Raw genomic sequence first — 144,179 nt, forward strand, 5'->3', positions numbered from 1 at the left:
GCTGTCAAATTTGTATGGAAAATTATATGGACAAACTAATGAAGCAAATGGCTTCTTTGAGCATACCGAAAGCACCAAAAAAGTTTCAGTCGGATTAAAAAATACAAAAAAAATCGAATTACCGAAATCCTAGAGAACTGCTCTTATGTAAAATTAGACGCCCGATTTGATGGCGTATTCAGAATTCCAAAAAACGTATTTTTCATCGAAAAAAACACTAAATTTTTTTGGAACATGTCATTTTATGGGAAATTTAATGTACTTTTCGAATCTACATTGACCCAGAAGGGTCATTTTTTCATTTAGAACAAAATTTTTCATTTTAAAATTTCGTGTTTTTTCTAACTTTGCAGGGTTATTTTTTAGAGTGTAACAATGTTCTACAAAGTTGTAGAGCAGACAATAACAAAAATTTTGATATATATACATAAGGGGTTTGCTTATAAACATCACGAGTTATCGCGATTTTACGAAAAAAAGTTGTAGATGTAGATTCGAAAAGAACATTAAATTTCCCATAAAATGACATGTTCCAAAAAAATTTACAGTCGAGTAACGGAAAATGGGAGAATTTTTAAAACTTTTTCAGTGTTTTTTTCGATGAAAAATACGTTTTTTCGGAATTCTGAGTACGCCATCAAATCGGGCGGCTAATTTTACATAAAAGTCCCTTTGACACCAAATTTCTATCTCATCACCGTTTCAGGCTGCAAATTATTGAAAAACACCTCTTTTTTCGCGAGTTCAAAAATTGAAGGGGTCGTACCGTCCCTCCGTCACGAGATATCAAAAAACGGACCTCGGATTCGTGATCAGGGACAATAGTTACCCCTTAGGACAAAGTTTCACGCAAATCGAAGAGGGGTCGGGGCTACTTTTCCCGATTTTGTGTGAGTTGGTAGAGAATTACCCATGTTTTGTTTAAGAGTGAGTAAGGCACCAACCATAAGGGTGGATTATGCTAGATTTGTTCATGAATTAATTGATATTCGTTGATATTATTTTGACATCATTTGCAGCCAAAACTAAAAGAAGCAAATGTTAGTTTTATGTGAAAATTAAGCCAAAAATTAAGTGCAAGCCTGCTCTCAACATTCGAAATTCAACTACGATTGTCCCAACAATATGATCAAAGCTTGTTACTCAGCAGCTTATACCATAAGTAGACCCATAACCATGAGACGACTGTACTCGTACAAACACTACAACGCTACCTTCAACTACTTACTTGCACAGCCCGCGTGGAAGCTGCATACCGACGACACAATACTAACGAGCAGAGCTACCGAACACGGTTTTGGGTAGCCACTACGCGCTCTCGCAACGGGCTCAACCGACTCGACGACACAACACCCGCGAGAGTTCCAGCCCGCGTTCAGTGCTGTAGCGCGTTTCGTCGAGTTCGGTTCGCTGTTTCTGGACAGCGGCAGTATCGTCCGCGTGTGTCGTTGTTGTGATCGTGACGGAGGGTCGCGTGTGTGTTCCAACCGGGTTGGCTGGTACTTTTCACAGCAGAGGGAAGGCGCGCTTGGCCTAGTTCGGCTCGGTGAAGCCCGCAAAACTTGCTGACATTGAAACAGTGCACGGCGCGTCAGCTACACCGAGTAGCAGTTTCGTAGGCGCATTACAGTGAAGTTGTAGCCCAACATGATCCTGTCGTTGGCCGCGCTAGGGTTGACCCTGCTCGGGGCGTGGGTGTGTGCCTGCTGGATGTACGAGAACCTGCGCTCGCTGGTGCAGATCGTGGTGGCCATGCTGACGCCGTACTTTGTCCCCGCCGAGAACAAGACCCTGGTGGAGCGCTACGGCAAATGGGCCGGTGAGAGGAGGCTTAACTTGGCTTAGTCTGTAAAGTGTGGATGATACGCCGTGAGGTGGCCGGTCTTATCGATTCGTGGTGGGGAGTCTTATCGAAAGCTGATGCTAAAATTATCGAGTCAACAAACAGGCTTCAAATGCGAGGTGCAATACAACTCTGTCCTTTGCCGACTCAGAAGATGCTGCCCGTGTTCAAGTGATGCATTTTGAAAGGGTAGTTAATTCCATTCACAGAAAACCGGTCGGTGTGCAAGAAGAACCTGCGTTGCAAAAATGCTGAATTTTAATGTTTTCCGGCTTGCATTGAACGTGCTTAAGGTTAATGCGCTTTTTCTAAAAGAATCATGGGGTGCAGTGTTTTTTTCATTACTGGTACTCTGAATATTTTCGTAGTCACAATGACGTCATTGCTTCCCACCTGACATTCTGGTCATGCTTAAATATTCATTTTATTAGTTTTTTTTTTTATTATTTTTTTCATTGAATTTCGGTTATTATGCCAAATTAGTGTTTGAAGAAAACGCGTTTTAGTGTAAGTTACAAAATTTTCCATACAGATTATAAAAAGATTTTCATTTATAAAAAATCTGTAAGCATAAATATATTTGAATTCTTGCTAAGTAAAACTTTTGACATCTTGAATAAATCGTAAGGCTCTCCTTTTTTGGCAGTTTACATTTTCAAGCATAATATGAATGAGAGAGCAATTAATTTTCATACAGCTTCTCTAATTTCGTTTCCCTAATTTAATTTGTTTCATACTTTTTTTTATTGAGCAATTCCAGCCCAAAACAGGATTTTTTTTAGATACTTTTTTCTTGACCCTCTCCGATTTCAATGAAACTTTGTAGACATGTTATCCTACGCTTATATAAGCCATTTTTGTGTATATAGAGCCAGTTTCACTCGACAATAACATTTGAGAAGGGCGTAAGTGTTTTACATATTTTTTGTAATTCGGAATTTAAATATTTCTGTATCTCGAAGCCGTATCGTATCAAAAAGTGGTCAAAGACAAACTTGTAGGAAATTTGACGAGCTTTCTGAAAAAATACACTGAAAGAAAAAAACACACCACTTCGATTTTTGGATTTTTAAGTTTGAAAGTCAAATTTGAAGGTGAGCCCACAATTTTTTTTCGATCAACATTTTTGTGAAAATAGCCTAAGATGTTACAAAAAGACTCATGAAAAATGCAGGATGGAGCAACTCACCTAAAAAAAACAAAAATCATATACTGAAACTGTTTTTTTTTAAAGTGCTCTAAACGTGAAAATTTTCAAAAGCCGAATACGAGAATTCGATTCTCCAGACAATTTAACATAAAATATATTGACTACTGTCCTAAGTTCAATCCTTGTGAAGTTACAGCGGTTTTAAAAATAAAAATGTTGAAAAAGTAGGTTTTTTGATGGTTTTTGGCAATTTCTATATGACAGACTTGATTTTTCAATCTCGTTAATATTTTTACCGGAAAGCTCGTCCAATTTCCCATAAGATTGTCTTCGACCACATTTTAATTGGAAGTATGGGATAAAAGCTAATTGCATTACTCATATCAGAAAACTAAATATTTTTTTCAGTGTAGTTCAGTGGATGGTAGAAACCTGGAAAGTAAATTAGCTTAAATTTGATTTGATTTGATGTTTGATTTGATGTGATAACCAACAGGGCTAAAAAATCATCAAAAAAACGAGTTATATGGAAAAGTATTAAAAGAAAATTCTTTTTTTCGAAAAGATCGGAAAATTTCACGAATGTTTCATTTTTAACATTGTAAATCGGACCATTAGTTGCTGAGATATCGACATTAGAAAATGGTGGGTTTTTTGGGTGAGACTTAACAAACATCAATTTTCCTGTTTTTAAACACTTGCATGGCAATATCTCAGCAACTAAGGGTCGTATCAACAAAGTTCTAAAAAGCAAAATATAGAGAATTTTCTTAGCTTTTCGAAAATATTTTCTTCAGAACTGGGCAAACATGTGCACTAATTTAAAAAAATGAAAAACTGTGACTATTTTCAAAAAAGTTACCTAGAAATTGCTTTAACTTGAAAACGATGCACTTTATTAAAATTTCACTGAAGTACTTTTTGATTGCAAATTTAATTTTACATCGAAAAATGAAGTTGAAAAATTTTTGCAACCAATATTTCGATATTTTGAAAAAATCGGTATTAATTAAAAAATTTATAACTCGGTCAAATATTTTTGGCACAACCTGGAAATTTCTGAAAAGTTGGCATTTTATGTCCCCTAGAACATAATTTGAAAATAATGTTTTTTTGCAAATCAAGTTTTAGCGACAAAAAGTTAAATAAAAAATCACTAAATTAAACAAATAAAAAAAAATAAAAATAGTGTTTTTATGCAAATAAAGTTTTAGTGACAAAAAGTTAATTGAAAAATCACCAAATTTTTTACCGTGTATCATTTTTTTCAGTGTAGTCCATATCCATACCTACAACTTTGCCGAAGCCACCAAATCGATAAAAAAAATCCTTCAAAAGATACAGATTTTTGAATTTACATACATCATTTTTGTATGGACAGCTGCCAAATTTTGTATGGAAAATTATATGGACAAACTAATGATGCAAAATGGCTTCTTTGGGAATTCCGAAAGCACCACTAAAGTTTCAGCCGGATTAAAAAATACAAAAAAAAATCGAATGACCGAAATCTGAGAGAACTGCTCAACATCAACATTTGCGAATAATATCAACACTTAGTATTTAATTGAAGCCAATCTGGACATGGAATCGAATCCTTCGAGGAAATACCCACATCGAACAAATATTTTGAATTTTAATACAAAATTCTGATGGAAATCATATTTTTTTAGAGATCTCCGATGTCCATTGTTCATTTCATTTTATTTTGAGTTGGAATCAAACACTTTTTTAAAAAATGAAAAATTCAGAGAAGGTTTTCTCCGTTTATTTACACAGCTGATGCTTCCACCCGATTGATTTGGTTTAAGGGTGCACAGCAACCAAGAAAGTTGTTGTCTTCTTATGCCAAAATTGACAAACTTACGGACCCAATCCTGCACAAATCTGATTGTAAAAACAGGCAAATTTTGTTGTAAATCACTTAGTAGACAGTACTTTAGGGGATGAATAAAACATTATATCGATAGTTCCCGTAGTTTCGAAAAAACTAAAATATCTGTAACAAAAATCTTGGTGCAAAAGCTCTTGTTGATGTGCACCGTTAATCTTTGTCCTAATGGATAATAAAAACCAACAAAATACTTTTTTTTCAACATTTTTATTTTTAAAACCGCTGTATCTTCACAAGGATTGGACTCAGGGACAATGGTCAATATGGAGACTTTTCTGTAAAATTGTCTAGAGAATCGAATCCCACTATTGGGCTTTAAAAATTTTGACGTTTAGACCACTTTAAAAAAAAACAATTTTAGTAAAGATTTTTGTATTTTTTAAGGAGGGACATACCATTTTGTAGTTTTTGTGAGTCTTTTTGTAACATCTAAGCCTGTTTCCTCAAACATTTTGAGCCAAAATAGTCGTAAAATCACCTTAAAAATTAACTTTTAAACTTAAAAATCGAAAAAATTTATAAAAATGGCATGTATTTTTTTATTCTTCAGAAAGCCCGTCCAACTTCCTTTAAGTTTGTCTTTAACCACTATTGCGATGCAACGGCTTCGATATACAGTAAGTTTTAAATTACAAAATACAAAAATATTCAAATAACTTACGCTCTTCTCAAATGTCATTTTTGAGTACAATTGGCTCGATATACACAAAAATGGCTTATATACGCCTAGGATAACATGTCTACAAAGTTTCATTGAAATCGGATGGGGTCGGGTACAAAAGTACCAGAAAAATTGAGCCATAAATTAGATGGAATTGCTCGTAGACAAAATTGATTTTGTACCGGTAGTGGAAAAAAAGGGTTACGAGCGGAAGAGCATGAAAATTTTGTTATTTTAAAATAAGCCATTATAAATGTATTTGCCTGGGTTGAACAGTTTTTATTTGTTTTTTTTTTGTTATTATTTGTTTAATAAAAAAGTTCTGCGAGAAAAATAATCACAAAAAGAAATTATTAAGCTCAAAACTAACGATTGTAGGACTTACGTACTCCGTTTTACAAAAAGTTCCTCAGTTCGATCTGAGCATTTAGTGGTCGATTCTATATGAGAAATATACCGCCTATCGGTTTAGGAGTTTTTAGTGTTTCGCCTTGTATGAAAATCTACAAATTAATTTCGCTGGGTTTCAGCTTTTATTCAAAGCAGAGTTTTTTTTTTTTTTTTTTTTTATAGAAACGTGGCCATGGAGAAATTTTTAGCCAAATCGGTGAGAGACGGATGGGCATACACGGAAGTAGAGTTAGATTTAGGACACTCTCAAATACGGACAATTGAACTACCGAAAGATATCTGCTCGTAATCCTTACATGCTACAAAGATGTGTATGGGTAAGAGGTGTGCCATCCAAGGAAAAAAAGATTTGGCGATTTTGAATAACAAAATGGTACATTTTTAGGAACAATTATAGTGATCGAAAATCATCAAAAATATTGTGATTATACAAAATCGCCAAACTGCACGATTTGGCAGAAATTAAAACCAAATAATTAACTCACAACATTAATTAAAATTAAAATATTTTTTTTTCTAGGTTTTTAAAGTAACCTGGAAACCCTCCAATACAATGTTAATTGCAATGGCAAAAAAAAATCTTTATTTCAAGTCAGTGTAATTGTAAAACAGTACTACTTTTTTCAATTTCCGGCACCCCCTCCGTCACCCACGAACGAACGATTAAGCACCCTCCCAACCGAAACGGTTGACCTGCATTGGTCACGCTCAGCCCATCATCATCATCCACTGACTGACTGCCTGACAGACCGACCATGTTAATATAACTCATATCGATGTGTGTCTGCTTTGTTGCATGTGTATTTTCCATCAGTAATTACCGGCTGCACGGACGGAATCGGTCGCCAGTATGCCTTCCAGTTGGCCGCCCGCGGACTCAACATTGTGCTCATCTCGCGGACGCCGGAGAAGCTGATGGCCGTGGCCGCCGAGATCGAGCAGCGCCACCAGGTTAAAACCAAGTGGATCGCGGCAGACTTTAGCCTGGGGCGGTCAATTTTCGAAAAGCTGCAGCAGGAGCTGGCCGGCGTGCCGGTTGGAATTTTGGGTAAGTTGATTCCAAAAGAACAATTTTGTTTTGTATGGAAATTGTCCACGAGGTGGGGGGGATGGTCTAAGATTTCAAAAAAAGTATCCACGTGGTTTATGGATGATTCCTAACACATTCAATCAATTTTAGCACCCCTTATAATTTTATGGTTATCACCAGGTGGTAATATTTCACACTTTTTTGGTCGAAACAATCTGATCAAAGTTGATGAATTTATACGAACATGCAACGTTGCATCGATCCACTTTCTATCACACGAATCGCTAAAATTTCATCAACCGTTTTTGTTTTGTCTCAACTTTCCCCTCTAATTAGTCAACAACGTCGGAACCAACACCGACTTCCCGGACGACTTCGAAACGGCCTCGGAGGACAAGCTGTGGGAAATCATCAACGTCAACATCGGGGCGGCCACGATGATGACGCGGCTGGTGCTGCCGGAGATGAAGCAGCGGCGCCAGGGAGCGATCGTCAACATTAGCTCGGGCAGCGAGCTGCAACCGCTGCCGTACCTGACCATCTACGCTGCGTCGAAGGTGAGAATTGGGAGTTTTCCGTTTCAGGGCTCATATTTAAATCAAAAAATGCAAACAAGCCTATAACTTTCGTATTTGTCCTTCGGCTCGAATCGAGACAAATACATGAAATCAAATTTGCAATAGGCTTATATTATTTAAGCAATCAATCAATTTCTATTCAGCTTTAACCGACTCAGCAATGGCTTCATATATTGGCCTACAGTTCAACTGGTTCATCAGTTTTTAATGACGGTCCATGCATTTAATTGTGTTCTCTTCTTGATACTGTAACTTGGTGTGATGAATATTGCCAGTAAGCCGTTTTGTTCAGTTTGTTGGTTAAGGTAGTAGAAGGTGTCTTTCACTTTTGGGACAATGACTGTCAATTATGGTTCTGAAATCAGGGTCCAGAAATAGTAAATTGAAATGAAAAAATAATCACGATATGAAAAATGCTTCTACAAACAACACAAAGAAAACAATTTTTTGATTAAAACATTCTGAATCAAGATTTGAATGTTTTTCTAAAACAAACATGGCCGCCAAATGGCCGATTTGGAATGATGCCTTTCAGAGCTTTAAGGCCAGTTTTTCCAAAGGATTTAATCATTTAATTTTGTTTTTTTTTTTTGCTTATTGGTATCTACCGATTTTTTTTAAGTAGGTGCAAAAGTTTTTTTTAGACAAAATAAACATGTATGTAGAGCGTCCAATTTCCCGTCCCGGGAAAAAAATCCCGGGAATTCCCGGGATTTCCCGAAAAAAAATATTTCCCGTTTCCCGGTAAATTTGTAAATTTCCCGAGAATTCCCGAAATTCAAGGGAATGTATACATTTTCTTAAATTTTTGGAACTATTTTTTGAAAATGATCTGAAAAAATAATAAATGAACAAACTCAACATGATTTTGTTCAATTAAATGTATTGTTTGGTTTATATTTAATTAATCAGATTATCAGAAATAATGATATCAGAATTATATCTGATACTATTAATTTTTAAGCAATTGGGAATAGATCTTGCTTAATGAGTATTAAATTATTACAATTAGGTAAGCATTTAACAGCTTGATGTTATTTCATCAAAACAACATAAATCCTTACCTACAAATTAAAATTGAGATTTTTTTACGTATTTGTTTACCATGATTAAATGAGATGAAAATAGAATTTGTGCAAAAAGAATTAATTCAATTTGTTGAATACCTAGTACTAAAGAAATTACAGTTTGAAGTAAAAGAATTATGAAGCACTGGTGCAACGACAGGTTAGAGGGTTAAATGTGAATAAATAGAAGACTTTTTGTGGAATGATGTTAACTTGTCGTATAATTCAAATCATGTTGCATAATAATACAAAAAAAACATTGTAAAATTACTTTCTATTGTTTGGTCTAAAAAAATGCAAAAATATATTCTAAGCTTGCTTCAAATATTTGAAAACATTGGGTTGTTTGGAGTAAAACCAACACTAAAAGCATTACCATTTGTTCAAGAGCTGAAACCAGTATTTGTCATGAAAAACATAATTTCTGCATGTTTTTTTTTCTCATTTCAATAAACTGGTCACAGAGGCAAGTTTTAAATTTCTCATCAAAAAATACCAAAATACATTTCTCAACATTATCTTGTAGTTGAATGATTTTTAACATGCAGTCAAGCTGTTAATTGATCTTCACACTTATTTAACCTATTAATGTTGATGTCCTTTACAATTTTGTTGCATAATATTAATTAAAACCAAGATCATAACAATTTTCAATAAATTTAAAATTTCCCGGGAATTCCCGGGATTTCCCGGGAAATTGGCTGTAAATTTGCCGTTTCCCGGGAAATTTGTAACCCCGGGAAATTGGACGCTCTACATGTATGAAAGTTTAATGTTTAATTTACTTGAACATTTTTCACATCGCACAGTGGTCCAGATCGCAAAATTAAGTGGAAATGGAAAATTGTGAAGTTTTGGAGCTTTAGTGTATTCAGAAGAGTTGTTTTAAATTAAAAGGCTCAACTTTTGGTTTGGTTGAAAATTAGTGTGGTTCACGATTAGGGTGATTTTGAAAATCTAACTTTTCAGGAAAATTTGTGGGAATGTTTTGTCTTCTAGAAAAATGTTAGGCTTGCCAATCCAAGCAACTTTGTCGAAGACACCAACATTTTATCTCGTAATCTACGCCTTCTACGAACAATTTTATAGAAATTATCTGAGCAAACCTTTCAGGGTTAAGTTTTAGAGAAAAGTGAATTTTGGGGCACTTCTAAAGCTCTAAAAAACAAACATTTTTGTTTCTTGACAAGTCAGTTTGGACTTAAGGTTCAAAAGTTACAGTCATTTGGAGGTAAAAAAGATGCAAATTTAAAACTCAAATATCTCGAAATGGCGCCAAATTTTAAGCGCCAGATTGCATTTGAAAAAAAGAGATCCAGCACTGCATACGCTGAAAAAATTTCAGGAGTATTTTCTTTAAACTCGAGATATCTTCATTTGAAAAAGTCTAATTTTCAAGGGAAAACCATATGGGACATGAAATTGTCCAAATAAATGTTTTTCCATTTAATTTTCCCGCTGAATCAGAATTCTGCTCTTAAAGTGAGTTAAAGTGTCGAAAAATCTATTTTTGGTCATATTTTGAGGTTCTATATAAAATCATCATTTCTAGAGTTTTTTTTAAATTAAGTTCCTATAAACATATGAAAGACAATAGCTTATAGAACCTTTTCAAAAAAAATCTTGATTTAAACCCATATTATCACTAATATTAAAATTTTAGTCAATACTTGATTTTTGGAAGTGAACAAAAAAAATTATCATTGTCATTGTGATAAAATACAAAAAAAAAATCCTCTGAATTTGCTTCAAAGATATTGCAAATTGAACCAATGGTTGTTGAGATACAGCTTCGAAAGAAAATAACACAAGAAAAACGTGGTTTTCTCTACATTGCTTATTTTCAATGTAAAAAATGTATGTTTCGTAAATTTTCCGATATCTCTAATATAATAATAAAAAAAATCTAGTAAACATTTCAAGTTTACGAACATTATTATAATTGGGCTTTATTAAATGTTAGGGTTGATGTGAACATTTAAAAAAATATATCAGAGAGTTCGGACAATTATTCTGGTGATGTAGAGAAAATCTCAATTATCTTGTGTAATTTTCTTTTGGAAGCTGTATCTCAACCCCATTGCAATGCATTGGTCCAATCATCAATATCTTTGATCAAATTTATATGAAGTTTTGTGATCTTTTCGAAACAAATATTTTCAAAGATGGTCAAGCTTGGTCATGACTTTTAGATAAAAAAAAAAAAATCACGTTATCATTAAATAAGTCTATTTTAAATGGATGTAAAATGGTGAACGATGTCGAAATTTATATCAAGTACCGTAAAACGGGGTGACTTTGATAGCCGGGGTGACTTTGATAGGTTTGCGATTTTTCCGCAAAATGAAGAGTACAATCAAAATACGTACGGAATGGTTTAGATTCATACTGACTGTGTTAGAGAAGTGTTCAAAGTACCTCTGAAAGAACTTTTCATAAAATTTTGAAAAGTTTAAAATTTAGTTAACTATAATTAAGAAAATGTTGATGAAAGTCATTATTTTAAACTTCTCAAAGTGTCATGATTTTCTCAATGAACATGATTTTGAATCGGAAAACGGAATGCATTTTCGGATTCTTTGGACAATTTTTCACTAGGAGAAGGTTAAATAGGTTTGTAAATAAGAAATAATATGTGGTTTTGAAACACATTTTAAAAAAAATCCTAATTTACAGGCAATTTCAGTTGAACAAATTCCATGTCAAATGTGAAAACTTGTGATACGTGCTTCGAATTCAGTATAAAATGCAAAATAAATCGATAATTTTATAAACAAAACTAGTTTTATCAAATTTCAGGCAAAATTCCGCATTATTTCAATATTGCATTATCGCGATTTTGGCCGCCATCTTGGATTAAAAATTCTAAATCATGTTAGCGTAGTTTAGAGGTCATACCCGAGCTCGACTATCAAAAATTAGACAACGAAAAAAAATATGATTCGATTGTCCGAAGTTTCGATTTTCCGAAGTGAAATAATCGGATAATCGAGCCTGAACTGTATGTAATAAAAATTTAATAAAAGTTAGGGTAATTTTTTAGAGTGTGTCTACAACTTGATCGAAGACACCAAATCGAACAGAAAAATGATTCCTCCAGCAATGGTTAACCAAAAAAAACGTGTTTGTTATTGTTTAAATTGTTCTCAAAAAACCTTTGTTTGCAGATAAATGTATGGCTTTGATCTTCTATTTTTATAATTATCAAATTGAATTCATTTTAGAAACTAAACTTCCAATAAACCGCAATTTAACAGAACTGAATAAAATAACCAATAACCAATAAACTCTCTCTCTCTACAACTCTACTCAGTACAATTTTTGAGGGACTACGATTTACGGTCTACGAATCAGGATTCATTATTTTCAATTATAAAAAGTTTATGAATTTAGTTATGAGCTTATATTAATGCATATTAATGAGAACATCTCGTAAAAATTTGAAGATAAATTCCAGGCATTAATTCCCGACTAAACTAAAAATCTATAAAAAAAACACACAAATAACCATTCGTTCACAAATAAGCCTTTTATGCATCACAAACAAATATTAAACTGCAAAACAAAATTCCATCGGTAACAACCAGTTTGCCAACTCAGCACGACAAATTCGTGACCGTGGCCTAGCAAATAAACCCACAATTTATACACCTGTAAACAGACATTATGCTAATCATGCAAATCTTAAAAAACCGGTTGTCATCGGAACCGGCCGGCCAGAGCCACTCTTAACTTTGCACATTGCTCCGTACCATAAAACCATCTCTTGACAGAACATAAATCGCTAATCATTAATCCTCCTCCCACTCTACCCAAAAAAACCCAGGCCTACGTCCGTAACTTTACCCTGGCGCTGCAGCACGAGCTGGAACCGTTCGGAATAACGTGTCAACTGGTCAGCCCGCTGTACGTGACAACCAAGGTGAGTAACATAGTAGCATCAAGTGTGGTACACAGCGCGGTCAGTCAAATTATGCCAGCTGCGCACCAGCTCGGCGGGAACCCGTTTTGCAAGTCGTTGGACTCCACCGACAAAATGCCAAGGTTGTCGAGGCTGGTGTTGATATGGATAATCGACGGTGGCTTTTTTTACTTAGTTGCATTTGTGGAATTCTCTGTGAAATGATTTTTTTATTTATTATAAAAAAAATCAAAAATACTCTTGTCGAAGTCTCAAACAAATGCATTTAGTAAACGACATTTTCATAAATTTCTCATTCAAAATGTAAAAAAATCCTAGCTTTAGCAGAGACCTTCCCCGGTTTCGATGACTATCTCACTTTTGCTAAGTGAATGTGCCTTCGGTGGGAAAAATGAAAATTATCTGTTTCAGACAAGATATACAAAAAAAAAAAATCGTGGCAAAGATTAAGTGATAGTCGCGGCGAAACCAAACCGCTAATGAAGGGTGTGCAAAAGTGGCTCAAGTGCAAGCCGTTTAGTTCAGGGAGGGATTCACTTGAGAGAACTTGGGCTAGTAGGCTAGTGCCATTAAGTCATTACCCCACACACACACACACCGTTGCTGCTGACTAGAGGGTGGCTTATCCAATTCACTTAAAATGCCGGCCAAGTCGCGTGCTTGGTCGTGTGAACCTCACCCCCAGGCCACAACTTGGCCACGTGAGTGCCGTGACAAGTCTGAGTAGCTTGGTAATGAGTGTGCAAAATTTGTTCGCAAGCGATGAAGATTGTTCGCTCAGAGATATGTGATTAAGTTCTCAGCGCGGTTTAAGGTGTCGTGTGAGGTATCTTCAATGAGAATTGTCATCGAACCGGGTTTGGCCTTGCCGGCCGGTTTGAAATGTGAAAATTGTCTAACAATTATCGGCGGGGGGAATTTTAGCACGGGACGGGATCGCGAGTGGAAATTTTCTGAATTAAATTATTGGTTCGATTGTATGTTATGAAACATGATTCGAATTGAATAACCTGTTGAATAAGAAAAGAATGTGATCACGGTTTCTTTTAATCGGATTATATAACAGCTATTAGATAACATAAGAAATAATTATAAAAAAATCCCCAGGAGGCAATAATTACAAAATATTAAGCAATTTAAATCATATGGGTAATTCTCTACCAACTCACACGAAATCGGGAAAAGTTGCCCCAACCCCTCTTCGATTTTCGTGAAACTTTGTCCTAAGGGGTAACTTTTGTCCCTGAATCCGAGGTCTGTTTTTTGATATCTCGTGACGGAGGGGCGGTACGACCCCTTCCATTTTTGAACATGCGAAAAAAGAGGTGTTTTTCAATAATTTGCAGCCTGAAACGGTGATGAGATAAAATTTGGTGTCAAAGGGACTCTTATGTAAAATTAGACGCCCAATTTAATGGCATACTCAGAATTCCGAAAAAACCTATTTTTCATCGAAATAAACACTAAAAAAGTTTTAAAAATTCTCCCATTTTCCGTTACTCGACTGTACAATTTTTTGGAACATGTCATTTTATGGGAAATTTAATGTACTTTTCGAATCTACGTTGACCCAGAAGGGTCATTTTTTCATTTAGAACAAAATTTTTCATTTTAAAATTTCGTGTTTTTTCTAACTTTGCAGGGTTATTTTTAGAGTGTAACAATGTTCTACAAAGTTGTAGAGCAGACAATTACAAACATTTTGATATATAGACATAAGGGGTTTGCTAGTACACATCACGAGTTATCGCGATTTTACGAAAAAAAGTTTTGAAAAATTAACTTTTTGCGTTTCTCTTTGTTTCGTCGTCCGTGTCTGTCGCGGGTGGCCATAAACGGCCATGATCAACGACGACTAACTTTTTCAAAACTTTTTTTCGTAAAATCGCAATTCGAAGCAAAAGTGTCCGGATTTCGAATCAGCTTTTATCAGTTTCCGGGAATCGAAGCACAACAATTCATATTAATTTTCAAATTCTGATGAAAAATTGTTAGAAAAGACATACTTTGCATGCACTCTCTTAAAACTGACTGTTATTACTACATCCTGATGATATTTCTTCATTTCCAACTTATTACATGATTTTTTGTCAGCTATCACAAAAATGATGTGCTACTAAGTGTCCGGATTTAGAATCATGACGTTAGAATACTTTTATTTTTGCTTTTACTACAGTTTTCTACTTAAGTGAAAATTATTAACTTTGTGGAAAACAAACAAATTTTCAGTCACATTGAAACGTGTGAAACTGTGTCATTTCATCGGGATCAAAATATAAATAAAGTATTTGTTTTATATGAGACCGATGGGCAAAAAAAATAAAAATTGAAATCAAAATCCAGATTTTGAATACAAAAAAAGTTATCGAAATAAAATATATGTATTAAAAACATGTAAATTGAAAGTAAACAATTTAGGATACATTGTAAAACATTCACTGAAACATTGTTAATTCAAATAAAAGCTTTATGATCAGAATCGAATCGGGAAAAAATAAAACTAGGCGTAAAACAAAATATTTTCATAAATAAATTCAATGACATTTTTAAAAATATGTGACAGCAATGTAACTGTAAAAAAAACCGTAACTGTTTTTTGGCAAGAAAAATAGATAAGGTTTACACAATATGAAAATAAGTTTATTTACTGGCATTTGAAATGATAAATCAGAAGGAAAAGTTACCATCCATAAAAATAAGCCAAATGTCAAATGGAAAAAAACTTAGTATTAATTATACAGATGGTACTTTATTTTGAATAATGTCGTGCTAAACTACTCTCAAAAATTCAGGATTTCCCAATTCATGCTCTTTACCTTTTATTCTGAAACCATTTTTGCCTTCCTCACCTCAATGAGGAAAGGCTTTAAAATCACTCGAAAAATGAACTTCTTCACGTATAACTATCGACTCAGAATCAAATTCTGAACAAATGTCTGTGCGTGTGTATGTCTGTAAGTCCGTGCACCGAAAAATACGCACACGATTATCTCCGGACTGGCTGAACTGATTTGGACCGTATTGGTCTCATTCGATCCGTCTTGGGGTCCCACAAGACCCTAGTTAATATTATGAAGTTTAGAAAAGTACTTCAAAAGTTATGCTAAAAAAACGATTTTAGCTAAACTTCGGAAGATTGTAAAAAGGGTGGTTTTTGTGAGAAACCTCGTCATGCTATATATTGTTAAAAAGGTATTTGAAAGACCTTTCCAACGCGTTCAAAAGATTGAAGATCTGACAACCCCAGCAAAAGTTATGAGCACTTAAATGTTATTTATACACTTTTTTGAGGCCGGATCTCAAATATTTTGATGAAAAAGTTGTCCGGATCTATCTTGCGACCCATCGTTGGACCTTTCCAGCAAGCCCAAAATATTGAAAATCTGACAACCCTATCAAAAGTTATAAGTACTTTAGTGTTTTTAATACATTTTTTTTTGTGGCCGGATCTCAGATATTTTGATAAAAAATAAATGTTATTTATACACTTTTGTGAGGCTGTGTAGTGTATTCACTTTATGAATTCGAGAAAGGCACCAACCACCTAAAGGTGGATTAAGTAACGTTTTTGTATAAAAAACGAAAATCTATAAAACTATTACAACAATTATGTTGAAGTGGAAAGAAGTTTTCAGAAGTTATTCTTGTCATACTTTTAAAAAATCAAAATTATTTTGAAAGTCTGCCAATGGATTTGATTTTAATATGTTTTTAAATTTGTAAAATCGTTGTTTTTTGCAAAATTAACCTTTTATATTTCTATTAAAAATAAAAAGGACCAATTTAACTTTCTCTATGTTTCATTCTCCACTTACGATCATTAAATACTTAATACGTTGTTAATTAAATGTTTTTATTTAGGTGAAGATTCTTGGTGAACATATTTACTGTAATACGCTAGCAACAACAATTCCGTTGAGATTCAATGATAAAAAAACAATCGAGTAAGACACATCTAGTCAAACATTTGCCAAGATCGAGTGAAACTGTAAAATGCACGATGTCTGGAATAATGATACAATTTTATCAGATTTCCCGGGAAATTTTACATAGCATAGTTAAAATTTTGAGAATATAATTAACAGGTCTCCAAAAACAGTTTTCGGCAAATATGTTCTGGATTTTTTCATGCCACGCATAAGGACGGAAAAGAATAACAAAATCGAAAAAAACCGTTTTGACCAAAACTACAAAACTAATTTAAAAAGGTTTTTGTTTGTTTTTGGTCGATATTGAAACATGAATTCAATTTAAGCTGTTTAAAAACCAAATATTAAAACATTTTTTTTTTATTTTAGCTGCCAAATTGTAAGACGTAGATCTTGATCACACTAACAAATGCTTTTACACGAAAAGGGAAGCCATCGCCAAATCAGCAGAGAGATTTTCCTGGTTTGATTTTGCTGATATTTGCCAAAAAAATATCTAAACCAGCAAAATTGTTCGCTAAAACCAGCAGCTGAGCAAAATCAAAACCAGCAACATAGTTCTGTTGGTTTGTTTTCGCTGATTACTGCCAAAAATATCTCGCAGCAGAAAAACTAGCGCAATTTTTGGCTGATTTCAGCGTAGTTCTCCACTCCTCTGGCAGAAATGACAGTTGTCATTTTCATCTCAGAATTGATTGACGTACTACAATAAGCTTTTGAACTATATTGAATGTGAGCAGGATAGTCCGCACGGTTAACGTCATTTTATATCGTTTTATGTTTTCTATCCGAATGATATCATTTTATCCGTAAATTCTCTTAAATAAACCTTTTCTTGATCTAATCTCTTTCCCTCACAGATGAACCAGTACTCCACCACGCTGATGGAGGGCGGTGTGTTCATCCCGAACGCGGAGTCGTACGCCAAGTTTGCCGTGTTCTCGCTGGGCAAAACGAAACGAACCACCGGGTACTGGTCCCACGGTATCCAGTACTGTGTGGCGCAGTTTGCGCCCGAGTGGGCCCGCACCATCATCGGGGGCACCATGAACAAGGTGTTCCGAAAGGAGTACTACGCCCAGCAAAAGGCGGCCAAGGCTAAATAATGGGGGTACTGCCGAACAGAGTATTCGGTACTGAGTTTTTAATTTGATGCATTTTTTTGTTATGAGTGTAGTTTCAGTTACCATTTAGAGTTTCCAACCAGCAGAATGGTGGATGTATTTTAGTTTGTTCTTTGTTCTTTTTGTTAGAGCTACAGTGTAAGACTGATTACTAATCGTGGATGTCAATCAAATAGTTTTCATTTTAGTTTATTCAACAGAAATAAAATAACTTTCAAACAAATCAAAACGCCATCTTTCAATGAGTAGTGAAACTATCTCAACACGTGCTAGCTCTGTTCCCATGGAAACCATTGTTGACCAAACACACCATTCCCAACCAAAGTCCAAAGCCATGAAGCATCTCTTCAATCTACACCGGAAAGCGGTCCGAATAGACTACCGGAACCAGCTTTGCTCATTCGCCACCTTTGCCACCGGATGTGTCGTCCTCCTCTCCCTAATCATCCCGTACTACGTCGTTCAGTTCATCAACCCGGGTGACGTCTGGGACCGGTATCGACTGGCGTACGAGCAACCGCGGGTGCACTTTGACTATCGCTACCTGTTCCTGGCGGAAGTGGCCCTTCCTGAGGCACAAAGCGAAATTGTTACCTGCAGCTCGTTCGAACCGTACAACGAACTGACCGAACAAAGGCAAGAATGCGGAGCGATAAAGGTTGGTATAAGTAAGCTGCGCTTAAAAAAAAATGAACATAACAAAGCTAACTTCTTTAAGGTCACGTCCGACGATAGCAATGTTGATGGGAAGGTAGACGCGTTGGCGGTCTCGGTCAGCTTCAATCTGCCACAGGAAGCAACGGGACTGAAGTTTTACACGTTTTACTTCTTTCTGGATGCGGTTGTCAAGGTAAGGATGATTCAGCGAGGGCAGTTATTTTTCTAGGGGAATTTTGCTGGTTCTAAACACTTTTTGTTATAAAAATGTTGAAAACATAGCTTGCAAATTAAATTTGTATGCAGATTATTTGTTCACCATCCTCAAACCCCTCCCCATCGACTTTGATCAAATTCGAGGGACATACACATAAACAAAAATTTGCAGCGGCAAAACAAAACACAAAACCAAAACCAAAACCAAAACACAAAACCAAAACCAAAACCAAAACCAAAACCAAAACCAAAACCAAAACCAAAACCAAAACCAAAACCAAAACCAAAACCAAAACCAAAACCAAAACCAAAACCAAAACCAAAACCAAAACCAAAACCAAAACCAAAACCAAAACCAAAACCAAAACCAAAACCAAAACCAAAACCAAAACCAAAACCAAAACCAAAACCAAAACCAAAACCAAAACCAAAACCAAAACCAAAACCAAAACCAAAACCAAAACCAAAACCAAAACCAAAACCAAACCCAAAACCAAAACCAAAACCAAAACCAAAACCAAAACCAAAACCAAAACCAAAACCAAAACCAAAACCAAAACCAAAACCAAAACCAAAACCAAAACCAAAACCAAAACCAAAACCAAAACCAAAACCAAAACCAAAACCAAAACCAAAACCAAAACCAAAACCAAAACCAAAACCAAAACCAAAACCAAAACCAAAACCAAAACCAAAACCAAAACCAAAACCAAAACCAAAACCAAAACCAAAACCAAAACCAAAACCAAAACCAAAACCAAAACCAAAACCAAAACCAAAACCAAAACCAAAACCAAAACCAAAACCAAAACCAAAACCAAAACCAAAACCAAAACCAAAACCAAAACCAAAACCAAAACCAAAACCAAAACCAAAACCAAAACCAAAACCAAAACCAAAACCAAAACCAAAACCAAAACCAAAACCAAAACCAAAACCAAAACCAAAACCAAAACCAAAACCAAAACCAAACGAAGAACATGAAGGTATTTTTTTAAATTTTTGTGCTACCCCCGGTCTATAGATATTTGAAATGGAATCTTAATAAATATTAAGCCAACAAAATTCACCAATTCAACGACCGATGAACAATTAATTCAATTTTTATTTCACAGAGCCGCTGCATCTTCACCATTCCAACGATCATCTCGTTGGACAAGGTACCTCCCCCAGTGCATCCCTTCCCGTCCGGAACCATCACCCACAGTGGCCACCTAACCTCCAGCCAGACCGTTGCCCTCCAGTGTCCGTTCTTCATGCGCAACATCAAATCCCACTTTAACCACAATTACCTTCCGGGGGAGAATTACACCTCACTGCACCAGTTCCTGCCACTGTCCATCCTGGACGAAATTGAATCTTCCAACGCGGCGTATTTTAAATTTGACCCGCACAGATCCCACTGGACACGGGATGGCTCCGGGGAGGTAACGATCCGGGTTGAGCTCACGATTGGAGGAGAAGACAGTCGCAGGACTGCGCTTCTGTACAATACGTCGATTTGGCAGAAGGTGGCGCAGTTTTGGATGCAGTACTTTTCGGTGCTCGTTGTTTCGCTGTGGATCGCCGATAAGGTAAAGGGCTGGTTGTTTGAGCGGTTTGTGATACGAGCGATGGAGGTTGTTCCGTGGAAGGAGAAATATAACTAAACTTTTGATGAAAATAGTATTTGGTTGGTATGGAAAGAAATTCCCTGTGGACTTTGAACACATTTTATTTACAAACATAACATGAAGCTTGGTAGAAATTTGACAAAGTTATAAAATTGGTTCTAGAGCGCTACCAGGCTTGGGGATATCCTGCTGAAGTCGGTTGTCCTCGATGATAACCGTGGTGTGCGGGTAGTAGTCCAGCTGTACGAACAGATATCGATACTCGTAGTCGCCGGACTCGTTCATCTTCTTCTCCAAATGCACCGTCGCTTTGTTACGAATCCCTTGCACGTAGAATTGCATCCTAATGTACTGCACTCCGTCCCTGATGTAGCTCGTATGAGCTACGTGTGTCCTCCTGCCACGTCGGCTTTCCTCGCCAAATCCCTTGATCGGCGCTCCCAGCGCATCCTTGACCCGGTTCTCGTTCTTGACCCGATCGAGCGCCTCTGTGTAAATATTGTTCGGACTGTTCGACGAGAACAACTCCCGGAAGGTGTAGTAGAACAATGTGGCCGTAACGCCAACACCCACCAAAATTATTCCCAAATAGCTGGCAGTTTTGGTGTTTTCCTTGACGCGCTCTCCCATCGGACGGACATCCGTCGAGACGTCCGAACGATCGGTGCTGGCAGATAGGGACGAGGTGGAAGCGCTCTTCCGCTGGGCCGTAGCATAGGTGCGGACTTGCTGCGGAAGTGTTGACAGGCCGCGTAGCATCGAGAGCTGCGAGAATCGTTGGTTTCGCACCAGTAGAGGGCGTAGTGCAAACAGGGACATTGTGCTGGAAAAAGGGAAATACTAAAATAAATCTTAATTGTTGACGGTGGGTTTGTTTAATTATGATGCATTAAAGGTTCATGACGTCATTTGTGGGTGGAGTAGACCATCAAGATTCTTATAATAAACTCATTTGAATAACGCTTTACTATTTTCTGTCTTGGGCATAGAACATGAGAAAGGTGTTAGTTGCTTCGAATCACGCAATGTAAGTATTAACTCAATGGGCAACTGGTCAAAGAAGTGTATCTGGTTTCCGATAAAGAACTTTTAATTTAAATATAAGCATTTACCACGTCCAATGACCAAAAGCAGGTAATGCTGAACCTTCAGATATCCAGATAACTAGTTTAGACAATTCATCAAAACTATCTAAAATGGATATTCGAATAACTCAAATTAAAAATCTCTGTCTGATGATTTGTACGCGCAAAATAAATTCAAACTGATTTCCAGACATCTTGAAAGATTGGTGATCAAAGAGTTGTTTTTGTTTGATATGATGGTATTATAAATATCAAATATTTATCCAATTGACACTACTCAAACTCCTGCGCTTACACGAAAAACGAGTTTCAGAAAGGAAAGCTTTAATTTGAAATCAATATTAAGTCAACATTGATTTTCTTTTAGTAGGAAAGAACCGCAACACATTTTTAGTATTTTTTTACAAACGACCCCTTGGGGCCACCAAAGGACCCTTGAGTTTTAATGTGAAACTAGACGCCAGTTGCTGTTCAACTTAAATCATTCTCTGAACACGACAGATTGCTTGCTTTAATTATATTTATCGTCTACAGAACATTTTTCAATTATGGTAGGTATTTCCCTTAGAACTGCTTTTTAAAACTCGAGTTGTGGTGTCAATATGGTGGCGCCTTCCCATTCACATTAAAAAATGTGTTTATGCTTTAAATTTAAGGCCAGAAAATCAGGCTAGAATTTACAAAAAGACACAAAACTCTATTTACCATTGTGCCGAGGGTGCTAAAAGATGGTAGCAAGAAGCATTGAGGGTTATGATTTCACTTACATTAAAAATATATTTTACCCTACCAATACTTTTTTTAATTAATGTTTGTAAAATATTTTTTTTTTTCATAAAAAAATTGTAAAATATTATTTGTTGTAAAAAACATCTGTAATTTTTTTTCTGTCAAAAAATTATAGCTTGTTTAAATTCGAAGTTTTTTTTAACATTAGACTATTTTCTAACATTCAATTTTTAAATTGTTCAACACAGTCAAATGGTATGAAGTGTTTTCAATAACATTGAGTCAATTCACAACAACTTAGGACTTTCTCAATTATATCTGAAAAAGCAAATTATCGTGTTTTGACACCGATCGTCTTCATGTTATGCAAACAGGCAAAAGCCGGTGAAACAAAACATAACACCCCAGAAACTTTTGTTAACATTAATCTCATCAAGCGATTGTCGCATAAGCCTATCCTGGTTGGAAGTTTTTCAAATTTACCTGCCTTTTAAGTTGTTTTTAACAAAATATCTTTGAACAAATTCATACAACTTGCTCCTAGTCTTGCCTGAATTTTTATGTTTACATCATTCTGTCAGTTTGCGGCTCGCTTCTAGTACTGCTGAAAATCACATTGAATGTTGCATACAATGTTTGAAACATGTTGTATGCAACTTTAATAAGATTCACATGAAACAACACAATTTTTTTGTGAATTGCGCTTTTCTAATATATTTTTTTGAATTTTGAATTATATTTTATTATATTTGATTGAAGACATACATAAGAAAATACTTTTTACTAAAAAAATTACAAAAAATCAGGATCAACTTGGATTGTTTCGCACCCTTCGACAAATTTGTAGGGATTTGAATTTCCTACAAGAATCTCACACTGGGACAATTTTGGGCTAGACTTGCACCACCTGCTGCCAACATTCTAAAGCGATGGTTTCTCCTATACCCAACGTTGCCAGATTATTTTATGGGAGATCTGTATTTTCTTAAAAATAAATCTGTATTTTGTCTGTATCATGTCAAAATCGAAGCCATAGAAGAAATTTTAAAAATGTTAACAGCAGATTAAAGCTTTTTCAATTATATTCAAACATAATTTAATCACTGAATTGTTGAAATTTTTTAATATAATCATTTAAAAAAAATCTGTATCTACAGATTTTTGAGATCAAAAAATCTGTCAAATAAAGATTTTTCTGTATAATTGGCATGGCTGCCTATACCCAACTTTTGCGATTTTTCCCATAAATACTTCAACGATAAAACGAAAAAATTGACACAGTTAGGGGAGAGTGGGGAGACTTGATCCCCTTTTTTTGCATCGCACATAACTCTTTTAATTTCGCACAAAACTATGAACTTTTTGCATAAATTGAAAGCATAAACATTCAACTATGTTTGGCTGATAAGGGTATTTAATCGGATGAATTATTCGAGTCATGTCAAGCGTTTTTAAAACATATTTTGAACCGGAAATTTCAAAATGTTAGGGGATCTTTCAACATTTTAAAGAAATACTGAGCAAAATGTTTCATATTCATCCAAACTATTGATTTTCTGTAAGTTACAGTTACAGTAAAAATGCTGGGATCAAGTCTTCCTAATTCCACTTTTTTAAACATTTTTAGGACCTTTATTTAAACATTCTCTTACTATTTCACTAGTAAAAGTAGTACTATTAAAACAAAAAAAAAAACAAAAAACTACATTTCAAGACTATTTTATTCAGAGCAGCAAAACACGGCATTTAAATTGCCTGTTCCATAATTGTGGGATGTTATTATGCCTCCCACAATTGTGGAACACCTGAATTTAACTGATATTTTCACAAAAAAAGTTATCAGACCATTCATAAATCATAACTATGCTTGAGTTTCGTTGGTTTCAGTGCGTGAAGTCATTATTTTGTAAAAATTATGTATTCATGGAGAGAACCAAAGTTTGTTTACATCCTTAAGAAAAAAGAGTTCAGAATTTGTGGATTTCAAAGGTCAAAGTTTTTCTTCAAAAACTTGGTATAAAAGTTAAAATTTGCATAAAATTCGATACAGCATTCGAAAAATCGCAAGAAAAGCTCTGAAATGAAGGTAAAAGCGAATCATTAAGTTCAATTATCGATTTGCTATGATTTTTTGAACATTGGTAGATCTGTAAACTGTTCCGAATATGAGGGATGACTGTAGTTAACATAAGAGAGTAAAGAGGCATCGTATTGTTGATGTTAGTTGATTTAAAAAAATGTCGATACTGAATATTAAGAATAAAAATTGTCTAGTAGAATTTTGGATGGTTACGTTTTTTGTTAGGCTGATATTAATTGAAAATGTTCTACTGCTCCTGGCACAGAAAACTTTTACGCAGATCTTATATAAAACAATGTAAAAGGGCAGAAAAGGGTTTGTTAACGAACATTTTTTCCTGGGTTTTGCCTTCCTCACTTTACTGAGGAAAGGCTATAAAATCACTCGAAAAACGAACTTCTTAATTTGACCTCCTAGACCCACCTTCACGTATACATATCGACTCAGAATCAAATTCTGAGCAAATGTCTGTGTGTGTGTGTGTGTGTGTAGGGATGTGGGTCTGTGCACCAAAAAATATGCACTCGATTATCTCGGCGCTGGCTGAACCGATTTGGACCGTTTTGGTCTCATTCGATCCGTCTTGGGGTCCCATAAGTCGCTATTGAAAATTATAAAGTTTAGTTAAGTACTTCAAAAGTTATGCTAAAAAAACGATTTTGACAAAAGTCCGGAAGATTGTAAAAAGGGTGGTTTTTGTAAGAAAACCCGCCATGCTATACATTTTTAGAAAGGTAATAAAGAGACCTTTCCAACGCGTCAAAAACATCTAAGATCTGACAACCCTATCAAAAGTTATAAGCACTTAAGTGTTATTTATGCACTTTTTGGACGCCGGATCTCAGATATTTTGATAAAAACGTTGTCCGGATCTCTCATGCGACCTATCGTTGGATAGGTAATAAAAAGACCTTTCCAACGCGTTCAAGACATTGAAGATCTGACAACCCTATCAAAAGTTATAAGCATTTAAGTGTTATTTATGAACCTTTTAGAGGCCGGATCTCATATATTTTGATGAAAACGTTGTCCGGATCTACCATGCGACTTGTCGTTGGATAGGTAATCGAAAGACCTTTCCAACGAGTTCAATAGATTGCAGATCTGACAACCCTATCAAAAGTTATACGCACTTAAGTGTTATTTATGAACTTTTTTCAGGCCGGATCTCATATACATTGATGAAAACGTTGTCCGGATCTATCATGCGACTGGTCGTTGGATAGGTAATCGAATGACCTTTCCAACGAGTTCAATAGATTGTAGATCTGACAACCCTATCAAAAGTTATAGGCACTTAAGTGTTATTTATGATTTTTTAAGAGGCCGGATCTCAGATATTTTGATGAAAACGTTGTCCGGATTTATCATGCGACTTGTCGTTGGATAGGTAATCAAAAGACCTTTTCAATGAGTTCAATAGATTGCAGATCTGACAACCCTATCAAAAGTTATAAGCACATAAGAGCCCTGAATTATGATGATCTTACCACAGACAAACAGACGTGACTCTCCATACAAATAATTTTTGAAATTCATCGTCCTTCATCAAACCACCAAACCACGGCGATGCCAGCGCTGCCTGGTGAGCTTATGCCGAAGCGCAGCTCAAACATACCAATACAAACCCATTACTGTCATGTGTCATGTCAGTGTATGCGTGAGACAATCAAGCCTTAACGATTGTAAACATCAACAGCTGATTTAAATAATGTTGTTGTTGCAAATCGTCAGTACTCGATGAAATAAAAATAAAAATTAACACTGACGGCCGAAGATGACGGCCAAACCATGCGGCAGCATCAGCAACGACGCACCACAACCGCAACGACAGATACCAAATCACTGGTCTTCCCCGTTGCTCCCAAAAACATCCGCGTTTCGTTTCGAAACATCCGCGGGAAACGTGTCCACGGCGCAGTTAAGTTGCGTTAAACAGCAAAAAGTGGCGAATGAGATGAAAAAAGTCGCAAAGATTCCAAAAAACGCTGCCGCAATCTCTTACCTACATCGAAACAGAACAACTGTGGATGAAGATTGACTGGCGCTCACGATCGACGTAACATCGCCAAAAGGACGACCAGCAGCAGCAATCTGAGCAGCAATTCATGAAGGATAAGCAGGTTGCTCCAAGGTTGCTCCGAAGGAGATGACTTCACCACAGAATCTGGCTTCCTCCGCAGTAGCGGACGCCTCGGCAGCGGCAGGCCTACCAGGTTAATCGAGAAATTAAAAGTGAGAGTGTGTGCGTGCAACATGGAGTTAAACTTTTCAAAGTGCTATGGTAATCTTCACAGCAACTTCACAGAAAGTTTAACTCCATGTTGCACACACTCTCACTTTTAATTTCTCGATAGTGGGGCAAAGGGTATGTCCTCGCTAGTCAGCCGCTCATCTGACCCAGGTCGAAACTGCCCCAATCTTGTCCCGCAAAGCCTGGATTGTGGATCACCGTTAGAATTCCTGAATTCTATCATATTTCATTTGCGTTTTCATTTGCTGCCACGTGCTCACGCTCAACTTTACAACAACAAAAACACATTACACACACTGAGGAAAGACGGGCGAGCTGTCACGACAGCAGCGCCATCAGCGCCGGGTGAGTGGATGCCGAAGCTAAATTGCATTTGAAATAACCGTTTTGGCTCGGTTATTGAAGGACGATGGTTCCGAACTCGAGTGTCCCGTCTGTTTGTCTGTGATCTTACTACCCAATCTGATGGTATGAATCAAGTTGATAGAACACTGAAAGGTCCGTCCTTTTGTATCTATTTTGGATAGCATTACTCTCTAAATGTGAGGAAGGCACCAACCACCTAAGGGTGGATTAAGTAACGTTTTTTTTTCAGCATAGCAATTTACCTGATTTAGGCTTAGGGCAGGCCCGTAGCCAGGGGGAGGGGGGGCTTCGGGCTGAAACTCCGAAATTTTTGGAAGACATATGGGAGAGAGGGAAGAAGAAGAAAGGAAGAAGATAGTTTCTTCTTCAAGCCCTCCCCGAACCAAAATTCTGGCTACACTCCTGGCTAAGGGTTAACCCAAAAGCTATCATTTTGAAAATATAAACTGTTGTATACGATTCCATGTCAATCACTAAAAATATCAAACGCGTTGCAACGCTTCAAAACTCACCCTCCATTCTAGTACTGTTTACAACCTTTGACAGCTGTCACCCTTCAGTTTGCCGAACAGTAAACAAAAAAGCGGCCCTCTCACCAATACAACCATCCATTTTACATTATTGACATTCGCACAAACAAAAAAGAAACACACAAAACCTCTGCTACCAAAAGTCATTCAAGAGAGAACACGGCAATACTCACTCACGCTCACTCACAATCGCAATCCACTGCGGCCGCAACTAGTCATCCAGTAGGTGGCGAGGAGACTCGCGTCAGACGGCAAACAGAGTTCTAGCCAAACGGCAGTGACGACGGCGACGGCTGCTTCGATGATGCAGTAAACTAAAAACAGCAGAAGAGGAAGCATTAGAACAAACCCCGAGAGAGAGGCGAGCGTGAGCGCGTGAAAAGTGTCAAAAGAAAAGCGTCGACGAGACATCATAACACACACAGCGTTCGAGGGGAAAATTCGTGCAGAATAATATTGCTTGGTGCGTAAAAATAGTTTGGTGAATTTAGTTTGCAGTGAATCGCCGTGACTCGAGAATGCAGTCGGATTTGGGGAGACGAGCGTGAGCGGATCTTGGGCGAGCGTTTGAGGAAGAATTGGAGGAGTTTTTTTTTTTTGCGAGAAAATCTAGAAGGAAAGAAGCAACAAAGATGGCAAAATTGATTGAAAGAAAGGGGCGATGAAAGAGTTCGCCGAGAACAGCATCAAAGTTCAATGAATTGTGTGTGTTTTTTTTCTGCTGGATTGAAGTGTTGAGAAAGGGAAATGTGTATATATTTAACCGGATGAACGATTGAGAAAGGGAAAGAAGGATTAATCGTAGACGAGGAGAGTGAAGGTTTCGCGAATAGAATCAGTGTAGAGAGTAGAGCAGTTCAGTGGAAGAAGAAGCCGCTCCAAGTCGTGTCTACAATTTGCCTTTATTGGTGTAATTTAGTGTTTCTTATCTTGTTTTCGTTCCCTGAGTTGGAGAGGTTGTTTTTGTGTTCGTGGCTAGAGATCAAGATGATCGTCGGGGGAGTGCACGGGCTGTGATCACAAAGCGAGCGTTCCGAGTGTGTTTTGTGTTTGGTTTGGCCAAGGTCTACGGTGTCGTGTTTGTTCAAGTTGCGGCACATCCAGCTGGCTGGCGTTCGTGCTCCGATGGGATAGCTGTCTAGTACCGCTAGACCCCAGAACTAGAGAACTACCGTCAGCAGCAGCATCCAGCAGAACCAGCCGCCATGGATTGGATCATCAACGACGAGCTGGGCCTGACGGTGGGCCACGTCGTCGGGTACGTGTCCGCGGCCTTCATGGTCGTCGGCGGAGTGCTCCCGTACGTGCCCCAGTACAAGCAGATCAAGCAAACGCAGGATCCGGAGGGTTTCTCGCTGCACGTCTGCCTGGCACTGCTCATAGCCAACTCGCTGCGAATACTGTTCTGGTGAGTAGCTCCGGAATTTCTAATAATTACCGAGTGCGTGACGACTCGTCGAGGAATGATGATTGCCACGATGAGTTGGGAAAAACGACGATGATAATTTCGGGTTGTAGTTGATAACGCGCTCGTAGCTATCGCCTCGGTTAAGGCTTCGTGTCTGTGAACCGTGGGGTGAACCCGGAACGTTACGAAACTTCTTCGATCACCACTTGAAAGCAATTGTTACTGATAACAGAACTTCCAGTTAGAACCGTACAAGAATTTCAGAGCGAATCAACTTGGGTTATTCATTCCTAAACCACATTCGAGAAATTACGTTTATCGAAAAGCAAACATTTCAACCCGTTGTTTACATTTTACGCCACAATATTTGTGAGTCACAATGCGATAAGTGGGATTTTGTTTCTAGCATATTCGCAACCTTCGGCTACATGATAAAAGCACGAACGATTATCGTTCATAGCCTCGTGTATTGGAGTCAATCAATTGCTGGGAGGAATTAGCACTGTAATCTGGGATTGCTTAGCAGGAGACATGGTTTGCTGATGGGTTTACTTCGCAGTATCATAAATTCGAGTTTGTTATTCTGATTGTAAACAAGAAAACCAAAATTTCAGTTTTCGATTTTTGGGCGTTTTTTAATACCCCTGACTCAAGGCGGTTTCAAAAACACCCAAAAAGCAAAAACTTTAGATTTTGTTTATTGGACCTTTTCAAAAAAAAAAAAACTCCAGAAATGATGGTAACATTAAAAAAAATAATGACAGATTTTGTGCCAAAAAATGTGTGATTTTTCATAAAGTTCACATTTTTTGGTAAAATTACTCCCAAATTATTGTTTTTGTGTTTACATAAATTTCTATAGTTTTCCTTTAAGCGATTCTGCTTCATTTGTTTACAGGACCTAATAACAAAAGTCTAGATTTGTTAATCTATCCATTAAATTATATTAAACGTTAATTTTTGTTGGTTTTCTTTTATAGAAATAAAAAAAAACAAAAATAAAAAAAAATTCAAAACTAATCTTGAAAAAAAAAAAAATCTCAACGAACACGATACATAAAGTTTGAAATGACGAGTTGATGATTTGAAGGTGTAAATTTATCATTATGTCCCGAAATTCTCATTCATTTGAAGTGTATCTAAAAAAAATTTTTTTTGAATAATTAAGGAAAAGTTTTCAAGGGAACATAGTTCTTCGGGACATTTTGAAGAGAATTGAGATTGAAGTTTGAGTTTTGTTTTAAGAGAAAAAAAATTGAATATTGCCAAAAAAAGTTGTTTGACCACTTTACGAAATATTTAAATTTCTGATTGTTCAAGTATTTTCATGTTTAGGACGTTCAAGCAAAAACACCGTGCCAAATATGAAAACTTATGAAAATTTGTGTGCTTTCAAAAATATTTTGAAAATTACTTTGCTTTTAATTTATTTCACTGCTATTATTGAATAATTTACATAAAAACAATTGGTTTACGATTGCAACTAAGTTCAATCTAAAACAAACAATAAACCAAACAACCAAAACGATAAAATAAATAATAAGATTTTCTTGTTTCTTAAGCTTAATGCAAATCTAAACTAAATGACACCCCTAGTGTCACAAATCCAAATTTTGGTGACATTTTGGAGTTCAAAAGAAATGCTAAAATTCTCTGCAAAGATAAATTCAATGCTCATAAACTATTTGAGTTAAAAGTTCAACGGTGAACTACTTTTTTTACAGGTGATCGATGTAAAGATCACGACTTTTTGTTGTAAATTGAATTAAAAAGTAAAAAATTTACAAATTACAAGCTAATTAAATGACACTTGAAAAAACTTTATAAAAAATTAAAGTACTTTTTGATAAAATATTCGTTTAACATATAAAAAAAGCTTTTTAAATTTTCGATATTTTCCAAAATACGAATAAAAAATTCATATCTCCTAAACCAGATTTTGCACCATCACGCACCATGGCTCAGAAGAAGTCTCGGGTTAGTTTTCAAAACGCCTTAATGTTTTTTAGTCCCCTAGTACACAAAATACACAATTCACAAAAAAAAAATGAAAACAAAAAAAAATATTAAGGAAATTTTACTATTAGGGGGAGAGGGGGTAATATGCAGCCCCTATGGGAAAACTGTGATTTCTCAACCATGTTAAAAAAATCTTAACAAACCTCAAAATTGTTCGAAAGTATCAAATTTCTAAAAACATTTCTGATTCATTTCAAACAACCATGCGAGGCAATATGCATCGCAACATTGGGGCAAAATGCACTACAACAACGGGGCAAAATGCACCACAACATGGGGCAAAATGCACCGGGTAAATGCAGTTTTCACTATTCACTATTCATCTATTTTCACTAGATGACACCGCTGTTTTTAAAAAGGAGCTCCACAGCGGTGCACTTTGTTTGCATTTTTGTAGAAAAATTAATTAAAAATGCATTTTTTGATGTTTTTGCACTCATCTATCTACAGAATAATGAAGATTATGGCGAAAACCATCTACCTCAAAACATACAATAGGGTAACTCTCCACCAACTCACACGAAATCGGAAAAAGTTCCCCTGACCCCTCTTCGATTGTCGTGAAACTTTGCTGTAAGGGGTAGTTTTGGTCCCGGATCACGAATCCGAGGTCCATTTTTTGATATCTCGTGACGGTGGGGCGATACGACCCCTTTCATTTTTCTGGTTTTTTACTAAGACACGTTTTTCAGTGATTTGTAGCTCGCAACCGTGAAGAGATAGAAATTTGGTGTCAAAGAGACTTTTGTCTAAAATTAGACGCCCGAGTTGCTGGTTTACCCAAAACTCCAAAAAACGTTTTTTCATCGAAAAAAGTTAAAAAATTGCTGCCATTACCCGTTACTCAACTGTCAAAAATCGTGAGACATGTCATTTTATGGGAAATTTAAAGTACCTTTCGAATCAGAAATAACCCAGAAGGGTCATTTTTTTCATTCAGAACAAAAATTTTTATTTTAAAATTACGTGTTTTTTTTTCTAACTTTGTAGGGTTACATTTTAGAGTAAAAAAAAACTAAGAATAATATGTTTACATTTTACAGGCGAACAGTTGCTTTCCAAAATATCGAGTTATTGACGGGATTTTTTTTTCGCAAAAAAAAACTTTTCGTGGGACTGTACATTGGTATTTCATGAAAATTTAAAATCCTTTCAAAGGAGTTCAAACATGCTACATATGATTATAAACGCGGGAAATTGCATTTTAACTGGTTTTCAGTTGATTAAACTTTAATTTTCATTAAAATTTTGAAGTTTTTCGAAAAAAACATTTTATGCCCCCTGATTATTCAGGCTAACAATTTGAAAAAAAGGCATAAAATTTGAAAAATATTTGCAACGGCCTAAATATATACAGCAATTCCCCACGAAAACAGCATGGAAAAAAACAAAAGTGCTCGGATCGGGTTCAAAATTTTTCTGGGGGTTCCCTGGCCGAAATAATTAGACCCGTATTTTTTTGTTTGGCCATTAGGGTGACCTATGCCATGTTAAGGTCTGAAAATTGCCGTTTTCTTCGATTTTCGCAAAAACCACTTTTTTTTAATCATAACTCCTCGCCATTTCAACCGATTTCAACTGTCTTACACGCAAATGAAAGGTGATAAGTTGGCCTTTCAATGAAAAATAGTAAAAAGTTTCAAAAATCTAGCCTAACATATGAAAAGGGCGTATGAAACTTTAAAATGTCGTTTTGACAGTGTCTGGACCAAAGAGCCTATGTCTGGAAATATTTTTATCGGATTCTCCGGACATTTTTACATAATATACAGAAAAATGGGAGAAGTTCATTAACAGGATTCCGAGATATGATTTTTTGAAAATAAAATCCGTGTTTTTCGACGCGCCACGCGCAAAAACCGGAGATTGACGAAATCGGCAAAAAATCAACTTTTTTCACTAAAACTGCGATAACTTTAAAATTTCAGCAATGACCTATACATGTCTGGGTACCAAAAGTTGCGTCTTTTAATTACGAAAATTTTGGTACCCAATTAATTTTGAACCCGATCCGAGCACTTTTGTTTTTTTCCATGCTGTTTTCGTGGGGAATCGCTGTATAAAAAGAACAACAAAAAATAATCATTTGAATTGTCTGCGCTTTAACAAAAAAAAAACGGGCTTATCGCTGGAAACATACAATTTTAATGCCATTTTTGCATATGACTTTAAAGAATAACAATAAACGATCGATTCATTCAATGTGCTCCATTCATATAGTGTCATCTCTTTCAATTTAAACTAATTTACGAAACCATTTGATCCGTTTAATTTGCACCTTTGCGGACTATTCTGTTATAACGCTTACTCGGTGATAATTTCTCCCCAAATATTGATTCGCCCCTCCAGGCGATGTGGCCAAATAAAATTATACCTTTCTCGCATAGAAGAACGTGGAAGCAGTTTGTGCAAAAAATTTGCTTTCTTCGATCCAAAAATCCCGCACACACTTCCCCCCAGCTGGCAACTGGTTGTTTGCACTTTACACTACACTCAAACGAATGATAGCTGCTTTGCAGTGTATTTGTGTTTGGCATTTTTTTGGTTCCTGCTTTACGTGTGTTTCTTGTATATGTTTGGACTTGATACCTGCTTTTTGGCTTCTTGGCCCGGTTTGAGCTTTCTTCTTCTGCACAATTCATTCATATGTGTATAAAGGCACTTATCTTTATATTGGTCTTATCTTGATTTAAGGTCTTTTATTTGTTTTGACTATTTCTGCTTTCCTTTTGTTCCACATCGTTAAAGTTAAGTTGTCTGTAAATTGAATGTGCATTAAAAAAGGTTAAATTTTGATTTTTTAAGTCAAAACTAAACGCACCTACCTTAGCCGCACTTTAGCAAACCAACAGTCGAGTTCGACGGTTCTTCTTATTGTGTGCCACGCCGAAAGTTACTGCTTTCCATAAGTCGTACAAATTATTGGCTTCCTGGTCACCACCACCACCGGTTGGCAAGTCCGAAAGTCACGTTTCCTCGGCCGGTTGCCGAATAGTTTATGTGTTTTATTCTTGGAGTCGGTGGCGAGTTTTGCGCTAACCTTTAGTTTCAGTTGCTGATGGCAAATATGCAAAATATACGGCCAAAGGCTTCGGAAACTGACAGAACAAATAGTGACTTCAGTTTTCAAGGACACTTGTCTAACGAGAAGGTTTAGAATTGAATTTTTGAAAAGCCATGCATAGAGATATCCACGCGCGAGAGTGTGTTAGTTTGGAGTTTAGTTACACGCAGACATAGGCAAATCGAGTAGAATGATTCGTCTGTCAAAATCAGCTGTGTCCTTTGTTGTACCACGAGCACGTGGAAAACAGCTGGTTTTTACAGGCGGGTTGTCTACTCGATTTGCCTATGTCTGCGTGAAAATAGTGTAAACAAAATCAGCTGCTTGGAATTCAGCCAATCACAATCGATCAAAACCAAAACAATACTTTAAATACAAATACTAACACAGAAACATGGTGTGCGTGAGAGAATCCGTGGAGATCTCTATTATGATTTACTGTATGAGGAATTTAATATAACAGCCCAAGTGTCAAAAAATTTCTACACAAGATCTTCAAGATAGCTACAGCATTCCTGAAGAAGTTTTGAAGAGAATTATATCCTGCCACGGTCAAATCTGCTATGCTGTAGAATTTTGAAGATTGCTTGTAGAACTCCTGAAACTTTTTGCTACTTGGAAGTAATAACTGTTATTGTAATATTTGTAAAGAACTTATGACAAATAAAAAAAATGGATGAAAAAAGAAACTTTTTTTTTAGCTCCAAGCCCAACTTCCAAATTGATAAATTAAAAAAATAAGTTTTTGCAATTCCATCGTGAAACTTCTTACTTTTCATATCATTCTCGAATGACGAAATAGCCTACTTTTCTGTACCAAAAATAGCAGAATCGAATAGCAACACTTTTCAAAATAAATGCTAAAAAGTTCTACTTTTCAGGACTCAAATGGGTGCTGAAAAGTTGAACTTTTCAGCACTTGTTTCGAAAAGTAACACTTTCAACATTTTTTTTAATTTAAACGATTTATTGACAAAATACATGAAAATTTGACTAAAAATTTCACTCACTGTGTGTTTTTTGGAATTGCATAAAATGTTGTATGGAACTCGTTGCAAAACATGATTTTTTCAGCACTCTTCGTATTTATCCAACTCGGTGAACCTCGTTGGATAAATGTACGACTTGTGCTGAAAAAATCCTCTTTTTGCAACTTGTTGCATAAACTACTATTAAAGCATTAAAATGATTATTCGGCATGCTTCAGCATTACTTTGGCTTTAAAGGAAAATTATCGTTTACAGATTCACAATGCCTTGTGCCTAAAATATTTTCAATTAAATTTTATTTATTAGAAAAAATACTTAACATTATATTCACGTATATTTATGACTTTAAACTTGAAAAAAATAATTAAATTTTCATAAAAAAACGGCATCTGGAGCAAATCAGGACAAAAGTTACGAATTAAGACAGCTGTTTAAGCTTATTTTTAGTTTTTGTAAAATATTCTGATTGTTTTGATTGTTTTCGGTTACAACAGCAAAAGAATAATACAATTAGTACACCGATTTTCAATTTGATTGCTCTAAAATCTCCTGTACCTTTTCAGACTGCAGACCCGATTATCTCCAGTTGCCGGTAGTGATTTAAAGATAATTTTTAAAATATGTTTTAAATAAAAAACTTCGAAAACTTCCCGGGATTTGACAAATGTTAACATTTTTTCAGAACTGGGTTAGTGAACTTATTACACGTTGTTTTAAATCTAAAAACCTTGTTTTTTAGGGACTTTAGATTGTTGCTTGTAATTTATATCAATAAAAAAAAAAATAAAAACATTATTTTGTTTACATTGCTGAGTATTTTGCTGTTTCCTAGCAATCTTGTTCTTATTGATGCAATTGAGTTGTATTGTTGAATCATTACAAAACATGAGTATTTTTGACAGAAATCTAAAAAATCAATGCCGTCGTGCTATCTTGTCGCACATGCGTTCTTGGCCATAATTGAGTTGAAAATGTCATTTTGTGGAGCTCACAATGCCTTTACACCTTTCCTGAGATATTCAATATAAATCGGAAAAAAATCTGTGCATTTTTGTTACTTTTCATATGAAAAAAGGTTTAATCTTGTCGTGCTTTCTTGACACACTTTGAAAATGTATATAAGTACGACAAAAGGCAAAGGATTTCAGTTCAGAAACGATTGACACAAGTACGAGCTCGACTAACGAAACCGTTTGTAGTTATTACTTGTGACTCTAGCAACTAAATTAAAATATTTTAATGTCCACGAGTTTTCCCAATCATTAATAAGCTAAATAAAGGCACTAAAAATGTTTGAAACTTCGATTTTTATATGAAATTGCCATTTCACTTATTAAACATATCTAAAAATAACAATCTTTAAACAATTTTTATTTGAGTTATCAAAAAAAACCTTCTAAAGAATTATACACCATCGTAAAGAAGAAGTCTTAAGCTTTCAAATGTAACAAACAGAATGTTATTTGGTTTCCACCAAAAAATGAAACAAATATTTGAAATAGGCTTGTTTGAAAACGTGAAATTGCTCAAACTTTTGAACAAAACAAGCTAGCGACTTCGTTCCTTCGTCAAAAGACGCGTTTTTTAGTCCTCCAAATATGTTCCGAAGACACCAAAATTGCCAAAAATAATGCAAGAAAGTTATAGAATAAAACACTTTTCATATAAAATGCTGTAGAATGAATAGCTTAAGAGATAGAAATTTGGTGTCTTGAGCAAAGATGTTCAGAATGGTTAGCACTACAAAACTGCCGAATAAAGTATGTCCCTATCTCATCAGGGTGCGGAGATAGATTTAAAAAACTGAGAAAATTTAGGACCACCCTAGTATCGTCACGACCAAAAGTCGTAGAATTTTGTAGGGTAGGGTAGTCATCAATGAGACACTTTTGGTTTTCAACGTTCAAGGATTTAAAAAAAAATCATCAGCATGTTAATGAGCGTTTTGTTGCATTTTCTTTCTTTTAGTGTGTTCTAACATTGACCAAAATATGAGATCGATCCGACATTTACAGTCAGAGTTATTCAACTATCTCATTGTAGACGCACTTAGCAGGAACTATGAGAATGCTTGGGAACAATGAGACACTCTACGAAAATCAATACTTTTCAAGTAAAACATCATGTTTTTGTATTGTTCCATAACAGGTGACTTGCCTGGAACATTTTAGAACAATTTTGTCAATATGAAGCTTTAATTAACTAAAGTTATACTAAAAAGCATTTAAATTTTGTAAAATCCATATATTTATACCAAATAGCATTGTATGTTTGGTTAAATGAAGTTAACACTCTTTAATTATGCTAAAAATCACTTTCAATTCATGTTTTGAAAGATTTACATGGATTTTGAAATGTTTAATGAAGAAAAATCAAAATGTCTCATTGTTACTCATGGGCTAAAATGAGTGGGGAACAATGAGACAGCCCTGGATTCTGTGTATATTCTAAATTTTGGTCAAACCTAATGAAAGAACATTGTAGCCCAACTCAATCCCTATGGAACGTTGAAAAAAAATTAAAGAATTATAAGTTTTGTTGTAAATGGCAGCCTACGAGCGAAAAAGTATTTTTTGTCCATAATTTACTTTTACACCACAAAATCAAACATTTATTAATAACTTTTCAAGGGAGCGTCCATTACCAAAGCCACTATTATAGAAGATGTGTATCCAGTAGATACACCTCTCGCCCAAATATGAGCCTGATTGGTTGAAACTACGACTTGTGAGAGCCATTTTATCATTGTTCCCCGGGTCTCATTGATGACTACTCTACCCTACTGATCAAATGTTCCTTTGACATCAAAGCTCTAAAATGCTTCCCCGAAGCAGCAATAATATTTTCCTGCTAATTTCACTTCTCAGACCACTGTTCAAACGTCAGGACAAAGAACAGAATGGTCAGCCAAACAAAACGTGTTTGTTATTGTTTACATTGTGTGCTCTCGTTTTTGTTTATTCAAGGTCAAACATTCAAATGCGTTTTTCTCAGAACGTCAAAAAGCGACGTGCGACAAGTTAGCACGACAGCGTCGATGTCCTGCATATTAAAGTCATTTTTAATTTTTTTAATCATATAAGGGCATTTAGAAAACAGAGATTTATTCAATAACAAGCCATAATTCTTTAGCAGTGTGATGATTAGGATTACTTTTTTCAGAAGCATTGAATTGAGACCTGGGATCAATGATGTCACCCTCAATCCTGAAACTGTCCATTTTGAGCAAATCAAATTCCAATATCCAAGCGATATTAAAAAGTCCCCAAAAAGTGACAAGCGCACCCAAACATCCGAAAATAATATTAATAATGCATTCTATTTGGCCCGGGTTTTGCCTCTCATCACCCACAAAAACCCAACAGATTCACACCCACGTGGTGGGTGGGCGTCAAGGATCAAAGGAACCCACGACGTCCTCAAAGTCGTCGACGGCACGAAACCGCACGAAGGAAGGGTGTCAACCTTGAACCATATGGGCGTCGTTGGCGAGGGCGCGCGCACAAGGCTAAGAAGAAATCAAAAATATCGCCGGAAAGGAGGGCGCCACGAGCGAGTGAAAAGTGGGGCCAAATTCAGGAAGGAAGGAAAGAACGACAACAACAAAAAAAAACATTGTCGGCTAGGTTGAAAATCGATTCCCGCTCCAAACCCAAACACAGAAAAACGTTCAAGGTACCACGTTCTCTCTCTAGACGTGGCGTTTGGTGGATTGTTTGGAGTTGAGTGGTGGAGAGCAGTGGAAAGTGCTTAAAAATTCTTATTTTCTATTGTTTTTTTTTTCTGGGATTAAATTTGAAAAAAAAATTTAAGCCAAATATGATGCATTATTTTTATTTATTATACATGAAAAATGCAAAGAAAAAATGGCAAAAAAAGATTATTTTTTCAGCACTAGTCGTACAATTTTCGGAAGAAGTTCACCAAGTTGGATAAATACGACGAGTGCCGACAAAATCAAGTTTTGCAACGAGTTGAACCCAACGTTTTTTGGCAATTCCGTAAAACATTCTTAAAGTTGGATTTTCCAGTGAAACGTTTTTTTCTACACTTAAATGTTTTTTTGCCATCAAATGTGTAAAACTCCAAAACTGTATCGAAAAGTATTACTGTTTTATACAAGTGCTAAAATGTTGAATAACTGATTTTCTTTGGAATTCCCTATGCTGTTAACATAAATTAACAAAAAGACATGAAAAAAGTAAATTGCTCAATCCAAAATGACACCACCAGTGTTGCAAATGAGTGATAAAAAAGCTATCAATAGATTATCTCTGCACCATAAATATCCGAGAGTATAGTGGCCGTCACTATAGCTTGAGAGATCTCTTCTTGTATCTCGTGATTCCCAGCGATGTCATTCTCTCTCTATCACTCTTCCCCTTTTCCTCGACTCGACGCTCTCACCGCTGAGTCTCTCAATCTCTCCAAAAACTGCAATGAGAGAACGCGAGATGGCGATTAGGATCTGACCACGCATGACGTCCCGTCAAACTGCGTTTGCGAAATTGGTTTTGTGGCGGCTTTTGTGGTTAAACGCTTTTGCGGTAGGATGATCGTGGAAGCGGGAATGAGAGAGAAAAGGAAAATGTCAATCGCGAGTGGGTAAACACGAAAACGTGTTCGGCTATGTTCGGCGCTGAGAGTTTCAATGAAGAGAGAAGAGCAGTTGTATTTGAGGCATGAATATTCAGGCGGGATAATTGTAGTTGCTGAGAGCTGATATTTTGATATTTTAACAACCCTGGACACCACAAAATCAAAAATTTTGACTGTTATCCTAGGCAAAAATCCGAAAAAGGCCAAGTTTTTTTTTACTTGGGTGAAATAACGGTCAAATGAAAGCAAAGTGACTTTTTCAATATCGCTAAACTTCTTAATAATTTCAATTACCTTTTTATGTTTTCTAGTAATTTATTTTAAAACGACGAGTTCTTACACAATCACTTCTTTCAACCATCAACTGATAAGCTTGATATTTTTATATGTTTGTTTCATAGCATGAAAGCTGGCACTCAGCTCCAAAGTGTAATCGATTTGATCGGAAATTTTATCACGTTCCCATATCAAATTAACATTTCTGCCTCGTCAACAACGTGCCAAACGTGTCACCCTCCAGTTGTGTTATTTGCCAATTGCTGCCAAAAAATCAAAAAGGTTGAAATTGTTTTCAAACTATAAAAACACAGAAAATTACTACACTGAGACATTCTTTAAATACTACAAATTAGAACATTTTTAAGTATTTTTTATTTACATTGTACTTTTTAACGTTTTTGAAACTTGTTCCCATAAATGTCGCTCTACCCCAAAGAATCCTTACACTTGAAAACGCGTCTTCTTGACTTTGACTTTGACTATGACTGTGATGTCTGGCGGGCCAAACTGATGGGACAAAACGTGCGATTCTCAATTCCAAAGTCGTAGCGTCAATTGCAATTCCAAATTGAACCATTAGAATTTGTTCCGAGGAAATAATTTGGCACCGCTTAAGCAAGATGACTGTTGATTTCGCCACCAATCGGAGCGATCGTTATCAGCTTTTGAATCAACAAGTCATGCTGTGGTGCGAAATTTGCTGGATGAGATATTATATTGCATTTTGGAAGGCAATAACAATTTTGGTAATAGCCGATAAAATCAGCTTGACTGCATTTCTAATGCAGGTTTTATTGACACTTAGCTCAATTTCATCTTCACTTGAGTCAATATTCATCAAGTTGATTGTTTACTCATCTGACAGTTTATGGCCCATTAATAACGAACTTAGAATGTCTTTCACTTCAAATAAATCGTTAAAATACATCAAAACTTCTGATTTCTCACCAAAAGCTGCCATCATTGACCCACAACTCCTTACGAAATACGTCAATTTCGCTCTCTGCTCGTAGTGGCGAACAGCAAAAGTAAAATGAAATAAGAAGCTCTTGACGTTTCACGGTGCTCTGCCGGTGAAAGTGCAATTAACTGGTCAGATTATTGCTGTGAAGTATTGCGAAGTTTTGTGCGCTGCTTGTCCAATACGTTGACAAGGGGTTTCAGCTCGTTTTGAAAGTGTGAGATGGTGGAGAAGCATTCAAGGTAAAGGTATTTTTTTGTGATTTTGACGTAGACTTACGTCTTTGTCGAAGGTACTGGGGTGTCATTCCAAAAAACCCGGGCCGAAGGCCCTGGATTACTGCGTCATCCGTCAAACGCTTATATCTTCCTTCCCTCTAATCGAATCGACACGATTTATGTGCCATTCGATTCGAAAATTATTCAGCAATTTGCTATAAAACTTTCATTGTTGGCAAAATAGTTTAACTATTGAAACAATTGAATGTTTTAAAATGTTTTCAAAATGCAGAGATTTTGCAAGCAAAATGAGCGCTTCCCACTCACGGACGGGAATGTCAAGTACCTATTTTGAGGGGAAAATCATCCGAGCAACGCGACCGAGTGTCGGTCGCGAAAAAGGAGGGGAAGTAGCGGGCCGAAATCATACATAAGAACGCGCGCCAGAGCCCATTCCATCATTCACGTCTCAGACGTCGGACCGGCAGCAGCAGCAGCAGCAGCAGGAAAGCTCAGCCCAGAGCAGCAGACGCAGGAGAGAGACCAGAGCAGCAGCAGCAGGAGAGAGGGACCAGAACTGGAAAAGAAGTGCGCATCGCCTTCTCGTCGTCACCGTCAGCCAGTTGCCTCTCGATGGCCGGACCGTTAGGATCTTTCGTGGTTGCTGTGGTTCGGAGGTGCTTCAATCCCCATCCCTCGTCCCACCCGGGACGAGGCATCAACAAGATGAGGCGCGCGCCTGCTGCCTTCCGCCGAAAAGCCTCTCGTGGGTCAAGCCTTGGTTGTTAAACAATCGGGACATCCAACTAGCTCGTCGCATTCGCGGCGAGCGCTTCTGAAAGATTTACGTCTCATCAAATTCTAGTGTTGAAAGAGTTGCCCTCGTCCCACCCGGGACGAGGCAGCGAGCTAATTTGAATTTAAATTTCAGGAACAAATTTTGGTCTTCGGGGGCGACGGATTGCACAGCTTTCTGAGGCTGCTCTCGCCCCCAACCCCTATGCCCCCTCTCCCCCACCCCCCATTCGGCTCGCTAAAATTCCTTCGTCTCTTTCTTTCCTCTCTTTGCCGTTCGTTCGTCTTCTTCGACGGCCATGCCTCACGATCTTGAGCAGTTAAGTGAGGAACATGATCCAATTTTACTCGAGGCTGATTCGTTTGGGGATATTTGTGCCACAAAAGTTTCAGAAAATGGGATTCAAACATTGTTTGTTGTTGTGTATATTTCGCCAAGTGCAACATACAAACAGAAAATTTCTTTCTTGATCCGGAATTTGTTCTGGTATGCAAAGCAGGACATCCGCATTGTTGTGTCTGGGGATTTTAACATTGATATCCTCAAACCGGAAAATTTGAAATTTGTTGATTTTATGAATTATGAAAGAGTACCTCAAGCTTGATCTGCTTTCCAATCCTTTGGGCGCACATGCCTTGACCTTGTTTTTGGTAGAAATGTTCTGACACAGTCACGAAGGTATGTTTCGTATTTTAGTTATCATCGGCCGATTTTGACTTTGGTTGATACACCAGCCTAATATAAATTTCGCACCACAATCATTTGCAAATACTACACGCTTTCCTAAACAACTTTGTCGGTTTCGCATCCATCAACAACGCCAGCACCTGCAGCATCCACCGCGGCCTATCACCCATCTGGACAGAACATCTCCCGGCTGCAGCCTTGCGACCAACGCCACCATCCAACTCTAATCGGTCCTTTTTAGGGCCACCAATTTTCTCACGAAAGAGTTCTTCTTGTTCATCATTCCCACCAAACACTACCACCCCGAAATAACGCCCTTAGCTGAATTCCATCTCCCATTCATGATCATATTCCGTAAATCTATTTAAAGAATATAGCTAATTCTTCAAATTAATATATGGAAAACCCACATGTCCACATATCTAAATTTTACGTAAGTCTACGCCATTCCGGTTATGTCTGTGACATAACTACTTTGACTTTTTAATTTCACTTTTTGTCACTAGAACATGATTTGCAAAAAAAAAAAAACTATTTTTTCTGATATTCTGATATGACATGCAAAAAATCTTTCACCGAGTTATGAATTTTTGAATCAATACAAAGAATTCAATTTCACATCGAAAAATCAAGTTGAAAAATTTTTGCGACCAATATTGCGATTTTTTGATAAAAAAATCAGTATTTATTTAAAAATTCATAACTCGATAAAAGATTTTGAATAATCTGAAAATTTCAGAAAAGTTGGCTTTGACATCCCTTAAAACATATCAGAAAATAGAAAAAATAGTGTTTTTTTTTTGCAAATCAAGTTTTAGGGACGAAAACATTTTTTTTATCAGAGTAGTCCTTATTCATACCTACAACCGAAGACACCAAATCGAAAAAAATACCTTCAAAAGATACACATTTTTGAATTTTCTTGTATTATTTTTGTATGGAGCAGTTCAAAAAAGCACATCATAAAAAATAGTGTTTTTTTTTGTAAATCAATTTTTAGTGACAAAAAGTGAAATAAAAAACCACCACATTTTTTTTAACTTGTATCATTTTTTTTCAGTGTAGTCCATATCCATACCTACAACTTTGCCCAAAACATCAAATCGCTCAAAAAAATCCTTCAAAAGATACAGATTTTTGAATTTTTACATATCATTTTTGTACGGGCAGCTGCCAAATTTGAATGGAAAATTATATGAACGAACTAATGATGCAAAATGGCTTCTTTGGGCATACCGAAGGCACCAAAAAAGTTTCAGCCAGATTAAAAAATACAAAAAAAATCGAATGACCGAAATCTCAGCTGCCCAATTTCACAACCTTGAAATATTGGCCAAATAAGAAAAAAGAAGTTAAATTGAAGGGGATGATGATACCTTGATTTTTTTTAATACCTCAATCTTTTAGAAGTATAAAAAATATAAATAAAGTTTTCTGGAAATTCAATATTTTTTTAAATTTAAAAATGGGTTATTTGGAAATTTTAATAAGGAAAGGAGGCGAAATTGTTAGAATTTATATATATTGTACTTTTTTTTATTTCAATGAAGTTTATTAAAAATTTCAACTCCATCCGAAAAATTCAAAAAAAATCTTAATTTTTCTGCGTTTAAAATTATTTGTTGCATGTTTAGGAACGATTAAAAATATTTTGAATATTTGTGAAATTCTGATGTACAGTACATCAAAAACTTTTGTTATTGCAAAAAAAAAAATCATCAATACAGTCCAGACTCGATTATCCGAAGGCCTCGGGAAAATTTCACTTCGGATAATCGAAACTTCGCTGTCTTATTTTTGATTGTCGAGCTTAAGTATGACCCCTAATTACGCTAAAGTGATTTACATTTTTTTTTAAATCCAAGATGGCGGCCAATATGGCGGTGACGAAATAACGAAAAAAATCATTTTAGTATTTAATAAGAAATCAACTATTTAAATTTGACTAAAATGGGGTCGCAGAACTCGAATTTGATGTTTAAAACAAGAAATAGAAAAAAAGGAAAAAAAAATGTTTGTTATTCGATTATCCGAAGTCCCATACAAACCTTCGGATAATCGAACTTTGGATAATCGAAACTTTGGATATTCGAGTCTGGACTGTATTAAAATATTTTGAAATCCAATGGTTATAAAACAGCAGTAAAATGCATTTAAAATATATATTTTTTATTCAAACGCGTTTTTGTTAGCTTGCTGATTTTGAATATGGGACATTTATGCGAACATTAGCAGCGATGGGTTATATTTTAACCAAAAAAACAAAACATTCAAATTACGTCTAAAATTTTCGCATGGTAATAAAGTTCATTTTCCAGAATTACCCATAAAATAAAATTGAAAAAATTAGGCCTCAAAGGGATTAACTATTAGAGTGTAACAAAAATGATTTTTTGGCGGGCATTCAGGGGTTTGTTCCGGTGGGCATACTGAACCTAAATCCCAAATATGAGCTTGATTGGACGTAACAGGAGCTGGCGCTCCGCCCTTCAATTTTAAATGGGATTTAACCCGTAAAAAAAGATTTTTTCAAAAATGTCACTTTTTGAGGCATTTTGGCCACCAATGCGTTTACCAAAAACATCACTGGCGTGTAGGCCAGATCCTTGCGCATCTTTTGGTTTATATAACATTGAAGTTTGGAGCATCCTGGAGCTCGGTACAGACCATCAAAGTTTGGCATTTTTTCGAAAAATCGGCCCCGGCAAAAAAGATATGCGTCGCACCTCGCGACGCCCGAGACGCCATTTGATTTTGCTGGGACCGATTTTTCGAAAATATGCCAAACTTTGAAGGTCTGTACCGAGCTCCAGGATGCTCCAAACTTCAATGTTATATATACCAAAAGATGCGCAAGGATCTGGCCTACACGCCAGTGATGTTTTTGGTAAACGCATTGGTGGCCAAAATGCCTCAAAAAGTGACATTTTTGAAAAAATCTTTTTTTACGGGTTAAATCCCATTTAAAATTGAAGGGCGGAGCGCCAGCTCCTGTTACGTCCAATCAAGCTCATATTTGGCATTTAGGCTCAGTATGCCCACCGGAACAAACCCCTGAATGCCCGCCAAAAAGTCATTTTTGTTACATCCTATTAACTATAGACAAATAGCCAGAAAACGGCTAAAACAAACCATTGCAAATGATTATCTCAGTAGAAAAGTTGCCCTTGTGCTTACTTTTAACAAATTACTACAAAAGTTTGAGGATGTTCCTCATTGTTGGGATGATTGTTATACATTTTTTGTCGTGATCTGTTTTTTTTTATTATTGCATAGTTTGATTTTTGTTGATACAGTCGACTCTCTGGCTGTCGATCTTCTCGATATCAATATTGCTCCATCTATCGATGAAATCTTCAGTCCCTTAAAACTGCATACTTCGATTGGCTTTATTCCTCGATATTTTCTCTTGCTTGAAGGATCTCTTCCTCGACGGTCCCTTGGATTCTGCTTGCTTTAAAAATCTCTTCCGGTTGTCAATATTGTCACTATCTCATGGCTTGCATAGACATTTTTCTTTGCGAAAGGAAGCTTTGAAGGGTGTTTGACATTAGTTTGTTTTTGTTTGCTGGACGTTGCCATGATTCTCTCCCATAGCTGGGTACCGTAAACCGGGGTGACTTTGATAGGATTTCAATTTGTTTTTAGAATATTTTCCAACAGGTAAGGTTTTTCTCAAGATTATTATTTTTAAAACATGTGCTGGGATAGGCCACACAAAGTCCATGCACTATTTTGGAAAAAAAAGTTTTTTCAATAGTGTTAAGAAAAATAGTTACGTTAAAAATTCTTGGTTTTAATTCCGGGGTGACTTTGATAGTCAAAGTTTTTCTTGTTTAAATCATATTTAAGATGTTCAAACTTTATTTGTACGTTGAATGTACCATCACTAAAGTAGCTGATATAGTTTGTAAGAAAAAAATCAATGTTTATATTAAGTTAACTAAGTTTATAAGCTTTTTAACAAAATACATATAAATTTTAGGTAAAATTGTTAAAAAGTCGGAATTTTGCCTAAAATTTGTTTTAAATAGTTTTGTTTATGAAATTATCGATTTATATTGCATTTTAAACTGAATTCGAAGCACGAATCACAAGTTTTGCACATTTTACATGAAATTTGTTCAACTGAATTTGCCTATAAATTTGGAGATTTTTTTAATTGTGTTTCAAAAACACATATTATTTATTATTTACAAACTTATTTGACCTTCTCCTAGTGGAAAATTGTCCAAAGAATCCGAAAATGCATTCCGTTTTCCGATTAAAAATCATGTTCATTGAGAAAATCATGACACTTTGAGAAGTTTAAAATAATGACTTTCATCCACATTTTCTTAACTATAGTTAACTAACTTTATAAACTTTTCAAAAATTTATGAAAAGTTCTTCATGAGGTACTTTGAACACTTCTCTACCACGGTCAGTATGTTTATAAACCATTCCTTACGTATTTTTATTGTACTCTTCATTTTGCGGAAAAATCGCAAACCTATCAAAGTCACCCCGGCTATCAAAGTCACCCCGTTTTACGGTACCAAGAAAAACATATTTTCAATCGAGTCTTCATTTTGCATTGTTCTGTAAACTGATGATTCTCTTCCTCGACGGTCCCTTGGATATTGACAACCAGAGTTCGACTGTATTGATTAATGGCCCAAATCTTGTTTCTTAAACAATTTGATCCAGTATTGAATAATTTCACTGTGTTTTCCCTCTAATGAAAAATAAATATGAATAATACAATCAATATTTTGTAAATAAGCCAATATGGATCTGTGAACAAGCATCAGAATAAATATTGGTTAAAAAAACTTTCGAAATAAACCATCCTGTAAAGTTAAAAAAAATAAATCACATGATAGAAAACATTTGAAACCGTGAAAAAAAAATCGATCGAATTTTCCATAATAAATTTAGGCGTTGTTCAGTTTTCTTTAAAATTTATTTTGAATCAACTTTGTAGGACTAGTGAATGTCTATGAGTCGTTGATTTTTACAATTTTCGGTAGACATTTAAAGCTTTGGTGTCGTTCCAATAAAGAGGGGGTGGTCCCCTCCGAATGAAAATTGAGATTCTTTAATGTTTTTCGTAGTATCAACGGACCCACCAAACTTGGATTTTCACAGCAAAAATAGATTACTATTTTGCACTTACTATCAAAAACAAATCATTCGACCTTCTAGAATTCTCACAACAATTCCTCCAAAAGCTATTAATATCGATTGCCAAATTATTCACGCCTCGTTTCAATCACGCAACATTTCTACGGGAGGTTGAAGTCAACGTTCAATTGGTAAACAACTTCCGAGGGGGCAAGGTCAAATCCACACTAAACAAACCAAACTCGGTTGGTTCGAACAGGACTCCACAAAACGGTTGATTTGGAAACTGGCTGCACACGATGGCTACACGCAGTTAGTCAGCCCGTGTCCACTTATGGAATCGATTGATTGAATTAAATTTGCTCAAGTTGTTTGTTTTGCTACTTCTCCCTCGCTGTGGAAGTGATGCAAAATGGTTTATTGGTTAGTTCAATCTGGTTACGGATGATTTATTCACCTGGAGATGGACGAGTTGCCGAGTGAAGTTCTAATAGTTCAATTTCGGGATAATAAAAATCGAAGATGAAACCTGAGAATACTACGCGGTTATACGTCCAAAACTTGGCAGCAAATCAACGAAAACGAAGGAACGAACGAAGATGATTAAGTTGATGATGTCAGCTGACGGCGTTCAGCTGAACTAAACTGAGTAAGAAGAACTTGGTTAGACGAGGGGGTTATGTCGTAGGTGGATGCTGCGGATTGCCACCCACCTTCAGGGCACTGAATCTAACTAACCTAATTGGAGCACGCTGGGTCGAAGCTTAGCGCGATGCAGTTGTGAGCATTGCGTTGCGGTTGTGCTCTCGTGACACGACTGTCAATTTGATGTTTCAAAAATTTAGCAGCAGATCAGTTTGCGTGACTACGTGAAGCAATTCAAATAACAAATGTGTCAAGATAGTACAACCGTGACGCTGAACCGAGTAGCACTTTATGGGCAAATTGCCTCGAAGCGTGTTTGTGACGTCCAGAACCGGTAAATGGACTTGCACTTGCACAAGCTGTAAACAATTTGTGTACCCGGAGTGGCAGAACAAGATGTCTACAAGATGAGGCGGTGGGCCGCACGTGAACCAAAAAGGGGAAGCAGCTGTCACAGTGGGATAAACAACAATTTATCGTTTTGATGGGACAATTTGACGACAAGATTTTTTTTTTTTTTTTGAGTATTCCTTTTCCAGATTTACTAGGAAGGGCAAAAACTCAAACTTCCCGTTCAGCTAGATAAATCCCGCCGTCAACGGCGAAATCAAGATAATGTGTTTTTTTTATTTTGAACGGAGAAATTCGCGAAATTTCAACAAGCGCGTCTGACGTGGTGAACTGACAGATGAGACGGAGAGCAGATGATGGACAGTCTGTTTACGATTGCACATCAACAGGCTTCTTCATATCGTTTTTTTTCTCCGCTTCCCTCGTGTCGACGTCGTTGGCGGTGGCGTCTGATGCTTCGCGAAACGATGTCTTGACACTGTCTGAGTGACATCAGCTGGGGCGAGTGAAATTTTGGTTGGTGATTAGAGCGGTTGAAGCGACATGGACAATTTCACAGAGTTGAATTATTTATTTAATGTTATAAGTAATGATTTTTGTATTTCTATTAATTCAGGCTTAATTATTCAATAAGAACATTTTTTTAATTATTTCTGTGTTTCTATCTAGCTTTCAAAACAAAAATAAATCTTAGATCTCGAGAACCAGAAATTTATCTATTTTATAAAGTCTTTCTTGACTGATTCTTCTTTTTTTTCAAACATGACGATTGTTTTTTATGAGTTTTGAAACATTTTACCAGATTTCTGGTTGATTTAATATTCCTTAACTTTGAACAGTACATCATATACCAAATTCGCTTTATCATTTTGGTTAAAAATTAATAATAATAAAAAATTGCAGTGAATTATTCCATTGCAAAATTCATACCTTAAGACAACAGAGAACAAGGTTTTTTTTATTATTTTCTCTGATTATCTTTGCAAACAAAATCGGTAATTCAATTTCATAAATAAATTGCATACAAAAAAAATTACAAAAGTAAAACCGCTGAGAAAAGTTCGGTTGGTTGAATGTGTACTATGAGTTTAATGGTCCGAAGGTTGAAATATGTAACAACGCATACAATTATTTTTATCCAGACTTAAATTTAAATTTTTGGCAGTTTAGATCGAAAAAAAAATCGCTTTTGCAACTTATGTTCACATATCTTGTTTTTATTCTCAGTTAATGTATAGCTTTTTTCCTTCTTTGGCCAAATTTATTGCTAGAATAAGCAATTACATCAATATGAACAATAGTACAACTCATAGTTGAAAGGAACTCCGAAACTCTATAAGAATATGAAATAAAAGATTTAATATTAAAAATATTTCAGTACACGGCGAAAAAAGAGTTCCCAAAATCGTGAACAAGCGTTCACCAACCACGAACAAAGTGTTCAAATTTCATGGTACGTTTTTCAAAATCGTACCATTTCTCCGTGTACAATTGAATCATTTCCAGCCATTTTAAACCCATTTAAACATAATTAGCGTGTTTCGTGATCTTAATAATTTTTCATCAATAGATGAATTATGCTATTTTTAAATATTTTTCATTTGCTTTGAATTACAACTTTTTGCTTAAATCATAGTCATCCAAAAGTAGATCATTATTTTGATTGAAGACATACGGGGTGTTGCTATTTTAAACCAATGTATAGTTCGACAAAAAGTTTTTTTTTTCATTAAAAATTATTTTGTCGATCCCTCGATAATTCAAAAACTTATGAATATAAAGCAACTGGACGCGTGTAAAATGCATGTTAAAACACATTTTTCATTTAAATTATGAGACCTAGCCTTGTAAGTATAATTTAATTAATTTTTATTTTTTTGAGAAATTTAAGAAACTTTTCAATATTTTTTAATTATGCTTAGTGTTATTGTAAACATTCGTATTTGTCAATTTTTTTTGAAAAACACTGTAAATTTTCAAATTTTATTTTTTCATGTTTTTAGTAAGACCAAAGCTAATTTTATTTCAAAATTTTGACCCCCTCCCCTAAAAAAATCTCAAAGCATAAGGAAGCACAAAAATATTTATTAAAACTCAAAATTTCAATAAAAAACATGAATATTTATTGGAAGAGTGCATTGCATTTTGGAACCACAAATCGAAAAAATATAAAACCAAAAAAAATCATGATATATCGAAAATACTTTTAGTGTGTTTAACATTTTTTAACAAGAACTTGCGTGATCTTTTCATCATTATTTTTCGTCAAATATTTTTGATAAACACTAAGAAATATTTTGGACTTTTTTGCAGATAAATCATTTTTTTACACTAAATCTGTCACCATTTCCTGATGAATATTTCCATAATTTTTTTTTGCTGTGTATACCCAAGAATTTTTTTCATGAATTCCAAGTAATTTTGCTTATCATTATTAGTCACATAACTGTAATAATGCCGATGCAAATATTTTACAAAGTTTTTGTCGTTCGATTCTGGGCAAGGTCGACGAAGACTTCTTTCGGTTTTTTTTTTTTGAAAATTCAACAGAATTAAAAATATTTTTTAATTCACCCAAACATGCAGAAATGATTTTAAACGCAGAGAAATGCATTTTAAATTGATTTCAGTTGATTACATTTAATTTTCTATTGAAAGTTAAAACCTTTTTGAAAACGGGTTTTCCAGCTTATTTTGAAGTACAAAATTCATAAACTTAAAATAAAATTTAAATTTGTACCTCAAAATTAAGGAAAAAGGTCTATAAATTATGAGCTTATTTTGTTTGAAATTATTTTCACAAATAAAAAAAAATCGAGGTCATAAAAACGTTTCGTGGATTAAAAAAACATCTGCTAAACTTTTTTTAAGATGCAAATGTAAAAAAATAATTTTTTGCGCCATTTAAATTTTTCATTTAGAAAGACAAATCAAAATAAAACTTATTTTTCAAAAGTTATCCCAGTTTAAAAAAATAACATCTTTAAAATAAAGTGGTTTTTTACAGTTGACATAAGGCCTGTCCAACCTTTTTTTCTCTATGTTCTCATTGTTGATAGTCAAAATAACAATTGTTCATTTTTTTCATGGTTTATAAGATGATATTCGTTCTCAGATGACCAGTGGTCTTAACTTTTACAAAACAAAAGAAAATTATTTTTCGAGTTGTTTTTATGTAAGTTTTAATAAAAAAAATTTAAACGACTTGTTTGAATACTTTTCAAACTTCTTGCAAAGTTATGTCCCCAGTCATCTCAGAACCGAATCCATGAAATAAAAAAATAACAATTTTTATTTTGGCGATCAAAATTGTGAAAATTGAGCCCTTTTTAATTCATAGGCAGAGCACCAGCTACCTTTGAGTCCTATTAAACTAATATTTGAGATTTGGGCTCAGTATGCCCATTGGAACAAGCACCCGAGTGCCCACAACAAAACATTTTTGTTTCTCTCATATTCTGTTAATTTTGAAGAAAATAGGGGTAATTTCAAACAAAAATACGGTCATGAAATTTTAATTAAAATAATTTCATCACAGGATCGAAACCTACATTTCCATATCGCACCCGAAATCCACCGCTCTACAGATTTTAAACTGGTCGGCAACAGGTTTGTTGTTTGTCTCTCCGTTGGGGCTCTTGGGTGTGGGGGTGGGTGGCATTCCAACAGTGGTGTGGCGCGGGTAATATTTATGCACACGTCCAAAATAACCCTCGCCCTCGGTTTGCGTCCCACCCCTTCCCCCCGGGGTCATGGGAAATCGTGCTGCCCTTCGGACCGAAATATAATGAAAGCACTGTCGGGCTCGGGAACGGGTGCTGTCACGGTGTGATTGAATTATTATTAATTAAAGCAAATTACCTAGTATACATAAACAAAATTCATACTTGTTTTGACTGAGTTTGCACAAAGAAATTAATTTAAATTATCCCAAATGCTCAATTTAACCCCACCTTGAACCCTGTATACCAGCAGCCGAGACCGAGACATTGTCATGCAAAAGTGCATTTTTGGCAACAGGCCCGTCGCGACGACCCGGCGATCAATAGTTTAAAATGTTGGCACTTGCAACGTTTGGTAGCGGCAATGCAATGCAATATTCTGTGTTTGATTCCGGCCAGGTGCCACGTATAGATTCGTTCGACGGTACACGGGTTTGTAATTAGCAATTCGTGTCGGTCCTATTGTTGTATGAATGATAATTGGGGATGGTCTGATGCGGAAATAGATACCGAGGAAAAGTTTTGCTGGCAAGCTTCGCTGGAAATATGCATGGAACATTTTGGATATGCTGGATACCTCATTGAAACTTTTTCAAATCATTTGTTGAAAATGTCTGGCTTGTTTCAAAATTTAGTAAAAGCTGATTTATAATTAACATTAAAAATAAACACACTTCCCTTTCAATTTTATTTCACGGTACGAGAATTTACAACAACTTTTTTTTTTATTTAAGAGCTAGAACTCGGTTGTACAGTGAGAAACTTTGCAATGCAAACATTTCAAAACCAGCCAGCGTTAGTATCTTGCACAAGTCTCTACTCGACACAGTTGCTGATGCAGTTTGAACTTTGATAACAGTAATTGTGCTTCCAGGCCAGATGCGAAGCAAAAAACTATTATCTTTGATGTACAAAGCTCATGTACTTGGCGTCATCGCCACCCCAGGCTGACACAATATGCTGGTTTCGTTGGAGTGTTACTGTTTGTGGTTGCAATACCCTCCTGTCAAGAGCACAAACTTTTCAGAATAGTGTTATCTTCACCTCCCACCAATCCCAGAGCCTTTGGGACTTTGTGGTGACATTACTTTCAGAAATCCAACCAACCGAGTAAAATCGATAAATCAAGTGTCAGGTCTATTCTTGACTTCAGGCGGGAGAATTGTTTGAGCTGCTCGCACAAAATGGAATTATGTGAGCAAACAAAAACAGGACCACCATGATATGTGGAGAGCAGATCCATCTGTCAGCACACATAGCCGCTTGTAACATAAATATTATTGATCTGCCAAAAGCACCGGCATCTTCCATCAGCGTGGTGATGTTTTAGAAGCCGATTTTTGGATGGTGGTAGTTTGGCTTCTTAAGTCTATGATTGTTGACAAAGTTCTTAAAAATATGACTTGAACATTTGCATATATACTTGTTTTTAAATGTTTATTATATTGTGTTAAAAGCGTTATAAATATCGAGGATGCTTCCATTTTACTAACTCAAAATGTGTTTTAAATTAAGATTCCGTAAAAACGGAATTTAATCCAAATTTCAGTGAATAAAAGAAAACAAACCATACACATTATCAAAAACAAAAACAAAAACAAAAACAAAAACAAAAACAAAAACAAAAACAAAAACAAAAACAAAAACAAAAACAAAAACAAAAACAAAAACAAAAACAAAAACAAAAACAAAAACAAAAACAAAAACAAAAACAAAAACAAAAACAAAAACAAAAACAAAAACAAAAACAAAAACAAAAACAAAAACAAAAACAAAAACAAAAACAAAAACAAAAACAAAAACAAAAACAAAAACAAAAACAAAAACAAAAACAAAAACAAAAACAAAAACAAAAACAAAAACAAAAACAAAAACAAAAACAAAACCAAAAACAAAAACAAAAACAAAAACAAAAACAAAAACAAAAACAAAAACAAAAACAAAAACAAAAACAAAAACAAAAACAAAAACAAAAACAAAAACAAAAACAAAAACAAAAACAAAAACAAAAACAAAAACAAAAACAAAAACAAAAACAAAAACAAAAACAAAAACAAAAACAAAAACAAAAACAAAAACAAAAACAAAAACAAAAACAAAAACAAAACAAAAACAAAAACAAAAACAAAAACAAAAACAAAAACAAAAACAAAAACAAAAACAAAAACAAAAACAAAAACAAAAACAAAAACAAAAACAAAAACAAAAACAAAAACAAAAACAAAAACAAAAACAAAAACAAAAACAAAAACAAAAACAAAAACAAAAACAAAAACAAAAACAAAAACAAAAACAAAAACAAAAACAAAAACAAAAACAAAAACAAAAACAAAAACAAAAACAAAAACAAAAACAAAAACAAAAACAAAAACAAAAACAAAAACAAAAACAAAAACAAAAACAAAAACAAAAACAAAAACAAAAACAAAAACAAAAACAAAAACAAAAACAAAAACAAAAACAAAAACAAAAACAAAAACAAAAACAAAAATAAAAACAAAAATAAAAATAAAAATAAAAATAAAAATAAAAATAAAAACAAAAACAAAAACAAAAACAAAAACAAAAACAAAAACAAAAACAAAAACAAAAACAAAAACAAAAACAAAAACAAAAACAAAAACAAAAACAAAAACAAAAACAAAAACAAAAACAAAAACAAAAACAAAAACAAAAACAAAAACAAAAACAAAAACAAAAACAAAAACAAAAACAAAAACAAAAACAAAAACAAAAACAAAAACAAAAACAAAAACAAAAACAAAAACAAAAACAAAAACAAAAACAAAAACAAAAACAAAAACAAAAACAAAAACAAAAACAAAAACAAAAACAAAAACAAAAACAAAAACAAAAACAAAAACAAAAACAAAAACAAAAACAAAAACAAAAACAAAAACAAAAACAAAAACAAAAACAAAAACAAAAACAAAAACAAAAACAAAAACAAAAACAAAAACAAAAACAAAAACAAAAACAAAAACAAAAACAAAAACAAAAACAAAAACAAAAACAAAAACAAAAACAAAAACAAAAACAAAAACAAAAACAAAAACAAAAACAAAAACAAAAACAAAAACAAAAACAAAAACAAAAACAAAAACAAAAACAAAAACAAAAACAAAAACAAAAACAAAAACAAAAACAAAAACAAAAACAAAAACAAAAACAAAAACAAAAACAAAAACAAAAACAAAAACAAAAACAAAAACAAAAACAAAAACAAAAACAAAAACAAAAACAAAAACAAAAACAAAAACAAAAACAAAACCAAAAACAAAAACAAAAACAAAAACAAAAACAAAAACAAAAACAAAAACAAAAACAAAAACAAAAACAAAAACAAAAACAAAAACAAAAACAAAAACAAAAACAAAAACAAAAACAAAAACAAAAACAAAAACAAAAACAAAAACAAAAACAAAAACAAAAACAAAAACAAAAACAAAAACAAAAACAAAAACAAAAACAAAAACAAAAACAAAAACAAAAACAAAAACAAAAACAAAAACAAAAACAAAAACAAAAAAAAAAACAAAAACAAAAACAAAAACAAAAACAAAAACAAAAACAAAAACAAAAACAAAAACAAAAACAAAAACAAAAACAAAAACAAAAACAAAAACAAAAACAAAAACAAAAACAAAAACAAAAACAAAAACAAAAACAAAAACAAAAACAAAAACAAAAACAAAAAAAAGCATCTGTCAGCACACATAGCCGCTTGTAACATAAATATTATTGATCTTTCGACGTTGTTGATGGGAGCGATTCTAATCCTCCCTTTTCGATGGTAGAGCTCTCCATAGCACTATTGACGGGCAACAACACTGCTCCTGGTCCGGACAAGATCAAGTTCAGCTTGCTGAAAAATCTTCCGGACGTCGCCAAGCAGCGTCTGTTGAATCTGTTCAACATGTTCGTGGAGCAGAACGTAATTCCACACGAATGGCGACAGGTCCGGGTGGTTGCCATTCAAAAGCCCGGTAAGCCGGCGTCCGACCACAACTCGTATCGTCCAATCAGCTTGCTGTCGTGTCTACGCAAGTTGCTGGAGAAGATGATCCTCGACCGCCTCGAACCATGGATGGAACGAGAGCACTTGCTGTCTGACACGCAGTATGGCTTCCGGAGAGGCAAGGGAACAAGCGACTGTCTAGCCTTGCTGGCCACAGGGATCGACATAGCCCGTGGTAAGAAACAGCAAATGGCTTCTGTCTTTCTAGACATCAAGGGTGCATTCGATTCAGTCTCCATCGATGTGTTGGGAGTAAAGCTGCGGCGGAGCGGTCTCAATCCGACGATGTGCAACTTCCTCATCAACCTGTTGTCAGAAAAACACATGCACTTTGTGCAAGGTGATCTGGCAATCACCCGGATAAGTTACATGGGTTTGGCACAAGGCTCACGCCTAAGTCCATCCATGTATAACTTCTACGTCAGCGATATCGATGATTGCTTGACCGGAGACTGCTCCCTTATACAGTACGCAGATGACGCAGTGGTTTCAATCGCTGCCAAGAAGGAAGTCGATCTGCTAGAACCCTTGCAAGATACCCTGAACAACTTGGCCCATTGGGCAGTTGGAAAGGGTATTGAATTCTCTCCGGAGAAGACGGAACTGGTCGTTTTTACGGGGAAGCATGAACCGCCGCAGCTCAATCTTTCTCTGTCGGGAAAGACTATCGAGCAGTCGGACCACTTCATGTACATGGGTACCATCTTTGATCAGAAGGGAACATGGGGGAAGCACATTAACTACCTGAAGCAAAAGTGCCTGCAAAGAACTAATTTTCTGCGCAGCGTCTCTGGCAACCGGTGGGGTGCTCATCCTTCTGACCTGCTTCGACTGTACAAGACAACGATACTCTCGGTGCTGGAATATGGCAGTTTCTGCTTCCAGTCAGCTGCGAAATCACGCTTGTTGGTTCTCCAGCGGATACAGTACCGAAGTCTTCGCATTGTCTTGGGATGCATGCACTCAACTCACAACATGACCCTCGAGGTCTTGGCGGGAGTGTTGCCTCTGCGAACTCGTTACTACGAACTGTCTTACCGGTTCCTGATCCGGTGTGATTACAGGAATAAACTGGTAATTGACAACTTTGAAACGTTGCTGAACCTTCACGTTGAGTCTCGGCGCATGCTTCTATATTATGACTTTATGTCATCGTGGGAATGGAGCCCGAGCACAACGGTACAGCGCACGCCTCCGTTAACCAGCAGCTCCCTGATTGGCTTCGACACGTCCATGAAAGCCGATACTCGCGGTATCCCAAACCATCTTCTGCGGGGAGTTGTACCGTCGATCTTCGCATCAAAGTACAACCATGTTCCTCCAAACAACAGATTCTTCACCGATGGCTCCAAGCTCGACGGCTGTACGGGCTTCGGTGTTTATCATGAATCTTATCAACTGTTCTTTAAGCTGAAGGACCCGAGTTCGGTTTACGTCGCAGAGTTAGCCGCGGTTTACTGCGCACTGCGAATCATCGAGACCATGCCACCTGACCACTACTTCATCTTCACCGATAGCTTTAGCTCTGTTGAGGCTATCCGGTCTCTGAAGCCGACCAGGGAGTCTACGTTTTTCCTCACGGAAATACGTAAGACTTTAAACAACCTGGCGGCTCAGTCCTTCAGCATCACGGTGGTATGGGTCCGCGCTCATTGCTCGATTCCGGGTAATGAGAAAGCGGACTTGCTCGCCAAGAAGGGTGCTGAGAGTGGAGACATTTTTGAAAGGCCAATTAGCCTACAAGAATGTTACGGTTTTCCGAGGCAGCGTGCGCTTCTGGATTGGCAAACACAATGGGACGGCGACACCAAAGGACGTTGGATGTATTCCATACGACCTAAGGTGCAAAAAAAAGCCTGGTTCAAGGGAATGGACTTGACACGTGGATTCATCAGAACGATGTCCCGCCTTATGTCGAACCATTACTCGTCCAAGGCTCATCTGTACCGTATCAACATGAGTGATACGAACCTTTGCGACTGTGGGCAGGGTTATCAGGACATCGACCATCTCGTATGGGCGTGTCCAGATCACCAGGCTCACAGAATTAAGTTGAAAGATACTCTCAGGGCCCGAGGAAGACCACCAGAAATCCCGATGCGAGACGCGTTATCTCAACTTGACCTTGATGTTCTCTATCCGATCTATCAGTTCCTCTCAGATTCCAAAATATCCATTTAGTTTTCTTCCAGTTAGTTTTCCTTCAGTTAGTTTTCCTTCTGTTAGTATAACTCGCCTTCGCACAAAGCCGTCGTTTCTGGATTGCACCGGAAGCAAAGCAAGAACGCCCCAGCAGCTGGAAACCGAGTTGCGGCTGAGGACAAAACGCAAAGGCCAGCAGAGCCAACCAAGACCCCTACACAATCCCCCTTCCCTTCCCACGCCTTGTCTTTAACATCAATCCCTTTCCTACTAACCCCGAGTAGGCCGCGGGTAATCGGCTCCCCTCCCACTAACATTTACACCCAAGATCCTCTGTAATTATTAAGCCAAATGTAATTACAAAAGCCGACTCGGTCCTAACCAGGTCCCAGTACCGAAAAGGACCTAATAAAAATAATTTTATGAAAAAAAAAAAAAAAATTATTGATCTGCCAAAAGCACCGGCATCTTCCATCAGCGTGGTGATGTTTTAGAAGCCGATTTTTGGATGGTGGTAGTTTGGCTTCTTTAAGTCTATGATTGTTGACAAAGTTCTTAAAAATATGACTTGAACATTTGCATATATACTTGTTTTTAAATGTTTATTATATTGTGTTAAAAGCGTTATAAATATCGAGGATGCTTCCATTTTACTAACTCAAAATGTGTTTTAAATTAAGATTCCGTAAAAACGGAATTTAATCCAAATTTCAGTGAATAAAAGAAAACAAACCATACACATTATCAAAAACAAAAACAAAAACAAAAACAAAAACAAAAACAAAAACAAAAACAAAAACAAAAACAAAAACAAAAACAAAAACAAAAACAAAAACAAAAACAAAAACAAAAACAAAAACAAAAACAAAAACAAAAACAAAAACAAAAACAAAAACAAAAACAAAAAAAAAAACAAAAACAAAAACAAAAACAAAATCAAAAACAAAAACAAAAACAAAAACAAAAACAAAAACAAAAACAAAAACAAAAACAAAAACAAAAACAAAAACAAAAACAAAAACAAAAACAAAAACAAAAACAAAAACAAAAACAAAAACAAAAACAAAAACAAAAACAAAAACAAAAACAAAAACAAAAACAAAAACAAAAACAAAAACAAAAACAAAAACAAAAACAAAAACAAAAACAAAAACAAAAACAAAAACAAAAACAAAAACAAAAACAAAAACAAAAACAAAAACAAAAACAAAAACAAAAACAAAAACAAAAACAAAAACAAAAACAAAAACAAAAACAAAAACAAAAACAAAAACAAAAACAAAAACAAAAACAAAAACAAAAACAAAAACAAAAACAAAAACAAAAACAAAAACAAAAACAAAAACAAAAACAAAAACAAAAACAAAAACAAAAACAAAAACAAAAACAAAAACAAAAACAAAAACAAAAACAAAAACAAAAACAAAAACAAAAACAAAAACAAAAACAAAAACAAAAACAAAAACAAAAACAAAAACAAAAACAAAAACAAAAACAAAAACAAAAACAAAAACAAAAACAAAAACAAAAACAAAAACAAAAACAAAAACAAAAACAAAAACAAAAACAAAAACAAAAACAAAAACAAAAACAAAAACAAAAACAAAAACAAAAACAAAAACAAAAACAAAAACAAAAACAAAAACAAAAACAAAAACAAAAACAAAAACAAAAACAAAAACAAAAACAAAAACAAAAACAAAAACAAAAACAAAAACAAAAACAAAAACAAAAACAAAAACAAAAACAAAAACAAAAACAAAAACAAAAACAAAAACAAAAAGAAGTGCCAATAACTTGATCGAAGTAAACTGTGCGTGCGACAGGACGCGTTTTTTTTCCTCTGTCATTTTTGGTCTCTAAATTTCGTTTAAAAAGAGTGAAATTTGTATAATTTTGGAGACTTTGCTGTCCTTTTCGGCGAAGTGTCAACTATGGGAGCTGAGGCAATTACGAAGTGGCCATCAATGAAACGTTCCTGTTGTTCCTGCCCCGTGTACCAGAAATGTCCTTACTGAACCAACGCCATTCAAGTACTGCTGGATGTGGACGAGAATTTGCTTCAATATTTTGATTGAGTGTGCTTAGTGATGGCCATCGTCCGGAAACTTCTAAGGTCAAGCCGGTAGCTGTCGTTCGTGTGATGCAAGATATCGGCTACCTGATCTCAAGTTCCATCAAGTTTGATCAAGTCCTAAACCATGGATTACTAATTTGGTGAGACCTTTCCTATTTGAATAACAACATATTCCTTCATCTACTCCAACATTCTCACATTTCACTTAAGTCAACCTACGCCAACCTTATTATATACGTGGTAGGGTGTTCCCTTAGTCGTTCGCTGTGAGTTGTGGATTGCCTGCTTCTCTAATGAAGGTTCGACTGAGGGGGCATGCTTATTAATTTCTCGTCGCTCCATACCCTCAGTGACGTGATGGGAGCAAGGGCGTCTATGCAAAGTGTCCCTACACCCGCTACAAATTTCCGGCGCTTGGGGTGGGAAGAGGGAAACCATTTTATTTTATGCGCCGGTATTTGTAGCATAAAAATTCGTGCAAAAAAACTTATGCACGTGGGTGTACAGATTACGGAGTAAAAGATGATCGAATTGTTCACCTAGCGCTCACATGTGTTCCAGGACCAAGTTGCCTGCGGGTATGGGGATCATACATACATACATACATACAAAAACAAAAACAAAAACAAAAACAAAAACAAAAACAAAAACAAAAACAAAAACAAAAACAAAAACAAAAACAAAAACAAAAACAAAAACAAAAACAAAAACAAAAACAAAAACAAAAACAAAAACAAAAACAAAAACAAAAACAAAAACAAAAACAAAAACAAAAACAAAAACAAAAACAAAAACAAAAACAAAAACAAAAACAAAAACAAAAACAAAAACAAAAACAAAAACAAAAACAAAAACAAAAACAAAAACAAAAACAAAAACAAAAACAAAAACAAAAACAAAAACAAAAACAAACACAAAAACAAAAACCAAAACAAAAACAAAAACAAAAACAAAAACAAAAACAAAAACACATACAATAACAAAAACAAAAACACAAACAAAAACAAAAACATATACAAAAACAAAAACCAAAACAAAAACAAAAACAAAACAAAAACAAAAACAAAAACAAAAACAAAAACAAAAACAAAAACAAAAACAAAAACAAAAACAAAAACAAAAACAAAAACAAAAACAAAAACAAAAACAAAAACAAAAACAAAAACAAAAACAAAAACAAAAACAAAAACAAAAACAAAAACAAAAACAAAAACAAAAACAAAAACAAAAACAAAAACAAAAACAAAAACAAAAACAAAAACAAAAACAAAAACAAAAACAAAAACAAAAACAAAAACAAAAACAAAAACAAAAACAAAAACAAAAACAAAAACAAAAACAAAAACAAAAACAAAAACAAAAACAAAAACAAAAACAAAAACAAAAACAAAAACAAAAACAAAAACAAAAACAAAAACAAAAACAAAAACAAAAACAAAAACAAAAACAAAAACAAAAACAAAAACAAAAACAAAAACAAAAACAAAACAAAAACAAAAACAAAAACAAAAACAAAAACAAAAACAAAAACAAAAACAAAAACAAAAACAAAAACAAAAACAAAAACAAAAACAAAAACAAAAACAAAAACAAAAACAAAAACAAAAACAAAAACAAAAACAAAAACAAAAACAAAAACAAAAACAAAAACAAAAACAAAAACAAAAACAAAAACAAAAACAAAAACAAAAACAAAAACAAAAACAAAAACAAAAACAAAAACAAAACAAAAACAAAAACAAAAACAAAAACAAAAACAAAAACAAAAACAAAAACAAAAACAAAAACAAAAACAAAAACAAAAACAAAAACAAAAACAAAAACAAAAACAAAAACAAAAACAAAAACAAAAACAAAAACAAAAACAAAAACAAAAACAAAAACAAAAACAAAAACAAAAACAAAAACAAAAACAAAAACAAAAACAAAAACAAAAACAAAAACAAAAACAAAAACAAAAACAAAAACAAAAACAAAAACAAAAACAAAAACAAAAACAAAAACAAAAACAAAAACAAAAACAAAAACAAAAAGCCTTTAAAAGTTTAAAATTTGTGATTTTGGCAGTAAAACATAGAATTCAATTTATTCTTGTCCTATTTCACACCTGTTGTACTATTTGTTTAGCAGGAATGTTGAACATTCGCACATTGCTAATGGTAATTGAAAAACGTGAAGAAAAAATCTCATTTCTTTATTCCGTTTTGCACCCTCCCACTAATGGCTTACCACGTGACACCCGACGAAGAATTTATATTTAATAACTACAGTGAAATCGCTTTACTCCGGTGCTTCTTCAAAGCAACAAAGCTAGGCCAATTTTACTGACCGTTTCAACCTGTCACATAAACATCCATTCGCTACTGTTGCTTTCTGTCACTAATTTCTGTTTTCTCTTCGTCTTTTTTTGCAGGTTCTCGAGCCGGTTCGAGATTCCGCTGCTGGTGCAGAGTGTCGTCATGAACATCACCATGTTCATAATGATCCACCTGTGCGTAACGGTGCGGCGCAACAACGCCATCATGCGGACGCGCGAACGCGTGTTCTCAGGTAGGTGACCCTATTGTAATTAGGATTTGTGGAGGCGTTACGGATTGAAGTGACTTGTTTTAGGTTTTTTTCTTGCTGTAATTTGGCTTATGGTTTGCAGATTTGCCAGTTTGGTCACCTGGTTGGAGCTTTGTTCTTCTTTCGTTTGTTTTCCAAACCCCTTTTCAAAACAAGGTTTAACGCACTCTAAGTGATTCGATCACACTTTGTTCGGCGGGTTCCTCAACCTTAGATAATACGCTTCCTGTCGCGTGCACATCCAAAGTGAGCAATCCGAGCGTTATGGCCTTTTAGAGAGGAAATGAATGCAACTCGTCGTCGTCGTCGTCGTCGTGAGCTTCCCCTTAGTTTGAAGTGCTTTGTCCACCCTAAGCTTGCCGCTGCGCACTATAACTGGAAGTCCCAGAGCAAAACCTTGAGCCAATTCCCGCTCAGCTGTTTGAGTAGATCAGTCGCACTTTGTCTTATTGTTCGGCCGGATCAGATCCAGAGCGCTTCAGTAGCTTAAGCGTGTTCAACTCCGTTGATAAGGGATTATATTACAACTAGTGGGGAGGGAGTAGTTTATTAGCGCACACGAAACCGTTTTAGTCTAAGGGGCCAGGCCACCACAGGCCTTAGAATGGTTGAACGCGCGCGGTTCGTTGATGACCCTGGGGAAGCGTTATTCGGTTATCTCTTGCTCAGCTCGTTAGATTTATGACGTTTTAACGAAGAGTAATGAACGCGTGAAGGTGCGAATAGATCATGAGCGGTTGTTGAAGATGTTTGGTTGCTGTTTTTGTGAAATGAGATTATGATTACACTTTGAAATGAGTTTTATATTTTTAGTTAGCAATAGTAATTTTTGATTTTTTTTACGAATTGAAAAAATGAATAAATCTAGATTAAATTTTCAAAAGGTCCTATCTGCATAGGAAACCCATGAGGGATAGGTTGTTTTGAAAATTTAATCTAGAAATGTAATGTTTGTATTTAAAACATCCAAATGCTATTTAATTGTATCTTCCAAATGAACTATTAATGAATACCTTGCTTTAGAATGCTACTTATTTAATTTTTTAAAATATGTTCTAATATTTTTGTTATATAATCCGTACACGATTATACGAAATTCGATTATCCTAAGGTATTTGAGATTTGAGTATTTGGGATTTGACTTCAACTATCATAAATTACTTGAATTTGGCCTGTTGGTAGCCTGTTACCAAAAAGATAAAAAAGATTACAATATCCAAATGCCGCCATTTTGAAAGCTGAGCAATCCTTCCCGAGATTCGGAAATGTATTGTACTGTAATTTATTTTATTATTTGGCTCGAACTTTGTGGGGCCTTTTTCTATTTTGCCACCGTTTTCGAGATTAAATGTGATTTTAACTAAAAATTTGCAGTTTTTAGATTTATCAAAATCGTGCCAAACCAACTAAAACATTTTTTTATTACGAAAGTTAAGAAATTTTAATAAAATTTTGTCTAAAAACATTGATAATTGTGTTCAAGTTTCAATAGAAATTGTTTTTGGCAGTGGTGCTCACGTCATATTTTAAATTTTAAATAAAGCATATTGCTTGTTTTATAGAAACCTTACATAATAAATTTCAATTGTTTTTTCTATCAGTTCGAAGCTGAGTTGCAACAGTTATCATAAATTAAAAAATCATTTAAAATTTTAAATATTTTTGAAACCTGACACTCATAGACACGTTTTTACTGTTAATTTTGTGAAAATAGTCCCCCTCTATAGTTTTTCGCTTCTTGAGTTCAAAATTCCGGATAATCGAGCCTCCTGATAATCGATTCTGGACTGTATAAAAAAATGCTAATAACTCCCGAAGAATTAAAAAAAATGTGAAAACCTCCTATTCTTTAACAAATTAATAAATTCTCTCAACACTCTACATTTTTCTATAGATCTTAAGGTAGGATGTTCAAGTGTGTAGTTTAGTATTATTTTTTTTAAATTATATTTTATTTAATGAAAAAATACTTGAATTTATTGTGTAATTTTTCATATTAAACAGGCTTTACCATATTCACCAATGAATGAAAATCTAGTTAAAATACTGTTAGACAAAAATTATTTATGCAATATTATTTATTCAACAATCTAATTTTTCAATGTTTCGTTGAAAGGTTATTGAATGTTATTGATTAATAACAGTTTAACAAATATTTTATCCGATATAGAAAAGTACACAGACAATTCGGAAAATCACTGAAATTCTTTTTTTAACTAACAAACAAGTTTTGTAGTGTTGTTTTTTTATGGTTTCTATTCAATTAACATCTAAAAGACATTTTTGACCTGAAGATTTAAAAAACTCATTTTTAAATGAAAAGTGATTAAAATATACTTTCCTGGCTATTTAAATTGTTGTTTTTTTAAGAAAAAAATATGTTTGAAAATTCAACAACTTTTTATAGTATAGCATTTTTGCAAGTGGATAACACCAAATCAATTTGAAGGAGCATTTTAAAAACGCATTTTACACGCTTTTGAAACATTTATATATTTTGCTATATAACTCAAAATTATTACAACGAAAAATATACTATTATGAACATAAAGTTTGCATTCAGAAGAAAATTAAATTATTAAATAAATTAATCAATGAAATTCAATTCAATTCAATTCGGTTTTATTTGTGAATAATCAAGTAACAATGAGTTCATTTAGGTACACAACAGAGTTTTGGTGTTCCTTTCAGCTGTGTTTTACATCGTAATTCAATCGAAAACTTATTACTTATGGGTCATTCCATCTGAAGCGGAACAGCATTTGAAAATGACCATCTCCGATTCTGCTCAAATTTGGCAGAGCTGTTGAGACTATCAAAACATGCAAGAATCCCGAATATCATCCAAATCGGACCACCCCCTCCATTTCTGTACCCTAACAAAAATCGACTTTTTGGCGATTTTTGAGCGAAAACCCTATCTTCAAACGGCGATAGCTCAGGAACCACAAATCTTGGAAGGTCGGCCTTAGACTCAATTTTGATGGAAATTGGACGTAGAATCCATTTCCGTGATTAAAATTTAAATCAGGATATTTTTTCTACAAGTATTGCGCAATTAAAAACTTTAAATGGCCGTATCTCAAAACAGCCCTATTTATTTTTTAAATTTGACCTCACCATCGTGTTTCTCGGCCAATTTTACATAAGAATCACTTATCGACAGAAAGGAATATGTTTCGTTCCAGAGATATCGATTTTTAAAGTTTTTAGTTTTTGAGATTACCTACATAAGCTACATTCGCCGCATCTGCTAGAAGCACACAGTCGTGCTGATGAATGATTACTACCTGGTGTTCTGAGAGATGAATTATTTTTATAATTTTATGCGATTTTGAAATAACTAATACAATCTATTTTTTGTTTAAGGAATATTTATCGGATTATTTTTAATGCACTGTTTTTTTTTCACTTTATCAAATTATTTCTTTTATTTCTTCTTTTATTTGAAGCGAGAACAAATGTAGTGCTGGCTGTAGCAGATGAAATAATGTTCATGGGCTCTAGGGTTTTTGCCATGTGCAGTAGCAAAATAGTGCCATTCAGCAAAAAACCCCAAATTCTGCCGTACGATTATTTGAATCATATTAAATTCTTGTTTTTCAAGAATTCGAAATGATTGCCAAACAAAAAAAAAAGATTATTATTCGGACGGTGTCGAAATCAACACTACTGAATTTGATCTTTATCAGATAATTACTCAGATCAAAATTTGTGATTTTCTTACATTTTTTTAGTTTTTTTTATACGTTTCAGAAACCCTCCTCCTTAATCGTTCTTCGCGAATATGCAACATATCAATAAGTTTTTTTTCATAATTTTGAACCAGATAATGTATCGTAGACATTTTCTCAAGTGTTACTACAAGATCAATTGCAATTTCCTGCTAGCTTCGCCGGAATTCCATTATGCCCTGTGTTGCGTGTCGTTCTTGCTCTGTCCTGTGGGCTAGCACACAAATTCTCCGTACACTAATATTTTTTTTTAAATTTAAGATTATGCACCAGTTTCCTAAAGCGGCGTAAAATAAATTTTAGATAAATTTGCTAAAGATTATTTACTATGAAATCTTATTTCAATAAATTGCCAGGTAGTAATTATTGAACAGCGCACCTGTGTGCTTCTAGCAGATGCGGCGAGTGTAGCTGATGTAGGTAATCTCAAAAACTAAAAACTTTAAAAATCGATATCTCTGGAACGAAACATATTCCTTTCTGTCGATAAGTGATTCTTATGTAAAATTGGCCGGGGAACACGATGGTGAGGTCAAAATTAAAAAATAAATAGGGCTGTTTTGAGATACGGCCATTTAAAGTTTTCAATTGCGCAATACTTGTAGAAAAAATATCCTGATCTAAATTTTAATCACGGAAATGGATTCTACGTCCAATTTCCTTCAAAATTGAGTCTAAGACCAGTCTTCCAAGATTTGTGGTTCCTGAGCTATCGCCGTTTGAAGATAGGGGTTTCGCTCAAAAATCGCCAAAAAGTCGATTTTTTGGGAGGGTACAGAAATGGAGGGGGTGGTCCGATTTGGATGAAATTCGGGATTCTTGCATGTTTTGATAGTCTCAACAGCTCTGCCAAATTTGAGCAGAATCGGAGATGGTAATTTTCAAATTTGCATTTTTTTTTTTGCACACTTCAGGTGGAATGACCTTTATAACTACGGAATAGACAAGGGTAAGAAAAAGTTTTCAAAAAACTTACAGCAAAAATCAATGAAATATTTCGTAATTATTCAATATTCTTATTTCACAGGAAATTCAAGCAAATCGACTGCAAATCAAAACTGGCAAAGGCTTCCATTAAAAAAAATCCTCAAAAATTTCTTCATTCTCAATAGTAATTCTTTAAATTATTAATCCGATTTTTTTTAAATTACTTTATGTATGCAAATATTTATCGTTAGAAATTTCAGTTTGTATTTGCTCTTGATTTTTTTTCTTTCTTAGATTAAACAAATTGATAAGCTGTTTTAACATGAACATTGGTGTAAAAAAGCTGAATGGAACATCATAACTTTGATTTGAATCGATTGTTAATGGTTTGTTCACCATTAAAACTTGAATGGTTATATTTATTGAAAATATTGTATTAGTAACACTACTGTATAAGAGAACCAATATGGAGAGGCGAAATGTTACTCTCGGGGTTCTAATCTAGCTGTCAAATCTGGGATCCAATCGATCGACAAGACCCTGCCAGAACAAGGTTGGAATCTCTGTTAAATATTTTTATCGAAAAATACTGTAAAATTTAAATGTCATTGGACGAGTTGTCAAACCTTACATAAAATTGAAATGGCTGTTTTTTGCTTGAATTTCAATTAAATCTTTAAAAATAAAATAAGTTGTCAGAACTTTTTTTAAGCTAATATATTAATGCACTATTATCGAAAGAGATGTCTCAGGTTGCTTCCAATAAAATGAAAATATGCAATGAAATATTATTAAACTGGTGCATTTGTTTCAGATGTTTTTAGTACCGTAAAACGGGGTGACTTTGATAGCCGGGGTGATTTGATAGGTTTGCGATTTTTCCGAAAAATGAGAGTACAATTAAAATACGTACGGAATTGTTTAGAATCATTCTGACCGTGGTAGAGAAGTGTTCAAAGAACCTCAAAAATAACTTTTCATAAAATTTTGAAAAGTTTAAAAAGTTAGTTAACTATAGTTAAGAAAATGTTGATGAAAGTCATTATTTTAAACTTCTCAAAGTGTCATGATTTTCTCAATGAACATGATTTTGAATCGGAAAACGGAATGCATTTTCGGATTCTTTGGACAATTTTCCACTAGGAGAAGGTAAAATAAGTTTTTAAATAATAAATAATATGTGTTTTTGAAACACAATTTAAAAAAATCTCCAAATTTTTAGGCAATTTCAGTTGAGCAAATTTCATGTAAAATGTGAAAACTTGTGATTAGTGCTTCGAATTCAGTATATAATGCAATATAAATCGATAATTTTATAAACAAAACTAGTTTTTACAAATTTCATGCAAAATTTCGACTTTTTAACAATTTTACCTAAAATTTATATTTATTTTGTTAAAAAGCTTATAAACTTAGTTAACTAAATATAAACATTGATTTTTTTTTCTTAAAAACTATATCAGCTACTTTAGTGATGGTACATTTAACGTACAAATAAAGTTTGAACATCTTAAATATGATTTTAACAAGAAAAACTATGACTATCAAAGTCACCCCGGAATTTAAACTAAGAATTTTTAACGTAACTATATTTCTAAACACTATAGAAAAAACTTTTTTTCCAAATTAGTGCATGGACTTTGTGTGGCCTACCCCAGTACATGTTTTAAAAATAATAATCTTGAGTGAAACCTTACCTGTTGGAAAATATTCCAAAAACAAATTGAAATCCTATCAAAGTCGCCCCGGTTTACGGTATAATTAATGTGTCGTGCATTCTAAAAGCATATAAGCCTTAAACTATGTCCAAAGTTGTAGCAAAGCAATCATTACCCTCTTTTTGTCACAACAAACCCGATCCAACTTTGTTTGCGCAACAGTGATACAGCAAAACAAAATTGCACACATTTTTTTGCTACAGCTTCACCACCTATGCACCTTTCAGAAGCAACAACGGCAAGCGAAATGTTTTTCCTGGTGTTATTTTTCCCCATTTTTATTCGGGTGGCTCCACCAATTCTGCAACAGCAATATTTTTTTCTAGACTGACATGTAGAGAAAAAGCTTTCTCCTCGACCTTCACGCGATCACGTAACTTTTCCAAGTTTTCTTTTGCTTGCGCTGCTTACAATTTCCTTCTTTCTTATGGCACTTGCTGAGGTTGTTGAAGTTCAGACTAAGTGTCGTAGATTTCCCACAAACGACAAAACGTCTAATAAAAGCGGAGGCCGATTCTACTAGAAAATTCCGATTAATCAGCAGAAAACAAACATTTCCCCTCTCCTTACGGAAGTACTTGACCACGTGTTTGTGTATATGTGTGTGTGTCTCTCGCCTCACAGGAGATGAAACCCTGCTGGAGGCCCGGGAGTCTATTAATAGAGTCATTGATGAACAGCAGCAGAACCAGCACCAAAACCAGCAGCTCCAACATCATGTCGTCGTCAAGACCGACGGTGTGGTTAGCAATCGGGCCGGTGTTGGGGCTGGAGTCCCCGAAGCGGGCGTGGGCAAGCTGGCCAACAGTACGACCATCGGAATCGGCTCGACACTGCCCCAGACGGCGGCGGCGGCCGGTGGCCCGCCGGGCAGTCTGAAGAAGTCAAGGTCGAGGCACTACATTATCGGTACGTTGTTACTGGAAGGACCCCTGGGGTTTTTTTCCCTCGTAGTAGACAGCCGCACCTTCATCATCCTTGTTAGGCCAAGAATGTAGAATTTGTCATCTAACCATAGCGCAAAGCCTGCACAAGAACATCTCTAACCGAAACATCACAGCCGTTATCAGAATGAACACGTGTTACCATGTCTCACTAAATAGCACGAAACATCTGCGTTCAAGTTGAATTCAATAAAAAATTTTTTAGGCAGTAGTTTTCAAAACATTATTGATCGTTTTGGATGGATGATTTTTTTACAAAAATGAAAAAAAAAAAACAGAATTAATTCGGTACAGCAATTCCATTTAAAAAGAACATAAACCGAAAAATAGTTCTCCAATCACATTTTTTTTCTGGGGGTTCCTTGACAAAAATAATTATACCCGTATTTTTTTGGCCAAAAGAGTGACCTACGCCGTGTTAGAGTGGTCAAAAAAATGGCAATTTTCGTCGATTTTCACAAAAATCACATTTTTCAAAAAATATAACTCTCCACCATTTGAACCGATTTCAAATAAGTTTTATTCAAATGAAAGGTGATTTGTTGGCTTTTTAAGGAAAAATAAAACTTAGAAACTTGAATTCCTAAAAAAAATATTTCTTGACATAATTTAAACATTTGAATGAAAAAAGTTTTTTTAAATTCATTACAATCATTACAATTCATACAATCATTAGTTTTCAAAAAACCCAAATTTAGGCGAATATAATATTTTTGTGCGAAAAAAAGCTTTTTGCACCGTACATCGACATTTCACAAAAAATCAAAATATGTTTTCAACTGCTTCAATCCTGCTATCAATGATTATCAACGCAGGAAACTGTATATTGTTTTCCAGATGTTTGCTCGCCCGGGCATACGGTAATAACAAAATTTATGCCATTTCAATAACAAATACTGTTAAAATAACAGAAAGTGTTATGATATCTTCTTGAAAAATCAATTTTCGCATAAGGATTTAATAACAGTTCCAGAGCAACATTTGAAAGGGGCGGTTCGACATTGCAAGGCCTTTCATTACACGCGTTTAAATGGGACGAAAGGCCGTAAGAGCAATGTCATACCGCCCCTTTCAAATGTTGCTCCAGAGTTTATGTTATCATAACAAAATTTGTTATTGGTCTGATATGGGTTGAAAGCCAAAACAACTTTGGAATAACATTTTTTGTTATAAAAAAAAACCTGTGTCAACTGTTATTGGGATGATCGGATTAGTTGTTAAAATAACAAAAAACAATAACAAAGATTTGTTCAAAGAATAACTAAAAATGTTATTAGTCTGTTGTTACAATAACAATCCAATAACATAAAAATCATAACGACGAATAACAAATCTTTTTATAAATAACATAATATGTTATTGGCCTAGTATTTTCAAATATCAAAAAATGTTATTCCCAAGTTATTTCCGTCTGCTCGGGCGGCTTAAAATTGAAATTTTGAAATTTTCTGTTAAAAAATATTTTTGCCCCCATATTTTTTGAACCAATATTGACATAAACTGTGTAAAATATTTGCAACGGCCTTAAGGAACTAAAATGCATTTTTTGAGCTTCAGTTTTGGATAGAACAAAATGTGGTACAAAACATATAATTTTTTGAAAAAATGCAATTTTTCGGAAAAAAATGGAAAAATATGTTCAAACAAAACTTAAAATATCTTTTTAAGATGTAAAATTTGCAATCCAAACAAATCTACTTATATTTTATGATGAACTGCCTTTTTAAAGAGCAAAAATTAAAAAAAAAAATAGTTTTTTGCAATTTAAAAACATTCCATTTAATGAAATTTTCTGTTCTTTACTGTTAAAAATTATTCGATTTTTCAGAATCAAGAGTTACCTTCGAAAGAGCCAAAACACTTTTTTTACATTTTTAATTGTTAAGCTAGATATTTAAATTACGAATGTTTCACAAAAGTTTCATTTTTTTACATCGAAAATTAAATTAATAATTTCAGTGATATCGCGAGTTGAAAAGTAAGGGCTAATAAGGTGACTCTGCGAAAAATCAAATGTTTTACTTAATTTACCCTTTAAGATGATGTTCTCAGCAGAAAGTTGTAGGAATTTATTCAGCTCCTGAAAATATTTTTTGCAGAGGTTATAAATTATTTCAAGAAGTATTTTTAAATTACAAAAAAATGACTTCTTCGAAAACTACCTAATAGTTGAAAACCGTGCACTAAATTAAAAAGAAAAAGGAATGTAATGATCGATTGGAAATTTGAATTCGTATTTAAATTTTTTTCAGTATTTTAGATTGTTCTCAAAAATAATATTTAAGATATTTAAAGATGCCATTTTAACTTTAACATATCAAAAATTTCCAATTTGAACGGGCACTGAAATTACAATCCAGTGGTCGCCGTTACGAAATCTCGCGGCGGACCCACTTACACCATCCAGACCAATGTCACTCCTGATGACGGTATCAAACATACTTCAATTGTATGGAGACTTGTATGGAAAAACAAGTTAGGAGAATGGCTTCTTTTGTGGTTTGAAGTTCATCCAAATAAAAAATACAAAATTAAAAACCTCGAAAATAATTGCGAAATTCTGAAGAATACTCATATGTTAATTTTTTAACAGTACATCCAAAGAATTTTATGATACTTTTTGCACGAAAATTTTGGAAATATGAATATTAATATTTTTTTTTTACTTGACGACTTTTATTGGATTCATATTGGGTAAAAACAGGCATTGTCTTAAAATATTAACAAATCATAAAAATGAAAATAGACTCATCAACTGGAGAATTTGCTCTACATTTTGAGACCTATATGGTCTTTCCTTAGCTAAATCTGTTATTTTTGGAAATTTAATTGTCCATTCAACATGATTTCTCCAAAATTTATCTCCGCCGCAACTTTGATAATTTCTTGCTATCCAGTGTTTCGTTCACGTCTTTGTGTGTGTGTTCAAGTTCCGTGATCGTGCCCATTGTTCCTCCCGCTAACAATAGAAAAACAACAATGTCACAAGTGCACAGCAGCAGCGCCATGTTGCGCACTTCAACTAGCCGTCACTCATACCCTTCACAAACACACACACTCACAGCTAATATACAGGTCCTCATATAGCATAAATCTTGAGTCCGCTTCTCATCGCTCATCGTCGTTCTCGTAGTAGCCTGGTTGGTAGAGCTTTGTATACTAAAACGCGCGCGGTTGGTCCCTGTCAAGTGGACCAGCTTGTTTTGACGTCGTCGAAGAAAGAAACTTAAGCTTGAGCCACTTTAGAACGTTCGCCATCGTCGCTCGGTGTCGTCTTTTGCTGGATGATTTTTGCACAAGAAAAGATTGTAGTTTCAAGTGGCTCGCTATCCATCATAAGTGAGAGGGAGGAGATTCTTCAAGTATGGTGGTCGTGTGCTGCGTGCTATGCTAAATGGGGTCTTGAGATATTAACAATGAATAGAAAAGGTTGCAGTTTTTTAGTTGAATACGATTATTTTTAGCTGAATGGTTTTGAAATGTGGTTTTATATATTTCTTTAATATTTGGAAATATTTTTTTCATGATCTTCTTGTGGCAACTATTTAACATTTTTGACATGAGAAATATGATGATTTGGTGAAGTTTATTTACCGAAATTATTGTGTAGTTAGAAAAATATTTAAGCTTAACATTTTTTAGCAACCCAGTTTCAACATAATAAATTCAATTAAAGACTCTCGGCCATAATTGCATCATTAGATTATTCCAATTGTTGGCAATTGATGTGCTCAATTGGCGCTCATCAGCTGTTTGCTAATTGGTTTAATTTGCATGAGCGGACTAACAGTTGAAACTGGACGGAGCAAACTTAAAACATTCATAGTGTTGCAGCGCCTGCAGATAGGCAATTGATATGCTCTTTCTCACTTGTTTTGCTTACGTGAGTTCTTCTCTTCGCCAATATCAAATTATTCATGACGGTTGAGCATGGCTTCATCCTTACCCCTTGGAGAGTTAACCTAGGCTGGACCAATTCTGGCAGGACAGCGATTTCCGCCAAACAAGCAAATGTTAGAGTGGCCAATTTTTATCCGAGACCAAATTGGATTTCCCGGTATCAAAACAATAATTCCTACGACGAAGAGTCGAACATTTTTGGCGGTTTATATTTTCTCGGAAATTAAATTACAGCCCATCCGAAATGACAACCCATTACCCACACACAAATCCTCCATCCCGTGCTGACCTACGACACTCGGGAAAGCGTTGAGCCAGACGGGGGTGGAGAACGATGTTGCACACTCTTTGCCTGCTCAGGAAGAAGAAAGGCTGAAAGAGCAAGGATTGATGGAAAGTTTGCTTTCCGGGCCGGAAAAATGGACGCTTTTATTATTCAGTATTTTCCAACGGATGCAGGCACAGTGTTGGCATGTGGGCATGAAGGTGGTTTAAAATGTATCATTTCCCACTCGTGATTGGTTTGCAGCACTTGTATTTTTAGCTGCGTCACTGGGCGGTGGATGGTGCATAGTGTTTCAAAATTCTTTTTGTTTGAAACAAATGGAAGAACTTGCTTTTTTGCTATTTTTACTTCATTTAGCCAGCAATTTTCAAAGTATGAACTTCTGAGACCAAAAATTTGAGCTTATTTGGTTGAGGTTTACTGGGTACAGTTTTGACCTGATGTTAGTATGGAACTTTAAACAATTTACTACGGGGAAAGCTCATTTTTAACATCTTCTTAGAGAAAGTTCCCGAAAACCCTATCAAATTTTCCTCTTCTTAAGGGGTTACATACATGTAGAAAATCATAAGATTTCATATTACTGAAAATTTATTAAATCCACTTAAAAGGTGATATTCAGTCACTCCTGAAAAATTCACGAAGATATGTCATGATTAAACTAAGTAAGAGACGATTTAACCTAAAAATTTTGCCATGCGTAAAACGAACTGTCCAAATTTCTAAACGTTTTTCTCTAAACACAGAGTTGATTTACGGGTGCCACGATATCTCGAGATGGGATGGACCAAATTGACTGAAATTTGAGGTGAAGACTCTCAAGGTGTATTCCGTGTGCATGACGAAGCCCGATTTCAAAATTTTGCTTTTTTAAAAAAATGCAAAAATCGAATACTAACGATTTTTTATATGAAAAATAAAAAAATATTTTTATCTTTTTTTAAAATAAACTTTTTGAAAATTGGCCTTCGTCATGCACACGGGACCGGTTTAACAAGTCTTCACCAAAATTTTGAGCCGATTTGGTTAAGGCAGTGTTAAGTTATCGTGGCACCCGTTTTTTGAAACTGCTAACTTCAAATAGCTATATCTCGGCAATGCTACAACCAAATGTCTTCAAATTTGTTTTGTTAATAGATAAAAATGTATATTTTTATGCCCTGAAAACACAATTTAAAAAAGTATTAATGTGTGCTCATACCAACCTTTGAAATTTTCGGCGATTTACATGTATGTAAGTTTCTTATAGGTGATCCGGGGAACAACTTTGTAGAACATCGCAAAGCGCTTGGTTTTGATCCTAAAAAGATACATGATGTTTTTTGGAGTGTTTTTTTTTTTTGGCAAAATTTTAAAACTTGCTCACAACATTTTTGGGATCAATTCCTAGCGCTTTGCGATAATCAACAAAGTTGTTCCCTGGATCAAAACCTACATAATGTCTCCAAAATGCGAAAATTTCACCACTTCAAAGAATCATCTCTGCGGTATACTTTACGCAGTAGGCCTGGCCGCTTGAACGTTTGTGATGTTTCAATGCATTCTAATACATTGGCGCACTAGAAATGATAACGATTGACAAGAAAAGAGAGTGGTTTTCTCCACGATCCCTTCGAAAAACTATTTGCGCTAGGATTGATTAGATTCGATTAGATTAGACAAGTCTCAATACAATTTTGGATCGATTTGGTGTCTTCGGCAAAGTTGTAGGTTATGATTAGGACTTTTCAGAAAAAAATATGCACACTGAAAAAGAAATCATATTTTTCTTTTTTATCGTTTAATGACTACAAGTTTAGTTGCCAAAATTCGTATTTTTTATATTCATTTTTTTTATTAATGGTGCTTAATGGGGCGAAATTTGGTTTAGGAGACATGAATTTTTGAAAAAAATATTTTAGATAACGAAAATCTGGACGAGAAAAGTATTTAAAAACTATTTTTAAAAAATTGCAATCGAAGGGAACTTGACAATTTTTTGATTAAGGTTTTAATTTTAGATTTTGTTTTGCGATTGTTTGGTTTCAAATACAATTCTTGAAATAAAATCACAAAAAAACATGCTTTTGAAAGTTTGAGAAAATTTACTATAACTTTCTCTCATGAACTTTGAAAATCAGGGTACTTGCTTCTGAGATACAGCCTCACAAAGACATCAAATCGATGAAAATGAATGTCTCTAAATGTCACCTAATTAACATGTAATTCTCAACTGACGATATATTGGAAACTATTCGTCCGATTTTCAATGTAAATTATTGAAACTTTTAGGATTTTGTTTGATCTTAAATTCCATAAATTCAAAATTTTAAAATCAAGCCTACATTTTGAAAAGGTCTAAAGATAGATAAAATTCTTTATTTTATATTTAAGACCAAATATAAGAATATTTAAGTTGAAATGATCAGAAAATTTCGCATTTTCGTTTGTTAAAAAAATTATTCATTTTATTCAGGTTTCGTACATTTCAGTTCTATCCAAACGTGAACTTCATTCGGAAATGCTATTATAACGCTGATAAACTCCTTGTTGAATTCTGGTTATTTTTCCAAATTCAAGTTGAAATCACACTAAAAGATACTAAACTACAAAAGATAGGGATTGGGGTTTTACTAAATTTAAAATAAGTGTGTACATACTACATATGTCAGCAATATTCTTCTTAAATTGTCTGAAAAATTATAAAATTTTCCATGAATCACCGATTTAAGCTCAATATTTCCAGAAGATTTTAACTTTGTTGGTCATTTGACGTTTGGTTACGATTTTATTATTACTTTGTATTTAAAACTGTTGCTCAAGTTATGTTTTATTCCCAATAAAAATGTATGATTTGACTTTCAATATCAAAAATAGTTTAACGATAAAATTGAAACGAAAAAATATAAAACAATGATGAGGACTCAATTCATCCTGTATGTATTGAGTCAAAATGCAGGAAATGGTAGCACAAAACATAACAAAAATAAGAATGCAGAAGTTTTCAATTATTTTGCTGACTGTTTTGAACAGCGAAAACTAAAAAAAACCGCCTCATCCTGTATTTGAATTTAGCTTAATTTAGAAATTAGTTAAAAGAAATAAAATGAAAAAACTAGATTTTTCAAATATTTTGAAATAAATCAAGGGTTTTTACGAAACAATTTTCCCTAAATTAGTAAGCTAAATTTAAGCTTTGATTTATTTACCCCCTCTTCATAACCTTATAAATTGATCATAGATGAAAGTTTTTTTTTTCCAAAACTCGGAATTGAAAATGTAATATCCTGTATAGGAACTTTTATATTCTAACAAAACACAAATTGTAACTGGAAATTTGTTTTTTTGCAAATATAGTGCAATCCAAGAGTTTTCAATTTGGCTTAATTTTGTCTTTTTGGATTTAATGCATAACAAACCAAATTTGTATTTTTTTTAATTTAGACATTGATAGTTTATGGTTGATTAGACTTCATATTATAAAGGATGGCTGGATATAATAATGTAGGTAAAACATTTTGAAATTTTAATTTCATGAGGCAAAATTTGTTTTTTTTTATTATTCTAACCCACTATCCCATTTCACACCTTCCCAAAATCCGGTGTAATCATTTCAATGTCAGCATAGCCGGCCCCTTTTCCCACCAGAAACCGGCAACCAATATTCCCGTGTCCAAGCCCCCTGTTGAAATGCCCTCTCTGTGTAAAATAGTGTCCGATTTTAAAATTACATTCGCCACAACCGTGTTGCCAGCCAACCCGGCCAACCGCACAAAGTTTATGGAGTGTGAAAATGGCATCGCAAAAGCTCTCTACTTCCACAACAAACCCGTGTGGAGTTCATAAAAATAGCACACTTCCAGGGCTGACTGGCGAAGAAAAGTTCACAGCTTTTCCGGCTGACATTTCCAGTTGAGCGCAACCCAGCGCGTTATTTTCTCGCTGATAAGCAATCAACGGCTCTAATCAGGTGGAAATCGGTGGGCTCCGTTGAATGGAGCGAAGTTATTTGTAGTTTGCTGGCACGCGGAGGAAATATTCTGGGGGTGTGACTAATAATAAATGACCTTCTTTCGGTTTCTGGCATTTGGAATGGAAATTTTGTCGCGGTTATCAAATTTTCAGTTTATTCAGTCAGCGTTTTATTTTAGATTGGTCTGATTTTCAGTTTTGAGCTCCCCTTTTAATTTCCATTTCACAACTTGATTACATTTCCTTGAACAAATCAATTAAATGTGGTTCCGGACTGGACAGGACACAAGATTGTCTGCAAACAAATCCTGGTCGTCCTTGTTTCCCAGTACGGTGAAAATGTCCATTAGTGGGCAGACCGGTTGAAAGGCAGCCATACCGAATGCCATTTCCTGCTGACGACTGCTGGTTTTCCACTGATGGGCATCAGAAAGTTAACAACTATTATATGGACTGGGATGGTCGTAAAATGCGGGGGAGTTGGAACAGGAAAAGCAAACTATCAAACGATGGGAAAAAGATGCGACAGTGAACGGTTGATTTTCATGGCAGTTTGACACGAATATTGTATGTTGGTGAAAATTTTCAATTAAAACAATTTATAATTTATTTTGCTTGTACTTTACAGGGTTTCAATTTGTTGCCAGTTATCTTTGGATAAGAAAATCCTAATTTATTTTTAAATAAATCAAATTAAAACCAATAATTTTCATTGAAAAAAAAAAATTGTCGTCAGTGTGATCCATACAGGAAAACAATTAATTTTGAATTTGACAAAAAAAAATATTTTCTAAATTTTAATATTTAACAATGCATCGACATCGAATACTTTTTATTTGCCTCAAACTTCCCCATAACTAAAGAAGCTATTAAGCGTAGTTTGTTCGTCCACTCTAAAATATATTTTTTTTCTGTTTTAAACACAGAAAATCAATTCGCGCAAGAAAACTATTTTTGTACTTTCTTATTTTTTGATCAACATTTTTTGAAAAAAAAAACATTTGCGAACAAAAAAATTTATAATTTGCAGAAGTTAAATCATACCTAGAAACAAAAAGTACTTTTCGAAATTTTCTGAAAATTTCTTATAAATTTGTATATAAGACTTTGAATATTTCACCTCTTGTTGCTAAAATACTGTCATATACATAAAAAAAGAAACAAAAAAAATAGGGTTCAGAACGTTCAATTTCACACCCTGGTAATTCCTCAAAAATCATTTCTTGTTTCACGGGACTTTTGGAAAATCAAGAGAAAGTATATATTTGTGTAATTTTTCACTTTGAAAGTGTATTGACAAATTTGATAGAAAGGAAGAAATTAAGTTGATTCTTTTGTGGAATGAATATTAACTATTACAATTTCCTGATTCAGAGATAACCCTGAAAATAAATGTTAACATCAAGGTTGTTAACGATAAAATTATTGAGACTCGATAACGATAACTATAACGATGATCTATCATTATCGTTATTTCGATAATTCTATCGGCGATAATCTTATCGCCGATAATGGAGATAACTCAATTTCCAAATCTATCAGAAATTGAACAATTCAACAATAATCATGTTAAATTTTCTATGCTTTCACTAAGAACATATTATTTGAAAACCTCGTAAGTTTCAAAGTAAAATATGTACTCAAAATAGTTCACAAAATACCGAATTTTTTCGAAAGTACTCAAATTTTCAAAATTTGCAATATGGGTATCAAAAGAAGCGAAATTTTTGATGCTTTTCACTTTATTAGAGATTTTTAAATACTATAATTTTCAAAATTTCCCGTATTTTTTTTCCAAAATACTCGAAATTTCAAAATATGTAATATGGGTATCAAACGAAGTGAAATTTTGGATACTTTTTACTTTATTAGAGTTTTTTTAAATACTATAATTTTAAAAAAAATCCGTTTTTTTTCGAAAATACTCGAAATTTCAAAATATGCAATATGGGTATCAAACGAAGCGAAATTTTGTATGCTGTTTCCCTTCATTAGAGTTTTTCTGGAAAATACTAAAATTTTATCAATTACCGTAATTTTTCGAAAACACTCAAATTTTCATAATTTGCAATATGGGTATCAAACGAAGCAAAATTTTGCATGTTTTTCACTTTATTAGAGTTTTTTTTGAAAATACTAAAATTTTCACAAATTACCGTATTTTTTCGAAATACTCAATAGTTCAAAATATGCAATATTTATACAAAACGAAGCGAAATTTGTATGCTTTTTTCACTTTTTAGAGTTTTTTTTTAAACTTAAAATTTTCACAAATTATCGTTTTTTTCGAAAATACTCAAATTTTCTAAATATGCAATGTGGGAATCAAACGAAGCGAAATTTTCAACCATTATCGTTATCGTCAAACGATAATATAATCGACGATAATTTTGCCGATTAACAACCTTGTTAAAAACCAAAACATCGAATTTGGCAGGCCCTAATCATAAAAAATTACAACAAAATTTGAGATATATTTGAAAAGGCTACAATTATTGTTACAAACACAAAGGCAACTGCAAATATTTTTTAAAGTGTGTGTTGTTCGACTCTGACCCAGGTCCGTTTACTGTCTTTTCGATATCTTTCTATTATTTGATTGATAAATCAGGTTACAAATAAAAATGACAATTCATGTTCAATCACAACAACTTGGGACCAATTGAAAGAAGACTACTCAGGGAAACAAATATCAAATTGCATAGAAAAAGTAATAAAATTACCTTAAAATTTTTAAGTTAGCAAACAAAATTAAAATTCTCTAAAACATGATTTCAAATACAAACAGATTCTAAAAACTTATTTATTTTACAATACGCGTTTGGAGAGAAAATCGAATCTTCCTTGTACCTACTGTGAATTTTTCCGCCCGGATGCCCCGCGAGCCCGTTTTTATTGGCTCCGCCCGAACTGTCGAACGCAAATATTTGAACGATGGTTTAACGGATGGACTATTTCCTGCGGAAAGCCATTCCAAGCCATCCATCATCACGTTCTACAGCTAGAAAGATGGGGGCGACGAACATTGGTCGAAGAAGCGAATTAAGCAAGTGTAAATTTCCATTTCCGGTTTGGGAAAGCTGGGGAAAACTAGTTTGTTGCGTTTTCTTGTGAGCTTTCTTCGTGATGTTTTTTTGTGTTATTTATGGTCCAAACTTTTCACTCAAAGAAAAACGAAAAAGCTTTCAGCTTTTTTTTTTTTAAACTTGATGGAAAAGCCATGTTCAACCACTCTACAGAACTGTGAATAAAGCAATAAAATCCATTCACGCTAATCGCCTAATTTTAATGCCCCCAAAGTACCTGTAGGGCATCGCGTGTCCGCCCGAAAGCGGTTCGACCTCGACCTTCATGAATTTTCCCGAAAATCGACCACCGGGGACAAATCTCGAACTGCTGCCGTCGTGCACCGCCAGATCAATTGTTTATTAGCGACGACACCCTTGGGGCCATCGGAATCGATGACAGGGGACGCATTTTCTAACTGAGACCGTTTTTAATTTTTTATGCCCATTTTATACACAGCTTTATTGGCACGCAACCGGGACTGTGTCCTGTCCTCTGGTCTGTAACGAACGTTTAGCGAGCAAGTGACAGGAAAAAAGGGCTTGTCTGCGACGGCGATGGTATAAAGTTAGTCGTCCTTTTTTCATGATTCACCGTGCTCCATATTTCATTGTTTTACCGCGGAGACGCATTTGAGATTTTTTTTTCCAGAGAAAATCGCAGAAATTATCGGAACAAAACAAAGTCTTGATTAAATAAGTTGTTTTATTTATCAACAATCAACATATCAAGGCTTTTTAGCCTATTGAATTTTGATTAAACATTTCACAAACTTTAATTGAAGTCATCCCGCATAATCGAAACTTCCACAAACTCCGAACTCTTTCGTTGTGATTTGTCAATAGGAGGATGCAGATGAAAACTTTTCTTTTGCTCTTACTTTTTTTAAACTTGGTTTTTTGTTTTTTAAAGAGATGCTTCTTTTTCACCAAAATACGTAATTCCAATACTATTTTATTAAGTGCAGTAATAAAAGCATCAATTCAATTAAAACTGCTTAAAAAACCTGTTTTAAATATAATTCCGACAAAAGTTTTGCTTTTCACCATAAGAATTTCCCTCGGCCAACAAAGCTGCAGCTGGATGATGAGAAAAAATGAAAAAGAATTTCAAAGTAGTTTAATTTTTTAAACTTTGAAACCAATAGTTGAGGGCTAATAAGTCGACACGGAGAAAAAACTCATATTCCAAAAATTTCAAAGAAGCTTTATAATAGCAACCAGCAGTTCGATCAACTAAGTTTCAACAGAATTGTTCCAGGAGTTTTTCTTAGCTTTTCAAACATAATTATTGCCGGTGAGCTTTTCATCCATGTTTTTTTTAAATTGCAAAAACTGGCCATTTCCGACAACAATTTTAAAAGGTACATTTTAGTTATTTACCGTTTATTTAAAATTAATTTCGATTGCAAATTTGATTATGCAGCATAAAATTACTTTTAAAGTTTAAGCAATGTTTTTTTTTCAAAATACATAACTTCTGCATCAGATTTTTCAAAAGCACAAAAGATAACTTTAATAGTGCTTAAAAGGGAAAAAATCCTTTTCTATAACAAATAATAATTTTTCTATGAACTTTACATTTTCTGAGTTGATTTCTAAAATAATTTCTGTGAGATGTAGTGTTCTTAAAATTCGAAGTTCTTCCTAAAACGTAAAAATTTTATATAATTTGTGCTATTTGAACATTCTTTCAATCACGAAAAGTTCTTTAAAGTATTTTAATTGTATGTTTTCGCATTCTATCATGCATTTAACGTTTTAATTCAAGAATGAGCATTTGATTTCTTTGAAAGTTTATTTTACTGCAGTTTTCAAAGCAGTAATTGCAGAACAATAAAAAATATAAACAAAATAAAAGAAAGCCTTTAACAAATTGAGTGCATTTCTAAGCATTTTATAAAACACAAGCTTTTCCCGGAAAACTTCGTCCTGCCCTTTTTTGGTTTCCTGACGTTTCTTGTTGTTTGCTAATTCAGCCTCCTGTGATCAAAATTTGATTTTACGTAACTTTCCCCATAAAATCTGCAGATTTTCCGGAATCAGTTCTAGAGTGGCCAAAGTTTTAACTTATTAGCGTAAAAACCTTCCTTGGGCTTATACAAACCCAATGCAACAAAGAGCACCTCGATCCGATGCTCCGTATTCAAGTGATTCGCGTTCGAACAAAACCGTCGAATTTTTTTATATATATACAAGCCTTACCCGAAAAACTTCGTCTTTTCCTTTTTTAGTTTGTTGACGTTTTTAACTTTTTTGCTTATTCAGCCTCCTGTGATCAAAATTTGATTTTACGTAACTTTTCCCATACAATCTGCAGATTTTCCGGAATCGGTTCCAGAGTGGCCAAAGTTGTAACTTCTTGGCGTAAGAATCTTCCTTGGACTTTTACGAACCCAACGCAACAAAAAGCATCTCGATCCGACGTTACGTGTTGAATTGATTCGCGTTCGAACAAAACCGTCGAAATTTTTTTATATATATAGAGAATAACAGCGTTTAAAAATGAAAATAAAAAAGTATGCAGTTCAGCTTAATTCATAAGCAAAATGCAGTTCAGCTCAAATTCATACAAAATTCTAAAATTTCAGACTAAAAAATATTTCAAAACATTTTTTTTTTCTTGCGCATGGGTAGGGGAAATTCTCGTATATTTGGCAGGTTAAGCACTCGCTCCTAACTCCATCCAATTTTCTGATTTTCAGTATTTAAACAACTAATTTTGCAAAACATTTGATAGAAACTTGCTTGCTCACTTCTTATTGAGCTCGATTTCAGTTGAAAACACTTTTAATGAGCTGAATGTCAAAGTGCTGATATGGCAACATTAGAGGCACGCTGGAATTAGATGCCGTTTCCCTAAATTAAAAAAAGTTCAGCAATTTTGTTTTAGCAACATTCAAAACGTTGTTTAGTTAAAATGTTTTAATTTTTTAATATTTACTAAGCATTTTGAACAACTTTTGTCATAAATCAATATGACCTCGTCCAGAGTTAAGAGAAAAATACTAAAAAAGAGAAAAATGCTATCTCCCAGAACCATAAAAAAGCAAAATTAGAAAATGGATCATTGTAAAACAACACTAAATTTCTAATATTTTTTTTCTGTTTTCGCTGGCTGTATATTTGAGAACATTTGAAAATATATTGCAACAAAAAATTTAAAATCATTCAAAATTTGAAAAAAATGTCCAAGACAGATAATATTTTTTTATTTGAATATCACAAATTATTGAAAATTTATGTGAAATCATCATAGAATGAATCTTTTCAAGGGTGATATTCATCTTCAGTGGAGAAATATTGAATTTATGTACAGTAAAACAATTTCAAAATATCTGAAGAATTTATTTTATATAAAATTATCAATCATTGCTTTTTATCATCAAGTACACTGACCTGTTGGTTTGATAGTGATAAAAAGTGACACGTATAAAAAGTGACATATTTTCATCGATTGTACAAGTTTTTCCTTGATATTTTCTATTTTTAGTTAAAAAAAATCCTTTTATATTTTTTTAATGTTTTAAAGGGGAAAAAAAAAACTTTCAATGAATTTTGAATTGTTAATGTTCATTTTGAAAATTTGACCAAAATTCCACGATTTTTTATGTGTTTATATGAACTTATCTCCAGTTTTGATTGGATTTGTCAAATTCTTAGTAAAGCAATGCGCTGATTTTCAAAAATTGCTAAAAATTAAAATCATTAGAATGCCTTTGAAATTTTCTTCCAAAATTGCTTTAAGAAATAGACTTTTATAGAGATTTTGCCAAGTTGTCAGATTTTTTGTAAATGTAAGCAAGTCAAAACAAATGCTTTTGAAGAAAAATTCTGTTGAGTAGCACCAAAAGGTGCTTAAGAGGCAACAACTCCTTCTTACTTACGTCAAATTGTACGAGGATTCCGAATATGACAAAATTGAGACCAAAAAATGCCGCTATGGCGGTCTACAGGGCAAAAACTAACGTTGTAAAATGTTTGTAATAGAAAAATCAAAAAAAAAAAACTATGCGAAAAATTGCGATTGGCAAAAAGTTAATACCATAGGCTTATAGTCCATGAAATTCCCTAACTTTTGACCTATGGGAGTATGAGTGTTGGAGGCTGTTGCAAAAAGATATTAAGGTTTTAAAAAAAATCATTTTTGACAATAATTTGTAAAAGCTAAGAGAAAAAGTCAAGTTCAGATATAAATTTTTGCCCAAGATATCATATTTACGATGGTTATCAATCATCGGTGGAATTCTAATTCCATATCCCGATCCAGATAATAAAAATACTCACCTGTTCTCGCCCATGGGCTTGTCCCCGTCATCATCGTCACCATTTAGAGAAATAATCCCACCCTTTCGCCCATTTCCACGCCCATGGTGGTGTTGGGAGGAACCATTTACATTGTTTTCATAACTAGGTTTATTTTCTCCTCCACCTTACCTGGGTTAATGTGCCACACGCGTCCCCCTTGTAACCCTCAGTAACTTTTCTGCCCTGCACGCCATCTGTCAATCCACATTCCCTGATGACGGCGATGGCTGAAAGGCCTCGACCCAAGGTAAGGGTGCGTCCTCGTCGAAGTTCAGCAAGGAATTCACAGCTCCACTTCCTGCTAGAGTTTGGGGGAAAAAGGGCACGTCAAGGCCTCCTTTCGGAAGCGAGCGCCCAACTCAGTCAAAACATTTTATCATAATTTGCGTTTGGTTTTTTGTTCGTTCCATCATCGTGCGTAGAAGAATGAATTATTAACATTTTTTGTCGCTCGGATATTTGCGTGTTTTTGTGCTGTTTTCCACGTTGATTCAGTCATTGACCATCCCAGCCCAGTGCATCACTAATGACCCCCATTGTCCATTGTCCAAGAACTGTTCGTTTTTTTTTTGCTCGTCCCACTCGCCATTGACCCGACGTTAGAGCTCGTTACGAATTCTTTGTAACTCATTTCACATTGACTCTTTTTTGCATGTAACCCCTTAACAAAGTGTTCACGTGAAAAATAACAAATTTGTAATTCTTTAATTCCTTCCCAATTTTGCAACACAGATTTCGATACGCGCTACTTCTGGAGCTGGACCGACTTCCAGTCCTACCTGGACTTTATGCTGGTGGTGTGGGTCGTCGGCGCGGCCGTCACCTACCTGATGCTGTCCGTGACGTGGTTCATGGAGACCATCGGCTTCCTGGCCGTCTTCACCGAGGCCATGCTGGGTAAGATGACGAATTAAATGATGACTTTAAACAAAATACTAATTTGAGTCATCATTTTTAGGTGCGCCCCAGTTTCTGCGAAACCACAAAAACAAGTCCACCCACGGTATGAGCATCTGCATGGTGATCATGTGGACCGCCGGTGATATGTTCAAGACTGGTTACTTTATCTTAAGGCACGCCCCGACGCAGTTCTGGATCTGCGGCACGCTGCAGGTAAGGAAGATTGCTGTGACTTGCTTTTGAACCTTTTTTCTACCATGTATTCACATCACAGGTCAGCTTAGATCTAGCAATCCTGCTGCAAGTGTACATCTATCGTAAGAATCCGCCGCGCAGCAGCCACCGCGGCGACTAGCAGTTTGCCCCCCAAAATATTCAACCCAACAGCAACGGCAACACCATCCCAAACACCAACGGCACCTGCCCCAACTCCACCATCACCAAGATCAACAGCTACACCCAAACCATTCCGCTGCCCGTTCCTGGAAGCCATCACCAGAAGCACCAGCACTGCCTGCTGGGCAACTCCCGTGTCAACCGGTCCTCACTTGGGCCATCCGCCATGATGGCATACTCTTCTTCCCCGGCGGCCTCTTCCTTCTACAGCTCCGTACTAAGTGGTCCCGGACCGGCCACCGAATGCTCCCTCTCCCTCAAGTCAACCGGCGCCGCGACGAACGCACTGGCCACACCCCACAGAAACCGCCTAACGTCCCGCTTCCAGCACTCCAAGTCCCACTCAATTTCCGGGTCGCGCGAGGCCACCCCCGTGCGGATCGTCGGAGGAGGCGCCGGTTCCAACCGACGCGCCAACTCGGAAAAGTTTGACCGCCAAAAGACGGCCTCGTTGCCACTGCCCAAGCGTCGCCAGCTGAGTCTGAGCGCGACCAACTCGACGGGACGACCCGACCCGGACCAGCCGGAGGCGACGGAGCTGGAGGACGACGACGAGGAAGCGAGGGCGGAGAGGGCCCGCCGAGCGCGGATAAGCGTTCTGAACGAGGACGTGTTCAACATGAGCACTGGAGCGCCGGACACGTGCTCGTTCGTGACCATCACCGGGACCGCGTTCTGCAACCAGCAGCGGCGGGACTCCAACTGTACGTTAAATAGCAATAGCTACAAGGAGCAGTACATTCTAGGTAAGACCACCTCGAATTCGTTCAAAACTTTCAGGGCTGATTTTTAACCACTAAAACTTTTTTTTCATTGCTTGATTTTTTTGTATTTTGTTTTTGATACATTAATTTCAAATTTCTTATTTTTTCTATTTTTTGATTTTCATTAATTTTCTTAATTTTAAAATAATGCGAATTTATTGAACGTTTTATTTTTTTGAATGTTGTGAATTTCTTAAATTTCTTAAATTTCCTAAATTTCTTAAATTTCTTAAATTTCTTAAATTTCTTAAATTTCTTAAATTTCTTAAATTTCTTAAATTTCTTAAATTTTTTAAATTTCTTAAATTTCTTAAATTTCTTAAATTTCTTAAATTTCTTAAATTTCTTAAATTTCTTAAATTTCTTAAATTTCTTAAATTTCTTAAATTTCTTAAATTTCTTAAATTTCTTAAATTTCTTAAATTTCTTAAATTTCTTAAATTTCTTAAATTTCTTAAATTTCTTAAATTTCTTAAATTTCTTAAATTTCTTAAATTTCTTAAATTTCTTAAATTTCTTAAATTTCTTAAATTTCTTAAATTTCTTAAATTTCTTAAATTTCTTAAATTTCTTAAATTTCTTAAATTTTTTAAATTTCTTAAATTTCTTAAATTTCTTAAATTTCTTAAATTTCTTAAATTTCTTAAATTTCTTAAATTTCTTAAATTTCTTAAATTTCTTAAATTTCTTAAATTTCTTAAATTTCTTAAATTTCTTAAATTTCTTAATTTTCTTAAATTCCTTAAATTTCTTAAATTTCTTAAATTTCTTAAATTTCTTAAATTTCTTAAATTTCTTAAATTTCTTAAATTTCTTAAATTTCTTAAATTTCTTAAATTTCTTAAATTTCTTAAATTTCTTAAATTTCTTAAATTTCTTAAATTTCTTAAATTTCTTAAATTTCTTAAATTTCTTAAATTTCTTAAATTTCTTAAATTTCTTAAATTTCTTAAATTTCTTAAATTTCTTAAATTTCTTAAATTTCTTAAATTTCTTAAATTTCTTAATTTTCTTAAATTTCTTAAATTTCTTAAATTTCTTAAATTTCTTAAATTTCTTAAATTTCTTAAATTTCTTAAATTTCTTAAATTTCTTAAATTTCTTAAATTTCATAAATTTCTTAAATTTTTTAAATTTCTTAAATTTCTTAAATTTCTTAAATTTCTTAAATTTCTTAAATTTCTTAAATTTCTTAAATTTCTTCAATTTCTTAAATTTCTTAAATTTCTTAAATTTCTTAAATTTCTTAAATTTCTTAAATTTCTTAAATTTCTTAAATTTCTTAAATTTCTTAAATTTCTTAAATTTCTTAAATTTCTTAAATTTCTTAAATTTCTTAAATTTCTTAAATTTCTTAAATTTCTTAAATTTCTTAAATTTCTTAAATTTCTTAAATTTCTTAAATTTCTTAAATTTCTTAAATTTCTTAAATTTCTTAAATTTCTTAAATTTCTTAAATTTCTTAAATTTCTTAAATTTCTTAAATTTCTTAAATTTCTTAAATTTCTTAAAATTCTTAAATTTCTTTAATTTCTTAAATTTCTTAAATTTCTTAAATTTCTTAAATTTCTTAAATTTCTTAAATTTCTTAAATTTCTTAAATTTCTTAAATTTCTTAAATTTCTTAAATTTCTTAAATTTCTTAAATTTCTTAAATTTCTTAAATTTCTTAAATTTCTTAAATTTCTTAAATTTCTTAAATTTCTTAAATTTCTTAAATTTCTTAAATTTCTTAAATTTCTTAAATTTCTTAAATTTCTTAAATTTCTTAAATTTCTTAAATTTCTTAAATTTCTTAAATTTCTTAAATTTCTTAAATTTCTTAAATTTCTTAAATTTCTTAAATTTCTTAAATTTCTTAAATTTCTTAAATTTCTTAAATTTCTTAAATTTCTTAAATTTCTTAAATTTCTTAAATTTCTTAAATTTCTTAAATTTCTTAAATTTCTTAAATTTCTTAAATTTCTTAAATTTCTTAAATTTCTTAAATTTCTTAAATTTCTTAAATTTCTTAAATTTCTTAAATTTCTTAAATTTCTTAAATTTCTTAAATTTCTTAAATTTCTTAAATTTCTTAAATTTCTTAAATTTCTTAAATTTCTTAAATTTCTTAAATTTCTTAAATTTCTTAAATTTCTTAATTTTCTTAAATTTCTTAAATTTCTTAAATTTCTTAAATTTTTTAAATTTCTTTAATTTCTTAAATTTCTTAAATTTCTTAAATTTCTTAAATTTCTTAAATTTCTTAAATTTCTTAAATTTCTTAAATTTCTGAAATTTCTTAATTTTCTTAAATTTCTTAAATTTCTTAAATTTCTTAAATTTCTTAAATTTCTTAAATTTCTTAAATTTCTTAAATTTCTTAAATTTCTTAAATTTCTTAAATTTCTTAAATTTCTTAAATTTCTTAAATTTCTTAAATTTCTTAAATTTCTTAAATTTCTTAAATTTCTTAAATTTCTTAAATTTCTTAAATTTCTTAAATTTCTTAAATTTCTTAAATTTCTTAAATTTCTTAAATTTCTTAAATTTCTTAAATTTCTTAAATTTCTTAAATTTCTTAAATTTCTTAAATTTCTTAAATTTCTTAAATTTCTTAAATTTCTTAAATTTCTTAAATTTCTTAAATTTCTTAAATTTCTTAAATTTCTTAAATTTCTTAAATTTCTTAAATTTCTTAAATTTCTTAAATTTCTTAAATTTCTTAAATTTCTTAAATTTCTTAAATTTCTTAAATTTCTTAAATTTCTTAAATTTCTTAAATTTCTTAAATTTCTTAAATTTCTTAAATTTCTTAAATTTCTTAAATTTCTTAAATTTCTTAAATTTCTTAAATTTCTTAAATTTCTTAAATTTCTTAAATTTCTTAAATTTCTTAAATTTCTTAAATTTCTTAAATTTCTTAAATTTCTTAAATTTCTTAAATTTCTTAAATTTTTTAAATTTCTTAAATTTCTTAAATTTCTTGATTTTCTTAAATTTCTTAAATTTTTGCATTTTCTTGAATTTTTTGAATTTCTTGAACTTCTTAAATTTCTTGAATTTCTTGAAAATCATGATTTTCTTGATTTTCTTGATTTTCTTGATTTTCTTGATTTTCTTGATTTTCTTGATTTTCTTGATTTTCTTGATTTTCTTGATTTTATTGATTTTCTTGATTTTCTTGATTTTATTGATTTTCTTGATTTTCTTGATTTTCTTAATTTTCTTGATTTTCTTGATTTTCTTGATTTTCTTGATTTTCTTGATTTTCTTGATTTTCTTGATTTTCTTGATTTTCTTGATTTTCTTGATTTTCTTGATTTTCTTGATTTTCTTGATTTTCTTGATTTTCTTGATTTTCTTGATTTTCTTGATTTTCTTGATTTTCTTGATTTTCTTGATTTTCTTGATTTTCTTGATTTTCTTGATTTTCTTGATTTTCTTGATTTTATTGATTTTCTTGATTTTCTTGATTTTATTGATTTTCTTGATTTTCTTGATTTTCTTAATTTTCTTGATTTTCTTGATTTTCTTGATTTTCTTGATTTTCTTGATTTTCTTGATTTTCTTGATTTTCTTGATTTTCTTGATTTTCTTGATTTTCTTGATTTTCTTGATTTTCTTGATTTTCTTGATTTTCTTGATTTTCTTGATTTTCTTGATTTTCTTGATTTTCTTGATTTTCTTGATTTTCTTGATTTTCTTGATTTTCTTGATTTTCTTGATTTTCTTGATTTTCTTGATTTTCTTGATTTTCTTGATTTTCTTGATTTTCTTGATTTTCTTGATTTTCTTGATTTTCTTGATTTTCTTGATTTTCTTGATTTTCTTGATTTTCTTGATTTTCTTGATTTTCTTGATTTTCTTGATTTTCTTGATTTTCTTGATTTTCTTATTTTCTTGATTTTCTTGATTTTCTTGATTTTCTTGATTTTCTTGATTTTCTTGATTTTCTTGATTTTCTTGATTTTCTTGATTTTCTTGATTTTCTTGATTTTCTTGATTTTCTTGATTTTCTTGATTTTCTTGATTTTCTTGATTTTCTTGATTTTCTTGATTTTCTTGATTTTCTTGATTTTCTTGATTTTCTTGATTTTCTTGATTTTCTTGATTTTCTTGATTTTCTTGATTTTCTTGATTTTCTTGATTTTCTTGATTTTCTTAATTTTCTTAATTTTCTTGATTTTCATGATTTTCATGATTTTCATGATTTTCTTGATTTTCTTGATTTTCTTGAACATTATGTTTAAACGCTGTTACGTCAATTTGTATATTAAATTTTCAATCCTTTCGATATTTTTTAATTTTTTTTTTTCATTTGACCTGCGTTTTGGTCAAAACGTAAACTCTAAATATAAAGCCAAATTTTTTTTTTTATGGAGTAATTCATGATTTTTTTTTATTAAGGTGTATCGTTTTTGTAATACTTTTTTCATTGCTTGATTTTCGTTTTTTGTATTGCGAAACTAAAGATCCGATGTGGGGTTTAATAACTTAGCTATAAATATATATAAATTTTTGCATTCCTTCAAATATGAACAATTCATTAAATTTTTCAGAAGTATTTTTTATAATCGTGGTTAAACACAATCTATGATTCTATGATTCACTAAGTTTTGATGGTTTTCAGTCCATTTTGTACTGATAATAGTAAAAAATTAGCAATCTGGCCAAAAAAAATTAAAAAAAAGTTTTAAAATTTTCAACATCGATTCCGATATAAAAAATAGAAAACAGAAAATTAAGTCTGATTAAAATAAGATTCTTTTATTTATTTGCTTGCAAATTTTATTAGAAAAAAAAAATACAAATCTGAATTCTATTGACTCATTTTAAGGTTCATAACAATACACCAAGTTAAATCAAAAGTTGCAATTTCCGTTTTACCCCGACGTATTACTTTACTAACTCTACTTTCCCTTCCAGGTAGTAACTATAACAATAATATCAACCGGCACAGCCGCGACCACTACGACTCGATGCACCGGCTTAAGGATCTGGACCTGGACCTAACCCCGGACCACCACCCGGATCAGCTCCGACGCACCAGCTCCACCCCTCGCTCCGCCACCATCGACGCCGCCCCCAAAGACTCGTCCCCCTCAACGCGGCCGAATCCGGACCTGCACCGACCGACCGTCGAGCCGAAGCCCCATCACTACGAAACGAACCGCAAGTCGCTGCAGGACATCTTATGACGACACGCGGCACTGGTCCTGTGGCCAGTGCTGAGACAGGAGGACATTTTAAGAGTTCAGCAGCAGCAGCATCCGGCGTCGGCGACATCCACCATATCAAACCAGGAAGAATCTCGCACCACGATGCGGTCAGCCGAGACGCAAACCGAACTGCTCGAGTGCTCGAGCGACGAGGAGGAGGAACAACAACCGGTGGGGAGTCCGAGTGAGGGGGCGTTGGAGGAGGATGGAGGTTCGTTGGAGGCGGACCGGAAGGAGGAGGAAGATGACGATGATGATGACAGTCTGGACGAGGAGAGCAGGTTGAAGACCATCAAGCGGCTGGGCTGCGGCAATCTGTTCAACTTCAACAAGCTGGAACTGCTGAACGAGCGGAGTTCCGGGGTTGCGGATAGCAGCAGGAACCTGTGCGAGCACGAGGTGCACGTGGCCATCGATGACGACCTGACGAAGACGACGACGACGACCGGAGAGGGAAAACGGACTACGATGGCCACGATGAAGACGGTTCTAGGCGGCGGCGACGATTCCGTCGGTTCCTGCTCCTCGGTCATCTTCATCCAGGAGTGCCCGGAAGTGATATTATAGCAGTGGCATTTCTCTTTTCATTTTAAACTTGTTATTTATTTGTAGACAAAGAGAAATATTATTGTTAGAGAAGGGACTTAATTTCCGGTTCAGTTTTACTCACTTCCTGCCTGCCTGCGCGCGCGCGCCTGTCCGAACGATCGAGTGTGTGAATGAGACTGTAGCTGCGTGCGTGAACGAGAGTGAGCGCTTAGAGCAGATCTATTTTTGTACTATCACGAGATTAAAAAAAACACTTTAACGCAACGGCGGTATTGGTTTCCAATCTCCAATCGTCCAGAACGGGACAACTTCACTTTACAAAACCAACCAATCCACTAGATACTAACCAAATACTAACGAAACATCACTCGCGCGGAATATTTTTGGGGGGAGTGTTCAGAAAATTGCAAAGCAAAGCAACACACACCGATACACACTCTAAACAATTAAAGTCATTTATTTAGGTTTAACGATAAGAGCAAAACTAATTTTCCCACAAAAAAAAGACTTATTGCCTGGAACTGTTTAAAAGAAGCCTTTGAAGCCTACGCTTTCTCCAATTATGTGTGTGAAACAAAAAGCAAAAAAAAATATTTTTTTCAGCAGCATGAAAAAACTCGCAAAAATTATTAAATTTAGACAAGCAAAAAAACCAACTAATTGAAAAAAACCTACCACAATTACTCTGTTCAGTCTAGTCTGGCTTAATGGATTAGCAAACATAGCGGTTAAGTTTGTTGCAGAATGCCGATGACGTTGCGAAAGGTTGCTGATAAAAGACGACGACGGCGGCCTGCAACAGTTAAGTGCTCCACTCTAAGTTATTTATTTTAAGTGTAGAATGAAATGTGAAATGATAGGTAGTAACGAATGCAACACGTTTCGAGAAAGTTGAAAAACAGAACCAAAAATAAAACAATATAAATTAAAATCAGAATTGGCTTTGATATTGCTTTAACTCTTGAAAAATGGTTACACGAAATCTTGCTAACATCTCTTCAGGATTTGTTTTTCTAGTTTTCACTGGAAAATACTCGTTTTTTCTCAAGTTCGTTTAAAACTGCAAATCAATTTTAAGAAACTCGACTTTATCTTCAACACTAGCGTGACCCTTTTCCTTGAATTACACAAAACATCAACTTTGTTCAATCAAGGATCCTTTTTAATTTTTTTTTTCTTGAAGTTATTTTTATTAGGTCCTTGTCGGTGCTGGAACATGGATCCTGATTGCTGTAAAATGAGTCGCAAACCGGCCTAAATTCAGAACTGTCAAAGTGGAACCAATGTACCTGTCATCAAAAGAGCATTTATTGGAATTGATTATTGAAAATCGAAGATTTTTTAACGAGAATTGAAAGTCGGTAGCCTCGTAACTAATGAAGTAGAAGTCAAGATCGGTATGTTTTGATAACTGTGGAAGTGGATGTTGTTTATGGAATCGTTTGGGTCGTAGGTCAATTCACTCCGTCGGGATGGATGGCACTGCGGCTTTCTTCTTGTTCCTAATTATTTCAGATATTGTACTTGTATTGAAGACGAGCGCGGCACAACCAGAAACTATCATTCCGTTGACAGTCAATTCAGTTAATTGCTATGTTGAATCATAATAATTCACCTGCTTTTAAAGCAATTCTTCGTCACGTGGAAGCCAAAATAATAAACTTTTTTCCTCTGTCGTGAAACTATTCACTTTTCCTGTCAGTCTAACAGAATCGAATGGAAACAATTATCAAAACAATACTGAAAAGTTCTACTTTTCAGCACTGAAATGGATGCTGAAAAGTTGATCTTTTCAGCACTTGTTTTGAAAGGTAATACTTTTCAACATTGTTTTGATTTAAACGATGGATTGACTAAATACATTGACACTTGACTTACGATTCCACTCAAAGGTTGTTTTTCGGATTTGCAAATAATGGTGTATGGGACTCGTTGCAAAACTTGATTATTTTAGCACTCGACGACGACGAATTAACCAACTCGGTAACATTGGTTCATTTTTCTAATTTTCTTCTATCAGCATGGTCAACCAAGGCCTCAGCTACCAAAGGCCGTATGCTCAGCTTTTCGAAAATTAAACTTGTGAACATTTTTGCCTTAGCCATTGAAGATCTGGTAACCCTGTCTCGAGTTATTTGTTTACTTTTTTAATCCGGTTCTAAAAAAAATCAAGGGAATGATGAAACGAGAGGAATCACAAATCCGTATAAATAGTTTCAATATTGTTCAGGTGTAAACCGAAACAGTCAAAAATTAAAGTGGACGAATAAGGCTTTTAATTGCGTTATTAATTGTTGGTGTATAGGACGCCGCACTATTGAATAATTTCCTGGCAAACATTTAATTTTGCAGCCCATAACCAGATATTGAATTGAAAAATAAAATTCTTTTTAAAAATTTCATTTCTTGATTTGTGTGCACTAGGGTGCCCAGAATATGGGACTTTTTCCCAAAACCTCGCTCCACAAGCTAATTATTCTTCCTTGAGCTATTTTAGGACGCTAGGTTAAATATGAGCAAAATTGGTCAACGTTTACCCATTGATGCTCGAAAGTGAAGTTAGTATGGGAAAATCGAAAAAATGTATGGAAAACCCAATTGTTTTACGGTTTGGTCTGCACGGTACACTTCTTTTATCAAAATATTCCCAAAAGTGAGATTCTCATTGGAAATTTAATGTTCTACAACTTTGTAGAACATACCAAAGCTGTAAAACTCGATCCTGAAATGTTATTAGCGATTTAAAAAAGGTAATTTTTGTATGAAAAACATTTTTCTCACCAACTTTAGGCTCGGGTATCAATTGGTTAATCTCAACCAATTTCCCTCAAAATTTGCACAGATGCTTAAAATGACCCAAAAAACCGTTTTTCGCTTGTGGAGCAGGGGGTCTTTTTTTTCTGGGCACCCTAGTGTGCACCTATGTCAAAGACCAAGATTGTTTACTTTTTACTCTTTGGTCTGACAGTCTTGGTCTGACAGATTTGGTCTGACAGCTTTATCATGGATTCTGGTCTGGTTAAGGCGAGGGATAGGACACAGCTCCCTCCTGAAAAAAATAGATGAAATTTGTGTCTAAGCCCATCATATCATTGGTAAAGAGTGAGGAAAGTTCCAACCACATAGGTGGATTAGGTTAGTTTTTAAATTGAAAAACTGCGAATTGCAGTAATTTTTACATAAAAATTGAGATTTTACATAAAAATTGAGTCAAAAGATTTGTTTGACCTTTTCCTATTTAAAATAAAATCATAACATTGCCCGTCCTCGAATTTTCTGAAAAGAAGGCATTTCATGTCCCCTAAAACATACAAAAAATGAGTTTAGCGTCAAAAAGTGATTTCAAAACTAAAAACTAACTTAATCCACCTATGTAGTTGGCGCCTTCCTCACTTTTTACCGACAATTGGTGATATCACAGAGTAACCGGAGTGAACAGTCAGAAGAAATGTCATTGAATTTTTTGGCTCCATAAGGTTTGCTGGTAGCAGGCGTGCGATGTACCTGCAATATACCACCAAGTTGAACCAAAAAACAAGAGGCAGTGGGAACTCTGTCTTACTCTGTGGTGATATGATGGGTTTGGACACCAATTCCATCTATTTCTCAATAAAAAAAAAATACACAAATCGACGTCGTCGTGCTATCTTGTCGCACCCGCCATTTTGACGTTCCAACAAAAACGCGTTTTAATGTTTGACCTTGAATAAACAAAAACAAAAGCACGCAATGTAAACAATAACAAACACGTTTTGTTTGGCTGACCATTCTGTGCATTGTCCCGAAGTTGGTTGCTGAAGTCCCGAGTTATAATTAAAAATGTTTACGGTAGTCTAACTTGTACGTGCGTCAAACGCATTCTGACCTGAAATCCCTTTGCCTTTTGTCGCACTTACATCAATTTTCAGGGAGTGACAAGATAGCACGACAGGATTGAAACTTTTTTTATATGTAGAGAGACAAAAATTTTCGGAGCTTTTTTGGTTTTCATTGAATATCTCAGGATTGGAATCGAATTTTGGGGATCTGTGAAGGTCAAAAGATGAGGCATTGTGAGCTGCACAAAATGGCGTTCTTAACTCAATTTGGCCCAATATGCACGTACGACAAGTTAGCACGACGGCGACGGAATGTCACGGTCATAACTTGAGACTGAGCGTTGCCAGATCTTCAAACCTAACCAACGATGGGTCGGATGATGGATCCGGACATAGTTTACATATATTTAAGTGAGATCCGGCTTCAAAAAAGTACATAAATATCACTTAAGTGGTCATAACTTGAGACAGGGTTGCCAGATCATCAATGATTTGGACTTATTGGAAAGGTTTTTTGATAACCTAACCAACGATGGGTCGGATGATGGATCCGTACATAGTTTACATACATTTAAGTGAGATCCGGCTTCAAAAAAGTACATAAATATCACTTAAGTGGTCATAACATGAGACAGGGTTGCCAGATCTTCAATGTTTTGGACTCATTAGAAAGGTCTTTTTATTACCTAACTAACGATGGGTGGGATGATGGATCCGTACATAGTTTACATACATTTAAGTGAGATCCGGCTTTAAAAAAGTACATAAATGTCACTTAAGTGGTCATATCTTGAGACAGGGTTGCCAGATCTTCAATGTTTTGGACTCATTGGAAAGGTCTTTTGATAACCTAACCAACGATGGGTTGGATGATGGATCCGGACATAGTTTACATACATTTAAGTGAGATCCGGCTTCAAAAAAGTACATAAATATCACTTAAGTGGTCATATCTCGAGACAGGGTTGCCAGATCTTCAATGTTTTGGACTCGTTGGAAAGGTTTTTTGATAACTTAACTAACGATGGGTCGGATGTTGGATCCGGACATAGTTAACTTACATTTAAGTGGGATCCGGCTTCAAAAAAGTGCATCAATATCACTTAAGTGGTCATAACATGAGACAGGGTTGCCAGATCTTCAATGTTTTGGACTCATTAGAAAGGTCTTTTTATTACCTAACTAACGATGGGTGGGATGATGGATCCGTACATAGTTTACATATATTTAAGTGAGATCCGGCTTCAAAAAAGTACATAAATATCACTTAAGTGGTCATAACTTGAGACAGGGTTGCCAGATCTTCAATGTTTTGGACTCATTGGAAAGGTTTTTTGATAACCTAACCAACGATGGGTCGGATGATGGATCCGGACATAGTTTACATACATTTAAGTGAGATCCGGCTTCAAAAAAGTACATAAATATCACTTAAGTTGTCATATCTCGAGACAGGGTTTTCAGATCTTCAATGTTTTGGGCTCATTGGAAAGGTATTTTTATTACCTAACCAACGATGGGTCGGATGTTGGATCCGGACATAGTTTTCATATAGATAAGTGACTCAAAGTGTCAACTCTGACACTTTTTTATACGTAACTTTTGAACTACTTATCGGATCTTCAAACAATTCAATAGTGCACTATGGGGCACCAAAACGGATCGAATGCAACTTGTTTGACTCAAATCGGATCAGCCAGTGCCGAGAAAACTTGGCAAGAATTTTGAGCACCAAAGTGAATACGCACACACATACACACACACACACAGACATTTGTTCAGTTTTCGATTCTGAGTCGATAGGTATACATGAATATAGGTCTACGAGCTGTTTTTCAAAAGTTCATTTTTCGAGCAGGATTATAGCCTTACCTCAGTGAGGAAGGCAAAAAAATCCATGCATCCATTTATTTCAGTGTAAGATACAAAACATTTTTGCAAAATGCAAAATGGCTTCTTTGGGCTTACAGAAAACACCCAAAAAGTTTCATCCAGATAATTAAAAAACAAAAATGGTCTGAACTTTATTAAATCAATGTGAAATTTTCCAATCTTTTAAATAAACATATTTTTAAAATTTCTATGTCGGGCATAATGTTTCAAAAGGACCAAAGAAACAAATTTAACTTTAAGCCTTATTTTTTAAAGTTTTAATAAAAGAAATACAAATAAACAAATAAGTTCAAGTTATTTTCAGTTCAGACCATTTGTATAACGTGTACATAAAGAAATTGAAGTTTTTATTTGAATAAAATTTTCAAAAAAGAAAAGAACACTAACCGGAAAATTGTATTTTTTACAAACGGCTCTTGTGTTCATTGAAAAACAAATTCGAGATAAGTAGTTTGCTGTTTCGCTTTTTGCAACGATTTTCAAGAGTTACGCAACATGAACAATGCAAAATTTAAACATACAGGAATTATCAAAATCAATGCATTTAAACCATAATTTCCCGCTGTTTTTAGATGGAAGGCAAACAAACGACGTTAAGTGCTTCGAATTTAGATTAATTTGTGTGAAACTATTGCTTCCATTAAACGGCGTATGTTTAGCTAATTCAAATTTCTGTTGGTCGTTCCAAAAGTTTGTTTGCACTCTTTGAACTACATATAGGAAAGTGAGGTGGAATAAAAAAAACCAAGTCGCACGGTGATCGTGCTAAATTGTATACAAAAGTCAGTTATTCTAAAAATGCACCTACAGACAGTTAAGCAAATTATCGAATAAAATCAATCACTGTTGGTGAGTGTGAGCAAATAGAAATGAAAGTAAAAAAAAACTATATCAAACAGCAAATTCCAATAGAGCAAGTGAGCAATTCACAACACTAGGATGTAATGTCGAACAAAAAAGTACACTAATCAAATAGGCCTAACGCAAAACTAACACAAACACACAAAAACTCACTTATATATGCTGAAACGAAACAAGGTTAAAAAACTTACAGAAGACAACTGAAAGACAAGCTGCGCTTTGAGAAATTTACGTTCGAAAACTGTTTTTTTTTATTTGAAAAATACCTACTTTCCTTCCCAAAAGAGACAAAAGCAAGTTAGTTGCGGTTCAACTCTCAGCAATACTATACACAGCAAACAAAAACCTTTCCTAGAGGTATCAATCACAGCAAAAGCAAATCTGTGCAAACAATCAGTAAGACTTGGTTTTCAACCGTGTGGTGTAGAGTAACTGTTGCGCTTTTCCAATGCAAATTAGGCAAACCATAAGGCAAAGCACTTAGACCGAAAGAGAGGCAACCTGGAACAGTGATCGTGAATGGATGAACGAGCGAAGAGTCAGTCTATAATATATATATTTTAGGGAGAATTTAACACAATAAAAAGCTGACACGAGGCGGAGAAAGTATCTACGGAAAAGTAATAAATCAGAACAAGTAATCGTGAAAACTAAATTTTCTTTCAATTATTCTAAAATGATGACAACTCCTTTTCAGGGAAATTTAAGAAAAGCTTTCAAAGTGAGCTTTTATCTCGCCTCCCAACAAATCGATTCTTGATAGTCCATAGGGCTTTTGTTAATTTGATTCGGTTAACCGCGGTGGATTTTCTTGAAATAATTCGAACTGTCAAAAATCCACCAAAGGATCTACCGGTGGATACTTTTCTACCACAGTTTTTTGTGTGATCAATGTGGTAGATGTTTTGGTGGATTTTTGACAGTTCGAATTATTTCAAGAAAATCCACCGCGGTTAACCAAATCAAATTAACAAAAGCCCTCATGCGTCTCCACCAACTTTGTACTAAAATGAAAGTTTCATCCCCTGAAAAGCTCCCCAGCTTGTTCATGAGTTCATCCGAGTTCAATGTTCATCCGCCAACACACGAGGAAGAAGGCTTCCCAACCCGAAGTGTGCCGTTAAAAACATTCCACTGACGTCAGTTGGGATGCAAGTGTGATATTGGTCGGGGTGGAATGTGCCGCTAAAAAGGTCTCTTTCTGGGGATTATCGCGGTCCTTTCGGGAAGGATCAGCTGAGCCGAAAGTGATGCGATGACGGAATTGTTTTGAACGGAAGCTTTATTTTTGGGAACAGCTTTTTTGTGTTGTTTCAATCATGCAAAAGATGCTTGTTTAAGTGTCTATGTTTAGTTTGTGGGAGGTATATTAGGCATTTATAATTGACTTATTTTTAATCAAAGAACATTACAATTGAAATCAATTCGATAGGAAAAACCAGGACATACTTTAAATTGCTATAATTAGTGGATGACATTCAAGAATTTCATGTTCTTTGACTCAGGTTATGGTTATGGGGGAGCAAACAAATGAAGAAACATTTAAAAGCTAAATTTACAATTCAATAGTTTTAATACTTCAAGGAAAAAATATATATTGAGCAATTCCATGCCAAATAGGGAATCGGTTGTGCCGGACCCTCTCCGATTTCAATGAAACTTTCTAGACATGTTATCCTACGCTTATGTAAGCCATTTTTGTGTATATGGAGCCAGTTTCACTCGATAGTGACATTTGAGAAGGACGTTAATGTTTTAAATATTTTTTTGTGATTCGGAATTTAAATATCGCTGTATCTCCAAGCCGTTGCATTGTATCAAAAAGTTGTCAAAGAAAAACTTTTAGAAAATTTGACGAGCTTTCCGAAAAAAAAACACTGAAAGAAAAATAAACTCTACTTTTATGAGATTTTTTTGTTTTTTAGATTTAAAAGTAAAAAAAAGCCCACGATTTTTTTTTTCGTTCAATTTTTTTGTGAAAATAGCCTAAGATGTTACAAAAAGACTCACGAAAAATGCAGGATGAAGCAACTCACGTGAAAAAATACAAAAATCATTTACTGAAGCTGTTATTTTGAAAAGTGCTCAAAACGTCTAAATTTTCAAAAACCAAATACGGGAATCGATTCTCCAGACGATTTTACACAAAAGTCTTCATATTGACCACTGTCCTAAGTCCAATCCTTGTGAAGTTACAGCGGTTTTAAAATAAAAATGTTGAAAAAAATGGTTTTTTGATGGTTTTTGACAATTTCTTTATGACAGACTTGATTTTTCAGTCTCGCAAATATTTACCGGAAAGCTCGTCCAATTTCCCATAACTTTGCCTTGTAAAAACAATGAGAAAAAATCTACAACTATTATTGAAATGCTTTTTCGAAGGCTATTTTGTAACTTTTTTCTTTTAGTAGATTTACTCGATTAATTTAGCACCCATAAACTCTGTTACCAACTTTGAATTAATCAGCTGCTGAAAAGTAGTCCACATCTCAGCTTAGGATAATAACTTCAACCAAGTAATACGTTAACAACGAAATAAATTAAATGAAATAAATGAAAAACTATTATCTATAGAACTATCGAAATGTACTCGTATGCTTCACATGGCAACTCAAATCCCATTTTCGAATTCCCGACTTTTGCAGAACCTTAAATAATAGGTAAATTTCAACCAAAAAATGATTGCGAAAACTGTTTATGAAAATGTGAACATTTTCCACCGATCATAATTTCTAAACAAATTTAAAAAAAAAAAAAACAAACAAGCCATTTACAATTTCAGTAAAACTACAAACTTAACATCAAATAAAAAAAAAGTACTTTATAAAAGCACTCATAATTTCCATAAAAGGAGAAATTTTGAACAATCAAAATAAAAAAAAGAGATCGAAAATAGATTTTATGATTCATTTTTTCATTGCCAAACATTATGTTTTTATTCCTTGGTTTTAATAGAAAAAGAAAAAAAAGGGAAAATGGTTAAAAAACTGTTTTTTTATTTTATCATATTTTTTTTCAAAAAAAAGCTTGAGACAGCTTTACTGCCTATGTTCGCATAAATGTCCCATATGCAAAAACAGCAAGCTGAGAAAAACGCTAAACAAGTTTGTCCCACTCATAAGGCTACGTGTTACGTTTTCACGAAAAAAACTGGATTTCCTTCTGATTTCTAGAACAAAGTACTGGATGTTATAGGCTCTTTTGAAAGAGCACACGATTTTGAACCAAACTGCATCAATAACTCAAAAGTGACGAAAATGCATATGGGACATTTATGCGATCATGGGCAGTTTATTCCTCAAAAAATCGAAGAGTAACATAAAAAAAAGTTTTCTTATCCTTTTTTTTTAAATCAAATATCAACTATAGTTTTAAAATTCATGTTGACAATTCGTTATTTTTCTATGTTTTAAACCATATTTCAAGTATGATCAAATATGAAATTTACATTATAATAAACTTTACCACACTACCACTTCATACGAAATTTTTGAAAAACCAATTCTTCAATCATATTTGTTATGTTTAGAAATTCTCAAAAAGCAAAATTCAAAATTCAAATCAACAATTAAATGCTAAAAACTAATTGAGTATAATTGAATTGAAAACTAAACAAAATACTACAAAATTATACGAAAAATAGAAATTCATTTTTGAATGAGTTGGCTCGGGATTCCAGACTTTTCTCGACTTTTTACATAGAATAAAAAATTTCCTACTTTTCCTGTTTTTAATTTTGTAGATTTTGGTGAATTCTAAACTTTTTCTAGACTTTCTCGACTGCCAGACTTGAGTGGACCTTGTTTTGTAAGAACACCATTATTTTATTTTGTTTCAAGATATCTGTAAAAGAGTGAAAAAAAACTTTAAAAATAAAATAAAATGCAGGAAATTCTTTCAATGATTTCTGGCGAATGCACTTCTAATTTAATCGAAATTTGTCTTGCTTTAAACTTTTTTTTTTGCATTTTTTTGTAAATGCTTGAATACCCTGAAAAGTTTTTCTGAGAGTAAATGAATTTCCTTCTTATATAATTTTACATTAATTTTCAAAACTTTTTTCAAGCTCTTTATTTCCGTTTTTATGTCATTTAAATTTTGGAATAAGTTTAAAGTTTAAAAATACTTAATGAAAAGTAAGCAATAAATAAAATGACAGATTATAAATAAAAAATCTTAACCTAATTTTTGAACACAAAAAACATTTATCTCTCAAAATCAAACAGGGAATTTTTTTAAAAGTTCAAAGATGAAACATTGAAAATAAACCTGATTTTTTTTAATTTTTTTAAAAAACTATTAAATTTATTTAAAATACGTTGAGAAATCCTTGAAAACAATAATGCGCCACTTGAAAAAAATAGTCTTTGTTGCATTTAAAAATTATTTCGATTTTCAAAAAGAAAAAAGAGGAAAAAAAACTAACAACTCATAAAAAGAAAAAATAAGTTCAAACACTGATTAAAAATGGGAATCTCGTAACGGTTTTCCAGAGGCTTCGATTTCCCAAAACAATGTGTGAATTTTACAATAGTTACATTTTTTTTTAATTCTATGAACCAATTTTAATGCTTAATTCAAGCTTATGTAAAAAAATAATTTTGAGAGAAAAATATATAAATTTGATATCTAAATTCAAGTATCAATAATGTAAAGCCCAATTTTTTTTTTAAAGTTGTAATTTTTCACAAATAAATATTGGAGAGACAATAAAAATTTAATTTATAAAATAAAATCGAAACGAATTTTTCGAACATGTTTATCAGCTTTATGTCAGCGAGTGCAAAAGCATTTCGATGCTTTATGGTCTCTCTTGTACTAAGCTAAGATAGCACAGAGGCATCGATTTGTAATCAAGATAAGATTTTTCTTTATCAAATTCTCAATTTTCAAACTTAAGATTACAGATTGAAAACAAGCATGAATCTCGATACAAATATTTTGTTAAGGGTCATCCACGAATGTCAAATAATTTAAAGTGAAGAAGAGGGTGGTTTGAGGGTATGTGATTTCTATAATTATTATTTGAGGAGTTGATGAAAACGTTGAAATTGTTCAAATGAATTTCATGCCCAGTCACTAATTTTGTTTTATTTTATTTTTATTGTAAATTTTGCAAGATTTTAGCCGGTCATAAAAAATATTAGAATTTCATACATTTCATTCATCATGAAACAACAATCTAACAATTTAAATCAAGTATTATAGTTTGATATGCTCTTTTGAGGGGTCGTGCAAACTCGTTACGAGCATTACATTAATGACTTGCAAACAAGTTAGTCTGCACAAACTCCATCACGACGACGCTGACGATGAACAGAACACATCCTTTAGTTAGCGCTTTCGGGTCTCACCTTCCCTCAGAAAGCTCCCCTATTCCACTTCCCGGACGTCTCCTATTCCCCAATCGGTTTATTAGTACTGATATAGCACACAAGAGGAAATCATATTATCTTCCCCTCGACCGACAGTGTGTGTCCAGCAGCAGCTTCCCGTCTGCGCTGAATATGACAAGCTTAATTGAAACTAACTACACGAACATATTGTGTCCGTCCTCCCCGGTACTACTTTGTACTTCCCACGGGAGACGTGATAAAGTTCCGCTTCCGGTTTGTATTTTTAGGTGTTTTTTTTTGTGTCTGCTCTCTTGTGCTCAACAGGAAGTGCTCAGTTGTTTGGAAAGATGGTCCGGCACTGGTTGCAGAGGTGGTTTGAGGGTTGAGGGAAATTTTACTGTAAGTGAAATAAGTTAGTTAATGTTCGTTGTTTCGTGTAACATTATTGCCACCTTGAATTAACTTAAAAAAACTAACTTAATCCACCTATGTGGTTGGAGCCTTCCTCACTCATTACCAACAATGGCTGATTTGATGGGGTTGTACACAAATTTCATCTATTTTTTAGATCCGGAATAAAAAAGTACATAAATATCACTTAAGTGACCATATCTCGAGACAGGGTTGCCAGATCTTCAATGTTTTGGACTCGTTGGAAAGGTCATTTGATAACCTATCCAACGATGGGTCGGAAGGTGGATCCGGACATAGTTTACATACATTTAAGTGAGATCCGGCTTCAAAAAAGTACATAAATGTCACTTAAGTGACCATATCTCGAGACAGGGTTGACAGATCTTCAATGTTTTGGACTCGTTGGAAAGGTCATTTGATAACCTATCCAACGATGGGTCGGAAGGTGGATCCGGACATAGTTTACATACATTTAAGTGAGATCCGGCTTCAAAAAAGTACATAAATGTCACTTAAGTGACCATATCTCGAGACAGGGTTGCCAGATCTTCAATGTTTTGGACTCGTTGGAAAGGTCATTTGATAACCTATCCAACGATGGGTCGGAAGGTGGATCCGGACATAGTTTACATACATTTAAGTGAGATCCGGCTACAAAAAAGTGCATAAATATCACTTAAGTGACCATATCTTGAGACAGGGTTGCCAGATCTTCAATGTTTTGGACTCGTTGGAAAGGTCTTTTGATAACCTAACCAACGATGGGTCGGATGGTGGATCCGAATATAGTTTACATACATTTAAGTGAGATCCGGCTTCAAAAAAGTACATAAATGTCACTTAAGTGACCATATCTCGAGACAGGGTTGCCAGATCTTCAATGTTTTGGACTCGTTGGAAAGGTCTTTAGATAACCTATCCAACGATGGGTCGGATGATGGGTCCGGACATAGTTTACATACATTTAAGTGAGATCCGGATATATGTGAAAACACAGTTTTATACATAACTTTTTAACTACTTATCGAAACTTCAATCTGTATAAAAATCGATCTATGGGACCCTAAACTAAGTTGAATGCAACAGGTTCGGGTCAAATCGGTTCAGCCAGTGCCGAGAAACATGAGCTAGTTTGTTGGTCACATACATACATACACACACACATACACACAGACATTTGTTCAGTTTTCGATTCTGAGTCGATATGTATACATGAAGGTGGGTCTACGACGTTTTTATATAATGTTCATTTTTAGAGCAGGATTTTAGCCTTACCTCAGTGAGGAAGGCAAAAAATGTGAGAAGTTACATTTCATTTCAGTACGCGATTTATGTACAGTTTTTTTTTCCAAAGTTCAAATAATTGCAAGAAACCCTTGTAACGCTTCTGCCACAAAGAAAACGTCACTGTGCAACAAACGAGCTGTCCATTCAACCATGAAACTACTAAAAAAATCTCCCCAGAGAAAACCCAACACAGCACAACTTCCCGCAGTCAGAAATATATTTTTCGGACAATTTTGCTTTCCTCTGGTGCTTTCTGGTCCAAGAGAACGAAGATTTTGGATGCTGCTAGAAATTGCCCCTCTCTTCCTCCTCTCCCCAGCAATCGCGTGGACGAACCGAAAACTTTGCTCCAACTTGTCATCATTTCCGGTTACGTGATGTAAGTCCGGTGGAGTTCCCCCGTCCTGGGGTGGAAAATCAATATTGACAAATTGTCGCTTACGAGGCGAGACGCGAAGGGTTCAAAAGGGTTGAAATTGTTGGGAAGGATTTTATCTATTTTAGGAATTAAACGCAGACCTTTGAAGAGGAAGTCATCGGGACGATTTTCTGTGAGCTTTTTTTTTGTAAATAATCAGTAATATACCATTAAATGTTTTGATTTTTAAAGATTTTCTGTAGGTACAACAAAAATTTAAGCTTCATCAAGGAGTACACTAAAGAAAAACAAACAAACAAAAAAGCTACCAAAGTACAATTCCACACTCTTTAAAGCACTTGATCCTGCCCAAATATTTACCAAAATAGTTCAATTCAACTTATCTCGCCCTCCTTCTCGCTCTGCACGTTCCTTAAACCGAGACCTTTCCTCCTTTGCTATTTCGGTGTTCACTTGAAAGTAAACCTACCTCCGGCTAGAACCAGCTCAGCTAGAATCTTCACCAGAGATAGGAAAAGCAGTGGAGTTGGCCCAGTGAGCATGCTGCTTGGAAAGCATCGCGAATCGAGACGATTCGTGGCCTCGAGAATGGAGGAGCAATTCGCGCACCCAACCCCCGCTCAAGCATAATATTTATGCTTCTTGGAAGAGCACCGAGAAGAAGGGTAGAGTGCTGTGGGGGGCAGAGTTTGTGGCCCCCAATGGGAGATGGCGAATTATGTGCAGTTGCAGGGTTGCATTTATCTATGTCTAAAGGCTTTGAAAATATGTATTTTTACAGGGTAAATTAAGAAATTCATGATCGAACCAAAAATTGTTTTAAACAAACCTTATAAAAATATAAATGCTTTGAATTTTATAGAATTGATAAAACTTACAGTATGTAAAAAAAGTATTTACACGCCTTGGGCACTATGCACATTTTGTGATAAAACATCCTAGTACTACGTTTTGTTCGGAAACACAGGCCGAACATTTTGCTATAAAAAGCTCATGAAAAGATGATTCCTATAAAAAGTTCTATAACAAATTCTATTACGAAAATCAAAGAAGGTGCAAAAAAAAGTATGTACACCTTTCGAAAAATTTACATCAATATATTTATTTGTTGACAAATCACCATAAATCCAGTGTTTTAACTCCAAATAGGCATTCTTAACTGGTTAAAAAAATAATTAGAATTGAATATTAAGTATACTAACTACTAAGTATAAAAGTTTATATAACTCGGGAAATTCTATATAAAACTTATCTAAACTTAATTTTGCAAACATTTAATCCAACTTAATGGCAATATATTACCATAGAGTTGCAAAATAATCATTTTGAAGCGGATATAATATCGTTTTGGAGGTTTTTGTTTCGAAAAAACTGATTTTTCGTTGGAATTTCGTACCAACCCGGAATTACGTCGTCGGAAAATCCACCGGCATCCGAACCGGTCCACGTTTCACAACCTATGTGTCACCGGAAAGGGCATAAAACATCCGATCTTTTCGTGAGTTTTATAGAAAACCTAGATGTTTGGGTATCAAAAAGTCGAAATTTTTTTACCCTATCCGATGGCACATAGGAAGACTTGGACTGATGAGTTTAATTTAAATTAATTTGAAATAAAAAAATAAAATAATTGAAACATTGAAAATGAAACCTATTCAGGAATCCAAACAAAATCGTTTTTATTGGATTTTTTTTATCGGAAAGGTAATTTTTAGTGGCCAAAAACTGAGCCCTGAATGCTTCGAACAGATTTAAAACAATAAGTTCCAAAATCGATTTTGTTTTCAATTTGACATGGAAAAGTTCTATGTATTTAGTAAAAAGTACAAAACTATTGAAAACATATTTTCAGCCATTTTCAAATTATAATCAATGGCAAATTTTCTTCAAACTTTTTGTCCCCAAAATGGCTAAAAAAATGTCTGAAATGAAATGTATCGTAATTAAATTTATTGATACATTCTCGTTCTTAATTTCTTATCAAAAGCATGAATAAAATTAAGAGATTGGAATACAATCAAAACAGATGATTTTTTTCATGCAGCGATGTTTGAAAAAAATTTACCATTTGAATCATGAATTCTCTTTGATTAAAGAAACCTGATAATATTTAATCATCCAAATCAGTTTAATTTGTAAGAAATCTATCAACAATTGACGCTCACTTAAATTGTTTTGTACAATTGAAGTTCATTAAATTAGTTTTTCCAACCATGTTTAAGGTGGAAAAATTACAAACAAACCTTGAATAAAATGATAATGAAATGCTTTAATCTAAATCGCAAATCTATATATCGTCAGCTGTGTGCTATCTTGTGACATAGACCATTTTGGTCGAAAATGAGTTAATGATGACGTTTTGCTATACTTAACAAACACTACAAGATGCTTTAAACCGATTTTGGAAACTCACTTCCGTTTCCCGGATATCGCAATACACACTTGTGACATAGACCAATTTATCATCAAAATGATCGTGCCCACTTGTGATACGTCATACATGTTGTTGGAAAATGTGGAAAAAATTTCGTGTTTTTCACAAAGTTATGTTGAAACACATTTTCTGAAGGCAATGCAATCTTTTGTTTTCAAAAATATACTGATTAAGTCGGTTAAACTATTGATTTAAGCCTTTTTTAGTTTGTATGGGAATTCTGTGCACACTTGTGACACGTAGTACAATTTTTCTTTCGAAACACAATTGTGACACGTGCTTTTCAGATTTTTGATTACATAATTTACTGTATCTTTTAACTGGTGTAACCAAATTAGTTGAAACTTGGAGCGTTCGTTAAGCGATAGTATACGAACCGATTGCTTCAAAAAGTTTGGCTCTACCATTCATAGTTTTGAAAATATTTATCATCAAATTTTGAAAATCGATTTTCTCGAATAGTACTAAATGGTCGTTGTCACAAGATAGCACACAGCTGACGATATATACAAAATTTCGACGGTTTTGTTCGAACGCGAATCAGTTCAATACGGAGCGTCGGATCGAGGTGCTTTTTGTTGCGCTGGGTTCGTATAAGCCCAAGGAAGGTTCTTATGCCAAAAAGTAACAACTTTGGCCACTCTGGAACCGATTCCGGAGTATCGGCAAATTGCATGGAGAAAGTTACGTAAAATCAAATTTTGATCACAGGAGGCTGAATCAACAAAAAAACAAAAAAAAAACGTCAACAAACGAAAAAAAGGCAGAACGAAGTTTGTCGGGTAAGGCTTGTTTATCTATGATTATTTTATTATTTTTAAGCATTAATTTTTTAATTAATTTTTTTTAAATAATATTACTGAATTTCGGTAATAAAGATCATTATTGTTTATCGTACAACCGAAATTCAATAAAATTTTGTTCATTTTGACAGATGGTTTCCCGATCTAAATTTAACCGATTTATCAACTATCGAATCCGGTAAAAAAAATCTAAATGTAAAAAAAGTGAAAACACGAAAATTATAAAAGAAGATAAAAAAAATTGACTACCCTTGGACTACTTTTATAATTTATTTCAATTTCAAAGTTAATATGCAAACATTGCAAACATCAAATACCTATTCGTTGAGCCTGGACCAAATTACCATGTCTTAAATAATAAATATTGAATTCATTGAAAGAAAATTCACGTAAGACTTTGAAAAGTAATATATAATAGGCTTAGTAGTCTTTCACGTTCAAAAATTGTAAATTTTGCGGGCACCAAAATTACAAACACTCATTTCATCGAACATTTTAACAAATGTTAAAATAACCTAGAAAATCTCATGTTACAATGACAGATAGTTATATCTATTATTTTATATCAATTTTCAATCGAATTTTAAATATCCTCATCAATTTTGACCTCGATACAATTTGATTTTTTATTATTTGCTTTGATTGTAATATTGTTGAATTGTATAATTTGAAAATTAGTTCGTGACAAGCGGAGTGGAACTTTTTAAGATTAACTCGCAACTCAAGTTTGTATGTCATTTTAAAAATTATATTAAATATTAAAAATCAAGATATTCTATTAATATTGCAGACATTGGCGATTAAAAAGTCTGAGAAATGTAAAATTTTACGGGTTTCGCGGGAAGCATCAAGTTGATAATTTATTTATTTATTTTTATATGAGAATTATCCAACCCTTATAATGGCCCATACGGTCCAGAATTACGATTGGAATAAAAAGGTTATCAATGCCACGCGCCCAAAAACAACAAATAAGGATTTTAAAGGATATTTAATGGAAAAACATAAACTAAAACAAATCAAAACATAAACTAAACCAACCGAAAACCTTTATGTTGCGACCCGGAGTTTGTTAATTTTCAGGATTTTTTTGAAGATTTGTTTTTGCATTGAAAATTGAAATTTTTCGAACTACCTGAACAGTGTTCAGTGAACACTCTCGGTATGTATTATAATTATAATAAGTTATTATTTCTATTTTACTCACATTTCCTCAAAAACAATTTGTGAAATTTTGAATGTCACACAACGAAACCTCGCAAAATGTGTTGATCTTTTCATAAGCAAATTCTGAAAACTTTAAATGTAAACCATACATTTGACCAATTTCTGACGGTTTATTAAAATATACTCAATAATTTGAGGTTTCTGACTTGTGGCTTCAACCATTAGAAACAGTTTAAAATTCAAAATAGTAGAAAAATCTGTCCGTTTATTCATGGATAGCGAATGTTGACTATTTCTGAGAACAAACCTTTTTTTCATTAAATTTAGAGAAAACTGTAGAAAACATAAGTAATCTGTTTATGACAAGAATTGAAAAGAGTTCATGAGTACTGGTTTTATTTGAGCAAAATCTTTCAAAATGCACACAAAAACAAATATTCCCTAGTTTCTTGCTGACTTGAGTTTTTTTTTCCCCACAACAAAACACTTGATACCTGGCCTCAAGTCTTTCTGCATGGGATAAACCTTTAGCTCTTCTGCTCCGTTTGGTATTCATTGCTGAGGAGGGATAGGGGCTATCGATTGCACAATATTTTCCACCGAAAGCATGTGCACCATAATATATTTTTTACCCCCTTTTTTGTCCTGTTTATGCATCCCAATTTTCGTCTGAAGAATTTGACTCTGGAGAAAATGAAATTGTTGAAAATTTAGCACATCATAAACATTTCTCTCTCACGTTTTTTGCCGGTTTGCTCAATTTTTTAAATGGCATGTTCAGGGCAAATAGTTTAAATTATGCATAAACTGTTGGCACACCAACCAGCCCTGACCTTGACCGTTGCGGCGGACATTCTGGGTGCATTTGCCAACCACGGAACCACCTACCGCCCATCAGGTGTCATTTACCCAATCAAGCAAAACGAGTTCGTGCAGCGTCCGCGTTGAACATATGTTGCAAAGGCATCACTTTTTCTTGTGAAGTTGTTGGTTGGTTGGGGGGGCTGTTTGCGTGACCCATTGCCATTACCGCCACTCGACGAGGCTCTTCAAACCATTAATTTTAATATTTAATGGTGGCAATATGGGTGCAGGCCGGCCCCATTGAACATCCATCCCTATGCCTGGAGGGGGAGTGCATCACTACAAGTGGGCTAACATGATTGCCCGAGGGCACGCCACACAGCAAAAACTGGAAGGATTTCCGTGGAAAATTGATAAGGTCCTTTCTAAATCAGGGTTCGATCGAACTCCATAAAACAAGAAGTGCATATAAATCTTTCGATCCATTTGTTAATTGAAAACTTTCCAAAGTTGGCCTCCTGCCCGTCATCCCAGCGCGGTAATCAACACCCTGTTTTATTCATGGGAAAACTTTGCGCTCTCCATTTCCACGGCTTTTCAGTAAGTTTATTGTTCATGGGCTTTCACCGGCGAGATCGGAAAGTTCCATCCATCCGTCGGATGCTGGGTGGTGGTCACATGGCTTCGTCGAACGACGTTGATGATGATAGACGGTGTAATGGATTTTTTTTTAAACAGAATTGCTAAGAAATTACAAACACTAGAAGAGTAGTAATTGGTGGCTCAAACGATTTTTTTGTCAATAATTTTGATGGAAATTTTATCACCATTTATAAGTTTCAAAGATACCCATCGGCCTTTGATCCCTGAACCTTCTGCTTGTGTGACAAAAAAAGAAATAGCAATCGGTTAAACTAGATTTTTTGAAAAGCGATGTTGAGGTCCCTGATTACAAATCATTGGTTCACATAACAACAGAGCTCAAACTTTTGAAATGTAATCTGCTGCGTACAATTTTGGCAACTGTTTATACCAAAATGGTAAGTGAATATTCGAAAATCCGTAAAAAAATAAAAATTTATTAATATTGAAATAACAAGCCATAGTTTCAACATCTACATGGAAAAAGTGTTTTAAAATGCATTTTACACTAGTACAGTGGTTTTGCATTCATAAGTGTTCAGAAAATGTATGATTTGACAAAAACTAAAAATTTGGCGAAAAAAAGAAAATTTTCAAAAATTCAAAAGATTTTGAAATCAACCCAAACATGCTAAAAATGATTCTAAACGCAAGGGAATGCATTTTAAATTGATTTCAGCTGATTGGACTTAAATTTCCTTAGATGTTTTAAAGTTTTTTTAAATATTATTTTGCCCCTTGATTTTTCGAGCCAATTTTGAAGGGGGGGAGACAACAACTTTAAATAAAATTTGTACCAGCCTAAGTACATTTCAAAAATGTTGATAAGCTGCACCAAATTCGAGATACGATTTTTTTAATAAGTGTCCATTAGGGTGACAATAAAAAATCGATCTCAAGGATATCCCCTGATTCGAATCCTTAAGAAAAAATAAGTAACTATGAAAGTTTTGAGCGAAATCGGTTTAGAGTTAAAGGTCGCTAATGAACGTGAAAGTTGGTGAAAAGAAATCTTTTCATACAAAAACGTCTTCTTTAAATCGTCACGGTTAATTCGGATCGTTTTGTTGTATTCGACAAAGTTTTTTGTCATAAAATTTTACATAAAAATCTCACACTTGACAATGATTCGATAAATTTAACGCCACCTGGACGGTGGACGTTGGACTTTTGAAAATTTCCCATACAAACTTCAACGACCTTTAAACATTAACCGATTTGGCTCATAATTGGCATAGTTACTTATTTTTACTTAAAGAATCGATCAAGGTATCTCTTATGATTTATTTTTAAATTTTCTTTTTTTTGTCACTTAGTGCCCACTAGTGCCATCTCGAAAAAAAAAGTCGAAAGTTCCTCAAAATGTTCTATGATTTTTTTTAAGAAACATTGAAGATTGAACTTATGGTTATTAAGATAAAACAAAAATAAAAAGGGGAAATTGATGTTATCTAATTCCAATATCTTAGCAACTAATGGTACAAGTTTTAATGTTGAAGAATGAAACGTTTGTAACACTTTGTGACCTTCTAGAAAAAAATAATTCGATAATTTAAAATTCAGGACATTTGAAATGGGCCTAAAATTTAACGAATTCATTCAATTTTTTGAAAAAAAAATTGAAAATTGAACCATTAGTTACTGAGAAATTGAAACATGTGTGCGGATTTCAGATCGATTTGATGTCTTTTCAGAAAAAAAGTTTCACTCTAAAAAACTAGCAAAAAATGAATTCGACTTTTCACAAAAAAAAAAAACTAATTTTAAAAAATTATTTTTTCCTGTTTTTCTTTTCCTTGATATGATTAAGATGGATAAAAAAAAGCTAAAGCATAATTTGATCAAAATTTATTAAGCAAAGTTTTATTTTTTTTCCTTAAATTCATAAAAAAAGTATAACCATTGAAATCACGAGCCACATTTTAATGAAAAAAGTATTAAAAATGCATAATACACCTGTCCAGTTGTTTTGCCATCATTAGTTTCCAAAATAAGTATTGATAAGTATTGACGAAAATTTTATTTTTTTGCGAAAAATATTTTTTTTTTGCGGTGCATTTTAGAACGTTTTCAGTTGATTAGACTTCTATTTTCATGGATATTTTTGAGTTTTTTGGAAAAATATTTTTTTGCCCCCTGATTTTTCAGACCAGTTTGAAGGTGGGGGGGGGGGCGATATAAACTTTGGAAAATATTTGCAACGGCCTGACTTAAGAAAAACTAAAAATTTTGATTCTTTAAAACACTAAATTAAAAAATAAAGTACAATATCAAAAATATTTTTTTGCAATTCCGTCGTGAAACAACTTACTTTTCCTGTCATTCTTGAACGACGAAATAGCCTACTTTTCTGTACCAGAAATAACAGAATCGAATAGCAACAATTTTCAAAATAAATGCTGAAAAGTTCTACTTTTCAGCACTGAAATGGGTGCTGAAAAGTTGAACTTTTCAGCACTTGTTTCGAAATGTAACACTTTTCGACATTTTTTTTGATTTAAACGATTTATTGACAAACTACATGAAAACTTGACTTAAAATTTCACTCAATGGGTGTTTTGTTGTATGGAACTCGTTGCAAAATTTGAATTATTCAGCACTCTTCGTATTTATCCAACTCGTTGAACCTCGTTGGATAGATGTACGACTCGTGCTGAAAAAATCCTCTTTTTGCAACTTGTTGCATAAACTACTATTTTTCTGTTTTTGTTAACTTGATGTTTCAACAAAATCTGAAAAAAAATATTTGAAAAGGGCGCATAAGCATTTTGACACAGCAGTTTGGCAATTTTTAAGAATACGGATATATATTTTTTTGATAATTTTCACTTAAACATCACAAATTTATTTAAAATAGATAGCTTATCATGCCCTGGTTAAAATTTTATTTTCACCATTTAAATGACTTTCAAATTCATTTAAAATAATTGCTTAGAAAAAAATATTTCTTTGCTACTTCATTCTGAAACTACAAACCATTCCAGTACAAGGGCTAGAAAGTTATACTTTTCTGCACTACAATGAGAGCTTCAAAGAAGGACTTTTAAGCACTGGTTTAAAAAAAAACTTTTCAATTTTATTTTAATTTGAACAATTGACGTTTGACTAAAATTGCCATTCAAATGATGTTTTTCGAAATTGCAAAAAATGTTATTTGCAGCACTCATCACTCGTCGTACTTGTCCAAATCAATTGAATGACTAATTATTTTGCTTTTCGACAATAAAGTTGAGAATTTTCAACTTCTTTTCATATCTGAATAGTTCAAAAAGCAAAGCCAATTCTGGAATTATCTTGGATGCTTTATTTTAAATTTAACTGTCGAATATTTAAAGGAATTGAATTTAAAAGGTAATTAAAACCAATTAACTTTATCGAAAAATGTTTTAAAAACAAACATTAAAAAAAAACCAGGATTTATAAATCTGTATCAAATTCACATTTATCTCCAGCAGTTTTTCCGTGCCCTCAGCCTTCACGTCAAACTTTCGAGAGCATCTTCATCTTGTGTTGTGATAGATACTGTTTCTTGCACCCCCCATCCGGGGTGTCAATTAACGATCAAAGTTTTGCTTTTTCTACAATCCGATAGCTTTTTTTTCCTTGAAAACGTTCCGCTGTGAACAAGAACAACTTTTCACGGAAAAAGCTTCCTCCTCGCCTCCCTCAGACGGGTGGAAAATGCCTTTTCCACTATTGTTTACACAAAAAAACAAAAAGGAATTTTCCACCAACCCTCGTGCGAGCGTGCGGGTGATAAATTTGGTACGTCGCTCGTTTAGTGTGGCACCAATTTTCCCGACTTTTGACTCACATTTCAGGACGGGAGGGGGGGGGACAATAAAATGAATTGAGATTCGCTTAGAAAAGTTCCCCCGCTCTCTCTCGGTCGGTTTAATGTGATTGCAGACGACTTTTCCACGAGCAGCCCCGGCTCTTGGTGCATATGTTTTGAGCGAAAGTTTTTCCCCGCCACCCCCAAACACCACCCGGGTTTCATTCCGGTTTTGGTGAAATATTGCTTCTAGAGTGCTATCAGTTCTAGAAAATTTCCGAACATGCAACAGGGGGTGAATGTGTATATTGGAATTTTTCTCCGAGGGATGAGCGAATGTAAAACTATTTCGATTTAGCGAGGGAAGGGTACTGGGGGGTGGGGAAAGGGAGGACAGAATTGTTGTTCTAGAAAGTTTACTAACGTGCTGCTGTTGCCACATCTGAAAGCACTTCATCTAAATAGTTTGTGTTTGGTTTGGTTTTGGACAAAATGTTCGTTGAAATTAGTTGGTGTGGATTGCATGATGTTGGTATCACAGGAAAGATGGTCTCACATATATTTATTTTTTAATATTGAAATAAGTTTTAAAGTGTAAGGATAACAGTTATAATTAAATATCATGAAATCAGTGTTGACAAATTTTGAAAAAATAATAAATTGGTACTTTGGTGACAAAGGGACTTTTATGTAAATTTTGCCCGATTTGCTGGCGTACTTTAATTTCCGAAAAAACGTATATTTCATCGAAAAAAACACAACACAAGTTTTAAAAACTTTGCCATTTTCCGTTACTCAACCTTAAACATTTTTGGAACGTGTTAACGGAAATTGCATGTACTTTTCAAATCTTTATTAACCCAGAAGGGTCATTTTTTCATTTAGAACAAAACATTTCTTTTTAAAGTTTCGTGTTTTTTCTAACTTTGCAGGGTTATTCCTAGAGTGTAACAATGTTCTACAAATTTGTAGAGACAATTACAAAAATTTTGATATATAAACATAAGGGGTTTACTTATAGACGTCACGTCATCGCGGTTTTACGAAAAAAAAGTTTTTAAAAAGTTGGTTGTGTCGATCATGGCTCTAGAAAATAATCCTGCAAAGTTACAAAAAACACGAAATTTCAAAATAAAAAACTTTGTTCTAAATGAAATAATTACCCTTCTGGGTAAATGTAGATTCAAAAAGTACATGAAGTTTTACTTAAAATGGTTAAGTAACGGAAAAGACAGAGTTTAAAAAAATGTGTTTTTCGATTAAAAAAAAGTTTTTCGGAATTTTGAGTGCGCCATCAAATCGTGCAAATTTTGCATAAAAGTCCCTTTGACACTCAAGTCCCAATTTATTATTTTTTTCAAAAAATTTCATAACTGATTTCGTGATATTTAATTTCAACTGTTATCCTAACATTTTGAAACTTATTTCAATATTATTATTTTCAAGCTTATTGCCATTGCAAATTAAAGCAACACTATAAAAAACCGATATCTTCATAAATCTTATTATTTGAAAAAATACGATTGCATTTCCTGAAACTTTTTTTGCTTTTTTTGGCCTGAGCCGAGGATAAAAATTTTAATTAAAATTTGTACCACCCTAATCACTTAAAGTTAAATTAAAAAAAAAATTATGTTTATATTGCACCCAAAGTTTAAGACCGTGGGGATAGTCCTCCCGAAAAGAAACGTGAGAAAAATACTATTTTGCGAAAGTTTAGACCTCTCACGTGTTCATTCGTTCATTGAAACAGTTCATCCCATTGATTGGCTTATATGGACAAATGACCGCTAATTAGACACCGAAACATGGTGGCCCATACGGCAAAGGCAAGGTTCTATATGCCGAAGGTCTTGGGTTCGAGTCTCGGTACAGGCACTTTTTTTTTGAAAGATGGACTTTTTTGGAAAATGAACCCATGAGAAAAGCACTCACGGTAATTTCGGGATTTATCCTCTCCGTTCGTTCACAGTACCATTTTACTACCGAGTCGTGCTCTTTATCCTCTCGTATGCCGATTCGCAGTTCTGGGTGTGGTAACTAGACAAAAAAAAAAGTTTTTGAACTGGAGTTTTTTTTTTACAATTTTGTAACACAAATATGCTTAAATCTGAATAACAGTTATTTATAAAGAAAAAGTTTGAAAAAAATCTGGCAATTCAGATTTTATTTGTACCATTGAGTCTTAGATCTTTTTTTAGTCTTTGTTTGTTCTTTTCAAACAGCTTCAAAGTTCCCAATTATATAAGTTGTGTGTTAAAAAAAAGTATGAAAACGTTCGAACTTCCAATACAAATAATCGCAAAAAGGTCTCCCCAACTTCGTATAGAAAAAAAAACCCTGTCGAATGTAACCCAGAGCATCCTGATTGGCTGGAATTTGCTGGAGATACAGGTCGCCAAAGAGGTCTTTTTTATTGTTCCAGATTCCCACAGCGCCACAGTGACCAAAACCTGCTTACCATGTCCGTATCGGAAAGGGAACATCCTGAGCATTCATTTGAGACCAAGCGAACCCAATTTGGTTAAAAACCCAAAATTTGGTAGATTTGTGGCGATTTTTTTCAAATTTGGGTTGAAAAGGACCCAAATACCTTATGACCAATTCTCTACAAATCGACCGATTTGGACCATTCCATTTTTTTTATGTATTTTTTTATTTGGCTCAAACATTTAGGGGGCCTTTTCTATATATGACCAAAAAAGAAGTAAAACATCGAAAATCTGATCGATTTGGTGTCCTCAACACAGTTGTAGGTATTAATGAGGACTTTTCAGAAAAAGAGGGTTTACGGAAAAAATGTCTCTTTTGAAGTTTACTTGTTTGACACGATTTATTATTTTTTGAAAAAAATAGTGTTTCCCAGAAAAAATTCTTACTCAAAAAAAATATTTTTTTTGTTTTTGAAGTTTAACAAAATACAAAACTGTGCTTAACCCTTAGTGTGAAAATAATAGTATTAATATTGATAGTTTCAAACACTCATTACTCATGTTTTCCTCCAATCTTTTCAATTTCAACTGACATTTAATTATCGCTTCCTTCACGAATAATTGCTAACATTTTTCGCTCATTCTCGTTTCCTCTTGAATTGACATCGAAATCGAAAAAAAAAAATCATACAATTTTCAATTCCATTCTCCGCTTCTTCCAATCGATTTCCATAAATTCCTCCCCCGGTTACACAATAGAACAAAAGGAAAAGAAGAAAATAACTTCCCGATTTCCATCACTTTGCCAATTTTCTCTCGGGCGAGACGCTTTTCTGGAAAGGTGCAAAAGTTTTCCCTTTTCCTCCCAACTTTCATGTCTGTGGAAGCCATTGCCACGCCACATCGTTGACAATATGAGTGTTTGTTTGTGATGGGGGTGTGCTTGTGGAGGGGAAAGGCGATAAAAATCATTATTTGGTAAAATTGGAATTGGTATGTGTGTGAGTGTTTGTTTGTTCGTGTTCACTCAGTTTTCAGAAGCCGACTTGCTATGCTGACGACCTCTGAACAAGTCAATAATTTATGGTTTATAATCCGGGGAAAATTCAGGCGTGAATGGGAAAGGCCTTATGTTGAAAGTGCTTTTTTTATATTAGAATTTTTAAATAAACAGAGATGAGTTTTAAAAAAATACAGAATAAAACTTATTAAGCTTAAATTTAATACTTCTGAAATCACCGTCATGGACATTTAAGGGTCAATGTTTTGCAAGTGCGACCAGGTTCTGTAGTTCTGGTTTGCCTCCGGGGTTTGGCAATTTGACGGTGTAACTTTCTCGTCCCACACAGCCATCGGCATCGAGCCCGATTTGAATAGACATAGTTCGGTGGCCGACCGGAAACGGGCTGCGTATTTTCCAGCGATCGCCCAAAAATTTCATGGTGCTGAGTGGAAAAACAATTCGATTGGATTGGGGTGAGAAGAGAATCGGTATTGCTTGAGTTGATATTTATTGGGCAATTCGAAATAAGTTTATTTCATTGGAAGGGAATTTAATTTCCGTGAAATTGGATGGGATCGTATCGTAATCGAGGTTGAGGTCAACATCTTGGGAGCATAACCGTAACAGTTATCGTTATTGACGCAATTTTCTATTAAAGGTCACTAAATAATCTTTTAGGCATTTTTTTTGTGTCTACCAATCCACAGACTCTACCAGTTAAAATTTTGAAATTTATTACCCCAAATTGACAGTAAATCGTCCTCCCCGGCAAGTCTCGCTCTCGAAGAAAGCCAAAGTATGAATGTTTCAAACGTCAAACATCCGATGAAAAATGATACTGCCCGTACTCTTCTTCTGCGCGCTACTCAAAAATGGATTGAATTTCCTGGCAAAGTGAAGTAAAAGTACCTCTTCCGGGCGGCGAGCCGTCGGTAAACAACGACCGGAAAGATATTTATTTCCTCACTCCTGCTACGCTAGATATGGTCGATAAATCACGGCTTTGATGATAGTCTTCACCAACAAAAAAACGATGCGGGGTTATTTCTTTAGAATCAACGCTTTATCATTGGCCATTTCTGATACTTCAAATAATTCAATGATTATTAAAGTTTGTATCCCATTTTCAAAAATAATTTTTTATCTGAATTTGTAACAAAATCAAAACTATATTATTGCAAAAACATGTAACGAAATCTTTGCAAAAGGAGTTTACACATTTATGTTTAGAAAAGTTTTACATTTTGTTTTTACATGAAAATCAGTCATTCATCAAAACACAAATTCACTTCCCCGTTCAACGGCCAGAAAAGCACATCGAAAATATTTGTTTCCAGCATCCGGGGAATTTTTCATCATCTCAGTTCCGTGACCATGGGTTGAACTATTTGCCTCACTACTCTGGACCGCTTTCCTCACCCAGAGTTGGATGTGATGACGACTGACTGCGCTGACAGCAGTACGAGTAGCAGCAGAAGAGTTACTGTCGAGTAATCATCGGACAAACAGCGAAGAAAAAGGACTGAGTGTGTTTGCGCCCTTCCAAACAGCCGCGTTTTCCAACGATTTTCCAACAAACAGGAACTTTTCAAGACATGCTGACTTGAAAATGGGAAAAAGAAAGGAAAAGAGCATAACGAGTTGTTTGGGGTGAAAAAAATTACAGAAGAAAAAAAAACGCAGAGCACTTGAACTTGCTCTGGGCGGACTTTAGGTTGCAGAACAAAAACTACGCCGTTCAATTGGAGTTTTTTCTTCAGCTGGGAACTTTTGGACTGTAAATATTGTTCATTGCAGCGTGCGGCAGCGCTGAAAGTTGCTAACAAGCGGGCACACTTAATAAAGTTTGGACAAAGTAAACGGAACTTATGCAATTGCAGTGCGGAAGGCATTTCCACGAAAATTTTCAAGGATAAACGCAATTCTGTCTTACTGATAAGTGATTAAAAAATACTCTTAAATAATATGATTTAATATTAGAAATTCATATCCTGCTAACTATCTTTTAGAATTTTTTTATTTGGAGATTTAGCATGAATCAAAAATTTTGTTTAATAGTCTAACGTCTCATTTCCGATATGTGGTTTTAAAATCAATTATATCCAGATTTAGTAGATTAAATGTCTTTGTCGGCGAAAAAATAATATTGCTCATTATATATTATATTCTAAATTCGGTATTTTTTCTCTCTATTTTAAACCCTGCCATTGAGTTTTTCGAACCACTCAAAAACCACAGGACACTATTTTGGAAAAGTTATTTGCGAACATATTTTTTTTATATGTAACAAAAATTACTTATTGAAGAAGGCATTCAGGGGCTTGTTGCGATGGGAGTACTGAGCCCAAATCCCAAAAATTAGCTTGCATTTGAATTTTAAATAAGAATTAACTCGTAGTTTTTTTTTAGAATTTAAATTATTTTGGAATTTTGCTCGTTTATTTTCAACATCACTAGCGTGTTGGCCAGATCATTGCGAAAGTTTTTGTATAAATGAATGATGTTCTGAGCACTACGGTGATCGGTACATGCCTATAAATATTGACATTTGATTTGAAAAATCGGTACCCGTAAATACTCATGCGACGCCTAAGTTTTTCTAAGGCCAATATTAAAAAAAAAATGTTCGTAGAACAATTAATTAGTTGACGACAAACTTCGCCTAACCATCAGCGAAGTTCTGGATTAGAGCGTCCAATTTCCCGGGGTTACAAAATTCCCGGGAAACGGGAAATTTTCAACAAATTTCCCGGGAAATCCCGGGAATTCCCGGGAAATTTTGAATTTAACAAAAATTATTCTGATCCTGTTTCTGATTAATTTTTTGCAACAGAATTGTATAGAACAGCAACTTTAATGGTCAAAATGAGTGTGTGGATCAATTAATTGGCTTGACTGCTTGTAAAAAATCATGCAACTTTGAGAAAATTTATAAATTTTCTATTTTTTTGTTTATTTGCTGTCTTTCAAATCGTACCAAATCAAAACAAAATATTATTTGTATTTTTGTTGAGAAGTATTTTTTTTAATAAACGTGTTTGGACAGTGAAAATCCATGCTCCACAACAATAAAATTGTTTTAAATTTGTCTCATCGACCATAACGTTGAAATGGAAAAAGAACATGCAGAAATAATGTTTTTTATGGCAAATAACTTATTCCAGAACAAATATTTTCAACTTTTGAATAAATAGATAATCATTGAATTTGCCTCAAAATATGATTTATTTCGCTATTTAACTATTTCACTATTCACACTATTTCATGAAATCACAACTCAAAGTTTTAAAATATTTGAAGTGAGTTTTGAAATATGGTTGCATTCTTTGGGTAAATTACATATGATACGAAGTTTTTTTTTAAAGATTTTTCATGATTTCATTTATGGTATGATTTAAGTTATATGGTTATATGGCCTAATAAATTAATTTGATTAAAATAATTTTCAAAGTGTAAAAGTGGTTGAAAATGAACAATATTTTTTCATATTTAACCCTCTTACGCCCTTAGTAGCTCACGTGCTTCATAAATTTATAACTTCAAACAGTAATTTCTTGAACTCTTCTCGAACAACCCTTTTTGAAAAAAATAATTATATCAATTCAATTACCTTTGGACAAGGTAATCAATAATGTTCAAAACTCAATCTTGGCCGGAAGATGTGAATATTTTATTTTCAAATGATATAACAATAAAATTCATTAAAATAGGTAGTCGAAAATAAAATAGTTAATATTAATTCCATAATAGTGTAATTTTGTTGCCCAATATATAATTTTCAAACAAAATTCCTAGTTCAGAATGCATGCTTCAGGAATAAATATTATCTTAATTAAACCTTAACATGAAATTTACAGACAAGGTAATTAGTTTTGAGTTTGATTTTTTCTAATTAGTTCAATATGAACAGTAGATTGAAATGAATGAAAACAAATCAGGTTCTCTAATTATTATTTGTTGTATAATTTCAAAACATTGGTGCCAAAAAGTTAGGAAAATGAATACTTTCGCTTGTATTTCGGGAATTCCCGGGAAATTTACAAATTTCCCGGGAAACGGGAACTTTTTTTTTCGGGGAAATCCCGGGAATTCCCGGGAATTTTTTTCCCGGGACGGGAAATTGGACGCTCTATTCTGGATACATTTTCCCATTTGATAACATTTAAGCTTTTTTTCAAAGCACAATTAAAAACGATGCTATAAAATCTTTGTTAGGCTTTTGAACTAATAATTTCTTCAAACATCACCCAAATTTCAATTTGTTTTTGGATAGTTCTCCGCCAACCCACACAGCAGTTGCCATATCACCTTTTCGATTTTCGTGAAACTTTACTGTTAGGTAATGGTCACGAATCCGAAATTTTACTAAGACAGAGATAGACATTTTGTGTAAAAGGACGCCCGATTTGGAAAATTTGCTGATTTTTTCGAATAAATTTAAATTAAATTATCAGATTCAAACTATCACGTTTTCAAAATATTTTTTTGTAAATTTCTGATTCAGAGAAACCTCTTTTTACGCGGTGGCGTTACGCTTTTTGTTTCGTTGATTTCTCTTGAACCATGCAAATTTTTGCAAGCTTCAAAAGCGTTTTGTAGATCTGAACAAAACCTACAAATTGCTTTAAAAAGATTGCAAAAATGTTGCGTCGTTCCAGAAAATTTGACAAATTAGAAAAACGTAACGCATCGCGTAAAAAGAGGTTTCACTGTAACTCGTGAGGTATACATGCAAATAGTTTATGCATCAATTTTTACTCTTGTATTTTCTACAACAATATTGAACACTGCAGAAATTATCAAAGATGTATTTAAAAAAACGTGAAATATTAAAATGATTTTGTTTTCTAAATGGAAAACGACCCTTCTCATATCTCGATGTTTTACAGTTAAGTAACGCCTGATTTTTTTTCATTTTGTTTAGTTCATCAAGGTAAAATGTTCCTTATGACCATACAAAAATTAGAGGATAGTTTTGGCTAATTTGATTTTTGGGTCATTACCATCAGGTTAAAGCAACATGATGTTCAAGCTTTGTCATGACATCTACTGGTACGAAAGTCTCGTTTAAAAAAAATGTGATGTATAACTTCAAAACGGTGCATGATATCAAATTTATAGGAATTTTCTTGATTGAAAATTTGATTTCACGTCTAAAAATAAAGTTAAAAGAGTTTTTTTACCTTTTTCCACTTTTACAAAATTATACTTAGAATAAAAACGGCAGCACTGCCTTATGAATTTTGACCAACTTGTGCCACAGCACAAAAGATGCCGCTTTGTCATCTATTTTAGAATTGAGATTAATTTAAAAATGGTTATTTTGCGGAATTCAATATATAATAGGGCCGATGCAAATACAGTCCAGACTCGATTATCCAAAGGCCTCGGACAAATTTCACTTCGGATAATTGAGTCTTAGGATAATCGAATCACGAAAAAAAACGTGCTATCTTATTTTTTATGGTCGAGCTTATGTACGACCTATAAACTACTCTAAAAAGATTTAGAATGTTTCAATCCAAGATGGTGGCCAAAATGGCGGCGATAACAAATTGAAAAAATGCTATTGTTCAATTTAAAAGGTGGTTAAATATTTCAATTTGACTAAAATTGGGTCGCAGAACTCGAATTTGATGTTAATGTAAGAACAGAAAAAAATACAACAAAAAATTTTTTGGTCATGATTCGAAAACCGGACACTTAGTAGCATATCATTTTTGTATTAGCTGCCAAAAAACATGTAATAAGTTTAAAAATGTATAAATATCATCAGGATGTAGTATAAACAGTCAATTTTGAGAGAAATCATGCAAAATATGTCTTATCTAACAATTTTTTATCAGAATTTTAAAAATTAAAAAGACTTGATGTGCTTCGAATCCCGGACATTGAAAGAAGCTGATTTGAAATCCGGACACTTTTGCTTCGAATTCCGGACACCCGTTTCTTCTAACGAACCGCACAAATTTGGATTGAAATTTTGGGGAATTTTATTCTTTAGGTCTCAAATAAGCTGTTTACATTAAAACAATCGAATCTATGTATACAATTAAACTAGAATTAAAAGAAATCAGATCCATAATTTTCTGCTTTGCCTTCCCGGTGCATCGCACGCCTCTGCAATATTTTAGTGAAATGTTTCTAATTTTTGATAAACTCGTATATTTATTTTATTTTATTGTTTTGACATTGACTACAGCATCCAAACCAATTTGAAATGAAAGTTGATGTTAGAATTCATCAAATAACACAGTTTTGACAATTATTATGCAAACTTATATTCAAATAATTGATAAAACAAGATGAGGTGTCCGGGTTTCGAAGCGTCCGGGAATTCGAATCATGACGTTATCCGAAGTCCCAAAAAAAACTTCGGATAATCGAAACTTTGGATAATCGAGGCTTCGGATAATCGAGTCTGGACTGTATCTTAAAAAAGTTAAGGGCGGTAAAAAACAATAATCATTTTCAAAAAAAAATATGTTTCGACGGAAACAAAATGTTTAGCAAAAAAATTAACATTTGGCAAACTGTACATCGAAAATTCCCAAAAATTCAAAACATTTTTGATATAATTCTCAAATTGGTTCTAAACGCAGGGGGATGCATTTCAAATTGATTTCAGCTAATTGTACTTGTATTTCAGTTTATTTTTTTATGTTTTTTGTAAAAAAGTTAGTTCTCTGATTTTCAAGCCTAAGTTGAATTTTAAAAAATTGGTTTTTACGGTGTTGGTATTGTTTTAACAGTGTTGCTAATTTTTTCTGAGAAGTCCTAACGCATATCTACAACTCTTCTCAGAAAAACAGTTCTCAGGTTAAATATTTTTAAATATGTTTGTATTGCCTACACATCAAAACACACGAAACCCGTATTGAATCAGTGCAAAAACAATTTTTACTATTTGCTCTTCGTAAACTAGGGTGGACAGTGTTTCCCTTTCCTTCGTATATTGCACGCTTTATGTTAATAAGCTTAGAAACACTTGCAAAGCGTCGTGAATTTGCCTCTCTCTCGTTCGTAAATGATCTTATTGCAAACCGAATTAATTCTAAAAAATTTCTATGAACCCACACGCGTGTTGAGAGCACGCGAGCCTTTCGCATTGCATTTTCACAGAACTGACTACGCTAAACACGGGCCCATGAATAGAATGATGGAAACTTATAACAAATATAATAACATAATCGATTTCACAATGACAAAATCCACCATGAAAAAACAGTTCTACAATCAAAGATAGATGTTCCCCCCTTGTAATTAGAAACTAAGCAACGATCATGCAGTCTACGTATGTTTGACGAATAAATAAATAAAAAATAAATAAACTATTTGTATAGACAGCTTCCAACATTTTTTGACTCAAATAAATTCTACAAAAAATCTTCTTTGATCATTCAAAAGGTACATACAAGGTTTAACTAAATACAAAACAAAATCAAAATTAAGGCAAACAATTTGCACGCTTTTTGGGGAATTGCTCAGTACAAAATTTGTTTTTATTCAAATTGTGCAGAAAATCTACATGCGTCATCAAAGCTCAACCAAGACCAACATTGAAAGAAAATCTTTGCCACTTTTGCCAGAAAAAAGGCCCTCTGAGTATGCTTTGAATCGTTTTAAGAAATAAATGGTCACTAGGATCCACCACCAACTAAAGATCATAAGTTGATCATTTCGTGTACCGTCGAAAAACGAAACTATTGGCACTACGCCCCCCGGGGCATGGCCTTCCTCTAACGTGGGATTTCTGCTCCAGCGCCTCTGACGAGACAGGAGAAACCGGGACCGACGTTTTACTTCACCATCCGATAGAAGCTCAGTGGATAAGGCGGGAATCGAACCCGCGTCTCATAGCATCATCGGGATCGGCAGCCGAAGCCGCTACCCCTGCGCCACGAGACCCATCGTGTACCGTCATCTGGGGCAAATCGGGACAAATGGGTCAGCTGTTTTAGCCTTGTTACTGAACAACACGAGGAAATTTTGGATTGGTTTAGGATAGAACAGACACAAATTAACAAAAATAGTGCATCAATTAAAAAAAATCTAGCTTTTAAGTGCTTTAAATCCTGCTTTTCCTATTCAGACTATAGTCCCAATCTGCCCCAGATGACGGTACCACAAAAAAAAATCTAATTTTAAACCGTCTAAAAAGTGAAAACGTAACCACACTGCTGTCGAATTCCCTCAACAATCTCCACCAGCCGGTAGGAACAATCTTCTCGATGCCACAACGCAGCCTCCAACGACCGCGATGAGCGTGCCCAACTTTGTTTGAAGGACATTCCTAATTGCCGTTTTATCACAATCCATTATCACGTCCTCGTCATGGTCGACGTCGTCGGCTCGACTCGCGCGTCTCGGCCACCAAAATACCAAACAAAACGTTGATGACGTCGTCGCCCCACAGCATCCCAAATGTCGGCGAGGTTGTGCTGTGTTGACATCATGAACATGAAATTTTTGATCAACAATTTTGTGTGACGTGTGCCATGTGCGATTTTTTAAAACTGAGTTTTAAAAACTTGTAAAGTTGCAACAACAAGGCACAACAAGAACGACTTGTCTTGTGGAGGAAAATCGACAACACACAAACAGACACACACCAGAACGCCTCACAAGCTGCGATAAGAAAAGGGAAGGATTCGGTCTTAAAGTGGTCGTTCGTTCGGAGAAGCGCCAGAGATTAGCCGCCATTGCTCAGCTATGGGGCGCTTTGAAAGGACGATCGGGATTTGAAAGAAGACGTGGGAAAACAGGGAGGAAAAACGAAATGGCTTTTTCGCCTTGAACTTGCTCAATCGTTAATCGGTGGCAATTTGCACTCCTTTGGCCTTTTCATTTGGAAGAGGAAAATCGTTTTCAGTGGCTATGAAAAGATTGATTTTAAGTCTGAAAAAAAAGAACTTCAAGTAACAATTTCATACGAGTGGCAACAATTATGCCAAATCAAGCCCCTGTTGAGCTCTTTGCATGACGAGCACCGCACGTAGCTTTTAATTAGCTCGACCAGTCACACCGCTTGTTGCGAAACATTTCCACATGAACGGGAAAATAATGACCTCCTCCCAGCCTTCCAACCTCCTCCCTCTGTTACCCATTCTATGAACAATTCTGAAAAGGGATAATTTGCGTGAACCACAAACATGGCTGGTCAGCATTCACGGGAATGTTTGATTATGGAGCAGGTTTTGAAAAGGTGGTAAATGAACTTAACTTTTAAACAAAATTGAAGAAAAAATGCCATCGTGATAATTCCTGACAGCCTAACAGAGTTATTTTTAAGAAAATTTAGTTTAGTCGTTTAACTTATCTCAAAATAACCGTGAAAAACCTTTTATGATTGTCATCACAAACAGTGCTCAGCCCGGGGGGGATGTGTGCCTCCCTGGTGGATCCTATCATGTGAATTAATAATAAAATATTTGCTGATGATGATAAATGAAAAACAAACGATAATTGACCAAACCCCAGCCCAGAGAGGCTTCCAGGGGGTGCTGAAAATAACAATGTTTAATGTAGAGGCTTTTTTATGCTAAAATTAAAAATGCCTATTAAAATGCACTTAATCCCTCGTCATGAATTAAACTCAACGTTTAAAGCAAGACCAGGGAAGTTTCGCGCTCAACTATGCTAAATCTGCACCTCGAATTTCAATTTCAGCATATTATAAAGGCAGAACATTATTCCTTCCACAAAGGGGAAAAAAGAGGATCAAGATTTATCTCACGAACCAACACCGGAAAGTGTTCGTGCACCCACCCCCAGGAAAAAAGGTAAATCTACCGGTGAAAGTCACTCCACTTTGGGGGGAACACTTTGACTAAGTCGCAGTCGCACGCCAACCACGTGCGACGACTCCGAAGACGCAGCTAAAGTTTTCTTTGTGGAGTGCGAAACCGGCACCGGAGCTGAAAGTTAAATAACCATAAATTAGTGAATATATGCTCGTTGGACTGAGGCAGTTAGATGAGACGGGGGAGGAGGAGGAGGGGATTGTATAATTTATTTGATTAATTCCCGTTTAATGCGAATAAATTTAGTTTCACGGGGTGTTTGGGAAAAACGAAACGAGCGAGTTTGCCAGAGGAGCGGAAAATGGAATTTAGACGGTAATGGAGGCGGACGTTCGGGTGCCCCGTGGCAGCTGTATGAATGTCATGAATTTTTAAACAGTCTTGGAGTCGCCGGGTGTCAAGGACAATATGAGGTGGTGGAATAGTTAGGCGGATTGTTTTTGCTTCTAAGAGTATTAAAACTAGGGGCAATGAACCATAAGTTTCTAGAGGTAAAGTATTTGCCTATACATGAATAAATCTTCTTTTTCTGTCTGTGTATAAACATTCTTTGAGAAGAATGCTTGAAATATGACTCCCATCAAATAAAAACAGTTAAATATTTTTAAACAAAGAAAGTGTTTGCTAATGACTAAACTGCCCATGTTCGCATTAATGTCCCATATGGGCAATTCTCTACCAACACACACGAAATCGGGAAAAGTTGTTAATTGTTATAAAAACAAAATTGTTCAGAAAATTTTTACCTACAAGATGGTGGTATTGGTTTAAGCGGCAAATTTTTTTTAGATGGATTTTTGAGAGAAATTCATAAAAAGAATATGGCAAAAAAAATCATTTTTTCAACTTTAACATGCTGCCAATGAAAAATGACGACTTCCTGGAATACAGAACATTATTGGCAGGACTCCTAACTATAATCTAAAGTGAAATACAGGGCAATTTGAACGCATCATTGCGATGAACGGCCATGATGGACAAAACCAACTATTTGAAAACTTTTTTTTAGTAAAATCGCGATAACTCGTGATGATTACAAGCAAACTCCTTATGTTTGTGTATCAAAATTTGTGTGATTGTCTGCTCTAAAACTTTCTACACCCAAAGGAAAAATATATCTCAAAATCTGCAACAGTGGATTTGCTGCAGAAAATGTCACATTTTATAACATTTTTTGCAGCAATCCCCTAGATCATTTTTGCCCGCGTGTAAACATTTCAGCGATCTGCAGTTCTCACCAATACATATAATGCTGGCCCGTCCCCGAGCAACACTCCAAATAGAAGCATATGTTGGTGCTCTTTCACTCAATTTTCATCAAGCGTCCATGGCGCGGTGGTAGCGTGTCGGATCAATTACCAAGAAGTTGGTGGTTCAATCCTCGTACATTTAAGGGTTGTTTTTTGTGAAATACAACCAAAAAGCCGTCGCACGGAGAAAAAAGAGTTCCCAAAATCGTGAACAAGCGTTCATGAAAATGGGAACCACGAACAAAGTGTTCAAATACCATGGTACGTTTTTCAAAATCGTACCATGGGATTTGAACACTTTGTTCGTGGTTCCCATTTTCATGAACGCTTGTTCACGATTTTGGGAACTCTTTTTTCTCCGTGCGGTAATGTCGATAATTGTCGGTAACGGGCAAAAATGTCATACCCCTATATCGCAAAAAAAGCATGAGGAGAGTTTTCATGCAGATTCTGATATACTTTCATGCCGCCATGCATCACAATCATGCGACTGCCGTTTGGGTGTAGAACATTATTACACTCTAAAAAATAACCTTGCAAAGTTAGCAAACGCACGAAACTTTAAAATGAAATTTTTTTTTCTAAATGAAAAAATGACCCTTCGGGGTTGATGTTGATTCATAAAAAAACATTGAATTTCCCTTAAAATTACTTGTCCCAATTTTTTTTACAGTTGAGTAACGGAAAATGGTAGAGTTTTTAAAACTTTTTTAGTGTTTTTTTTTCGATGAAAAATACGAACAAAATCAAATCGGGTGTCCTATTTTACAAAAAAGTCCCTTTAACACCAAATTTCCATCTCATCACCTTTTCAGGCTGCAAATTATTGAAAAACATGTCTTTTTCGCATAAACAAAAATTTATGGGGTCGTACTGCCCCTCCGTCACGAGATATCAAAAAACGGACCTCGGATTCGTGAACAGGGACAAAAGTTACTCCTTAGGACAAAGCTTCACGCAAATCGAAGAGGGGTCGGGGCAACTTTTCCCGATTTCGTGTGAGTTGGTAGAGAATTACGTACACAGCTAAAAAGAAGCAATCCAGCTGCGTGTAATAGGCCTGGGTGTAAAATAAATATTGCATTATTTTATGCAATTTTATGTGATTTTACACCCTGAAATATGTAACCCATCAGTATGGGAAACCTACCTGACCGAAATGTCAAGCTCATATATGCGTTTATCCTAACAGCTTTTCATCGGTCTGATGGCCGAGTGGGTTGCAACTTTTTTTTGTGTTTGCAAAAATTGTACATGCAGTGTGTAATATTAAGTGTTTATTTTGACGAAGGTGATGTGCATCGGATTTTTTGCTGTGTAGCTCTATTTGCTGAGTTTTATCGTTTTCAATTTTGTTTATTTAGCCTTCAAATGAATGAAAATATCACTTGATTATTGGTAAAATTACAAACATTCAGATGGGACAACCATACTGGGCAGTATGATCTTTGTTCGATTGTAGTAACAAGATAGGCCAACAAAAAAATGTTCAAGTTTTTTGCCTCCTCCTCCTTCAAACAAATTCAAAAGTTCAAGAGAATTGATTGACATGCAATTTTGAATCCATATCAAATCTTATTTTTCATCACTTTCATTGTTTAAAAATGGTTTTTTTAATCACATATTTAAATTTTGAAAAACTTTATTTCAATTTATCTTTTTTTCAGCTAAGCTTAATATAACTATTCATTTTTAAATCTCCCAGCAATTGATTCTAGTGACGGCCGAGGGTTTTTTTTTCCTTTAAAGCAGGATTTGAAAAGGCAAAAATATACTCAATGTTTTAAACTTTTTGAAATTTCACAAAAATTGGACAATCGCTTCTCTTTTGGCACTGCCCTAAAGTTTTTCGATTTTCGATCATTTTTCAAAAATCCTCTATTTTCAGATGGCTACATCTCGGAAACAGAAAATGATAGATCAAAACTCAAATGGTATGAATGTTATCGGGCAAAAATCTGTGTTATATTTTTTAATAGTTTTATGATAAATTTAAATAATCCATTCTCCATAATTATCACCAAAAATAGCATGAAAACAAATAAAATAACTTATTAAAGTTTGCTTAAAATTGGCATTGGTTATATTGCAAGTTGATTCAATCGAAAAGATCCGATTTGTGAAATTTTGAAGTATTGCTGCCAACTGTTTTCGATTATTCCCAGTATTAAAGATTGTTTAATATAGCGAGCACACTACTAAGAATGCCGCTATTTCTGAAATGTGCAGGAAAACACCTATGCTAAAAAAAACATTTTCATACCAGTCCTTCGCCATCCGCATGCAAATAATTATTTTCACGATCGCATTCATTGCAACTCGGAATAGCAAAGAGCAAACAAACCGAAAATTTATAATTTTCCAGCGATTTTCGCAGCCGCTCCAAAACCATCACCAAACCGCAATTAAATGAAAGTATAATTAATAACGCCCCCGCAAACTTTTTCCCACGCTTTGTGTGTGTGTATCTGTGTGTGTGAGAACCAGCGGTTTAATGTCATATACTTTTTTCCAAATAAGCACCCGAAAAGCTTTGGCCGTGCCAAAATAGTGAAAAAGTCACGCCGTGACTCGGCTCGGCGGAAAAGCCACTAAACAAAACACCAACCGCCAAACAGTTTGTGGCTCAGTGGGTGGAAAAAGAAGCTAAAAAATGAGCAAAAAGCTAACGATGAGTTGTGGAGAGCAAAGCATAAAAAAGGAGTTTCAAACTTGGAGGAGGGCGAAAAAATTGCTGCTCGTGTGAGCGCACTGGCAGCGCACTTTGTGGCGGGAACATATGTTCCACTTTGAAACTTTGAAAATCACGGAGAAAAACCGAGGAAGGGGGTGGGTTTTGTGGGTGGTGGGTGGTGGGTGGATGCGTCTGTCAGTGCAGTGTGTGTGTCGAGAGGGTATCATGTATAATTGAAAGCACTTGCAGCCAGCAGAGCTTCGTGCGCTGTTTGCGATGTGGTTGTGGTCAAAAACCGCACCGCCAATCATGCGCCTCCACCGCGTGCTACTTTCATTAGAGGGGCGGCGGACGGTTTTGTGGTCTTCCCGCTCTCTGTGTGAGATTTATGAGGGTAGTGGTCGAGTGGTTAAAAAACGACTATTTTCGGATGAAAGCCTAGTTTGAACGTGTGGTTTGACAATGCAGTTGAGTAGTTCTCTACGATTACACAAATCGTCTTGTCATTGTATATTTTGCTTTCGATGAAAATTCGTCCAGACATTTCCTATGTCAAAAGAAGCGATTTTGCATCATTAGTTTTTCCATAAAAGTCTCCATACAATTTTGCGGGCTGGTCTTACAAAATGTGTACGTAAATATATGAAAATCTGTATCTTGCGATTTTGAAATTTTCTGATCGATTTTTTGTTTTAGGCAAAATCGTAAATTATAATTAAGATTATTCAGAAACAAAAGAAAAAGAAAACCTTTTTTTTCATATTCAAAATATTTTAATGGTTGTACTAATAGTACATGATGGTAAAAAATCTGGTTTCAGAGATACATTTCTTTTAAATGTGATTTTCAAAAAACATCGAAAATCCAGTCTACAAAATTAAAAAAAAAACAACTAAAAGTAGCCGAATTTTTTGATAAACTGCACCATTTTGATTATAATTTTTCGATTTTTTTTTTCAAATACTTTATTAAGGAACTGACATTGAAAATTTAATAATTAGTTTCTATGTACAGCTTCACAAAGAATTCGAGTCGATGAAAATGAGTATTTCTAAGTGTCACCCACGGTGTGTTTCCTAGAACAAACTTAAGATAAAAAATTCGGCTATTCTGATATTTGGCACCATGAGAGAAGGGCTTTTTCCCGACATTTTGCGGGGTCCGGCGAAATATTTCGTCGGGGGGTTTAGAGCAACTTTTTTTTTTTTTGAAGTTTTTTTTTCGATTTCATAGGATTTTTCTTCAGAAAAGTCGATAGAAAACGATGGGTTCATGTTAATATCCATCAAATTTGTTATGAATGTGCCTCTAGAGACTCTAAATTACATATTTGACCTCAAATCAAAAGTTTCCAACCAAAACTTACCAGATTTCTAGCTTTCTATGAAATAACCCCAAAATCCAAGCTGGAAACCTCAGAACGACCGAAGAAAAATCGTTTCTTTATACAATTCATCATGAAAATACAGCAAGAGATTGCCCGGATATAAATTCGAGTATAAAACATTGCTAAACTGAGAGTATTTCATTTAAAAGTTATTTATTACCCAAAAGATTCCCAATATAATTTTTCTAATCCTCTGCCATATAACACGATGACATTTTAAAACATTTTCGAATCAATCACACTGTTGAGAACAGTTTTCTGAACAATTTCCATAAAAAAATAATTATTTTGGTGCAATATAAGCAGAGATATACCCAATTTCGTAAAATAAAAAGTGACTTTCTCCAAAATTTCAGAATTTAATTCCCATTCAAACGATGAACACCGCCTACTGAGCATTTTTTAATAATTCTAATAAAATAATTTCCATAAATTTCATCAAAATTTTATTTTAGTTTTATGTTTCAGCAAAATGTTTTCATCCTTAAAAAATCTTAGTAGGCAGTGTTCATCGTTTGAATGAGAATTAAATCCAGGAATTTTGAAGAAAGTAACTTTTATTTTGGAAAATTGGAAAATCTCTACTTATATTGAACCAAAATTGATTTTTTTTATGAAAATTGTTCAGAAAACTGTACTCAACAATGTGATTAATTCGAAAATGTTTTAAAATGTCATGGTATAATATGGCAGAAGATTGAAAAAATAATGGTGGGAACCTTTTGGGTAATAAATAGCTTTTTAATGAAATACTCTAAGTTTAGCAATGTTTTAGTCTCGAACTTGTATCCGGGCACTCTCTTGCAGTATTTTCATGATGAATTGTATAAAGAAACGATTTTTATTCGGTCGTATTGAGGTTTCCAGCTCCCCGACCCCTCTTCGATTTGCGTGAAACTTTGTCCTAAGGGGTAACTTTTGTCCCTGATCACAAATCCGAGGTCCGTTTTTTGATATCTCGTGACGGAGGGGCGGTACGACCCCTTCCATTTTTGAACATGCGAAAAAAGAGGTGTTTTTCAATAATTTGCAGCCTGAAACGGTGATGAGATAGAAATTTGGTGTCAAAGGGACTTTTATGTAAAATTAGACGCCCAATTTGATGGCGTACTCAGAATTCGGAAAAAACGTATTTTTCATCGAAAAACACACTAAAAAAGTTTTAAAAATTCTCCCATTTTCCGTTACTTGACTGTAAAAAATTTTGGAACATGTCATTTTATGGGAAATTTAATGTACTTTTCGAATCTACATTGACCCAGAAGGGTCATTTTTTCATTTAGAACAATTTTTTTCATTTTAAGATTTCGTGTTTTTTCTAACTTTGCAGGGTTATTTTTTAGAGTGTAACAATGTTCCACAAAGTTGTAGAGCAGACAATTACAAAAATTTTGATATATAAACATAAGGGGTTTGCTTATAAACATCACGAGTTATCGCGATTTTACGAAAAAAAGTTTTGAAAAAGTTGGTCGTCATCGATCATGGGCGTTCATGGTCACCCGCGACAGACACGGACGACGAAACAAAGAGAAACGCAAAAAGTAACTTTTTCAAAACTTTTTTTCGTAAAATCGCGATAACTCGTGATGATTACAAGCAAACCCCTTATGTCTATATATCAAAATTTTTGAAATTGTCTGTTCTACAACTTTGTAGAACATTGTTACACTCTTAAAAATAACCCTGCAAAGTTAGAAAAAACACGAAATTTTAAAATGAAAATTTTTGTTCTAAATGAAAAAATGACCCTTCTGGGTCAATGTAGATTCGAAAAGTACATTAAATTTCCCATAAAATGACATGTTCCAAAAATTTTTACAGTCGAGTAACGGAAAATGGGAGAATTTTTAAAACTTTTTTAGTGTTCTTTTCGATGAAAAATACATTTTTTCGGAATTCTGAGTACGCCATCAAATTGGGCGTCTAATTTTACATAATAGTCCCTTTGACACCAAATTTCTATCTCATCACCGTTTCAGGCTGCAAATTATTGAAAAACACCTCTTTTTTCGCATGTTCAAAAATGGAAGGGGTCGTACCGCCCCTCCGTCACGAGATATCAAAAAACAGACCTCGGATTCGTGATCAGGGACAAAAGTTACCCCTTAGGACAAAGTTTCATGCAAATCGAAGAGGGGTCGGGGCAACTTTTCCCGATTTCGTGTGAGTTGGTAGAGAATTACCCATATGTTATTTAGAGTATCTAGAGGCACATTCATAACAAATTTGATGGATATGAACATGAACCCATCGTTTTCTATCGACTTTTCTGAAGAAAAATCCTATGAAATAGAAAAAAAAATCTTCAAAAAAAAAAGTTGCTCTAAACCCCCCGACGAAATATTTCGCCGGACCCCGCAAAATGTCGGGAAAGAGCCCTTCTTTCATGGTGCCAAATATCAGAATTGCCGAATTTTTTATCTTAAGTTTGTTCTAGGAAACACACCGTGGGTGACACTTAGAAATACTCATTTTAATCGACTCGAATTCTTTGTGAAGCTGTACATAGAAACTAATTGTTAAATTTTCAATGTCAATGAAAAAAAATTGAAAAATTATAATCAAAATGGTGCAGTTTATCAAAAAATTCGGCTTCTTTTAGTTGTTTTTTAATTTTGTAGACTGGATTTTCGATGTTTTTTGAAAATCACATTTAAAAGAAATGTATCTCTGAAACCAGATTTTTTTTCATCATGTACTATTAGTACTACCATTAAAAGATTTTGAATATGAAAAAAAAGGTTTTCTTTTTCTTTTGTTTCTGAATAATCTTAATTATAATTTACGATTTTGCCTTTAACAAAAAATCGATCAGAAAATTTCAAAATCGCAAGATACAGATTTTCATATATTTACGTACACATTTTGTATGACCAGCCCGCAAAATTGTATGGAGACTTGTATGGAAAAACTAATGATGCAAAATAGCTTCTTTTGACATAGGAAATGTCTGGTCGAATTTTCATCGAAAGCAAAATATACAATGACAAGACGATTTGTGTAATCGTAGAGAACTACTCAACTACACAACACGTTCAAATTAGGCTTTCATCCGAAAATAGTCGATTTTTAACCACACGACAACTACCCTCATAAATCTCACACAGAGAGCGGGAAGACTCTACTTATATTGAAACAAAATAATTATTTTTTTTTGGAAATTGTTCAGAAAACTGTTCTCAACAATGTGATTGATTTGAAAATGTTTTAAAATGTCATCGTGTTATATGGCAGAGGATTAGAAAAATTATATTGGGAATCTTTTGGGTAATAAATAGCTTTTAAATGAAATACTCTCAGTTTAGCAATGTTTTATACTCGAATGTATATTCGGGCAATCTCTTGCTGTATTGTCATGATGAATTGTACAAAGAAACGATTTTTAATCGGTCGTATTGAGGTTTCCAGCTTGGATTTTGGGGTTATTTCAAAGAAAGCTAGAAATCTGGTAAATTTTGGTTGGAAACTTTTCATTTGAGGTCAATTATGTAATTTAGAGTCGCTTGACTTACATTCATAAGAAATTTGATGGATATGAACATGAACCCATCGATTTCCATCGACTTTTCTGAAGAAAAATCCTATGAAATAGAAAAAAAATCTTCAAAAAATAAGTTACTCTAAACCCTACTAAGAAATATTTCGCCGGACCCCGCAAAATGTCGGGAAAGAGCCCTTCTTTTATGGTGCCAAATATCAGACTTGCCGAATTTTTTATTCTTAATGTTCTCGGGAAAATACACCGTGTCACCTAATCAGACTGTAAATTTCAACTGACAATTTCTTTGAAACTATTGGTTTGATTTCCAATGTTAAAATATGAATTTTTTGTGAAATTTGCTGGCTGCTGTTGTGAATATTTTTGAAAGTCTGACCCCCCACCAAACCCCACCCCCCCCCCCCCCACTTAAAATCGGACTGAAAAATAAAAGGGAAATTATTTTTCAAAATTTCAACGCAATTTTTAATGCAATCTGCTGAAAACAATTTAAAATGCATTCCTTTGCTTTTATTACTTTTTGAATCTGCAATAACCCAGAAGGGTTATTTTTTCATTTTGAAATTTAGTTTTTTTTTTGTAATTTTGTCAGGTTATTTTTTAAAGTGTTACAATTTTCTTCAAAGTTGTAGAGCAGACAATTTAAATTAGTTACAAACATTAAGGGTTTGCTTGTAAACAACACGAGTTGAAAAAATAACAAAATAAATTATTTTGACAAAGGGAATGCATGAATAAAATTTTATTCAAATAGAAAAATACAAAAAAATGTCGGAAAATTCGGCGAAGTTCTAATTGATCTACAAATTATTGAGATCTAAGTGCATATAATTTTCAAACAAAATTCACGAAAATTCAACACAGTAATCAAGGATCCCAAATCTTTAGTAAACATATTATTTAGAAGAAAAAAACCTTATTTTCTGATCAAATTATAGAACGAAAAACCATGCTTTTTTAAAGAACTGCAAAAAATTATTGACAGATGGAGCAATATTGATATCGAGAAGATTGACAGCCAGAAAGTCGACTGAATTTGTATTCAGTTTATTTCCTTAATTTTTTTAAATGAACCGCTGAGGAAACTCTCCCTATAAAGCACAATACATAACATGGTGGCAATAAATTGATAATTACGCGAAAGCGAAAGCTCATACCAAAAACAGACCGACGGGGTTGTGGCGGCGGCAATGGCAGGCAGCGAACGTTAATTGATATCTATAATTCAGCGGCAGCATCGTTCCTCCAATTAACATCTAAAGCGCTTGTACGTACCAATGTTCATATTTATGCCGCAAATATGTGTGAATGTGTGCAGCGCACACTTGCTCGTGTTCGCTTTGGTGCCACCCCCAGCATCGCACCTCTTGTGTGAGATCCTTTTAGGAGGAAAATGGGGTGGTTCTTGTGAAATGCTGTGCTAATTTTATTATTTTTGAGTTTGTTAATTTATTATTTATTGTGTAAATTTACTTTTGACAATTTTTTTTTCACAAGAATTTTAATTTAAGTTATCGAATACTTCCAATATTTATCAAAAGTTAACATTAAATTAATTTTGCAAGGCAACATTAATTTAGAAACAAAAAACCCAAACCAAAAACGTTCAAACATGGTGGCAGCATGTGGCTCGTTTGGCAAGCTTTCAACCTCGAAAAACCACCAAACTAATCCTCCCCAAATCCAATCCCCCCCCTTCGAGTAGTGGGTGGCAAAAAAGAGTGGGTGGACGTGGTTTATGTTGCCATGTTCGATACCCCCCTTCCACCACAACCACCTCCCGGGTACCAAACGCAACCAGTCAGAGTTTGGGATTGTGTGTGTGTTTGTTGAGTGAGACCTCCGACATCGAAATTTGGCACGAACTGAACACGGTTTTGGTTTCGGGTTAGGCGTTTTAGCCGCGGACAATTCCGAGAATTTGGGTCGGCGATGGGAGAGGATGGGTTGTGATTGGCTGGATGAGGGGGTTTGTGTTCACACACTGGCCTCAATGGTTAAAATGGAAATTAATTTCCCATTCGGAACATGACACTCGGGAAGGGGGAGTTTTGCTGGCAGAAGCTCCACCAACCCGGGGGCAAATAATTCAAAATCGAGGGTTCCTTTCAGCACTGTTTGAGGCTTTGTTGCTGCTAATTGGAAGCTTCAAGTAATTAGATTTATTTACGCAACAAGATTCCTAGTAAAATGAAATTAGTTAAAGGCAATTGAATGATTAAAATTATTTTTAATGGAAAATTACAAAATATTTAACTTAAAATGCAAAATCGATTTTAATTAGGATGCAGTGCATTATTCGTCTGAGGTGTTTTAATTTTTTTTATAAAAATCAAAAGTTAGAATTTTTGAACAATAGTGTTATTGTGATTAACCCCTTCCCGCCCAGCGCATAATCGAGATTTTTTACGGTTTTCCTTGCCATTTTCTGCAGAATTGACCAAATTGGAAGGAATTTGAATTGGAGGCAATAAACATCTTAAATAACACTGTGCAGGAAGAATGAGATCATTTCATTCATTTGTTTTCGAGAAATTTCAATTTAAAGTGACAAACTAGTGGTGCTCTGGTGCAACCATGGGCGTTAGAGGGTTAAAACAAAAGCCTTTCACGACTTTTCATCCATAATTTTAGCTTAGGGAAAAGCTTCTTATCCAAACAACTGAATAGAACCACATTTCTCTTTAATGGTTTTCAGGAAGTTATTTTGAGCAATTATTCTTTGTGCTTATGACTTTAAAAAATCTTGAAAAATTTTAGTTTCCGAATATTTTAAATTGCTGAATGTCATATAAATTCTAAAACTTTCAAAATTTAATAAAACTTGCGATCGTCTCTTAATATGGTTAAAACACTTTATTTTTTTGGATTTCTTCTTATGTTCTAATGAAATATCAAGGATTTTAGCTAAAAACCATGAAGAAATAAAAAAAATGTGTCAATAAGATTTGGTGGAAAATCAAAACTATAAAAAAAGTTTTTTTTTCTACAAAAATTAAAAAAAAAACAGTTTAAATAACAGTAATATCCTGTTACTTCTCTGTTAAAAAAAAAACTAGATACTTGTTATTAATGGGAAATTTAAATCACTTTTCGAATCGAATTCGAATTGCAAGCTTGCAATCTTCACTTTCACTAGATGTTAAAATATAACTTTTTATTGAATTAAATTGGCAATTTTGAATAATTTTTCAAAGTTTTCCTTTTTTTATTTAAAAAAGAAAATTTTTTGTTCAAGCAATTTTAATATGAATCTGATGTAAAAAAAATCTTCTATTAAGAACAAAAATTAATAAATTGCAACTTGATAATTCAAGAATAAAACTGAATTGAACTACTAGACTAGGGTGACAATAAATAAACGAAATCAGGGATACCATCTGACTCGATTCCTTAGGCAAATAAGTATCTGTACCAATTTTGAGCCAAATCGGTTAAGGTTTAAGGGTCGCTTTTTATTGTTGAAGTTTATTTGGGGAAAATCGCAAAAATGTATGCAGAAAAACATCGTTTCAGTATTTTTCTACCAGGTGGCGCGGGTTTCGCCCAAAATTGTTCAAGTGTGAGATTCTTTTAGGAAATTCAATTCCCTAGAATTGCCGACATGTGCAAAACGATCCGAGTTGAAAAATAAATGTAAATTTGTGAACCGAGTGAACTCTGAAGCCCTGCTTGAATCAAATTTAAAAAAGAAGTATCAAGAAATTGACGTAAATAAAATAAGGTATTAGTGTTTCAGAAGAAAAACAGGACTGCAGCAAGCAATCTGTTGAGTTCAGAAATGGATTTAAGTGAACATTTTTTTACGCACTTAAGTTCCCAAACAGGACACTTTCGCGATTTGAGACTTTGTTTTTGTAAAGAGAATTCACAGCAAAAAATCCGATGCACATCACCTGTGTGAGAAAAAGCATGTAATATTGTATGAGAAAACGTGTACACAAAATGCATGTACCGGAGGAAAAAAATCAAGTCTGCTCACCCCAAAAATAACATCAATCCAGCGAGAGCCCTATTCAGAATACCAAGTTCGCGCCCCAACCCTCTCGACTATTGGTGATGTGCATGCTTTTGCATGCGATTTTACACAGATTTTTTTTACTGTGAAGATTTCTGAAAAAATCAGATTACGATCAATTTCTTATAAAGAGCACCGCAAATAAAAGTCGTTATGGAAAAAAACAGTTTTTTCAATATTTTTTTAAAGTATTTTTTTGTAATTCTTAAAAAATATATATTTTTTCACTAACATTTATAACACTCTCAAACATTGTTCATTTAATTGCAGATATCTAAGAAACCCTATAATGAGCAATGTTTGAACAATAACCTCTTCAAGAGGAAAAGCTTAAAAATCACTCGAAAAGTGAACTTCTTATTTAGACCTCCTAGAATTAAGTCATTCTGGGATAAGGGGGGAAGAGAAAGCAATAGGGGGTATTGAAAACCCTTAATCCATATTTGATAATTTAAAAAAATCATGCTGAATTTTACATTATTCGAAACTTGGACAATCGATATGTTTTTCGTGTTTGGCGTTTTATTTTTTCAAAAATTTGCATAAATTTTCTACAATTTATTTAAAAACGATTGTTTATTTGATTTTTATAACTCTTCAGATTCTTTCAATTATGAATAATCAAAAATATGTTGGAATAATTTTCTCAAGATATTTTAATTAACTCAATCATAAACAACTAGTAAATTTTATGAATATTTTTGTGAGTTAATTGGAATTTTACGGTAGTATTTGGTATCGTTCAAACCAGAGCAGTTCTTGAAAGGAAATAAAATAAATATTTTTAAATTTTTATTGTGATATCAAACAAGATAAAAAACTAAACAAATATACTTCTGAATTTAAAAAAGTTATAACAGAAGAAGATTTTTTTGTTTTGAGTTAAAATCATGAAATTTGCATTGGGCAGACGGTAATAAGAAAATGCATGCCAAACAAATACTGTTAAAATAACAAAAAGTGTCATGGAATATTCTTGCAAAATCCCTTTTTGCATAAGAGTTTGATAACAGTTTATGTTATCACATCAAAATTTGTTCTTGGTCTGATATTGGTTGAAAGCCAA

At 34.1% G+C, this 144,179-nt stretch overlaps 5 protein-coding genes across 8 annotated transcripts; 4 read left to right on the forward strand and 1 right to left on the reverse strand.

Annotated features, from left to right (window-relative positions):
- The first annotated feature begins 978 nt into the window (after window positions 1-978).
- LOC120420893 (inactive hydroxysteroid dehydrogenase-like protein 1) lies at window positions 979-17,838 on the forward strand. The gene is made up of 5 exons (XM_039584014.2): window positions 979-1,819; window positions 6,774-7,007; window positions 7,326-7,546; window positions 12,461-12,556; window positions 17,346-17,838. The coding sequence occupies exons 1-5, from the start codon at window positions 1,648-1,650 to the stop codon at window positions 17,589-17,591; spliced, it is 969 nt and encodes a 322-aa protein (XP_039439948.1). The 5' UTR covers window positions 979-1,647; the 3' UTR covers window positions 17,592-17,838.
- Window positions 17,839-17,850: 12 nt separating this feature from the next.
- LOC120420895 (uncharacterized) lies at window positions 17,851-20,168 on the forward strand. The gene is made up of 3 exons (XM_039584016.2): window positions 17,851-18,267; window positions 18,328-18,459; window positions 19,598-20,168. Exons 1-3 carry the CDS (start codon window positions 17,851-17,853, stop codon window positions 20,129-20,131), a joined length of 1,083 nt encoding a protein of 360 aa, XP_039439950.1. The 3' UTR covers window positions 20,132-20,168.
- Window positions 20,169-20,180: 12 nt separating this feature from the next.
- On the reverse strand, window positions 20,181-27,553 carry LOC120420894 (mitochondrial import inner membrane translocase subunit Tim21). 3 transcript variants are annotated; one of them, XM_052709143.1, is made up of 2 exons: window positions 27,327-27,553; window positions 20,181-20,918 (listed from the first exon to the last, which is right to left on the reverse strand). In XM_052709143.1, exons 1-2 carry the CDS (start codon window positions 27,551-27,553, stop codon window positions 20,240-20,242), a joined length of 906 nt encoding a protein of 301 aa, XP_052565103.1. In that variant the 3' UTR covers window positions 20,181-20,239. The 3 variants fall into 3 exon arrangements, with proteins under 3 accessions (XP_052565103.1, XP_039439949.1, XP_052565104.1); XM_039584015.2 differs by having other exon boundaries at window positions 27,313-27,446; XM_052709144.1 differs by lacking the exon at window positions 27,327-27,553 and adding an exon at window positions 22,393-22,476.
- On the forward strand, window positions 27,408-86,967 carry LOC120420887 (solute carrier family 66 member 2). Of its 2 annotated transcripts, XM_039584008.2 has the most exons (6): window positions 27,408-28,547; window positions 62,634-62,770; window positions 69,792-70,076; window positions 86,354-86,518; window positions 86,580-86,734; window positions 86,796-86,967. In XM_039584008.2, the coding sequence occupies exons 1-6, from the start codon at window positions 28,345-28,347 to the stop codon at window positions 86,874-86,876; spliced, it is 1,026 nt and encodes a 341-aa protein (XP_039439942.1). In that variant the 5' UTR covers window positions 27,408-28,344; the 3' UTR covers window positions 86,877-86,967. The 2 variants fall into 2 exon arrangements, with proteins under 2 accessions (XP_039439942.1, XP_039439943.1); XM_039584009.2 differs by lacking the exon at window positions 69,792-70,076.
- LOC120420888 (uncharacterized) lies at window positions 86,884-92,861 on the forward strand. Its single transcript, XM_039584010.2, has 2 exons — window positions 86,884-87,663; window positions 92,590-92,861. The coding sequence occupies exons 1-2, from the start codon at window positions 87,084-87,086 to the stop codon at window positions 92,859-92,861; spliced, it is 852 nt and encodes a 283-aa protein (XP_039439944.1). The 5' UTR covers window positions 86,884-87,083.
- Window positions 92,862-144,179: the final 51,318 nt, after the last annotated feature.

The sequence above is a fragment of the Culex pipiens genome, chromosome 2 (assembly GCF_016801865.2).
Source record: "Culex pipiens pallens isolate TS chromosome 2, TS_CPP_V2, whole genome shotgun sequence".
NCBI classification, from domain to species: domain Eukaryota; kingdom Metazoa; phylum Arthropoda; class Insecta; order Diptera; family Culicidae; genus Culex; species Culex pipiens.

Bases quoted from the DNA above. Each gene is read 5' to 3' on its own strand.
- LOC120420894 (XM_052709143.1), bottom strand. From the start codon at position 27,553: ATGATGTCTCGTCGACGCTTTTCTTTTGACACTTTTCACGCGCTCACG. The intron at 20,919-27,326 runs GTGAGTGAGCGT...CCCTTTTTCCAG, and splicing joins GGCCGCAGTGGATTGCGATT to CACAATGTCCCTGTTTGCAC.
- LOC120420888 (XM_039584010.2), top strand. From the start codon at position 87,084: ATGATGGCATACTCTTCTTCCCCGGCGGCCTCTTCCTTCTACAGCTCC. The intron at 87,664-92,589 runs GTAAGACCACCT...TTTCCCTTCCAG, and splicing joins CAAGGAGCAGTACATTCTAG to GTAGTAACTATAACAATAAT.
- LOC120420887 (XM_039584008.2), top strand. From the start codon at position 28,345: ATGGATTGGATCATCAACGACGAGCTGGGCCTGACGGTGGGCCACGTC. The intron at 86,519-86,579 runs GTAAGATGACGA...CATCATTTTTAG, and splicing joins CTTCACCGAGGCCATGCTGG to GTGCGCCCCAGTTTCTGCGA. The intron at 86,735-86,795 runs GTAAGGAAGATT...TTCACATCACAG, and splicing joins GGATCTGCGGCACGCTGCAG to GTCAGCTTAGATCTAGCAAT.
- LOC120420895 (XM_039584016.2), top strand. From the start codon at position 17,851: ATGAGTAGTGAAACTATCTCAACACGTGCTAGCTCTGTTCCCATGGAA. The intron at 18,268-18,327 runs GTTGGTATAAGT...AACTTCTTTAAG, and splicing joins AAGAATGCGGAGCGATAAAG to GTCACGTCCGACGATAGCAA. The intron at 18,460-19,597 runs GTAAGGATGATT...TTTATTTCACAG, and splicing joins TTCTGGATGCGGTTGTCAAG to AGCCGCTGCATCTTCACCAT.
- LOC120420893 (XM_039584014.2), top strand. From the start codon at position 1,648: ATGATCCTGTCGTTGGCCGCGCTAGGGTTGACCCTGCTCGGGGCGTGG. The intron at 1,820-6,773 runs GTGAGAGGAGGC...ATTTTCCATCAG, and splicing joins GCGCTACGGCAAATGGGCCG to TAATTACCGGCTGCACGGAC. The intron at 12,557-17,345 runs GTGAGTAACATA...TTTCCCTCACAG, and splicing joins CGCTGTACGTGACAACCAAG to ATGAACCAGTACTCCACCAC.